Source organism: Podarcis cretensis (assembly GCF_951804945.1).
Source record: "Podarcis cretensis genome assembly, chromosome: 9".
Lineage (NCBI taxonomy): Eukaryota > Metazoa > Chordata > Lepidosauria > Squamata > Lacertidae > Podarcis > Podarcis cretensis.
This window is the reverse complement of record NC_137178.1, coordinates 55,967,102-56,111,280: the sequence shown is the minus strand read 5'-3', so window position 1 is coordinate 56,111,280 and position 144,179 is coordinate 55,967,102. Positions and strand designations below refer to the sequence as shown.

The window sequence follows — 144,179 nt, the reverse complement described above, 5'->3', positions numbered from 1 at the left end:
GGGAAAAGTGTATGGAGCTGAAGTTTCTTTTTTAATTCACAGTGTAAGAATTTTACGCGTGCACATAGAAAAGCAGATATAAATCTCATATAAGTTGCCAACTCATAACTTCCTGAAGAGACTGGTTGCTTAACATTTTCAGTTTAAGCCTTGGGAAAACAACCACTGAGAATTTTTGGAGTGGCCAGTGAACAGCATCGCTTTGCCATTCCTTCTAGTTGGAAGGATTTGCCCCGTCTAAAGTCTTTGTTTTTGAACCTGCTGTTAGTGGCTGCACCCCCTTGTCATCTTCTGAAATAAGAGCATCACAGCCCCCTTTGCAGTTTCTTTGGTTTATTTGTTGGACATTTAGCCTCTGTACTGCACAAGTCTCAAGAGACTTATTCCCACCCCCTTCAGAAGCCCGATTCGTGGCCTCTGGTTGTTTGTTTTGAAAACAAAGCTGTCAGTACAGTCCTCCAATGGCAGAGCAGTGCATTTTAATTGGGTTGTTGCAGTGCTCTTACTCAATATCATGGCCAAAATGAGCGTGCTTGTCGGTGTTAATTGAGGTTGGCTTTAAATGTACTTTAATGGCGTCTAGGAGCTACCATTACAACCATTCGTACTACCAGAGCAGAGCAAAGTTGTTACGTTTGCCACAGTAGCTGTGCCTTTCAGCAGAATTGTAATAAGCAGAATTGTAATAAGCTGGTGTTAGCAAGTGAAAAGTCCGTACAGTGGTACCTCAGGTTACATACGCTTCAGGTTACATACGCTTCAGGTTACAGACTCCGCTAACCCAGAAATAGTACCTCGGGTTAAGAACTTTGCTTCAGGATGAGAACAGAAATCGTGCTCCCGCGGTGCGGCAGCAGCAGGAGGCCCCATTAGCTAAAGTGGTGCTTCAGGTTAAGAACAGTTTCAGGTTAAGAACGGACCTCCGGAACGAATTAAGTGCTTAACCTGAGGTACCACTGTATCTCCTTTAAAGAGCCTCGTAATAGATACAAAATAAGCAAGTGGATTATTTTCACAGCAAGACTGGCAAGGCTCTTTTCTTCTGGACAGCTGTCAACCCTGTTGGTTATCTATTTTGCTGTAGCCAGAAGTGGACAATGTGGTAATGTGTGCTGCACACCGGATCTCTGTCTGGCTGAGCCTGTGCAGCATACCAAGATGGAGAGAAGGTCAACACAGTACAGAGGTGCTGGCAAAAGTGCTGGGCTGGCTCTGCCGCCGTGTTTGCACCATGCTGACCTTACCATCACTGTACTCCTCCTCCTCCCAGTATGCCACAGCCAGACAGAGGCCAGTGAACAGCATCGCTTTGCCATTCCTTCTACTGCTTCCTGGAACCTTCTCAAATTTTGCTCTACTCTGCATTATGACAATGGGCAATCTACCATCTTGTTTTCTCCTATGGCCTTTGTCTTTTTACCCAAACTGCAAATGTGAATTAGCTTACCAGGATGCTTACATTGTCATCAATGCTGCTTCGTGAAGGCTTGCTGTAATGGTTTTATAAACATTTAAGCTTTAAATCACCACAGTTTGTTTGCATTTCCTTTCCTTCTGACCTCATTGGCTTACGTTTTTCCGCTTCTGCACCCGAGTGCCAACTGAGGGCAACACTTCTGGCAAAATGAACTCTAGCGCATGAAAAACTAGGCCATAATAAATGCATTAGTCTCTAGGTGCCGCAAGACCCTTGGTTGCTTATGATACAGAATTCCACACTTTTTCCTAAGGAGATGCACAATATAATTTTGTGCTTGCTGCTGCATAATTCTTATATCTAGCCTTGAATCTGGAAATGGCACTCTCCCATCTCATTCTTCTTTTTTGTCCTGAATCCCCAATGACACAAGCCTAGGATCCTGTTTGCTAGTAATTCACTGGTGAAGATAATACAGACTTGTCCACACTGGAATTGAATGTGGACTTGAAGTTGGTTGTGTCTCTAGATTTATTTTTGTGGCATCCGTACAAGCTCCTCCTCATTCAAGTGGCAGCCCACACTTTCCCCTGGCTAAATTAAGATTTTTCCAATCTGTCAATAATCCAATAAGGGAAGAAGATCCAGTATAAAACTGCTTGTTACCCAACTGCAGATATACACAAAATAGCTGTATTAAAAGTAAAATTGCCCTTGCAGGTACAGGAGGCAGGAAAGAATAAAGAAAGGAACAGAAACAGCAGACTTTCATGTGCCCAGTCTGGAATGATGCAGTTTTGGGTTGTTGTTTTTTTACTGCTCCTTTGTGCAAATCTGGTATTTTGAAAAACCAGACTTTCATTATTTTTTTTAAAAAAGGGAGCACATGAACAGGTAAGCAAATACCTTGTGCATGCCCATAATAGACCTCCAGTATCTGGAGGGGAACCACCCATGCTTTATGGGGCAAAGCACTCAAAATAATCTTGCTAAACCTCCACCTTAGATGAGAGTCATAGAAGGGCCTTTCCTTCTAATCTTAGGGAATAGGTAGGATGGTATCAGAGGCAGTCATCCCTTATGTGTCCCACACCTCTGTATCACAGAATTGTAGAGTTGGAAGGGACCCCAAAGTTCACCTAATTCAACCCTCGGCAATGCAGAAACCACATCTAAAGAATCCCTGGCAGGTGGTCATCCAACCCGTTTCAAAACCTCCAATGAAGGAAAGCCCACCACCTTCTGAGGTAGTCCTTTCCACTGTTGAAGAGCTCTTACTGTAAGAAAGTTCTTCCTACTGCTTAGTTAGAATCTCCTTTCTTGTAATTTGAGTCCGTTGCTTTGGGTCCTACCCTTTGCACTTAGCTTTGTTAAAGAATAATTTCATAAACTGGGTGCAGCCTTTGGGAAGGTCTTCCCTCTCATCCCTCTCAAATGTCCACCTCAGATACGTTACAGATAAAGGCCTGGACCAAAGCTGTTCAGGGCTTCAAAGGTTATCACAAACATTCTGAATTGCGCCTGGAAGCAAATGAATCTTCCTGTTCACATGAATCTCAAGACACTTTAAAAGTAACTTTAGACGCAAACTGCATGCTGAATCGAAGCCCTGGATGTTTTAAACCATTTTTTATTGTGTACATACTTAAGGAAAATAACAGATTGAGCTCTGACATCTGCTCAGTGTGACTGATAATATTTTCTGAGAAAATATTTTGACTCGGGAAAGGTTGCAACTAATGGCAGCAGACCAATGACTCTTTTGCAAAATTAAGCTTCAAACTTTCCAGAGCAATTCCTTTAACCTCTGCTTGTTGAAGGACCTTTGGGGGGGCGGGAGGGGGGAAAGAGCACTATGTGTCTTCAAAGTTGCTTTCCTATGGACTGGAGTTACTTTAAAGATCATCTTTCTGTAGGTAAACAAACTTAGTTTATGAACCACTTTAGCCAGTGTTTATCCAAACTAAAGTGTGAAGACCACAATTTAGGTAAAAGAGCATCAGTCGATTTCATGGGATATTAGCCTGTAGTTCTATAAACCAACAAAGTAGTAAGTCCTGAGTACTTCAAGCTGCCACAGGATAGTAAGAAGAGTTAGAGGGTGCAAGAAGAACAAAATAATATTTGTGAAATATACTCGGAGTCGAGAGTGGATTTCATGCTCTTGTATACATTATGGGCCCCACATGATTGGCTAATTCCGGGATTCTCCTGTAGGCCAATCAGGTTGCGGATTCCCTTCCACCTGGAACTGGATTGGGTGGCTTCTGTGGACCAATCAGACTGCTGCATTCTGAATCCTGTTGTTCTAGGACCAACCAGACTGCTGCCTTTTGGATCCTATTCAACTCAGTACATAACAATTTGCTTTAGTTTTTCTAGACAATTAAAAATCAGTTGAATATTAGAACCCTGATGCAATCTTCGGTAACTATATTTTAGCTTTCTACTTGTCCAGATACTGGATAAACATACTGGATAAGCAGAAATCTCACCATAACATGAAAGACTCGTCAGACTACCTATGTGCTTGCTCAATCTGCGTCTGGGTGTTGGCTGTTGATCGGCAATGTCAAGAAGCAGTCTGTTCTTGTGGTTCTTAATCTTCAAATTGGTCCTGGGCTCTCCAGCTAAGGGGCTGACCTCTGCAAACATGGCCATCTGATCAACAGATGGCATGACAATACATTCTGTGACCTCCTTTACGCATTGGACTGAGCATAGGTATAAGACACCTATGACACATCTACAGGTGTTTGTCTGAAAGTGTATTAACTTGCTGATATACTGACCACTTCCCATGATGCATCCAATACCAATACCCATTGGGATAAATCTCTCCCCCCCCCCTGAAAAGGCTTGTTGCCTTATAGCTCAACTACCATGTAAACAGACTATGCACTTCTTGAGCATGACAGTGTACAGTGTACAGCTCAAGTATTTGTGTACATACCTAAGGCGTGCAGATTGTACACTTGTTGGATGCAACACCTCTCTTGTCTGAGCAGACAACGCTGCAACCAAATCAGATTTCAGATGTAATTCAGTTCAGCTTTTTCTCCAGCAGTTTAGTGACCTGTTACCACCCAGTTACCAGGGTTTCCCCCTCCTTTAATAACCACAGCAGGGCTAAGAGAATGCAGTGTGTGTGTGTGGTGTCAGGTTTACAAACATGTTCCCTTTCCCCGTTGTTTGTCTTTCCCATTTTATCATATACATATTTTCAAATGATGCTTGACGTTTCAATAATTTTGAATGAAACTGGCTTTGCAAGGTATGCCAGGAGAATGTTATATAAATAAATAAACATCTGGACGCACTGCCTCATAGAGGAACATAGCAGTATGAACTCGCTTGCCAGAGCTCCATTTTGCTGTTCTTTTGCCATCCTGTGTTCTTTGTAAATCAGTTCCTTAAGCGCTTCGGTTATTAAAAAAAAACCAAAAAACAAAAAAACCACTCACACAAAACAAACCTTGGCTACTTTCACACCATCAACTACCAACCGTGCCGCCTGCCTTTTGCTTTGTCATAAGCACCTGCTTTTAATTGCGTTCTTCTACCTCATTTCACTCTGATGCACAGCATCAAAGCTATTTTTAATTAAACTTCTCCTACTTACGCCTAAGAGGCAGCTGAACTAAAGCAAAAGGCAACTGTGCCTGGGCACCGTTTTTGACAGTAATTAATTGCATGTATCATAACTGGAATATTTTCCCATTCACCAAGCTCGTGGTCATGGGAAGTGAGCAACCACGGCTGGTGAGAAATAAATGTATAGAGCAGTTACAAACCATTGTTTCAGAGTAAAGCTATCGCTCCTGCAGGAAATATTTGCATTCTCAACTGTGGAATCTGCTTCCTCTAGGGCTGGCGATGGCCACCAAGTTAGGCTATTTTAAAAGGAAATCAGATAAACTCACAGAGGACAAGGCTCCTAGTCGTAATGGCTGGTCAGGACCAGAGGCACCATATGTCTGAATGCCAGTTGCTCATGAACAACAGCAATTGGACAAGCCCTTCCACAATCAGCGTTCATCTGCCCATGGATTAATATCAGGCAAGGCCATAGATAAAGTCAATGTTCCATCAGGTTCCATCAGCTGAGTAAATAGGTCTTTGCCAGGGTTGTCTATTTCTACTTGTTTTGATTTTGTTTTGAACGTATCAGCAGTTCTTTGTATTTTAGTAGGGTTTTGTGTTTTGTGTTGTTTTGTTTTGCTGTTTTGCTTGCACACCACCTTGAGATGATAATGCAGAAGGTGTTCCATACTAATACGGTTAAAAGCAAAATGGAGTAAGACACAAGAGATGATGTAAGGACGCTGGAAGGAGACAAGATAGTGAAGCAATAGGAGAGGGTGCTTTGGGTAGCTGGGTAAGGAGGAAGACAACTTAGGCCATGTTGCAAGTGATGTCAGAACCACAATTTAGGCTAGGGTGACTGATGTTAACGGTTAGTGTGGAAGAGAGTCAATTTTGAATCAGATGTGGAAGTGTTATCCCATTTCAGTTGTTAGAAGAAGAAGAATAAGAAGAAAACCATGGGAGGTTTCTGTTTTTCTGATCCTACATGATTACACAGAGGTAAGACCAATTCAAGGGGAGTTATGAGGAATTAAGTATGTGGAGGTTTGCCACTTGAGGAGACAAAAGCTAACTCTGTGGTTATGGAGACACCTAGTGTTTGAGATGAAAATTTAGTTTGATTCCACAGCATGAAAGATCCATGCCTCCAGTTTTACAAACGTATTCATTGCTAATGAGAGCTATGAACTCTTAACATGTATTTTCTGCTTTGCAACCATGTTTTTAACTGTCCAGGAATCCTTTACATCTTTACTTATCACTTTCTGTACAATAGATGTGGCTGACAGCCTGACCACTGACTATTAAAGAATTTCAAGCACTTATTCAGTCCTCTGAAGCTCTGTTGCTCCCCAGCAAACCAACATGATACTGTGGTCAAAGAAGTTTGTAGTAAGAACACTGAAATCTTTGGCTTTCAATGTCAACAGCTAATGCATATGAATCAAGCCGATAATAATTCCAACCCAAATGGTAAAGGAGGGTTCATTCATTTTACTACACCAGAGTACTCTGATTGTTTAACAATAAGTAGGAGCAATCAAGACCTTGCATCATCCTGAATTAATAGAGGTGATCATCGGCTGAGAGCTTCTCTTCTGAAATAGTGTGGTTTGCTTCTTGTGGAAAACAGGTCAGAATCTGGCTTGTTTTCAAATAGAGTCATCTTGCCTTAACTCGATTCTTCAGGGTCCATGCACAGGCAAATTTACCTGCTGATATCTGCAAATCAAGCTGCCGTTAACAACCGTGTGGATGTGTTTGTGTCTCTCTGTCCAGGTCCCTACCTGGAAACTGTAAAATTTAGAACAGGAATCCTACTCAAGGGGGTAACTACCATTGAAATGTTATTTCTCCCCACCCCATACAATACATAACTACAATATTCATCACTGTGCTTTGCCACCTCCTCCTTGGCTGCTGGGTACCTTTTTCCCCCATGACATCCAAGCACATAATAAAGTGAGTGTTTACTAAAGATTTGATTCAGTTCATATTAACGGGCAAATCTGAATTTCCAGAAATAATACCTGAACTAAAACGGAGCCATCTTTTAGGATTCGCTCACAGATATCTGAATTTTGTGATGCAGTTGTCCAACCAAACAATGTTTACAAAAAATGTATATGTTAGAAGGAATTGGGCATCAAAAAGAACATACAAAAATACATTACATTAGGGGGAAAGTATGGGCTCAGCTACATTCGTAAAGATAAAGCACTTTATATGCATTATAGCACCAGTTAGTGCTGTGGAGTCCCGTCTTTTGCCAACGGGATTTCCCTGTATGAAGTTTAACTGAATCACTTCTTTGATGTGTCTAGATCTAGCCTATATTAGTTTAAACTGCATGTAAAATGTGTTTTACATTTTATATTTTTTTTTTACATTTACAGGGACACGGGTGGCATTAGGGACATGGGTGGCGCTGTGGGTTAAATCACAGAGCCCAAGGCTTGCCAATCAAAAGGTCGGTGGTTCGAATCCCCACGATGGGGTGAGCTCCCTTTGCTCTGTCCCAGCTCCTGCCAACCTAGCAGTTTGAAAGCACGTCAAAGTGCAAGTAGATAAATAGGTACCACTTCGGTGGGAAGGTAAATGGCGTTTCCGTGTGCTGCTCTGGTTCACCAGAAGCGGCTTAGTCATGCTGGCCACATGATCTGGAAGCTGTACGCCGACTCCCTCGGCCAGTAAAGCGAGATAAGCACCGCAACCCCAGAGTCGGTCACAACTGGACCTAATGGTCAGGGGTCCCCTTACCTTTACCTTTAAAATGTGTTTATGAGGATAAATTCATGCTAAAATGCTGATGAATTTTCATGAGAGTCATACACACACACACACACACACACACACACACACACCCCACAAACCAGTACAGAAATGTGGAAAACCAAATTTAAGATTGGAAAAAATGAGAAACAGAGAACTGAAATGCACAGATCCTTCCATCCCTAATGTCCACAAACATAAGCAGAGTACAGTGGACCCTTGGGTTATGTTACCTCTGGGTAATGTAAATTTCGGGTTGTGAATGCGGCAAACCCGGAAGTGTATTCTTCTGGGTTTCACCACACACGCATGCACAGAAGCGTTCTATCACGCCATGCACGTGTGCAGAAGTGGCACCTCTACTCGCAGATTTTTTTGGGGTACAGATGGACCCCTGGAATGAAATACATTTGTATCCAGAGGGTCTACTGTATTCTTCTCACGAGTGAGGAAACCGGAACTTGCTCATACTGATCTGAGATTAGGAAAGAGATCTTCTGGATAATATAAATTCCCAAATGTGTTAGAACCTTTAAAAAAACCCCACAAAACTAATTAAGCACCATGTGAGATGAGACAGAAGGCTTGCTAGTGACTAGATCACCAATTAGCTAATCAAAGCCATTAAGGAGTTCAGTTGTATGTTGTTGTTTACCAAGACTTTGGCTTCAAGTGCACGTGCATATAATTATATCTATTTATATTCTGCTGCTTCCTTTTAGTGCTCTTTGGGGGATATTAATGAGTGGCATAGAGTCTTTGCCACCCCACTCTGCTGCTTGGTTGCCACCTTTTAATGGGCAGTGATTGTGCGCCTTTTAATAGCCAAACAACAAGCTGAACGCAACAGATAAAGGCTTTGTCTTGTAGAGCACTTTCTTAGGCCAGGAAAGCTTCACCTGTTGAATATCTGTTTGCAATATAGTTGTTAAAGACGCAAGAGCCCTGCTGGAACAGAGGCAGCAGTATGATCCTGATTCACAGAACGCACAACATGCATAAAAAAAGTCCTAGTCATCATTTGCTGGGAACATAATTGAGTTTTAAAAGGTCTAGAGAAATTAATTAAGGGCAGGACTATGGTAGATATTATTATCTTCCAGTGAAGGTAGCTGGGAGATGAATACATGCACACATGCAAGAAATTAAAAATATATTATCCCCTAGAGTAGGAATCCATCAGATTCCATCAGCCTCTGAGGGCAGACCAACTCAATGGGTCCTCTACCTTTGCAGAGTAGAGTAATTGCATTCAACCCATATCTTAGCAGGGAATGGCATGTCCATGACAATGGACTCAAAGCAAGCTCCCCAATCAATGGGGCATTTCCCCTCTTTTGTATGTGGCCACCCTAGGACAAATATCTGAATTCTGGATTAAATTTTCTAAATGAGGGGTAGCTCAAATTGAGTCATTATGAGGCTATGCTGAATGTGCCTGAGTATAATATGAATAATGATGCTCGTGTTGGTGAGGCTGTTTCCAAACAAAAAGGAACTTCTGTCAAAAGCTTTGTTTAGCATATGCTTTAGGCTGAAATCCTAAACACATTTAAAGTAGTTCCTCTAAATACAATGGAACTTGACTCTGACTAAGTCTGCATAGGATTGGGCTTAAAGCAGAAAGGTGGGAATATCATATTTTTCGCTCCATAAGATGCACCTGACCATAAGATGCACCTAGTTTTGAGAGGAGGAAAACAAGGAAAAAAAATATTCTGAACGAAACAGTGGATGTATGGTTTTTGTGGTTCATGCTGTAGCCACAAACATGATATATGATTTGACGGTGAGTTTGGGGTAGGCCAATGCAAAAATCCTGAGGATCCATGTTGATCCGTGCTTTGTAACCACGTTTTTGCGCTATTGCGGCCCCACGAAAAAGTGGATGCTTGATTTTTTTGGTGCAGGCTGTAGCATGGACATGCTATATGATCTGATGGTGAATTTGGGGTGACCCAGTGCAAAAATCCTGAGGATCCATGTGCTTTTACCTTCCCGCTCCCAGGCAGCCTCTTTTATCTCTAGAGTCCCTTATGTCTCTTCCGATCCCTTGCCGATCAGCTCAGCGGCTTTGTTTCAACACTCCCTTCCCTCTTGTTTGCCTTAGTGTCTTTTCCTTAGCTGGAGCAGTATTTTGCTTCTCCTTTTCTTCTAATTTCTCTCCTCATTGCTTTACTCTTCCTGTCTCCTCTCCTTGCAAGTTCGCTGTCTTTACCTCCCCTCTCCCAGGCAGCCTCCATTATCGCTAGAGTCCCTTATCTCCCCTCCCAATTGCTTGCTGATCAGCTGCCAAGCAGCTTTGTTTCAAACCCCCTTCCCGCTTTCTTTTAAAAAAAGCACAATCTGCTTTTTGCCCCTGAGCAATATGGCTCCAGGGACCACGCATTCACTCCATAAGATGCACAGACATTTCCCCTTACTTTTTAGGAGGAAAAAAGTGCGTCTTATGGAGCTAAAAATATGGTACTTTGGCGAATATTTAAAGAAATATAACAATCAGATGAACTTCTAAGTAGGGTTAGATATATGAGCAGCGGTTAAAAATAACACTGCAAACCCAGAAGTATGTGTTCTGGTTTGCAAACTTTTTCGGAAGCCGAATGTGCTACGTTTTGAGTGCCACACTTCCGTTTTGAGTGTTACATTGAGGTCTGTCTGTTTTTGTTATTTTGCGTTTTTGTGGCTCTTTTTTGTTTCTTTTTGTGACTGCAGAACCCAGTTCAGCTACTGCTTGTGTGACTGCAAGACATTGTTTATTGCTTTCAGTTTATGGATCAATGGTCTCATTAGATAGTAAAATTCATGTTAAATTGCTGTTTTAGGGGTTGTTTCTAAAAGTTTGGAATGGATTGATACGTTTTGCATTACTTTCTATGGGAAAGCGCACCTTGGTTTTGGAACACTTTGGTTTTGGAACAGACTTCCGGAACGAATTAATTTTGAGAACCAAGGTACCACTAAGATATGTAAAATACATAAATATATACATTTTTTAAAAAAGGATTGGGCTTAAATTATTCTGATCTCACAAGAGAGCATCATGTGGTGCCATCCAACTCTACAATTCTATGAGTCTATGGAGCTTTAAAGGGCATACCTGTGTCTAGAAACACAGTAGAAAAACAAATATGGAAGAGCCCTGGGTCAATGGAGTTTTGTGTTCTTAATTCGGTATTGAATTTTAACTCTCTCTATGTGCTATGTTTTGGAACAGACTCATAACATAGGTGGTAGGTGTTTAAGTGCTTGCGATATATATTGGCGACATCAGTTAAGGGTCACTGTTGAAGTGCTTGCTGTCACATTGATTTCAGCTGTGCCTGTATTTATTTGTTTTTCAAAGAAAGGTACTTACTCGTTCAATAGCACCTAACTCCATATGCATTGATCCTAGAATGAGCAGAAGGATCAAAGGGTCCCTAAGAGCATTTTCTTGACTTTACCGTGTGTCTTAGGTAAGATCCTGCCACAAGGAGGCAGTCTCTACCAGTGTGAAGTGGTAGCAACCGAGAGCCTTGGAAGAAACACATACATGAAAAATTCCACGGCTGGTGAAACGAACTCCATGTGGTTTGTTTAAGCAAATGTTTTGGAAGCATCTGTATTTATTTATTTAGATTTATAAACCTGCCCTTCGTCAAACAGATCATAATACACAATCAAGTTGCCCAGATGTCATAGGGAAATCGGCATTCCCACACCTCGCCCCTGGTTATATTTATTTGGAAATAAATGCCATTTATTGCCATGAAACTTCCATGTATGCTCTTTGAGATTACTTTGGATCCAAAATGGGAGGTGGTCTTTGTGGACATTTTCTCTCTCTCCCCCACCCCTTAGACACCCACATTTGCCAAATTTTCAGGGGCATTAATATGGGCAAACCCCTTCACTTCTTTCTCCCCCAAATTTATATGTAAAAAAATCTGTTTGCAGCCCTAATTAATTGCTGCAGCAAAACCATTAAAAAGGATCTTCTGTGGCAACACGAGAATGGGCCTTCTCTGCAGTGGCTCCCTGCTTGTGGAATTCTCTCCCCAGGGCAGTTTGCCTGGCACCTTCATTATACACCTTTAGGTGCCAGGCAAAAACATTCCTTTTTAACCAGGCCTTTGGTGGATCCAATTTACATCCTATGCCCTTTTAAAATAGTTTTTTTGTGGTGGTGGGGGCTATTGGGTTGTTGTTTTTATTCTTATTTGGTATTTTGTGGTTTTATATCTTGATTTTATTCTGTGAACCATCCTGTGACCCCTGAGTATAGGGTGGTATAAAAAGGTAAAGGTAAAGGGACCCCTGACCATTAGGTCCAGTCGTGGCCGACTCTGGGGTTGCGGCACTCATCTCGCTTTATTGGCCAAGGGAGCCGGCATACAGCTTCTGGGTCATGTGGCCAGCATGACTAAGCCGCTTCTGGCGAACCAGAGCAGCGCACGGAATGACCACTCCCCGCTTAAAACGGGGGGCGCCCTTTGCGTGGACGTGTGCAGCCCCTAGATCTGGAGCGGCCCCAACAGCATAGGCTTGGCTTTGCTTTCCCCCAGGTGGGATACCTGGAGGTCTCCGCCTACCTCAGTCAGTTGTCCAATCCCACCTGGGGGAAGTGTTGCCAAGGAGACCAGGCCAGGTAGGGGAGGGATTACCTGCCCACACAATAGAGAGAGGATCTTACCTGGGAATCCTCACTTGGCTCCAGAAACGCTGTTTACCTTCCCGCCAAAGTGGTACCTATTTATCTACTTGCACTTTGACATGCTTTCGAACTGCTAGGTTGGCAGGAACTGGGACAGAGCAAAGGGAGCTCTCCCTGTCGCAGGGATTCGAACCGCCAACCTTCTGATCGGCAAGTCCTAAGCTCTGTGGTTTAACCCACAGCACCACCCGCGTCCCATAGGGTGGTATATAAATTCAATAAATAATAATAATCTTCCTTCAAATCCTGTAGTGATCATATAGACAATCAGATCCACTAGACTGGACAAGATGCCAGTGTCCCAAAGCATCTTACACATCCAGCCAAATGTGTGACATCTAAACTGCACACAGTTCTTTTTGTAAACTGTTTTCCTTGTTTCTCAGCAGTTCCTGTTTATCCACGATCTTGCCTAAATCTTGCCTGAAGCCGATAAAGCGTGTTCTCCAATAAATGAGAACACGTGTTGCAGTGTGGGCCACCAGGCCAGGCCTCTTGTTGCCAGGCAGGTTAATAATTGTTGCCTGGCATCATGATTGGGTAACCGGGTTGCTGGGGCAAATTGTATGTTGCAAATTGGGTGGGAGGGACCATAGTCTTTAAATATTGGTGCACTCTGGTTTCTCTTTCTCTTTGCAGAGTGCATCAGATCACCCGCCCGCCCGCCCTCTTTCCGGTTGACCTTGCTTTGCCTGTCATGGGGTTGTCTGCCTTGGAGCAGGGGCCTAGTAGGAATTTTGCCATTTGGTGATTGGCTGTGCCATTTGGTTTTTGCCTACTACTCAGCAATTCGTCACAACTTGTAAGGCTGCAGTTAGGCATTGGTTATAATATGCTGGTGGTGGAGGGGTTCAGGCGGTGCCTGCCCCTCCTATTGCGCTGAAGGGAATTCCGTTAAAGGAATCCTGGGGCTTGCCATGATTTCGTCCAATCCCTGTTATGGGACCAGGGCCGCCCAATCCCTCTTATGGGAATCCTTGTTATAGGACCGGGCAGGCAAGCTTTCGGGGAGCTGCTGGGGTGAGCGGCGTGGGTCCGACGCTTAGCTCAAATGACCCCCAGTTTGACTTTCTCTTCTACTGGCTACCGATCGGACCTCGGGATGTCAGTTCTGTCCCAGGCGGGGGGACAGATAGTCATAACCAATGTCTAAACAACCACTCACTGATTTTGTATTTTAATAAAGTTGTGGCCAAAATAGTGCCCAAAAACCAAAACTAAAATCACGTGTTATGTGTGAAGTTATTTGAGGGGTGGCCTGGGGACCTACACACGCAATATTCTTTGTTGGGGGGGTGTGTGTAATAACTTTTGTGTGTCAAGACATGACAACTCTTGCAACCCAGAACAGATTGCCTTCAGACGAAGATTATGCATGGACAAATTTAATGTATTTGTCAAAACCAAAATGACACCTGGATTAGCATATACTTGATAGAAACAATAAGTTTATCCATCTACATATACTTTTGTAGCCCTCATTATTGCTGTTTTCCTCTGCTTCTCAAAATAATAATAATTATCTCTTCTCTTCCCCCCTTTCCTATTCTTTCATTTCTCTTCTTTCTTCTTTACTTTAATTTACTATAATAATCTCAATAGTATAATTTTTAAAAGACTGTTAATGCGTTAAATCGCAATCTTGACTAACAGAAATTGAATAACTGCTGGGTTTCATTTGAGGTACACCGGATGACAGATATCGTAATGTAGTGAAGAATGTTTATCAGGGGCGTTATAAGAATGAATAGCCAATCTCCTTGCAATGGGGGGGGGAATACATTTGTTGCTCATATTAATATAAAAATGCTATTGGGGAATGGAATGGTATTTATTCAATGACCCACCTGAAAAGCTATTCATCTGATGCCACAACAAAACCATATTATCTCTATACAGGCACTTCCGTCATTCAGAATGTCTTCCTTTCCCATCCAGCCAAGGCAGGAAAAGCTATCCTAGTTGTCTGAAGATAAAACCCTTAAACCTAAAGGAATTATTTTGCATGTCAAAGGTGACTCCACAACATGATCAGTCTGACTGCATGTAAACACAGCCAGCCAGAAATGATGTGGGATCAAGACTTCAGCATCCCAAAATTGCACTAAGCACTACAAAAGCCATTGCTGCAGCAAGGAAGGAGAACAGCAGGCAACCAGAGCTCTTAGGACATCAGGTATGATGAAGGGCAACAGAAGCTTCCAGCACTGTCTCTATGGTCCAGAGATCACAAGAAGATGCAGAGTTAGAGATACCCAAATCCACATGTTGCTCCCAGGTTTTAGCTAGCATCAGCCTAGTCTCATTATGTTAGTGCAGTCTTCCTCAACCTCGGCCCTTCAGATGTTTTTGGCCTACAACTCCCATGATCCCTAGCTAGCAGGACCAGTGGTCAGGGATGATGGGAATTGTAGTCTCAAAACATCTGGAGGGCTGAGGTTGAGGAAGCCTGTGTTAGTGCATAAAATTGCTACATCCACAGTTACTGAAACAGCAGGGACGCAGGTGGCCCTATGGTCCAAACCACTGAGCCTCTTGGGCTTGCCAATTGGAAGGTTGGCAGTTCGAATCCGCACGATGGAGTGAGCTCCTATTGCTCTGTCCCAGCTCCTGCCAAGCTAGCAGTTCGAAAGCACGCCAGTGCAAGTAGATAAATAGGTACAGCTGTGGTGGGAAGGTAAACGGCATTTCTGTGCACTCTGGTTTCTGTCACGGTGTCTCGTTGTGCCAGAAGCAGTTTAGTCATGCTGGCCACATGACCCGGAAAGCTGTCTGTGGACAAACGATGGCTCCCTTGGCCTGCAAGTGAGATGAGTGCCACAACCCCATAGTCACCTTTGACTGGACTTAACCGTCCAGGGGTCCTTTACCTTTTTACTGAAGTAGTCTCTTTTCAGAAGCTCATCCTCACCTTTTGAGTAAAATTGTCAAATACAATGCATGAATCAATATATCCTGAGATGGGTTCTAAAATTATCCTGGCCCCATAACTATTGGCTTTCCTGTTGGTAGAAAACCTAAATTGATACTTTTTTTGTAAAATGTTAAAAAGTTGGATTTTAGGGAGGAAAATACATACAGTGGTATCTCGGGTTACATACGCTTCAGGTTACAGACTCCGCTAACCCAGAAATAGTGCTTCAGGTTAAGAACTTTGCTTCAAGATAAGAACAGAAATTGGGTTCTGGCGGTGCGGCGGCAGCAGGAGGCCCCATTAGCTAAAGTGGTCCTTCAGGTTAAGAACAGTTTCAGGTTAAGAATGCACCTCCAGAACGAATTAAGTACTTAACCTGAGGTACCACTGTACTTCCTTGCCAGGGCCTCCTCCAGCACTGGCCTTGATGAGGGATAATATTGATTTGGCCGTGACCTGTAATCTAATTATCCTTTCATTTCTTAAACGAAACCTACAATAGCACCTCTTTTGTCTGCTGGATTTAGATGGAGGCATCATTGTGTAATTTTGTAGCAAGAAAAGCTTTTCCCCACCTGGCCATCTTGTTCTTAAAAGATCTTCCTTGTTGATTGAGGGCTCTCAGAGCTAAGCATTCACGTACGGTAATATTATGATGGGTGCCGGGAGAAAATCATTGAAAGGCTTTCCAGCAGAATCTCGAAAAATTCTCTTAGGCACAACAGGCTAGGAAATTACATGTTTTATTTATTCAAACCTTCACAATAGAACAAAGAAATTTGTAGTATCTCAATATAACAACCCCCATTTCTCTGTTTTTCTGAATATATTTTTTGAATGAAAGTTAAGCTCAGGAAGGTCACCTACTGATGGATAAGGCAAGAAAGGGGAACCTTTGAGCATCAGATGTTCCTGAACTACAACTCCCATCAGCCCCATGTAGCATAGTCAATGACCAGGGATGGTGGGGTTTATAGTTCAGTAACATCTGGAGGGCCAGTGGTTTCCCACGCACCTGTTAAGGGGCATTTGAAAACTTAAGGGAATTGTTCATAATGGACAATATATTTATGCAAACTAGGGATGCTTTTTGCACCGTAATTTCAAATACAATGTCTAGGGGGAATGTTTCCCACTTCTGGTTTATGTCAACTCTAAACAGGGTATGTATAAAAGGCTTGCTAAACTCCACTTCATAATATAGATAGTGATTTTTAGTATATTATGGGTTATACTTTCAGTGAAGTAGATCTGCGCTGAATCTGAAAAGCAAACATACAAGTAAAAAATCAGTGATTATGTTGGAAGCAAGTGCTTAATGTAATCCTCCTGTGTAAATAAAAAACCTTCAAATAAAGCTGTTAACTGTAAATGCTTATTTTGTAAATAAGAACTAAGAAGTCCTTATTAAACCACATATTTGTCAGTTCTTGATGTCTCCTCGATAGGTAATAGAATTCAAAATACTAGCTCACATAGAAGGAATAATTAACCACTCACTCTTCTTTGCCAGCAGTGAATAATTCATATATTTCTTTCTTAAATTTTATCCTGCCCTTCCTCCCATAGATTCAGAAATGACCCTAAAAACATGAACAGACACTTGGAAGTTTGTGTCTCCATTTAAGAACTCTTCAATTCACTCCAGTTCAGTGGGACACCACTGTAAACCCCACTGAACTCAATGAGACTTACTTCTGAGTAGACGTGTCTCAGATTGTGCTGTGTTTCTCCATCCATTAGTTAGGTACTTATGTGACATAGAACTGGAACATATAAAACTGGAGATCGTGCCTGCATGACAGGTGGCCATCCAACCTCTGCTTAAAAACCTCCAAGGAAGGAGAGTCCAGCACCTTCCTAAGGAGTCCACTGTCAAACAGCTCATACTGTCAGAAAGTTCTTCCTGATCTTTCATTGGAATCTCCTTTCTTGTAACTGGAATCCATTGGTTCAGATCCTACCATCCAGAGCAGGAGAAAATAAGCTTGCTCCATCTTCCACATGCAATCCTTGAGATATTTGAAGATGACCATGATATCTTCTATTTCCCAGGATAAACTTACCCAACTCCCTCAACCATTCCTCATAAGGCTTCTAATGTTGCCTCTGTTTTTGAGGGGTCTATGTAATGCCCCAGGGATGCGGGTGGCGCTGTGGGTTAAACCACAGAGCCTAGGACTTGCCGATCAGAAGGTCAGCGGTTCAAATCCCAGCGATGGGGTGAGCTCCCGTCGCTCGGTCCCTGCTCCTGCCAACCTAGCAGTTTGAAAGCATGTCAAAGTGCAAGTAGATAAATAGGTACCACTCCAGCGGGAAGGTAAACGGCATTTCCATGCGCTGCTCTGGTTCCCCAGAAGTGGCTTAGTCATGCTGGCCACATGACCCGGAAGCTGTATGCCAGCTCCCTTGGCCAATAAAGCGAGATGAGCTCTGCAACCCCAGAGTCGGCCACGACTGGACCTAATGGTCAGGGGTCCCTTTACCTTTTATGTAATGCCCCAGCCAATAACTGCCAGAAGACTTTATTAAAGAGCCGGATCACCCAGGACAGGGGGAAGGAAGCTGTTTTATATGGGTTATAACATGGGTCCCAGGGTGCCAACTTGAATAAAATATTGGAGAGGCCCAAATAAGCCCCAGACCGCTAATCAATCACCATTTGAATGCCAATGCTCATCAACTTGGGGGGGGGGCTGGCCCCCTTAAATATTTTATTGGGGGGATGAACACCCCTCGGCCCCTAGGAGTTGGCTCCTATGATTGGACCATCTAGCTCACCACCCCCATCATTCAGCCCAGACACTGGGGTCCAGCTCTGAGGGCCTTCTGGCGGTTCCCTCCCTGTGAGAAGTGAGGCTACAGGGAACCAGGCAGAGGGCCTTCTCAGTGGTGGCACCCGCCTTGTGGAATGCCCTCCCGTCAGATGTCAAGGAAATCAGCAACTATCTGACTTTGAGAAGACACCTGAAGGCAGCCCTGTTGAGGGAAGTTTTTAATATTTGATTTTTGATGGTGTTTTTAAAATTCTGTTGGGAGCCGCCCAGAGTGGCTGGGGAAAACCAGCCAGATGGGTGGGGTATAAATAATAAATTATGATGATGATGATAATGATGATGTCTACACTGACTGGCAGAGGCTCTCTAGGGTTTCTGGCAAAGAATTCTACCTGGGCATGCTGGAGATTAAACCTGAGGACTTCTGCATGTAAACCAGATGCTCTATGACTGAGCTGAAGCTCTTCCCAGGGGTCTTATTAGTGAAAATGCACTTCCAGAGCTTATCCACGTGTGTCCTCTAGGTCAGGGGTTTTGGACTACAACTCCCATCAGCCACAGTCAGTGCCTTAGAATCCAGAAGCTGATCGTCCTTCATGTAGATGTTTCTCATGGTTGGATTAAGTACTAAAAATCAGGGCCTGCGTTTTATTTTTATTTTTAAATCTAAACTCAGGAAGAATAACATAATGCTTTTTGTTCTTACTGATATTGTTTAATGATTAAGCATATAGAGTCATCCTTTTTTTTAAGGGAACTCAGTTTCATTCATAAGGGGGGGTGTAGCCTTAGATTTCCACCTGCAAAGCAAGGATGTCCCCCCCCCCCTCCATGCATATAATGTTACCAATTAGGTTCATTCATTGTTTCAGAATGAACAAGGCACAGTCAAAACGCTGATGTCCACTGATTAAAAAAAAAAAAAAGCTAGGTAAATAAATCCACATACAAATTATCCCTCTCAGCAAACACCAGCTGCACAGGAAAAGGAAAACTGTTAGCCATCTCTCTCGCTGATGTGTTGTGCGGATCCAGTCGATGCCTCTTAAGTAACCAGATCACAGTTGTGAGCTACGCTATCCGACCCTCTACAGGAAAAGACCAGGCAGGAAAACAGAGCCGGCGAAACAATGGTGTGAATTGAACTCCCTCTTCTTCGTTCTGGCAACATCTGGTCTCTCCAAGTTTCATTCATGCTCTTATTTATTTATTTGCCTCAAAAACCTGCCAATAGGTCACCGAGCTGCCAAAATTTTATTAATGGGGGGAGGATGTTGTGGAATTCAACGACTTTGCTGGTTTTTAAATTAAGTTGCTGGGGAGGCAGGCAGGGAGTGAATGTGTTGGTGGGATTGCACACTTTAACAAACCGGGGTCCTTGGCTTGTCCTCTGCCTTTAGGGGCAGTGAAGTCTGCAAAAACCACCAGGTGATGCTTTCACAATATAGAGATAAGCGTTATCAGCTGGTAGCGTTCCCCGCCTCCATCCTCTGTGTACATAGTTATATGAGTTAGACTCAGTTCATTCATTGGGGAGTGGGAAGCAAGGAACAGTTAGCACACTCATAGCTATTTTCTCTCAGAGGGGCAATGAGTAGTCTAAAACAGTGTTTGGAATGAGTGGAATGAGAGAAAGTGGATGTCTGGGACTGGCTGGACGAAGAGGAGTGGTGGGAGGCACCGGCTGGGAGCCAGGGGTTTGGTGGTGGGACACTGAGGGAGAAGATTGGGAGGAGGGGCTGGATGCTGAAGGGGCAACAGGGTTTAGTGAGCAGGAAGAGCCTGTGACAGGGAGCAGTTCAGACTCTGAGGCTGAAGCAGAGGGGGGGGGGGTCTAGAGGCTGCTCAAGAATCCAGGGACTCTCCTCCTGCTGTGACAAGCTACCCTCCACAGCAAGGATAATGAGGAGGGCAGACCAGAGGGGCGCAGGTGAAGTTTGAGAAACTGCTTGAGAAACATCAAGGAGAGGATGAGCCTTAGAAAGCGTGGAAGGCAGGAACCTTCGGTCCTGGCAACTGCTCTATAGGGGGAAGACCTACTGGAAAAGGTTGCTGGGTTGTATGTCATTTCCTTGAATAAGGTGTTAACTTTGCTAACAACTGACTCTGCCACTTGGTGCTGACCTGCTTCTGACTCCAGCCCTGACAGTGGACAAATTGCTGTTAATTCTAAACACTAGAGATGTACAATGGTACCTCGGGTTACAGATGCTTCAGGTTACAGACGCTTCAGGTTACAGACTCTGCTAACCCAGAAATAGTACCTGAGGTTAAGAACTTTGCTTCAGGATGAGAACAGAAATTGTGCGGCAGTGGCCGTGGCAGTAGTGGGAGGCCCCATTAGCTAAAGTGGCACCTCAGGTTAAGAACAGTTTCATGTTAAGAACAGAACACATTAAGTTCTTAACCCGAGGTACCACTATACTATTGGTTGGGGATTCTGATTCATCATATGAATCTCATACCTTTAGTCACATAAATAGAGCACCAATTTCTTTTACAGACCCACCCCATTCCCGTGGCATTTTCAACTTTGGACTTCAACAAAAGTGGGAGAATTTGGGAGGCGGGATCATTCAGAATACTCTGAGCTTATCTGTGCCTCAAATGTTATGCCCATTTCATAGCAGTTGGACTGCCCTGGTTCTCCTCGAACATTCATCTAGGGAATTGTAGTAAAATGGCTGAGAGTTCTCTGGTGAGAGCCTCATGCCCTTTTTACGCAGGGGAGGGAATATGTTCTTGTTCAACTACAGCTCCCATCAGCCCCCACCAGCATGGCCAATGGACAGGGATGATGGGAACTGGAGTCCAACAAAGATCTGGAGCGTTGCAGGTTCCCAAATTCCCAGGGTGTCTGGGGTGTGTGTGTAAAGAAAATAGTGTAAAACCTGTTTTTAAGTCTCTAGTAAAGATACACTGTTCTTATCTCAAGGTTGTGAGGAATGAGAAATACTGAAAATGTCTGCAGAGCTTTGTGAAGCTGGGCATCCTTCCTAGGAATGTGTTCTTGCTGACAGACAGATGCAAAAAGCTTTCTTTGCCAGAGGGTTAATCAGCTGACTTCCCTGAGAAAGACTGGTTCGCTTTGTGTAGATAACATAACAAAGCCTGGAAATGCAACCATATTCGGATAATAATAATAAAAATGACTTTGCCTCAAAACTTTTCTGAAAGCTATTACGTTACTGAGGCTTAAGAAAAGCCTGTGCTGTGTATTATAAAGTGTTTATCGCCACAGATGTCAATGAATAGCCGGCAAGTTTATTTTAAAGATTCCGGACTCTGCATTTTCCCAGTTGCTACTTGTCCTGCTCAGTTGCTTCCTCTTTGCAAAGGAAAGGGATTACAGCGATGCATTTTGGAGCATGCAGCAGGTCAACCCTGGTCAACGGTGGTTGGGAAACCAATACTGGCCTGCAGAAATTAATTTGACAGCCCATAAATATCAAAGCCAATTGGCTGGCATTGTACTCCACTTGATTTGGCTTTAACATGCCGTCTGGGTTTAGTAGGCAAGTGAAACAGTGTTGAATTTCAGAGTGCTTTTTATAAAGATTAGCTGTTTGTTTGCAGAGTCCCTCAAGCTTAATCACATCTTCGATCCAATTGAACTGTAGCTGAAACCATTGTTTTCCCCCTGCAAAATGCTATAACAGAGACATTTGGAAGGGCTGCAAAACATGATTAGGCAATTCTGATTGATAGTCTTGTGTTTTTATGTTGTGAACCACCCAGTGATCTTTTGAATGAAGGGTGGTATGCAAATTCATATAATAATAATAATAATAATAATAATAATAATAATAATAAGTGGTGTGGCTATGGATGTGGCCTTTGAGAAACAGATAACACTAGCACTAGGCCCCAAGACTGCCTGTTGGGGCACAGTAACTGCCCCCACCCACCTTGCTGCCTCCTAGTACAGTGGTACCTCGTGTTACATACGCTTCAGGTTACAGACACTTCAGGTTATAGAGTCCGCTAACCCAGAAATAGTACCTCAGGTTAAGAACTTTGCTTCAGGATGAGAACAGAAATCATGCTCTGGCGGCGTGGCAGCAGCAGGAGGCCTCTTTAGCTAAAGTGGTACTTCAGGTTAAGAACAGTTTCAGGTTAAGACTGGACCTCCGGAATGAATTAAGTTCTTAACCCGAGGTACCACTGTACTAGTCATGTAAAAACCAACACTCTGACAACATCTGTAGTAGCTTTTGATGAACATGTTTCAATAATCAGAAAGGTCCTTTTCTCCCCTGCAAAGTACCGAACAATTTCTGGCAATACAGAGAGCTGACGCAACTCTCACTAAAGCCATTTGGAGCCTTTCCAAGACATTCAGTAGGACTTGGACTGGACCTAAGTGAGCGATTATCGCTGGGCACCAAAGAGGGTGTTGTGTGCCAAGCCTAGACAGGGCTAGGCAACAAATACCTGATGTCAGTCTTGGAGTACAGTTCTGCTGTAATGCATATCCCTCAAGGAATAGCCTCTTTCCATAGTTTGTAAGTGAATGCCGGTGCACTTAAGAGTATGGCATTACATTGATGTTCAGACATGAAAGTGAACTGCAACGGCCTGCCACCGTGAACTGAAGTGGTGCAACAAAAGGGATTAGCTGCCAGATGTTGTTTCATCACAATGGAACACAACTGAATAGTGATAGGGATGGGAGTTCTCAACAGCAGAAACAAGTGACATAAAAGTACACTGTCCTTTGTACCACTGAGTGTGGCAATTGCAGGTATTTCTCAGCGCACTTCCTCAGGAAGCCAATACTGTTTTCGGAATGAAGCCAGTTTCTCAGGAAGAGCTTTTGATGAGGACAAACAATATGTAGGGGGGAAAGTACTCTGTCTTCCTTGATTCTAGCATAAAATGCCTTGTGTACACAGCCGAAGAAATACCCTCCATAGCAATTTATACAAGAAGTCATATTAAGCACATGGCCAGCACAACTCCACAGTACTTACAACTGACATTTTGATTATTTAATTTCTATAGCACTTAATATATTAACAATATATATTTTTGAAAAACAGAAGCAACAACAGACAACTTAAACAAAAGACCACAAAACACACAGTTACATGTAAAAATGTTACCTCCTTACGAAGTTACTAATATTCACAAATCAATATCAATTGGTTTTCCTTCTGAAGCATTTTGTAAGTTAGCTAGCTGCATTTGGACTTGAATAGCGACAAGCCTTCTTTCAAAATATGCAACAGTTTCAAAGAAAGAGACCCAGGGGATTCTTCAAGGCCAGCAAGCAGGAAGCGCCATGCATAATATCCCAGACAAAGAGAATACATGCTTCTCTTTCCATATTGAAAAGTATTACAGGATTTTCCTGCCTGACAGTACAAGGTAGTCTGAAGTTTCCTTATCATCTGAAGCCACAGAAAAGGTTTTTGACAGGGTCATACAAATAGCCTGGAGAGAGGGAGTAGAGAAAGGGAGAAGCACTGATGATGTCTGGAGGAGAATAGCAGGGTCAAAACCAAGAGTGGTTTTCAATGAAGCAGGTATTTTGGGATGCACAATAAAAAAGAGCGAATATGCATTCCATTTTCTGCATCTTTCTGTAGGGACAAACTTGAAAATATAAGCAGCCTGCTTTGTCATAATCCGTGTCACTTGAACAATTAGTGCCTTGCATACACAATACTGAGTATACAACTAGGGTGCTGGTTCGAAGACCAAATTTTAAATCTGTCATTTTAGGAAAAAGTTTTAGGGGGGGGGGGGAATCCCTTGTGGATTTGCCAGCTCGATTTTGCATGATGTGATCATTGCCCAGTTTAAGTAATTAGTTGAAGAATGTCCCATGTTTCTCAAGTTATCATGCCTGAAAACTATTTCTAGACAATGCTTTGTGAGTTCTGCCTGTCAATGCTGCTGCTGCTCTGCTTGTGAGTATTGGGGAGGACTGCTCCCCCTTGAAGCCCATTTTCCACCTTGGGCCTGGGGGCGGGCCCCATACTCACAACCACAGCTTGTAAGGCTCTAATAATAACACCAATGCTATCAAAGGACGCAAGCATGGGGCTTGGAATTACTACCGTGGAAGAGCAAAGGAGGTAGGGCGGTGGGGCAGATCTTATAGGTGAAGGGATATGATATATGGATATGCTCGTATCCCTTCCAATCTGCACCCCATCTCGAGGGACAAAGGTAGGGTGAGCAAGGACTACCCACCTCTGTCACTGGTGTTGTGCAATGCCAGGTCTATAGGCAACAAAACCGCCACCCTGCGGGATTTCTTTACCTTGTAGGGGGTTGACCTGGCTTGCGTGATGGAGAGCTGGGTGCACCAAGGGGAAACAGTTACCTTACAAGAGATGGAGCCCCCGCGTTTCTCCATCCTCCACCAGTCACGGACCAGGGGGAAGGGGTGGCATTGTTAAACTGGGAAGATTGTTCTTTCAGGGCTCTGCCATTGACGTTGATCCCTGGCATTGAATGTGTCGGCCTGGTGTGGGGTTCCAAGGAGAGCTTGGCTGTCTGACTGGTGTACCAGCCACCTAGCGCACCAGCAGCCACCCTGTCAGACCTGCAGGAGGTGGTGACTGGCTGGGCCTTGGAGTTCCCCAATTTATTAGTATGCCTCTCCTTTTAAAAGTCAACCACATCCTGGCCTTATTTAAAGAACAAACCTAGCACACAAACCAGGGACAAGCAAGCTACACAAAATCACAGATGCATTTGTTTCCACACTCATTAGTGATTTGTAAGTTTAGTCAGGCAGGAGTCATGCCACAGTCTGGGCCTCTCAGTCTGAAGCTCATATAATTAGCTTGTGATCGCTCATGACATTCTGACCCTTAAGCATAATAAGACAAAATAATAACCTTTCTTCTCATCTGTGGCGGGCGAATGGATGCATACATGTGACAGGGGCTTCATGCGGCCACTAGAATGTGTTTGATTGGCTCCCCACAAGGGAATGTTCGACACACTTCATGCAGTGAAGCAGCAGGGATGTTCCCACCCCTCACAATGTGGGGTGAGGTGATTCATGCAGTGGTTCAGCATCTGAAGGCCCAGTTTGTGTGTCCTATCCAAAAATACGAGGGTAGGGAAAACCATACAAGAGGGTTTATGAATGTACAAATCTCTCTGTGAAACATTTGTCCCACATGAAGCTTCAGGGGTAGAGTGGTAGAGCATCTATTTTGCATGCAGAAAATCCCTGCATCACTGCCTGGCATCTCTAGGCAGGGCTAGAACGCAACCTCAAACCTGGGAAAACCACTGCTGATCAGGGTAGAAAGTACTGTGATAAGGATTTTTGGAGAGGGTTAGAGTTAATGAAGGTTTGATCAAACTGTGCCAAACATGGATTCAGTTTCTGCTAAGGAGCCAGGCTAGCTTTTCAGAGCCAGCTGGATGGGGGTCGCTAGAAGCACCATTAAGAAGGTCATTGACAAATATTTCCTGAGCTGACAGAAAAAGGGGAAAGCCCTTCCCTGAGGGGAGAGATACATACCCAAAACCTGGACATGAGGCTTCCCAACTGTGCTCCCTTGTGAGTCACGTGACCTGTGTGAAATCACAGAGCCCCCAAAATGTGCTTTTTGGGGGGAGAAGCGTTTTCTTCCAGGGTGACATCATGGCACAAAACCGCACGAGATCACGGCACCCAAAATGGCCACCGTGCTCTCATGTGAGAAATGGGATTCCCATTTTTTCCTGGGACATTTGTGGGGTATGTAGTTAGCAGAGACAAAAAACAATCCCAGTGTTGGGAGGGGGAAGTTTCCAGACTTGCATTGGGCAGTGAGGTAAGCGAACAAAGAAAAAGTGCCCTTTTTGCAAACTGGACAAGTTTAAAGCTGCAGAGAGGGCAGACATGATGTTCGGGGTCTCTTGGAATCCAAGGCTGCAGCGATGGGAGAAACAGGACCCTCTTAGGATGTGACAGACAGCTTGGCTGTACTCAGAGCAGACCTATTGGAATTAGTCACACCTGTTATTTTCAGTGGGTCTTCTCTGAGTAGAACTTAGTTGAATGCAACCCTAGCTCTGTCCCCCTCTAGTTTCTGTCAAAGTCTCCCTCCTCAAACTTCTTTTCTTCCTTCCCCCCATGCATGAAAGAGCAGCTTTCTTTCTCTGTGTGTCTGATTGTCACCTAAAGAATATTTTCTTATTAAGTGACTTGTTAATTTAATGAAAAAGATAAATAAATTGTATTTTAATATTCTGTTGGAAGCTGCCCAGAGTGGCTGGGGAAACCCAGCAATATGGGTGGGGTAATAATAATAATAATAATAATAATAATAATAATAATAATAATATGTAACAGCTGACCAGAGGAGAGAGCCTTAACCCTCTTCATGCTCACAGTCCTTCCTCTGAAACATGCAGCTTGCTGAAGTCATTTTTGGTGAAAAGCAATGTGGAGGAAAGCATCACAGACCATCTCTGTGTAACATCTAGTTTGGTCCTTCGTAATCTCCACAATTCCACCATAAGCTACAAAGCTGCCTTTAGTTATGCTTGAGAAGGCTCAAACTATTTCTTTTGGGCTCACAAAGAGGTTTAGAATGACACAGTTTAAGAATCTCTGGTTTAAAGGAATGATACCAGAAAACTACACCAAAAGTTTTAATGGGGGGTCCTCCATTTGTTTGACATAAGTGCAAACTTTGCTATAAGTTCTCCGGAAGAAAGCAACAACTTTTGATGTTAATAAACCAGCAATTTTAAAACCAGCTTCCCCATTTGCTTGTTCAACCATGCTGTATGAGGACAAAGGGCCCATTTGCTCGTCCATCAGTCTGGAAAGCCTGACATGCCTCACCACATCAAATGAGGCCCCTTACTCCCATTTTGCTCACCGATCAAGGCGCCTCTCATTCCTTCCCAGGCCCCCCTCCTGCCTCATCCCACAGCAGGGGAGTGGAAGCGAGTCACTGAGTGAGAAGATGGAGAGAGCTACACAAGAGCTTACCCTGGAGATTTGCATTGTTTACGCACAATTGAAACTGGTGTACATGAGTGCATACCCTCCAACATTTCTCTGATGAAGAACGTCCCATTCCATAATGATAATCTTATAGCCCACACATCTTACTGGGTTTCCCCAGCTACTCCGGGTGGCTTCCAACATACAGTGGTACCTCTGGTTAAGAACTTAATTTGTTTCAGAGGTACGTTCTTAACCTGAAACTGTTCTTAACCTGAGGTACCACTTTAGCTAATGGGGCCTCCCGCTGCCGCCACACAATTTCTGTTCTCATCCTGAAGCAAAGTTCTTAACCCAAGGTACTATTTATGGGTTAGCGGAGTCTGTAACCTGAAGCGTTTGTAACCCGAGGTACCACTGTATATATAAAAATAAGAAAACATTAAACATTTTTTTAAAAAGGGTTTTTTTTAGGGAAGGTTTTTTTTGTTTTTTTTTAACATTAAAAAAACCCCTTCCCTATACAGGATCGCCTTCAGGAGGCTCGAGGGTCAGATAACTCAGTACCCTCCAACGTTTCTCCAATGAAAATAGGGACGTCCTAAGGAAAAGTGGGATATTCCAGGATCAAATCAGAAACCAGGACAGCTTCTGTAAATCTGGGATGTCCCTGGAAAATGGGGGCACTTGGAGGGTCTGCAAGTGCATTGGTAGTGAAGAGCTGGCCAGGTGAAGAGCAGTGCACGAGAAACTTAGGAGCCTCTTCCCATTTGGCCCCCTCGCCTCCCTCTGCTTTGCCAAGTCAAAAGAATAAACAGGCCTTTTTTGAGCCTGCTCGCTTGGCCGCTGTCTGACTTGACAAGCACTGCAATGGAGGTGAGAGGTCTGACTTGGCAAGGAGTTTGCTTTTCTGGAAGCATCTACACCCATCTCTATAACTGGTGTGTGTCAATCTGTTTTCTCTTAGGCATGCAGATTTACTGAGGCGGGCGTTGATGGAGTTTTTGCATGCCGAAACTGAACATACAAGAAGCTATCCAACATCCTGATGGGGGAAGGCTGGTAGCTCACTTGCTTTGCCTAAAGAAATCCCCATAATGCCTTTCTTCACACTCACATCCCTTTCCACCATCCATCCAGGAAAGCAAGAGGTATCAGAGTTGAAGGACACATTCCAGCCTGGCAAAACCACTCATGGAGGGTGCAAAGCAGGACTGGCGAGAGGCATTGCCTGGGAAGAGAGTGGGTGGCCAGGGAGGTGGTGTGGCCTGGAGGGAGACCTGAGGCCTGGCTGGATGCTGAGGAGTGGTGGGAGGCGCCAGCTATGGAGCCCCCAAGGGAAGAAGCCAAGGGGTTGATTGGTGGTGGGATGACAATGAGTGGTCAGAAGGAGAAGAAGGAGCACTTTTCAGGTGATATATTGCTGGCTGGCTCCTGACAAGGAGGATGGGATTTGGCCCTTGGGTCTTACGTTCCCCATTCCTGCTCTATGTTCAGGTCTCTGAAAGACAACCACATTTGAGGACTTCCACCACTGCTGCAATCCTATGCACACATACCTGGGGCATAGTCCCAGTCAACTCACTAGGATTTGCTTCTGAGTAGACATGCACTGTGAACAACTGGCGGTCTTTTGGATTAGCCAGTGAGATGGATTGAAATTCCCTATTGACATTTGGAGTCCTGCCCCCCCTTTAAGGGCAGGGTACCGATCGAAAGGTCGGCGGTTCGAATCCCTGCGGCGGGGTGCGCTCCCGCTGCTCGGTCCCAGCGCCTGCCAACCTAGCAGTTCGAAAGCACCTCCGGGTGCAAGTAGATAAATAGGGACCGCTTACCAGCGGGAAGGTAAACGGCGTTTCCGTGTGCGGCTCTGGCTCTGGCTCTGGCTCTGGCTCTGGCCAGAGCAGCGATGTCACGCTGGCCACGTGACCCGGAAGTGTCTCCGGTCAGCGCTGGCCCCTGGCCTCTTAAGTGAGATGGGCGCACAACCCCAGAGTCTGTCAAGACTGGCCCGTACGGGCAGGGGTACCTTTACCTTTACCTATAACTGTCTAAAATAAACAAATAAGTTCCCGTGAATTGCAGCTAAAGCAATATTTTAAGGTGAATTTGACTCAGGTGAAGCATCTGAGGGATCTCAAGGGATAGAAGCACAGCTTACACAGGTCTACAGTGGTACCTCGGGTTACATACGCTTCAGGTTACAGACTCCGCTAACCCAGAAATATTACCTCGGGTTAAGAACTTTGCTTCAGGATGAGAACAGAAATCGTGCTTCGGCAGCAGCGGGAGGCCCCATTAGCTTAAGTGGTGCTTCAGGTTAAAAACAGTTTCAGGTTAAGAACAGACCTCCAGAATCAATTAAGTTCATAACCCGAGGTACCACTGTATTGATATTTCTGATTTAGGGCACTCCCTAAATTGTTGCTGAGGTTTGCTGAGTAGGGCAAGGATTTTCCTGCACAGAGGGCTTCTGAGGGAAGCAAAAAGAGCTTTGATTAGCCATGTTAAATTTGTCAGGAGGGAAATTTTCAGAGAGCAGAGCGTCCAGACTAATCTGAATGAAAATACAGAATGATATACAGCTGAGACATGAAAGAGAAATGAATTGACCACAAAAAGGGTGCAGCTAGATATTACAGGGAACATGTGCCTCCCACTAATGCCTACTAAAAGAAGTCTGTGATATGATGCCGTTGAATTTGAGGTTTGCCCGCCCCCTTCGGAGAGCAACCAATCAACTGAACTGGGCTGACTCCAGGTTGGAGGGAACCCTTGGCAAGGTGCCTTCTGATAGGCCTCCTTGGCTGTCGGTGGGCCCCGCTGGGCTTACCTGATCGCAGCAATGCAGCAAGTAGCAAGGGGTTGGCTGAGCTTTGTCATGTTAATTTCCCACAATGCCCCAGGGTGATGCTACATTTAGGGGTATTGTGGGAAAGGAAAATGTCCCCTAGACCCAACTGCTCGGAGCATCAATCTCTAGAGAAAATAATCAGCCCTGGAATCTGCCCAAGAATCCCAGGTGCTGGAACTGGAGCAGGAACAGGGAGATGCTGGATGCAGTGACATCATTCCACCACATGTTTCTTTTCCTAGACACTACCAAGGGAGACAAATAGGTTGAAGGCAGCAGCCACGTGCCCCACACAACGTCTCCTTAGGACACCGTTTCTCCCCATTTGCTTCCTAGCAACACGTAAATGAATGCTGCTTGTCGAAACTGAGAACGTGGCTTAGGACGTGCACTTCCGTTTTGTGAGAGGCAGATCACGTGGGGGCATATTTGGCTGGGGAATGATGCCGAGCGATGTGGCAGAAAACTGACATGTGACACGGCTTTCCACAAAATTGGCAGGCCCGCCATATGCTGTGAAATCTGGGGCTTTCGGCACAAACAGTACCGTTTCAAAAAGACAAGGTTTTGGCAATTAGCAATTTCTCTCACTGACGGTGACGTTTGTCACTCTAGAAATCATTCCTTTCAGATGTGAGCTTGGGCATCGACAGAAAATTGGGGAAAGCTGATCAGAAGAAAGCGGCTTCTGCTAAATGAAAAGAAGGGCACACAAGGCAAACTACAGTTTGGAATGTTGAGCTGGGAAATTAAGCAATTTTGCTTTCCCACTAGTATAAAGCAATTACTATTACTGGAGAAGCATTGGGACTAATATTTGAGCTGTGATTATGATCAATATACCTTGGAAAAAACAGACATCACATCTGATCAATGAACCTTTCCCAAGTAGTTTCTAAAACTCTGTATCAAAAGCTCTCTTGAGCTTTCATATCTGGTGACACCTGACACATATCTCTTAGCTACACATGGCTCTTAAGGCCTTATCATAATTTAAATTATCACTATGGTACTTCTTTTTCTTTCTTGGGAAAAAAAGGTTTCTAGCCCTCATTATTGCAAAGAAAAAATTGTGAAATTGTAGAATTATCAGAAAAAGATGTAGAACACAAAGAGTCCAGATATATTTGTGGGGTTTTTTGCATCTATCTATCTATCTATCTATCTATCTATCTATCTATCTATCATCTATCTATCTATCATCTATCTATCATCTATCTATATCTATCATCTATCTATCTATCTATCATCTATCTATCTATCATCTATCATCTATCATCTATCATCTATCATCTATCATCTATCTATCTAATCATCTATTTATCTATCATCTATCATCTATCTATCTAATCAGGGATGGAGAGACCTGTGGTCCTCCTCATGTTATTGGACTTAATCTTCCATCATCCTTTAGTGTTGTCCATGCTGATTGGGGCAATGAGAGTTGCAGTCCAAAAACATCTGAAGCCACATGTTTCCTACTGCTGCCTTAGACATTCATAGAATTTTTCTTCCGGTACGATAGATATCTGAAGAGCAAAACTTTTCTATGAGGACATGACTTTTATGCACTGTCTCAAAAGAGTTATCTTGTTTTCTATATGGTTTTTTAAAAGGATGATCGTGCCTTCCCTAAGTGGTCAGAAATAATAAGATACAAAACAAAGAAGCAGTCCGCCTCAGTTTGCACCCAGTAGTGTTCATTATACTAGAAAGTAATTAGAATGAGATGTGATTTCAAAACCTCCCCCCCCCCTACAATTTTCTAAGAGCTGGATACTCTAACTAGACCCAAATTTCCTGCGTGTCAGAGAATCAGAATTCCAGACCCTATTAAATTAGTGCTAAAATTAGTGGCGAGAGAGATGGCAGTGAAAGAAGGACACTTTCAATAGAAACAGAAGGAACTGTGTCATCGTCTCCAAAAGGCAATTTGTAAAGTCCAGCACTGTGGCTCTGTGACTTTCTCTCAGGGAATGTACGTGCTGCATCCCATGCTGTGCAACTTCACAGTGCAGCTGTTTAAAATCAAATTAGGATCTTTGCCATCTACCCTAAAGTCTCAGATCAGGGTCAACAGAGGAAGGCTAAAAGCACTATCCTGTGGCATGTTTCTTTCCTGCATCAATGCAATGCCATGGGAATCTGCACCAATCTCCAAGAGAGAACTGCTAAATGTCTGTAGTTTGCATGTATCCATGGATCATGTTGAGAAAGGTAACTGTGAAACAGAAGGTGTTTGTGAAGGTGTTCGTCAACCATTTCCAGGATTGCAGCTGCTGAAAAATTTGCAGCTGTGATCCTGGAAGTAGCAGAGACTATTTCCAGAGGTTAGGAAGATTGTGTATTTCAAAGGGGTCCAAAAGTGGCACCATCACGTTGCAAAAGGCAAAATGGAGGTGTGAGAGAATACTTGGTTTGGTGTGCTCTACGTCTTCTGAGTTAAAACTGCAGCTCGCTAGACTGTCAGCGCTTACCATTCTGCAGAGTTTGCTTAGGCGAAATTCCAAAATACCCTCTCAAATGTTCTAGTGGCTGCCACAGGCCAGTGACAAGTGCCAATAGCTGTGTGCCAGCTCTGCTTTGCCACCTCAAAGGACAAAACACCTGTATCAAAACTCCCGTCTCAGCTGCTCCTCGTAACAGGAATGGGTTTGATTTGTCCCATTGACCAGGTCTATGCCATTTTATGGTGGCCAACCACAGCTTTTGCAACAGCCTCTGCCAAGCCACGTGGTATTGGTTAAGGGAGAGCAAGGTTGACAACCAGAGACCACAATCATAGGTTCTCCAGGCATGGGGGGTGGGGGTGGCGACAGAAATAGTGTGGAGGCTTTTGACAGCATTCATGCTTACTAGCTAGGGTGGCACTGCGGGTTAAACCACAGAGCCTAAGGCTTGCTGATCAGAAGGTCGGCGGTTCGAATCCCCGTGACGGGGTGAGCTCCCATTGCTCGGTCCCAGCTCCTGCCAACCTAGCAGTTCGAAAGCACTTCAAAGTGCAAGTAGATAAATAGGTACCACTCTGGCGGGAAGGTAAATGGAGTTTCCGTGCGCTGCTCTGGTTCGCCAGAAGCGGCTTAGTCATGCTGGCCACATGACCCAGAAGCTGTAAGCCGGCTCCCTCGGCCAATAAAACGAGATGAATGCCGCAACCCCAGAGTTGGCAACGACTGGACATAATGGTCAGGGGTCCCTTTACCTTTACCTTATGCTTACTAGCCAGGCTATCATTGCTGATTGCTGAGCGGAAGAGAAACAGAAGTATGAAGCAAGTCATGTTCTTCCTATTTCTCTCTTTGCAGAGAGACTTTGCAATCTACCATTTATACATGGAGAGAACTAGCCTCCTGAGGTAGCCATATTTGACTGTGTGTGGACTGCCTATAGGGCCGTCACTTGTCTTGCCCATTTCTCATCCTGTTGGTGCCTCCTGCTGCTGTTCTTCTTGTTGGTGATCAGATTTGCTGCAGGGATAATATAGCAGCCTACTTCACCTTTCCAATAAGGCTTTGGATCAGCAATCCCAGACTCTTAGGAGTTCTGTGGTTATTAGACCCCCAGGCTGCTTGCCTTTCTTTGGCTCTCCACCTTGCCTTGATTCCTCATCCGATGTCTGCCTGCCTGCATTTCCTGTCTGGCTGTTTGTCTCAGCTAGTTGACTGCACTAAGTTTTCTTATCTGTTTCCTGGTCTGTTGATCTGAAGGGTAGGAATGTGGTTCAACTGGTTCGTCTGGTCCTGGATTGACAAACTGGGCTTTATCCTGCAAAGGCTGTTGTTCGAGTGGCCATGTGTCCTACTTTGCAAAGGGCAGACCTCTATCTGAGGGAGTTTTCTAGCTGAAGAGCTGTTCCGTCTTAAGCCCAGCTTAAAGAAAAAGAACTCCAAGACAGAAGCCTCTGAATAGCAGACTGAGTAGGCATACAGGTCTGCTGGTTAAAGTTCCCCCCACTATGATGAGACATATTTAAATTATAGAGATAGTTTCTAATTCTGCATCTATACCCATAAATAGCGATACTCACAAATCGACACATGCAATTGCATACTCAGACACAGCAAGCCTTGCTTGGGGGCCAAGCCTTCATGAAAGGAAAAGACATGACAACATATTTCGGATTAAAATGGCCGCAACTTTACTGAATTCAGGTGCAGGTAAACTTTGGCATAGGCATTGGGTGGGTATCCCTCTTAGCCCCCTGCTGGGGGCCTGGGCATGGCAGGGTCAGTTAGGGGAAGATGGCACCAACACAAAACACATGTTTACACAGCTGGTCCCTCCCCGAATCGCTGAGGGGAGCTCTATGGCCCTCCCACCATGCGCTTTGGACAGAGATTCCCCTCATGACCCCTCTAATGGGGTACCCTGTTATCACTGCCACAGGAAGTGGGTGAGTCACCACTTCCCCCCCCAACTTCAGATGTTAGACTAAAGGATTTCGCCCAAGGCCTAAACTGCCAAAGCTGTGACAATTGCTATGGGGAAGGCAAAATCTGCAGAGCAGGGAAAATTCCTTCCCGGCTGTGAAGACAGCAACAATCATAGCAATGCGCGCATTTCTGGAAAGAAGAAGGTTAGCCTGCAAGAGAATGAGATTAGATGGTGGGCTGGGTGGATGATGCTCTGGGTTGACTGCGCTGCCATGAGCAGCCCCAATTTAAGCTTGAGGAGCGGAGCGGAGCCTCCTGCAATGCGGTCGGCTCCTATTGCCCTGCCCCTGGGCAGCCGCGCATTGGCCAGAATTTGAATCTGGGTTAGGCAGGAACTCAGTAGGCTCCACGGCAACCAGGGAGGAAGAACAACGGCTGCACAAAATGATGTGGCTCCAGGAGGAAGGGAAAGCGCCATGCCAGGTCGCAGCCACTGCCCATCCCTCGTACTGGGTAAGTGGTCAATTTCATGCAAACCTGCATCCATTTTTGTCCTCTTATTTTGTGGCGCATTTCCTCATTTTCGGTGATGTGTAAGTAGCCACCCTTGCTGTTGTACTTGCCCGGAGGGGCCAGACATTTATCTAGGGCAGACCTCTCCAAAACTGTGTGTTGTGACACGTTAGTGCGTCAGCTGCAGTATGTAGGTGTGTGTGAGGCTGGAAAGGGGTTAGTTTAACCTCTGGTTTGCTAGTAAAACTGAATTACTGTGTCATGGAATGATGCCTGTCTAAAAAGTGTGTCACCAACATGAAAAGTTTGGAAAGCTCGGATCTAGGGACATGCTTTTGTCTACTGCTCGGGACCTGGGCACTACTGGCGTTATATCTAAGCAATGCATACACATTATTGGACTGACAGCTCATTTCACAGAAGGATTTAGTACTGGATCTTGACCTTTCAACTGATTCCACTAGATGTGGACTTCAGGTGAGCATGACATGTTTGTTTTAAAAAGTGGAGCATCACACTTCCATCGCACATGAAAGCTTATTAGCCACAAATGATACATAATGTCAGAATCAATTACCAAGAGATCAATGATGAAATGGCAGTGAGCATCTGATTTCAGAGGGGTTTAAAAGCTTTCCTAATACGCCTATAATTAAAGCCATCAAGCTTCTCTATGAAGTTGTGTATGACTATCTGCAAAGGTTTGCCAAATATATCTTTTTTTTTTCTTGGCAGCTGCCACAAGCTCCCTCTTGTCATCTAACATTTTCTACTCTTACGGATGCGAAATTCTTGGGTAGTGACTGAACTCATACTTAGCTTTGAGAATGCACACAGGAGTCCTATGAATGGTGCCCAAGTGAAGGCCTGGAGCCTTTAGTGAGTGATGCTTAACACAGTGTTCCCTGAGGAATCATTTTGGCAGCTAACTTAAATGCATATTTGGTACCCATGCCAGGAGTTTTCTAAAAAGGCCCTGTCTTCTAGACTGGAGACAGATGTACTATTATAAGAGTGGTGAAGGTGACTTGATAGCATCATCACTGTCTCCAGATGTCTTCTGACCCCTTACTCCATCTCCCAGAAACTCTGCTGAAACAAGTTCAGCAGGTTTTCACCAAGGTTCACAGGAAAAACATTCCCTACTATCATGGGGAGATAGTTCTCTCAACTATGGTGTATACAGCTGTTTGGGATGCCTTCTTCCTAGTGCTCACAATACCACTAGAGCCATGATACCATCAAGGTATCTCTCTCCTGCTGCAATGGCTAAGAGTACCTACCAGGTGACACACCTTTGTCACATTGCGTTTCCCTGTCCCCATTCCATGTCCTTTGCTGTCAAAAGCATCTGGCCCCAGCCCTACCATTAGACAGTGTGAGACATTCCAGGTTTGTGTATTGTTTCAGCTGGTATAAATTAGGTGAACCTCACTGAGTCCCGCCTGCTAGGTCCGAACCAGCAGTGTTTTGCATCTGGACGCAGACTGTGTGCCAAAATGCACTTTTATTTTTATTCATTTATTTTTGCAAGTAGAACTTCTGGTATTCTTCTGTTCTTTCTGGGTAGTTATTCTGCAAAAGAACTTTAGGATCAAAAGCAGAATGCTTGCAAGTATGAAAGCAAATCTTCTGGAATACGTTGAATACTCTTTTGCATTTTTGGATTGCATAAAAAGTTTGCTTTCAAAGAACAATATCTTATGAATGGGTATGCAATGCAGAACTACCAATTAAGTCAAACAACTGCTAAAAATAGAGGATTGACCAGGACATGACTATTTTTGGTCTCAGATAATTAGAGTTCTGAGTTGTTGTTTTTCTGAGAGGGAGGTGATATCTGTGAATATGTTAAGCAGGATTTTAAAATCAGTCATGGACCATGTAAGGAACAAATCTCTCTCCCCACCCCCACCCCCAGTTCCCCTCATTTAAAAACTGTTTACAATAACCAGACTTCTCTAACTGTGCCTTTCGCATGGAGTGGCAGTTATGCACTGTTAATTATTTTATCCTTTCTTAAGATCCTCTGAGGTAAGTGGTTTGTTATGCAAAAAAGAGTCAAATTGCCACATGTCACATGAGAGGACGAGGAAACCAGGCAAAGCCTTAGATAAACTGGGATTCTGCTGGGTTACAGTTGTTGTTGTTGGGCACAGAAGCAGTGAGTGAAGTCACCCTCCTTTTGGAGAGGACAATATATTAGCTCAGAAGTTCCCTATAAGTAACCCACACAAGTGCCACATTTCCTGAGCATCTGTGCTTCATGACACCTTCAGGCCTCCTAGATTTCCTTGTGGAGGCCTCCAGCTTCCTCTCATGTCAACTCAGAACATAGAAAACTACCTACAATGTTGCTGCAAGATTGCAGAAGCCTGTGTGAAATGGAAGGGTAGCTTCAGTTGGGCCACATTTCACTTTGCAACGTTCAAAATGCCATAGAAGCCTGATGATGCTGAACCACAAGACTGAATAGTCACCAGTCCAGCAGTTTGACCACTCAAGTATGTTGGTTCTCATGCCATGTGATCATACAACCGTGGGATCAGTTCATGTGACTTGGGGAAGATGATATTTTAATTAAGATGTCCTCAACAACATCATGTGGTTCATTCATGAGTTTGGTTGGTGGAATATTAGCTATTATTTGTATAACCAGTGCTTTTTATTCTGCTGGAGTGTGCTGAAGCATAGTTCTGGTCTGGCTCCTCTCAGGTGCGCACCATTGCGGGCCGGCACTCTGCCTTCCCCCTTCTTGCCTATACATACTTCTGAGAAGTGGAAAATGAGCATTTCAAGTCAAAACAGAAGCTGGCCAGCGTGTGTGAGTCTTGCAGGAGGAATGGGACAGAAGCTGGCAACCAATCCATGGGCTGCCACTTCCTACCCCTTATTCAAACATTTGGCGCCAGTTGGTGGATCTCAGGGATCTAATAAAAACAAAAAACAAAAAAACCCAAAACAAAATATATATCATAAGACAAAAGTCTTACCACTCCTAATACAGTGGTACCTCGGGTTAAGAACTTAATTTGTTCTGGAGGTCCATTCTTAACCTGAAACTGTTCTTAACCTGAGATACCACTTTAGCTAATGGGGCCTCCTGCTGCTGCCGTACGATTTCTGTTCTCATCCTGAAGCAAAGTTCTTAACCCAAGGTACTATTTCTGGGTTAACAGAGCCTGTAACCTGAAGCATCTGTAACCTGAAGTGTCTGTAACCCGAGGTACCACTGTATATAATATATATATATATATATATATATATATATATATATATATATATATAGTAAATACAAATTACTTCACCAGCTACTCAGATAATGTGCACAAATTACATTATCTGCTACTCACATGGAACAGATAAGATCTCTTTTTGTTAAGGAAAGCCCATTTAGGATTCGTCGACGAACCAACCAGGCAGGATCTTCAGTTCCCTAAGAGAGAAGGAAAATCAAGGCTCCTAATTTATTACGAAACCACTTGCATCTTGAATGCAGGACTTCAAAGTCAAGCAGCATGGCAAAGTCCATTTGCCTTTGAAGTCTTTGAAGTCTTCAAAGCAGCCGCTTCTCAGAGATCAGAAACCGGTGATTTGCGGCAATATACAGCCTAGCGACAGACAGGCAGAGGGATGCTCTCATGGCTGCTTTTTTGGAGACAAGTCTCATCTTGTCAGGTAGGGGGAAAGCCCCAGCAAGTAGTTGAAATAATGGAGATGGAGGCGGTGCAAGGAGATTGTACAGATAGGCGGAGCATAGGATGAGGGCCAGACCAGGACATTTTGCTGCCTGAGGCAAAGATCAAGATGACATCTCCATCTCCCCATTTGATGTTCAGAAGTCAACCAGACTTGCCGTTGACTTAAATTATTTAATTTAAATGTTTACAATCCACTCTTTAATAAGTGTGGCTTGCAACACGCAAAACAGAATATAAACCAGTCCATTAATATCCTTAAAGCATAAAATTAAAAACATCAGTAGGTAAAGCTAAAGGTAAAGGGACCCCTGTCCAGTCATGGCCAACTCTGGGGTTGCGGCGCTCATCTCGCTTTATTGGCCGAGGGAGTCAGTGTACAGCTTCCGGGTCATGTGGCCAGCATGACTAAGCCGCTTCTGGCGAACCAGAGCAGCGCACAGAAATGCCGTTTACCTTCCCGCCAGAGTGGTATCTATTTATCTACTTGCACTTTGACATGCTTTCGAACTGCTAGGTTGGCAGGAGCAGGGACCGAGCAATGGGAGCTCACCCCGTCACGGGGATTCGAACCGTCAACCTTCTGATCAGCAAGTCCTAAGCTCTGTGGTTTAACCCACAGCGCCACCCATGTCCTGATATCAGTAGGTACAGGTTGGTTAAAAGGAGAAATTCATATTGGTTGTTTGCAGCCATGCAGCATATTGGCTGTTTCGTGAAGCCGCACTGCATTTTGGCTGCATGCGCCTGTTCTCAGCAAGGGAACACACATATGCTTTCAAACAGAGCAGGATTGCAGGGGTCTGGGAAAGCAGAGCCTAGCAGAATGGAATCCTCTGCTCACCAGCTGGTTAGCAGAGGATTCGGTCCTGCTGGCTGCAGGTAACTCTCTGGTAAAGCAGCAGCCAGTAGGGTTGAAGTCTTGTCTTCTCTGCAGTGTGTAGGAGATGGCAGAAGCAGAAACATGCTCTCCTTCCTTTCCTATTCCTGTCCTGACCGTATGTTCAATTAGGCTTAAAAATAGAAAATTTCATCCCATCCTGAATTGATTTGGGGCTGTAACTGGGCTGGCTACTTGGCCTGGCGGGAGGAAACATGTAGAGGGCCTTCTCGGTAGTAGCACCCTCCCTGTGGAACGCCCTCCCTTCAGATGTCAAGGAGATAAAGAATTACACTTGACATTTCAAGTTCAACAAGAAGACTTTGAACACACACACACACACACATATCAAAGGTAGCATTCATGTGCAATTTATCATGGGCCACTGAAAGAAATATGCTTTCCTCCTAGTGAGGGCCTCTTTTAGAGTTTCTTTGGTAACCTACATATATCAGTATATGACTGTCATTCTGTTTGGGGTGACAGTTTGACATTCATATGTGGATATATGTAGGTTACAAAAGAAACTCTTAAAAACCCCCACACTACCTTCTTTATACTGGTGAAGTAACATGACATTTCAAGTTCAACAAGAAGACTTTGAACCTATATATATATATATATATATATAGTCTATCAAAGGTAGCATTCATGTGCAGGATGCTTCAAGATGCTTCAAGCATCATCATCATGGGCCACTGAAAGAAAAATGCTTTCCTCCTAGTGAGGGCCTCTTTTTTCATTAAAATATCAGCAAAGCTCCTGCTATGCTCAGTAGAATAACAGTTATACCATGACTTTGTTTGCTTAACAGTATGTGGTAAAAACACTGTTCTGGCAATACGATTTAATGGACAGGGGGGAACCTTTATTCCTGCTCATTCATAAATACCTCGAGTCATTAGAAAGCCAGGTTACCAGAGAAGGGTGACTCTGTTAGCATCCAAAAGCCCAGGAAGTGCATTGCCACAAAAAAGAGCAGCTTTGCATAAAATCTGCATATGCAAATATGTGGAGGCTCCCTGTGCAGCTTAGAACCCCGAATGAGCATAGCATAGACACCAATGTACTAGCTTGGTCCACAGAGCTGCATTTTCCCAACAATAAAATCCTGTCAAGTTAGGTGTTGGTGTGCTGTATTGTTGGGGAGGCTTGTGTGTGTGTGTGTGTGTGTGTGTGTGTGTGTGTGTGTTATTAAATTTGTATACAGCCCTTCACCTGTAGATCCCAGGACAGTTCACAGCATAAAAATACAAGATAAAAGCACAAAATATCTAATAAAAGCAAGAACAGAACAGAACAATAACACCCTCTCTCACAAACACATTTAAAATGATATGGGATGTTAGTCAAAAGCCTGGTAGAAGAGGAACATTTTTGACTGGCACCTAAAAGTGTATATTGAAGGCGGCAGCAAACACAGTGCTCTGGAAAATACTTGCTTGGATCCTCTGCAGTTATCACGTATCTGTAGCATGATAAAATGGTCGATTGGAAAAGGCCTGTGCATGATCAATCCAGATCTATTGTCCCCTCCCTCCCTTCCCATCAAATCCAATGGAATTTTAAAACTGAATATGGCAACATTTCTTCCTCATGTGCCTTCACCTTTGAGGCTGGGCTATCACACACGCCAGAAAAGATGCTTTTACAGAAACATGCCCCCTCCCCACTGAATACGTATTAATAATGTATAACCATAATTTGAAGATAATGCAATAATTGCTTGCTTGATTATGTAGCCAAAAGAATCATTTCTGAGACGTTTGATTTCTACATGGTGACTGCATTTTGTATAATTTGGTGTGTCTGAAGGGCTGGGAAGTGGGGTGGAGGGGGGTAAAAAAAAAGCAGATGCTCATCTATTTGTAATGGTCCAGAAAGCAGCGCTAAATTGAACTAGAATTACTTTCAACCTTTCCAAGCACCTAATTTGACTTTAAAAATAATCACAGCATAAATGGTCTTATATCACTTGGAGAAAATCTATGTACCATTTATGGATGAAGAGAACAATTTCCTCTACTTAATCATCACTGAGTAATGTGGACCAAAAAATAAAATAAAAATCCCATAAATCATAAAGCACCTCATTTCTTCCCACTCCTGCTTTTTACCCTCTCCTCTGAGGACCATGTTTATGTATGCATTTCAGTGGAAGGAAGTCCAATTAAACTTACTGAAACTTCCTTCTGAGTGCAAATTTAGAAATATAATCGCTAGAAGATCCAGTAAAAGGTATCGGTAAAGTCCTACAGCTATTAGAAGAATTTGGAAAAATATCCGGCTTTAAGTTAAATAAATTTAAAACCAAGATGCTGACAAAGAACCTGGCCGAAGAAGCAAGAAGCCAACTAGAGTTGAAAATGGGAATCAAGGTGGTTAAAAAGGTGAAATATTTGGGTATTTGGATCTCCACGAAAAACATAAACCTAGTAGAAGATAATTATACTAAGGCCTGGAGAGAGATAAAAAAAGATTTAGATACCTGGAGTAGGATAAAACTTTCCTGGTCAGGAAGAATAGCCGCAATTAAGATGAGTATTCTCCCAAGACTGCTGTTTTTATTCCAGAACATCCCTGTGATTAGAGGTATGACAATGTTTAAAGATTGGCAGAAAACCCTTTCCAGATTTATTTGGCAGGGTAAAAGAGCAAGAATTAAATTCAAATTACTTACAGATCGAAGAGATAGAGGAGGGTTCGCTGTCCCAAACTTGAAACTATATTATGAGGCCTAGTGCCTATGTTGGATCAAAGAATGGATCGTCTTGAAAAACACAGATTTGTTAGATTTAGAGGGATTTAACACCAGATTCGGTTGGCACGCATATCTGTGGCACAATAAAGAGAGGGTACACAAAGGCTTCTCTAACCATATCATCAGAGGAGCATTGCTTGAGGTATGGGACAGAAATAAAAGACTTATAGAAAAAGATACTCCCTGGTGGCTATCACCAATTGACATTTTAACAATCAAAAAACTAAACATGGAAAGTGAAAGATGGACTTATGAAGACCTCCTGGTAAGATCAGATAAAGGATGGAAAATCAGAACATATGAAGACTTAAAGGATAAATTGGCAGGATGGCTACAATTTCACCAAATTAATGCCTTATGGAACGAACATAAAAAAACTGGGATGAATGAGAAAAAGTCCAGATACCAGGTGGAAATACTGGAAGGTAACTCCAACTCTTATCCAAAATGTATAACCAATTATTAGATTGGGATACAAAGGACGAAGAGATAAAGGAAGTTATGGTCAAATGGGCTATAGATCTTGGATACAATCTAGAATATGACAGGTGGGTGAAACTTTGGAACAAGGACATGAAATTCACGGCATGTGTTGGACTCCGAGAAAATATGGAAAAAATGATGTACCGATGGTACATCACCCCTGTGAAATTGGAAAAAATGTATAAGACCGGAGACAAGACATGCTGGAAATGCAAAACCAAAGAGGGTAACTTCCACCATATGTGGTGGACTTGTGAAGAAGTTAAAAGGTTTTGGGGAATTATTTATGATGAATTAAAACAAATATTGAAATATACCTTCCCCAAAAAACCCGAAGCCTTCCTCCTGGGAATGGTCGGAGAGGAGATCAAGAAGGAAGACCAAACAATGTTCCAATACGCAACGGTTGCCGCCAGGATATTGTTAGCGCAAAATTGGAAAACACCTAATATCCCAACTGTTAGAGAATGGCAAATTAAAGTATGCGAGTATATCGAATTAGCCCAGTTGACACAAAAAATCAGGCATCAAAAAGTGTAAAATTTATTAACGATTGGAACAAATTCATAACATACATAGAAGCAAATTTAGGAAATATTAAAATCACAGTAGGTCTAACTTAAAGCCTGCGATGTGCTGATGTTGTAAAATTACACTGCAGAAAGATATTGTGGTTATATAGCCCAAAACCGAGATGGAGGGAAGTCAATCATTGTTATGCCATGAATTGATGTTGGTTTGTTTTGCGTTTGTCTTTTCTTGCTGTATGTGCTGTTTTGTATATATTTTTTTCTTTCTCTCTCTCTCTCTTTTTCCTTTTTGACCGTTTGTATGTTTTTGGTTTATTCACTTTTTATGGTTTTGTTTTAAAAAGAACTCAATAAAAAGAAAAAAAAAGTCAGTATGTGAGGATTTTATGATGGCCCCTCCCGTCAACTTTGATGGTTCTTTATCTTTAAACTGGACTCGGGCTAGATTTTCTTCAAATGGGGAGTATCATCTCTGAAGTATGACATGTGGCCATATCGTGCCTCACTTCTTCTGCTTCCCCAGCATTTTGAACACCAAATTGGGTCAAGTCTGCTGGGCACCTAGTTGAGTTGTGGTCACTTCTGATCACTGAGGAAAGGGAATAGGGAAGATGAGGTCATTAATACCAGTTTGTATACACAAAGACTGTTTGGTTGCAGAAACCTCCTGATCCTTCAAGCGCACATTGGAAGAAGCATTTAAAAGGCTGAAGAATTAAGAATACATCAAAGCCCTCTAGTAATTAAAGTCAGAAATGAGCTTTTGTGGTGTAAAGGGAAAATGCTGGGTCCAGGAAGTGGTCAATTTGGTTTCATGAAGGATAGTTCTAAGCCTGTTGCTAAAAAGGAACTTGCTCTGGCCACGTGAAGGTGTGAAGCAGAAAAACAAGCAATGAATTATGGTCAGGCTAAAGATAACGTCAAAAACGAGAATTAATGCATCACAACTGAAGGGAAACAAGTGTTTCTGGAATAGGTGGTTGAGAAAGGACGGCTGTCTGGGACGTTTTTTTGAGGGCTTCTGGTTCTTCTAGGTCCCGCCCCACTCAGATGTATTTAAAGGAAGGTAGCATATAAACTTAACAATTTGGACAAAATCCACACACACATTGCTGTTTTGTCATGGTGGGGTAATGCACTACTACTGCCCTCCACATGCTGGAGGGAAAACCAGAAGTAGCTGCACATATGTGGCCTCATTGCACTATGTAGAACCTTGCAACATTCATTAATTTTCTATCTCACCTTCCTCCTGAAGGAGCCCAGGGCAGAACTTTCCATGTCAGAACATTCCCTGCCAATGGCCACCAAAGCAGTCATGAAGGAGGAATGAGGCCAGGGAGTGTGGTCGCTGTTGTCTCCTTCACGTGACAGCAATCTCACACATGATGACACCTAAATATGGTCAATGCTGTTTTTCTAGAAAAAGAGGTGCCGGAACTCACCATTAATACCCCCCTCATTCTCTTAGAGTGGCAATGATGCCCACCTGAGAGGTGCCAGAACAGAGTTGGCTAAAAAAACACCCAACCTGGTTATGGTTGCTATAATTCATTCCCAGTTTCTCTTGGTGGTGGCTGGTGCCAGTTGGGAAAGGTAGGGCAGAAGGCAAGGAGGCCAACAGTAGGTGGAGCCAGAGGAAATGACAGGCAGGGACAACTAATACTAACTTCATCCCCATCCTCCTCCCTGCTGAGCCCTACAAGGGCAACACTGAGACTAAGATGGAGGAAGCTGACAGGCAGTTGGCAAACCCTGGGCTGGTTATAAGTAAGAAGGCAGACAAGAGGGGGCTGGTTGAAGTTGGTGGGGCAGCGCCCCACTTGCCCTAATAGATCAGCTTTCACTGATTTCTCTCTTCTCTATAGAGCCAAGCCTGAGTCATACAAGACATTTGTTTGATGCAGCCATTATAGATCTGTTGATGGTGGCTTCTTAATTCATACAACCTCCTGAATCGGCTATGCGGGCACATAAGACTTGCACACAGCTGGATTGCACCACAAGTCTATCTCCATCTTGTGTTCAGTTTCCAACAGAGGCCAGCCAAACATAGGTTAATGGCTCCAGTGCAACACCCCAATCTTCCAAGTTGCCACGACACAGCAGTTTTTTGTCTTCCTCCCTAAACAACTATTTGCTGGTCCAGCAGCTCATAGAATTGGAATGCCAGCTAATGGAATTAATTGATTGAGCAAGAATGGTGAGAAGCACATTAGTACAAAAATTACAAAAAAAAAAAGCAATTAGGATGCTGGTTTCAGAAGAGAGAGACAAAAAAAATTATCTTTCAGATAATTATTTTCCACTCACCTGTTAAAGTTGGCTTCACTGCCTAATAAAATGACAGAACAAATATTAAAAGAAAAAAAGAATATCAATAAGCGCACAGAGGGGAACAAAATATTGACTCAGAAGCAAGTGTTGGACAGAAAACGAAAGGCATGTGATGACTCCAATGAATCGTGAACTCCGTGGAGGTTTTATATATCAGGACAACCAGAATTCTTGTTAGTAGGTTCGCTGTGGTGTTAGCTGAAGACAAAGGTCTCATATATACACAGACCAACGTCTGCATTATTACTGCCTGTAGTGTTTGGTCTTGTAAAGTGCAGTCTGGGCTGTTGTTGTTTGGGTAAATAAAAATAAAATACACCCTAGTTAATTATGGAGGGCATACACACCACAGTAATAAATACCGAGAGGCTCCCATTGTTTGCTTTTTCTGTAGAATGTCCAGAGTGGACTTACCACTTGGTAATGTTGTCATGGTGAGAGGGGAGACTCAGAGCATCCCTAAATTGTCACAATTTTGCATGAGGGAGTCAAGTGCACAATGAGAAATTTAAGTTTGCACAGCTCCAAGTAGATTAAAGCACCCTGTCCTCCTTGCAAAACAAATCCCAAAAAAAGAAAACAGACTTTTTTCCGGTTAGGAAAGTGACAACAAAATGCATGGAAAGTGTGGAATGAGCAAGTGATTAACAGGAAACAAAGCAAGCAAATCAAGATGAATGCAGGGTGACTGTTCATTGTCACATAACTTTTCCACAAGCAAATCACAGCAAATACTCAATAAAGAAAAGACCAGGTGTAATCTAACCTTTGCATAAGGTTAGTACAAGCACATCAGAACGTAGCCCTCTGAGTATATAACATACATTGAAAGTAACCACTCCAAAGAATCTGTAGTTTATCCCTCACAGAGCTACAATTCCAAGTTTCTCAGTAAGAAGCTGAAGAAGGGTGGACAGGCTCCCTTGAGAGACAACTCGTTCACTGCCACTCTTTCCCAGCAATCTGAAATACTGTTATGAGATTGTGGGTGCCAGACCCCTCTAAATCCCTGGATTCAGCAAGAGTTAAAATCTAATATGCCAGGTTATCTTCCTGATAAGGTAATTACCTGGGTGCCAAACACGGAAAGGGGCGCTCTGTGCCAGATGGCAAATGGGTGGGATCCCTTCTTCAACTCTTGGATAGTTAACAGGACAAAGCCTGAGTTTTAGAGCAGAGTTTGCTGTTATGTGGAAGAAAAGCTACAGGATAATAATAATAATAATAATAATTATTATTATTATTATTATTTATACCCCGCCCATCTGGCTGAGTTTCCCCAGCCACTCTGGGCAGCTCCCAATCAAGTGTTAAAAACAGTACAGCCATTAAATATTAAAAACTTCCCTGAACAGGGCTGCCTTCAGATGTCTTTTAAAGATAGGATAGCTGCTTATTTCCTTCACATCTGAAGGGAGGGTGTTCCACAGGGTGGGCGCCACTACAAAGAAGGCCCTCTGTCTGGTTCCCTGTAACCTCACTTCTCGCAATGAGGGAACCGCCAGAAGGCCCTCAGCGCTGGATCTCAGTGTCCGGGCTGAATGATGGGGGTGGAGACGCTCCTTCAGGTATACAGGATGGAAAGGCAGAGAGAGAGAGAGAGAGAGAGAGTGCGGAGGCTGATTTCTGCTGGAACCCAAGCCTGCAGCTATGGGAGAAGCAAGACCCTCTTGGGGGTGTTAATGCTATGAACTCCTCCATCATAGGCTCATCATATTTATTTTATGTAAATAAAACCGTATATCATAAAGACACTACGGTCTCCACTGTGCCTCATTTCCAAAAGGAAGCACATGTTTTGAACTCCTGGAATCTTGCACTGATCAGCGATGGGGGTGGTGCACAACAATACATTCTTCCTTGATATGTCATTAGATGGCAGACTGGCAAAAGAGGTGCCCCACATTAGCTGAGTAGTACATACAATTGAACCCCTACCCCCGAGTTCACCTACTGTGTTCAGGGGGAAGTTCATAGAATCATAGAGTTTGAAGGGACCGCAGGGACCATCTAGTCCAGCCCCTTGTAGTGCAAGAATCTTTTGCCCAACATGGGGCTTGAACCCATGACCTGAGATTAAGAGTCTCATTGCTCTACTGTGTGAGCTATCCCAGCTCCAGTGGCAGATATGCAAGTGTTCCTCAGCAGACCAACTGATGTGGGAAAAGTTTTTCGAAGACCTCTGCCAGAGTCAGCTAAAGCAAGGGAAAGGGGATTGCAGAAATATTGGGAGGGTTGGACAGGAAGTCTCAAAAGCATGACTCTTGGTTTAGGAATAGATGGGCAAACAACATAAGCTGTGTGAGAGAGGCCAAATTTTCTGGTAACTATGAAGTGGTGAGCACTGAGAAGTCTTGAAGCATCAACAAGAAGTGACGATCTGAGATGGCCGTGGGTCCAGTTAGGTTTTAGAAAATCCATCTCTGTCAGTAAAAACATCTAATTGTCTAAGCTTGCTAGAAGCTTCTAAATAAAATAAGGATGCTCCAGGGAAAACTTGCCCAGGAACCTGTTTTCATTCACTCCTCGTGACTGTGTTTACTGTTGCCTGCCACTTTGTATTCAAAACTCATATTTAATTGCTCATGCGTCTTTTAAATTCTCAAGGCTTTCTCGCTGAGGGCGATTTGCGGTACAATCGAAGCAAAGCCAATAAAAGGCTGTTTTTGATCATGAGGGAAACAAAGAAGCCCCTTTTTTCTCCTTCTGATTTAAAAGCGCAGCTAACTGCTTCTTTGGAACAAGATGGTGGGAGACAAGCAGATCAAGTTTGACAAGGGAAGAGGCTGACTGGAGGGAAAGCAGCTACAATCATTTTGTAGGATTGGGCTCGTTGTATGGCCTAGTTTAGAGGCAGCCAGTGTGATGATTTCCATGTGAGGTGAGAGACCAACTTCTACCAGGCACAGCCAGCAGGGCCAATTGTGAGGCATGTCCAGCAACATTGGGAGAGCATAAAATCATAAGACCATAGAATTGTAGAGTTGGAAAGCGACCCAAGTGTTATCTAGTCCAACCCCTGCAATGCAGGAATCTCAGCTAAAGCATCCATGACAGATGGCCATCCAACCTCTGCTTAAAGACCTACAAGGGTCCACAACCTCCCAAGGGAGGCTGTCCCACTGTCAAACAACTCTTACTGTCAGAAAATTATTTCTGATGTTTAGTCAGAATCCCCTTTCTTGTAACTTGAAGCCAATGGTTTGTGTCCTACCCTCCTGAGCAGGAGGAAACAAGCTTCTTCCATGTGACAGCCCTTGAGATATTTGCAGATGGCTATCATATCGTCTCAGTCTCCTTTTTTCCAGGCTAAACATATCGTAAGGCTTGTTCCACATGTCAAATGACATTGGGAAGACACCACATTGGCCACTGCTGACCTAGTTAAACCCTTCTGGCTGAATAATGTGTATGTGAAAACCCATAAACTCCAAATGCTATACAGTGGTACCTCAGGTTAAGTATTTAATCCGTTCTGGAGGTCCGTTCTTAACCTGAAACTGTACTTAACCTGAAGCACCACTTTAGCTAATGGGGCCTCCTGCTGCCGCCGCACCACCAGAGCACGATTTCTGTTCTCATCCTGAAGCAAAGTTCTTAACCTGAGGTACTATTTCTGGGTTAGTGGAGTCTGTAACCTGAAGCGTATGTAACCCGAGGTACCACTGTAGTCCTGTACATACATGTTTAAATGCTAACTGGGGTGGGGTGGGGACTGCACATGCCGAACCTACTGCCATTCCCATGTTCCCATTTGGGCTGAATGTCCCTACCACCCTTCCTTCAGTTGGCAATCTGAATTTTCCCACCCTGGGGAGGTTGTAACCATGTTCAGCTGCATGTGCTTACAACTCCCCCTTTGGAAACATCCCATACAAGGTGAGGAGGTCAGATGTGGAAGAGGAGGTGTGTGCAGCACTGTGCCTTCTGCACTGACAGAGTTTAAGAAACCTGAATAGGTTGTGACACGTTAAAAAAGAAATATAGAGAGACTTCTGGTTGGACCTCTGGTCATGTTTACAAGCCTCCACAAATGAAGGCTGGAATTGGACAGCATCCTCTCTTTGTCAAAGCTTTCCACGCAATTTAGAGTCTTGTAGTAGGAGAGCCAGTGTGGTGTAGTGGTTAAGAGAGTTAGTCTCGTAATCTGGGGAACCGGGTTCGCATCCCCGCTCCTCCACATGCAGCTACTGGGTGACCTTGGGCCAGTCACACTTCTCTGAAGTCTCTCAGCCCCACTCACTTCACAGAGTGTTTGTTGTGGGGGAGGAAGGGAAAGGAGAATGTTAGCCGCTTTGAGACTCCTTAAAAGGTAAAGGTAAAGGTACCCCTGCCCGTACGGGCCAGTCTTGACAGACTCTGGGGTTGTGCGCCCATCTCACTTAAGAGGCCAGGGGCCAGCGCTGTCCGGAGACACTTCCGGGTCACGTGGCCAGCGTGACATCGCTGCTCTGGCCAGAGCCAGAGCCAGAGCCAGAGCCAGAGCCAGAGCCGCACACGGAAACGCCGTTTACCTTCCCGCTAGTAAGCGGTCCCTATTTATCTACTTGCACCCGGAGGTGCTTTCGAACTGCTAGGTTGGCAGGCGCTGGGACCGAGCAGCGGGAGCGCACCCCGCCCCAGGGATTCGAACCGCCGACCTTTCGATCGGCAAGCCCTAGGCGCTGAGGCTTTAACCCACAGCGCCACCTGCGTCCCTTGAGACTCCTTAGGGTAGTGATAAAGTGGGATATCAAACCCAAACTACTACTCTTCTTCTTCTTCTTCTTCTTCTTCTTCTTCTTCTTCTTCTTCTTCTTCTTCTTCTTCAGTGTGCACAGTTCTGCATCGAGCAAGGATTTTCCACTAAGTTGAGGAAGCTCCCCACTTCAGATCTTTACCCTCAAACTCATGGAGGGATGTAAATGTTATTCAGGTGATGCATCAGATCAGGTGATGCATCAGAGGAGGGGTCCTTATCTGTGAGACTCTGCTTCCCACTCATGTGTTTATAGAGATGGAGAAGAAATTCAGTTTGGTTTGCATTTTAATGAGAATCTACCTAATTCATGCTTCTCGGAGCAATGCACAAACCAAAACAGAGCTATCCTTCAGAACGTACACTTCCTTGAATTTTGCAGTGCAGTTCTCCAATGAGTACAAAAAATGCATATGCTGAAAGCGTGTGTGCATTACTTAAAACAGCACACAAAAGTGCATTAGAACAGGGAGAATTGATTGCAAAAATCTGCTAGTCAAAACTGCCTGCAAAAGCATGTACTCTGGGAGAAATTTGCACTAAAATGGTGGGCAATTTTCATGAGGGCGAAAGTGCACCGGTTGCTGCAGAAATGTGGAGAACTGAATTTTAGCCTGGAAAAATGAGAAACTGGCAGAAACCAAAATGTGCAGATCTGCCCATTCCTGGGTGTTTGCTTACCCATGAGGAGACTGAATGCCCAACCAGGGCCCCTGTGGATTCTCCTCCTGGTTGGCTTCCCACCCAAACTTGTGCTGGAACCAGAGATTTTCTTATTTCTGCAGCTGGTGGCTTAGAGGCCTAAGAAATGAATGGCATGGCCAAGCCCACAACTGCATTGCAATAATTTATGAGACCACACAGGAAGGAAAAGGAAGAGGTGCTGCCTATGACACCAATGCAACATGCAATACTCAAGGCTCTGCCAGTTCCATTTTGTGAGTTTTTCATTTTTCTTTCTTTTCTGGGGCTGTGTCTTCCTCCTCTCCAGCGCTCAGGTGCCTGTCTCACCAGATACATAAAGCAAACCTGTCTCTTCTCCCATCCCCAGAAAAGGCTATAGCATCACAGCAAGATTATTTCCGGAGGTGGACTTTGGTCTTTCGAATTTCAGCTGCACTCTGTCCGATGCCAAAATCCGGTTCTGATCTCCTCAGTGGGCAAATCGGTTGCATTGCCCTATACAGTGGTACCTTGTGTTACGTACTTAATCTGTTCCGGAAGTCCGTTCGTAACAGGAAAACGCTTGTAACATGAGGCACGCTTTCTCTAATGGCGCCTCCCGCTGCTGCCGCGCTGCTGGAGCGTGACTTCTGCTCGCATCCAGAGGGAAAGTTTGCAACAAGGAGCATCTACAGTGGTACCTCGTGTTACGTATCACCCCCCTTCCGAATGCTGTGGGTTACGCACTCCGCTAACCTGGAAGGTCGCCCCTTGTTGCGACCTTTGCCCTGGGATGCGAGCAGAAGTCGCGCTCCGGCGGTGGAGCAGCAGCTGGAGGCCCCATTAGAGAAAGTGCGCCTCATGTTACGAGTGGTTTCCTGTTATGAATGGACCTCCTAAATGGATTAAGTACATAACATGAGGTACCACTGTACATCCGGGTTAGCGGAGCGCATAACCCGCAGCATTTGTAAGCGGGACAGTACGTAACACGAGGTACCACTGTACCTGCCTGTGATTATCCCCCCCCCTTCCTTAAATGAGCAAAGTTGACACAATACTTGTGGCTGGAGCATTGAAAGATAGGAGTTTCAGGCTGCAATCCAATGGTCCAATGGCAGACCATCTCAAGGATCTCAAGGATCTTAGAATCGGTTGGATTTCCCTCTTGGAGGGTGGAGAGGAGATTGAATATTGGCTATCTCCCCCATGAGACTGCCAAAAGGACTGCAGCCAATTCGTCTCTGATGATGGAGCTGATATTGGAGAAGAGACAGAAGAGAGGTGGGTACAGCTATGCCATAGATTATGTATTTTGTGGTTTTATATCTTGATTTTATTCTGTGAACCACCCTGAGACCCCCGGGTATAGGGCGGTATATAGATAATAATAATAATAATAATAATAATAATAATAATGGATCCACAGCTCTCTCTTTCTCCCAATGTACCATGGGAAGATTAACAGGATTTGCATTCAGGTGAGCTAGAGCTAAAGTGAAGGCATAAAATGGAGAATAACTCATGAGGAAAGGTTCACAAATAGTAGGCAATGACAAAATCATCATCATCATTCAGAAGAGGCAATGGTCTGCTGCAATATTTTCCGGAGAGGAAAATCACAAGGGTTTTTGAATAACGCTAGTACAGTATCAGGAACAGCCCTTAACATTCCTCCAAACTGCAGATGCAACAATTGTTTGTTTTACGTCACTTTCCGAGCCCTTAAAGCAATGATGTGGCCTTGCTATGCATATGATAGTCATGTGCATCGATTAGAACTGTGGCACTTTTATCTCTCAAAACAACCTCGCTCATTTTCTGCCACTCGCTGATGTCAGTTCTTTTTCCTCTAAGCAATGCAGGCAGGGGCCGAGCCATATGACGGTGGTTTGGTATTCTTCTAACAAACCTTTCAAAGCAACCACTGTTCAAATGCTCCACTGTCTTTAGATGTAGTGCATGAAGCAGTAGCAAGAGGGAATGAAGAGTCCGTAAACAGCGTTGCAGCTAAAAACTGCACATCTGCTACTTGCTTGGTTCTCCAATGACTTAATTTTTTTTAAAAAAATGTGTAGGGTTGTATTTTGTGTGCATGTGCACATGTGTACTTGTGTGTGTGGTGTGTACAGCAAGACAGAGAGATCCTTGCTCTGAGGAATTAACAGTCTAAAAAATTAATACAGGAGAGGCAGTAGGCAAGATTACCGCCAGATGACGTGTTTGCCTTATTGTGCGCTTCTACTTACCAGTAGCACAAAACTTGAAAAATCCCGATACTGTTTCTTGGCTCTCCAAGACCATGGCAAATCACATATGTAGAACAGGAAGGGTGGCAGACAGCCATGCGCTTACAGCATTTCTGACTTTCACATGTGTTAAAGCCAAACACAATTTTATACACAGCAAGCCAGAGTCACAAAATTTATAAAATTGTGCAATGATTTCTGAAGAATGTCTGGCATAAAATTGTATCCAGGAGATCCCTGTAGTTCTTGAATAGCTGAAGTTCACAGTAAACAGCATTCTGTCCCAATAATTAGTTTCTGTAAGAGCACAAATCTGCTTCTAGAGTGGAGTATTTATTTATTGTTAAAATGCCCAGTTCTGTTGTTACACCAAACCATTGTTTAGTGTTACAAGAATGTGTCCCACGTCCACTGGGCTTAAGCACTCCCCTTCTTCTCCTTTAGTGCTGCTGCAATGAGGTGATTGGAAGCTTCTACTTACGTTTTAGAATAACAGCAGTTTAGTGTGTCATCCGAATCCTAAACTGTGGTTAACGTTAATCATGGTTAGCGAAAGCAAGATGACTTTATAAATATACCACCAATCAGTTAAGACTAACAGCAATATGTCTGGATTTTGAGGCACAACAAAGTTCATCTCACCACAGATGGAAGAGAAAGATTCTGAATTCCTCCCGTCAGACTGGAGAAAGAGGAGTAGTATATGAGTTTGGCAAGAGGCTAGGTTCATCCTTGGAATGCTAAACATTGATTTAGCCTAGCATCCAAACCAGCCCTGCCTTAACTGTTGTTTTGAAATGAAAGAACAAATAAGTGTTTATAATTTAGCAGCAAGAAACTTGAAAGAAAAGATCATTGTGTTAAGCCCACATAGTGAATCCAATGAATTAGGTCCAGTGTCTTCATGCAATATTGTCAAATGGAAAAATGCATTGGGTCAGAGAGAAAACAAAAATATAATTTGCTATATACACGAAGAGAGTGTTGGAGATAAACTGATGTTAAAGATGACCATATGTTTGTGCTAGAGACCTCCAAATCCTATTATATGCCCAAGTTTGGATTAAGTAAAAAACCCATGTGCAGCAAAAAAGGAAAAAAAAAATCAAACAAATGGTAAGATGTAGGAGTAATCATGTTTATTGTTTGGGTAGATGATTCTCTTCCAAGCCCTGTTGTTTTGCCCGTCTCATAGCTACTAATCTAATTTTCATGCCTTCTGTCTCCTCCATCACTGTGTTTTCAAGCCTGGGTGTCTTAGTGTTTCCCCTTTTCACCCACAAGTAAATATATAGCTGACATATTTTGTAAGTGGCTTGACCTAGTTCTAACAGATTACTATTAAGTACGTGTTAATGATAATAATTGCATATAACAGTCACCAATGATGGGATATTATTGAGTCATCTGATTTAGCACGATTGCAGCTTTTTGACTCTGGATTTTTAATGTCTTCATTTGCAAAACTGCATTTTTAAAACTCAGAATGGAGTCCTAGTTAAGCTGCATCATTACCATAAGATGCTTTCTGAGCCACTGCGTTTTTCAACCTCAAAACAGATATGAAGTTACTCTCCTTTCACAATCTATAAACCATTTTGAGAGCAATTTTCCTTATTTAATAGGGGTTGCCATTATGCTTGATTCTTTAATTTAAAGTTAAACACATTAGGCTCCCAAATATTAAAAATGATGGCAATTGAGAGAAGGGAAATTGGAAGGCTAGTACAGGCATTCCCAGTGTGGAACATCTGTAAGGGATGGAGAAATATGGTACATGACTGTTCACTTCCAGCAAATGCAAGCTGGTATATAGGACTCCTGGCACATCTAAAAGTAGTGCGGAAGAAGGAATTCATGGCAAACTACTCCTGCTGAAATTCCCTCTTCTACCCAGCCAATATTCACCAGTCTGATGCTATCCAGATGTTGGACCACAACTCCCATCTTCCCTGACCATTGGCTACGCATGCTAGAGCTAATGGAAACTGAAGTCCAAAACATTGTTTGTGTGCACGCCAAAATGGGGGAGACTGTACCCAACTATTAAAAGGTGTACGAGCCCTGTCCCCATAGCTTATATTCGTCAGGGAATAAATCTGAAGCCTCCACTCTTAAGACTGACTCTCTTGAATCTGAGGTCCAAGTCAACCTCCAAACAAGATCTGAAACAGAAAAGGATGGAAGTCTGGAAAAGGCACCAATCACATGGATGCAGAATCCCCCAAGAAACTTTGAGTGGAGAGACCACAAGGGTAGAAAAGGTCAAGAGGAGATTGACTGGAACTTCATTACTTATAATTGCCAACTGCCACTGACGCCTAACTCACGTAAGAACTCTGCCATTCCTTTAGACATCTCCTAGTTTTGCATTATGCTGTCTGGCTTACATGGGCCTGCAGTCAACTTTCAGGCTAGCGGATTGGTGATGTGGAAAACCTACATGCCAGTGAATGAGGGGTTTCCTCCCTTGTTCTGGTACCTAAAGTACTTCTTTTTTTTTTCCAAGTAAATTTTTATTGTTTTCCTTACATATTCTTTTCCAACAAACCATATTAATGCCATACATTTCCTTTGACTCTGCCGAGTCGCGACTCCCCTCCCTCCCTGCAATTGGTATATTTAACCCCTTTCTGTCGCGCACATCATTCTCACAAAAGTACTATTATACATTGAAGGTATTATGTCAATCCTGCTAGTGTCTTGACCTCTTTACAATTGTCCTTTAAATATTCAATAAATTACTCCAATTATTTTGGTATCTTTGGTCTTCCTGGTCCCGGATCCTCCCTGACAATTTGGCAAGTTCTGCGTATTCTGTCAGCTTCACCTGCCACTCCTGGATGGTTGGTATGTCTTGTGTTTTCCATCTTTGGGCCAGGAGGGTTCTTGCGGCCGCTGTAGCATACATGAACAAATTTTGGTCTCCCATTTTGATTTCCATTCCTATTAAACCTAATAGACACACTTTCGGTCTTTTGGGGAAAGTATACCTATTTTTTTGAGTTCATTATAAATTGATTCCCAAAATTTTTTAACCTTGTCACAGCTCCACCACATATGAAACCACACTGCTCCCTGTATCAGGAATGCACAGGCCAGTCATAGGGTGCTGGTGAATGAACTTAATTCAAAACCAGATGGTTTTGAGTTGGCTTGCATATAATCCATCTCCATAGCTGGTGCATGTTTGTTGCAGTAGCACATGTGTACAATTAAATATGGCTTTTCAATCCTTCACACATTTTTCAGTTGATCAACCATACTATTGAGCCTTTCCCTACTCTCTTTCACATTGCAGATCTCCAATATAGGTTTTCAGTAAGCTCAAATAGACCATAAAAAAGCAGGTTGATTAAGCACAGGGCAACGATGGAACTAGCAAAGTATATCACAGCACGGCTATGAATGAATGTATATTATTTACACTTTTATTTAAACTCTTTTAACAATACAACTTTTCAAACATCCACATATTTATACATACAGCTGCTTTGCATATATATATATATTTATATAAAAATATTTTTCAAGAACCTAAAGGAGTTGAGGAGACATTATTGCTACAAACCTGAAAATATCAAGCTGCTGCAAAACTAATTTTTCAAAAAAAAATTATAAAAATATAACTTTTCAGAACATTTAAAGGAATAAAGTCTTCCATCTAAGTGCCAATGAAGTACCGCGGTGTGGAAAATTATTATGCCTTCCAACAGCTATGGGAGCCAAAAAGGTGTTGGAAATATCCTTAGAAGTTGGGGTCAGGTGCAGGATAGAAGCCAAGGCTTCCCTATTCTCAGAACAGGAAGATGACCTGCATGTGCAATGGGAACACCTGGTGCATTTCGGGAGAGTTTCCCTTCACAGAAGAGAATGGGAAACCCCTGGATATGTGGATTTTGGACTGAGCCCTTCTTCCCCCAAACTTCGGAAAGGTGCAACAGCGTAAATAACTCCAGTGCAAGTGTCTTCACAGTGGACACTGGCTAGCAAACATCTCTAAATAGAGCCCCAAGTGACATGGAGGAAAATGTAGCTATAGATCAGATCATACAGTAAAAGTGAGTGGTATTCAGTGTAATTTGAGGAATCTTATCTTGCATTTGGGTGAATAGCTACTTCTAACAAAAGAATGTAAACTCAACAAAGGAGTGCTGAAATAACAGGGTGCTGAAATGCTGGTGCACTATAAATAAATAGCTATTTCAAAATTGGTCTATTACCCACATGCCTTCTTCTAGATTTTCACTCCTTTGGGGAAAACTGGATCTTTTAGAAAAAAACAAAGCATGTTTAAGCATCTTTTTATGGTCTAGGACATTAAGGATGTATTCTGGAACAACAGTAGCAATATCGTTATGCCATTCCTAAATTTACCTGCCTGCTATACTTTGCTTGGCTCTAACATGAAAATCCACAAACCTCAAGCAAGTTATTTATCAAGTGTTGCCATCCCTGCAGTACATAATGTCACAGAGGGATAAGCCCTTCTCCAGGACGTGGTTATGTGGGCCTCTACAGAAAGCTTTCACGGTTGTGTAGAAAAATGCAACCAGGAGATACTTGGGGAAGAATAAGAAGGGAAAGAAAAGGACTTTTACAAACAATAATCACGTTAATGGTAATAAAAGCTGTGAAAAATGAGCAGCTTTCTTCAGAAGGTACCTAGTTCATACCATTAACACCTTGCCTAGTCTCTGATCAGCATTACAAGAGCTTTACAGAGAACATAAAACTGTATGTTGTGTAATGCAAATAAGACATATTTCTTCACCAGACTGAGAAGCAGTAGTCAATGGGGACACAATGACACAATTATTTTGATCACTTGGAAATAGCCACCCAGCAGAGAATTTTCCTCTTCCTGGCATATGCCGTGGAAGAAATGGGATGCAGAGACCTTCCAAAGTAGATGAAGCTATGAAAAATAATTAAAACCAACCACAGGACAGCCACTCACAGGTTACAAAATATAGGTACATGTACATGAACGTGAACATATGCATTCAAAAATGAAGCATGAACATAATCTTCTCCTTCAGCCCCACCCACCCATGCCCCAACGTATCTTCTACCTAGAATGCAGAAGCACCAAGAGGGGGACAAACCAGGTGAGAACTGCCACTCAGATGTTGCTAGACTCTTTTCTGCCATTTCTGCTCTTTTCTGCCATTGGCTATGATCATAGGAACTGGAAATCTGGAGGGCCACAGGTTCCCCACCCTTGTCCTAAGAGGTGGCCCAACATCTCAGATGCTCAAGCTGAGGTGCTACAATATTCAGGGTCTTTCCATTTCCTTCTGGTCAAGTGGTCTATTTTGCTCCAGGATTTGAATTGTTATGTTTTGCTTTTTGCTTGCATTTCTAACATTTCTGGGGTTGGGAAAGTAATGGAAATCGATTCAGATATCTGCATTTATTCATTTCCAAACATAAACACCTATTTTCTAGAATCAGAGCTCTTGATGTCTGGCATTATATATAATATATACAGATAGATACATCCAGCGGCGGAGGAAGCAGAACCGGCACCCGGGGCAGGGCAAACCACCTGGCGGTGCATGCGCACGCCATCCGTATGGCATATGCGCGTGCCGTATGTACGGTGGCAGGATCCTCTGCATGTGCCTGCAGCGGCAGCGGTTGGGATCCCGCTGACAGTGCCATATGGTTTGTTTGGAGGAAGGCACTCAAGAGATTAACATATCCGTATCCACCCCCAGCAAGCGCACACATGAAGAAAAATGCCAGGCAAATTCAAGTGCATTGAAATGCAAGCGCGCGTTTGCCTCTCCTCTACGCCCCCCCTCACCCATGAGGAAGAGAAAAGGGCAAGACTTTGTACCTATTTTAAAAAATCTGCAAAAGCAAATGGATCCTTGTTCTCCTATTCCTCCAAGCAATGCCAGTGCAGAAGGAGCTGCTGGCTAAGTGAAGGAGACTCTCTCTCTCCTGTTTCAAGTTTGCAACTCCTCAGGGATGGAGGAGGAGCCTCTTTTTTTGCTGCCATTTTCTCCTGGCCCTGAACTGCCCACACCGCCAGCTGCACATGGGAACAACACAATCCAGCCCAGAGAAAAATAATAATAAAAATTTTGAAATGCAAACAATTCGGGAAGGAGGGAGGAGAGTCAGGCTAAAAGCACGGGTTGTTTTTGGTTTGCTTTGGGGTTTTTTTGGTCAGCTACGTTTGCCCCGCGTATCGTCCACTTTGTCAAAACACCCACCCCCCCCAACCTCAAAATGCAAGCAAAAGGAAGTTAAAACAGCAACAAGGTGCCTCCTCCACCGTGACCATTTCTACATAAAGAGAATGGAATTGGAAATGGAACGGAATCGGGGCATGGAATGGGTATGGAGAAGAAAAGGCAGACCAAACATTTAATTTTCTTCCGTTTGAATTCAAGCGAGACTTGAAATAAGCAGAGACCTCTTCCCCGAAAAAAGAGGGGTCCCCAGCACCCAAGGGCTGAAAGCAATGGGAAGACAAGAAACGCTCTCGCAAAAAGTTTCTCATGTCTCTTTCACTGAGTGACAGATGCCTAGACAGATTTCTCTTTGTTCCTAAAGAAACAGGAACTCACCCTCTCCCCCCAATAGCACGCGTTACCCCGGCTTTCCTCCAAACAAATCCATCCCCTCCCCCCAAAAGCTGTCATTTTACAAGCACTTGAAACCAGGTTTTATTTCTGTGGTGGTTTTTTTAAAGAAACCTAAATTTACAGAGTCCAAAATCGCTAGGGGTTTTTTTGTGGGGGGAAGCAGATGTGGGGAGGAGTTTGCAAAAGAGAAAATTGGGAAAGTTGCCATTTTGGGATCAAGAGGGAACAGAAGCATGTAAAAGTAAAAGAAAGCAGGTTTGAGAGGAGAAACCTTCAAAAACTTAAAAAAAAAAGGTTTGTGTGTGTGTGTCCTTTAAAGAAAGCCAGACCGGGGGGGGGGGGGGCAGCAGAAGCACCTCCATTCAGAGAGAAAAGGCAGGAAAGAAGTTGGATCTCTCTCGCAATTTTGCACTGAACATTACCGGAGAAAAAGATCTTCTTCCCAACTTCCTCGCCTCTTGCTTGCTTTTCCATAGCTGAGTGCCTGGAAAACACTTCTTGTTCTGCCCTCCTCTCGCTTCTTTCCTTGTGGTGCTTTTTTGTCCCTCTTCTCTCCCACCCACTTCCCGCTAGAATTTTTATTTTATTTTGGGGGGGGGGGGCAAAGTTGAAGTGTTTTTGCAAACACTGATCGGATATTCTCCGTGCGCGCACACACACACACACACACACACACACACGCAAAAACCACCCAGTTCTCAACGAGGGCGCTCCATTCTCTGTACAAAAACTCTTTCCTCCTCCACCGCTCCCCCTCCTGCCCCTGGTTTGCCTTTGAGAAAACAGTCACGGTTTTGCAAAAGGAAAAACCAAACCCCCGAACCCTCTTACAAGTGCTTCCAGCCTTCAGATGCCCCACACGCTTTTGAAAAAAAGAAAATGGAAGAAAAGTAAGAACTCCAAAGTTTTGCCGAGCAAAAAGAAAGAGAGGGGTGTGCGTGTGTGGGAGCTGCACATCTTTGCCGGCCAAGCCGAGCAAATCTTGTCCTCTCCCTGCCTCCTGCCTATTCCTCCAGGCTCCAGACAGGACTCAGGAGTGGGGGCAACGGCATGCCGACCCCCCCAACGCAACTCCCAAGTATCCAGAGCCAGGAGGGGGAAGATGGGGAGAGGAGGAGCTGCTCGCCGACAGCGAAGGGTGTAGCCGCAAGGGAGGCAAGGCGCTCTACTCTTCGTTTCTGGCCTGACAGCAAGAATCGGCACTGTGCCTTTAAGAGGGAGCCTGCAATTTCGCCACCCCCACCCTCCTACCCAGCGCAAGAAGTAAAAGCCCGATAGGTGGGAGAGGGAGAGAAATGTGACCTAAGCTTGTAGCGTGCAAGAGAGGCCATGAGACGCTGCCACGCGGAGGATCCTTTGCCCGTGGCTGCAGGCGCGATGGCACCCCCGCAGGGTGCCCTCTTGTCACCCCTTCAGAGATTGCACCCGGGGCACTCTGCGCCCCCCCCGCCCACCTCTTCCTATGCCACTGGATGCATCTCTAATCCATACCAAAGATTTTAAACAGGTTGTTTTCCCACTCCCAAACCTGGTTCTACACTACAAACACATTTAACATAGCAACTATACACAGATTCTAGCAAACAGTGTAACAACATTGTTAACCGTGATGGGTAACCTACTTTTGTTTTTAAACAGCATGTGATTTTCAAAAGGGGGGACAGGGCAAGAATATCACTGCAATGTTCCCACTACCCTCAGCGTAGGAGTGAATACGCTGCGAACAACCAGTAGTCATTTCGAAAACAACAACAGTAGTTTCTTCATCAAGGCTGGACGAGTCTCCTCTCAAGCAACTTCATGCGTGAGCAAGGGCTGAGTCGATGAAGCGCTGCTGCCAACCGAATTTATTCTCACCGAGTGATCTGGAGCATTTCCTTGAGTGCAAACGCCACTTGTAACGTTTGAGTAAATCTGGAGAAAGATTCAAGAACGTGATCAGTACTGAACGACTGCATTGACAACAAACTACCTGCCCCATGGATCGCCATTACAAAAACTTGTGTCACGACCAATTGTCTGTTGTTGGATTTTGCTCCCATTTACAATTGTAGAGATACAGTGTTACCTCGGGTTAAGTACTTAATTTGTTCTGGAGGTCCATACTTAACCTGAAACTGTTCTTAACCTGAAGCACCACTTTAGCTAATGGGGCCTCTTGCTGCGCCGCCAGAGCACGATTTCTGTTCTCATCCTGAAGCAAAGTTCTTAACCTGAAGCACTATTTCTGGGTTAGCAGAGTCTGTAACCTGAAGCGTATGTAACCCGAGGTACCAGTGTATCCCTTAACTTACTTTATTATTTTATTTATTTGCACCTTTGCAGGAACTTCCAAGCATCTTGCCTGGATTTCAATTATCGCTTCACTCCATCTGTGAAAGTGTCAGGGGTTTCTATATGGCACATCTTCCCATCCAGACAAGCATTGCCGGGGGTTGGACTAGATGACCCTTGGGGCCCCTTCCGACTGTACAATCCTATGATTCTAAGCTAGAGGCATTTTTGCAATTAAAGGACACCTTCCAGCCACACACGAAAACTGGATCAGAACCAGGGCTCCATTTTGTCCATAGACCTGAGGTTCCCCACCCCTGATACAAACCAAAAATGGCTTTCAATTTTGTTCCATTTTTTTTTTTTTTAAGTAAGCTTTGGATTTAGTAAAAAAGCACAGTGAACATCATTAGATGGCAACATTCGTAGGCTTCTCTCTTCAGTCTAGATTATTTGATCTCTTTTGATCCGTAAGGATCTCCAGTGTGACTTACATAAAGTTTAAACGTGCCTTGGAAGTGCTTCCATGCCATCTAACTGCTCTGGGGTCACCACTCCACAAACCCCAATTCTCATTAAGAAACTGTGGCTGTTCCCTTCCAATTTTATCCCACTTGCTCTCCCTGATTTTTTGGTCAGTTGTCTGGCTGTGTACTTCCCCTCTACTCTGGAATTTCTGCAAGTAGCCAATATGACAACACAAGGCTTCTATTTTTGAGCCAAAATCTGCCAAGTGCCATTCCTGAATCAAGATATACAAAAACAGGAACGGTATTTGGTGACAACTTTTTTCATTTCTCCTCTTTCAAGCAACTGAGAAAGGCATTTAATGCAGAGGAAACTGGGGGGAGACCCATTTACGGCGTGTAACGACATTAAACAAGGGCACTCAGCACCCATCTCCATCAAGAAGGCAGATTGAAAGGCTCAGTGCTTACATGGTTTGTGGTATCTGAAATCTGCTGCTCAATCAATTGTACAATTTGCTTAAAAGTCGGCCTCTTCACGGGGTCAGCATCCCAGCAGCTCTTCATTATCTCATACCTGCAAATGCGGTCAGAAATTTATCAACTGAGATTTCAGCAGTCGGTGAAATGTTAAGTAACATGTAGAGCAACGATGAGCAATATGGCATCAAAATGCATGCTATTTTACTGCACAGTTTTTAAAGCAAACCACATTTACTGGAATAAGTAGAAAGATTAAAAAATATAGTGATTGTGTGTGGAATCCTAAAAAGACAACAGCAACCTGGTGCTGTATGGTGGCCTATGTCCTCAGTTCCGATCTTGCCTTGCCATATATTTGAGAAGCCCCCAATTATATTCAACCATGCAGGTACTGTGAGTTGATCTGCCTTTGTCATCAAAGGACAGTCTATGGAACATCTCAACTTCTTTCAAAACCTATCTCTCATAGACACCTCACTTTTCTGCTATCAAGTAGCCCTAGCTCTTTTTTCCCATCCCCATTCTTTATTTAGTGCACCTTCTCCATTCATGCCCTCTGCTTCTGAGCAGAGACGCTACCCATCTAGATCTATATCCATGATCTAGCACACTGTCGGTGGGAAATAAAGAGCAGGACTTATAGGAACATCAAATCTTGAAGACCCTGCTGTCAAGGTCATCTGACATGCAAGACGTAACCGGCTGGGGTTAAAGCCTCAGCGCCTAGGGCTTGCCAATCGAAAGGTCGGCGGTTCGAATCCCTGTGGCGGGGTGCGCTCCCGCTGCTCGGTCCCAGCGCCTGCCAACCTAGCAGTTCGAAAGCACCTCCGGATGCAAGTAGATAAATAGGGACCGCTTACCAGCAGGAAGGTAAACGGTGTTTCCGTGTGCGGCTCTGGCTCGCCAGAGCAGCGATGTCACGCTGGCCACGTGACCCGGAAGTGTCTCCGGACAGCGCTGGCCCCTGGCCTCTTAAGTGAGATGGGCGCACAACCCCAGAGTCTGTCAAGACTGGCCCGTACGGGCAGGGGTACCTTTACCTTTACCTTTACTATTCATTGTATCAAATTGTAGATTCCAACGGAAGTCTCATAAAGTTCAATGAAAAAAGCAGAAGACCCAGTGGATCAGTTCATTCTCTAGTCAATTCATGCATAAGGTCCATACATGTATAAGTGCCTATTTCACTTGTCTGTTCATAGAGTGCAATAATCCACATGAAGGGTTGTTACAGTTCCACAGAATCCTTTCACAGAGTCTAATAGGTATAGGCAAATAGAAATTTGATTATGAGCACTCTAGAGAATGTACTGATCTACTTGGGTCTTCTGCTTTTTTCGTTGAACTTTATGAGACTTCCATCCGAATCTACAATTTGATACAATGAATAGTATACCTTATTTATTCAAAAGTACAGCCGGTTACGTCTTGTGTGTTTACTGAGTATGTTTCACGTAACCATAGGTTTGTTGTTATTTTGCTAAGGTCATCTGACAGTCATGGCCTGCTGGCTATCAACAACATCCCATCAGCTATGAGGAGAAAATCAAACTAAAACTAGCTAACTTTGGGACACAAAATTCCACGAGTTTGTTTTCTCTGATCATCATCATCATTTGCTTAATTCATCAGTTGTATAGATCTAATGCTTCTGGGATCATGTTGCACCAGTTGCAAGTTTCAAGACAGGTTTGGAAGTTCATCAGCAATGGCTTCCAAAATTTCAAAAGATCATGTGGGGTGTCATCTGAGCAGGACTTCTAGGGGCTGCAGTGTAGTGAGGAGTCCAGTCTATGTCATTTGACCTCTCCAAAATCTAAGTGCAATTGTTCAAAATACAGTGGTGCCTCGCAAGACGAAAAGAATCCGTTCCACGAGTCTCTTCGTCTAGCGAGTTTTCCGTCTTGCGAGGCATTCGTTTTGCAGGGCACCACTGTAAACAAATTTGGGAAGGGGCCATCACCTTAATGCTAGAACATGTGGCCCTAGAGAGCTGGACCACTGCTTGGGCTACCCAGATCAAAATTCACAGATAATGTGCTTCATTTACTCACACTGCCAAATCCAGATTTTCTGGGTGCATGCTTTGGGTCATACTGTGGCTAGATTTTGTTTTTCTATTTTTAAAGAAATTTGAGTACAGATCATAATGCAAACTAATATCTGAATCTTACATGCATGTATGTGGGACATCAATCGTACTAATTTCACTGGGGCAAACTTCCAAGTAAATGAATCTAGGACCAGCAGTTACAGCAGTGATAGGGGATTTTGTAAATATTCAGTTGCAGTTGTAGTTTATTTCATGACTACAACTTTGAGCAGGAGAACACAAATACATTGCTTAAACCAAGAAGCTTAAATCTAGAAGTTTGACATTTTCCACTTCAACGTTGTTATAAATTTGGCCTCTCACATTTCAGCAGGTGCAAATTCTGGAGTAAACATTCTGTATCCTTCCTTAATCCTTTTATAGAACTTGGAATCCACAGGCATTCCAGGATAGGGACTGCTTCCTGTTAACACAGAGCTGTCTGTTAATATATCATATCAGGTTTGGTTAAATGTGAGAAACAAAAGATCCAAGAAGTAATTGTTGTAGCTCTGTATAAACTACAAGAGTTGATAGTCATATGCGTCTTACCTAGAGAGAACAGTTCCCAAAGCAGGATTCCGTAAGACCAGACATCACTCTCAAACGTGTATACACATTCAAAAATGCTTTCAGGTGCCATCCATTTCACAGGAAGTCGTGCCTTTACAGAGAAAGGAAGGGAAAATGAAAAATGAGTGCATTAAGTGGGCGGGCAGGGGCTGAGCCAACCCCACTGCCACTGTAAGACTACATCAGGCCTGATTTGGGTCCACTCACTGTGCTACCTCCAGACTGGTTCAGGGATCTGATTGCTCCTTCAACTTCTGCCCCAGCTGGCTGGACTGCAGACGTGGCTGCATTGCTCCATTAAGCCCCGCCAGCAGCCAGTGATAGGACTGAACAGCTCATTGAAAAAGTCATTCCTATCAGAAATAGCAGCTATAGAGATGGGCATTCATTGCCATAAGACAATGCCACCAAGGCACTGGAAAGGGTTCATTTCAAAACCCTTTAGGTAGGAGCTTAATCCAGGTAACAAAGATGGAAGTGACATTATCACCAAACTCCGAATATAATTGCACATTGTATTAATTAACATTATTTTTTAATATATTAGTGGCCGCATGATAATTTTAGCTTATAAATTTTATTGTTTAATTTCTTAATTTGTATATTAAGGTACTTTTATAGCTCTGTTTAGAGTAGGTAATGTCTTGATAATATAAATGTTTTAAGTTTTTTTGTATCAATCCAGTATATTTTCTTTTAATTGTTGAATGTTTCTGTGTAGATTGCGGCAGCCTTTGGCTATGCGCAATAAAACTGACTGACTATATTCTGAAATGCATAAAACCCACCTAGAGGAAAATCCCTGGCCTTCTTCTACAAAAATGTAGCCAAACTTCTACATCTTTTGCATTTAAAGGCAGCTAAAGGAAAGACAAATCAGGCAGTCATGGCAACCAAACATACTCAGTATTGCCCATAGCAGTGGTGCCTTAAAGATGTCTAGGACTCCCCGCATCAGCCTCAGTCAGCTTGGCCACTAGTGAGGGATGATGGGAGGTTCTCAACAACATCTAGAGTGCACAACGTATTGATTAAAAAAGAGTCACAGCACACTTAGCCATGATGATGATCCTATTTATCCAAATGCTGTTTTATAGTATCCCACGGCTATGCTACAATGTACTTTGTGTTTTTATTTGTTCAGAGTAGTTGAACCGTTTGAAACTGCTTATAAATACAATGAAAAAATCTTATAAAATAGAAACAACCTAAGGCCAGTATCCTAAGAGCTGTATTACTAGTTTTATGGATTCAAGTGGGTTTTAGATATGTATCTTGAACAGCAGGGCTCCAGGCACCCCATTTTTGAATCTGAAGGGACTTTTCAAAACATTTTGTGATATAGCTGAGATCTTTCTGTTAAAAGAGAGTTAAGTCAGACGTCCCAATGGATTCTCCAATGGGCTTGATTAAAGCAGCACCTTGGAAGTCGGTCTAACTGTAGCCTACATAATTCCTAAATGATTACACGTTTATAGTTTTCTCATCACAAGGCAGTTCGTTTTCTCTAATGAAACCCCTTTTAAGTTGGTTTTGGGCATTAGAGAGCAATCTTAGGTTAAAATCACTGCACTTCAAAGGATCACGTTTCATCAAATGGCTGCCATTGTATGGTACAACCACAAGTCATTGTTTGGGTTCAGGAAACCAATTAGTGTTACTGTTTAGTGTAATTAGATGAAGTGGTAGCCTTGAATTAGAGCAATAATCTAAAAGCCACCATATCTTTGATCACCGGAGGATGATTGAATTGTTTTTTGCTGGAGGCAGAGCTAGGTGCTGGCTGCTGTCACTCTTCGGGGTGATTGGAGTTCCCCTAGCATCAGCTTTGATATTATGCCAGAAACAATTATGGAACATCACTAGCTCCTAACAGCTGCAGCCAATTTGTCTCCTGACTCGTTCACACTATGAAACATCAGGCAACTCAGGACACAGAAACCCCTTAATCTAGGCAAATGAAATTCAATTACTTACTGCCCCCCTTGCAAGCTGTTGCCCTGTATGTTAAAAACCCTAGATGCAGATAATTAGTCTGTGGCTTCAGAATTAAACCTGGTCCTCACTTAAGTTTCTTCGCACATATAGATGCTATTAAGGGGCTTTCATACTCTTGTTTGCTTGCCTGTGCTGCACATATTCTGTCATCACAGCTCGTGCCTGAATATCACATTGAATTTTTCAAGGGAAAAAGGAGTGATGGTAAAACTTGAAGGAATGTAATATTCTTTGCCTGAGCCTCAGATGAGTCAGATTCTCCTTATCTCAGGAGACAGTTTCAACCACACACATGGCACACAGGAAGAGATTACAGGTTTAATGAAGAGATTTAGTTGAGAGGAAGTTTATCTGAGGGGAGGCCGTTTGCAACAAGTGAACCTATGACAGAAGGGACCTCCTCCATACCTTCTGTTCTGAAAATCAGCACAATTGGTTTCCACTGTCCATCTCTCCATTCCTATTCTAAGTTGCCCCCCCCCCCCAGGCAAAGGCTATTTGGCACATAGACGCTGACAGGCATGAACTCCAGCCACTAAGAATCAAATGCAGTTCCACAACACACTTCACAGAGGTGCAGGTTGCATCCAAACATACTTACATTTCCTTTGACCACATAATTTGAGTCGTTCCTGATATCTCTTGCAAGGCCAAAGTCACATATTTTTGTAATCCGCCCATGAGTAAGCAGTATGTTTCTTGCTGCCAGGTCTCTGTGAATGCACTGACGGGATTGAATAAAATATATATATATATATATACACACACATATAAATACACACACACCCACACACCAAATATGATTGTTTTGCATTGCACACCACCAATATACAACTGTGCAGAACTGCACTTCTATTATATTTGGGCACCTTGGTCTTAATTTACTGGTCGGAGTCCTGTGGCTATAGCCAAATGACTTTTTGAGGATAGGAGAACCAGGATCTTATTGGATAAAGACTGGATTGTACCAAGGTAGCTACAGTAAGATCCTACAGTTAGTAAGCTCGCCTTGCTTTACTTTGTGTCCGTTTCTATTTCCATTTGATTCCACAAAGGGGGGGGGGGACAGCTTTCCTTCCCTAGTTCTCTTGATTCTGCCAACTCAGAATGTTGTTCACGGCACAGTGACTTGGAGGAAAGGTCCATGGAAATCAATGGAATATGCTTTCAAGTAATGTCTTCAGAACTGGAATGTTTTCCATTGGGGTTTCCACCCACTGCACCTACTTAATCTTGTACACCATGATACAAGGAAGCCAGAAAGGGATGTTCTATGGTGTTGTTTAGTACAAACATTTAGTATGAAGCAGATAAAGTTAGGTGAAGAGCTTTTTAAAAAGTATATAAAAAGGCCGACTGTACAAAGTAGTATTTACGGCTGCCCATAGTATCACCCCAATTTAAAACACTTCCTCTGACTGATGGTCATAGTACTGAAGGCCAGCTCTGCTAATCTACAGAGAGGATTAATAATAATAATAATAATAATAATAATAATAATAATAATATCTTTATTGTCATTGCCCCCTCTCAGGGACAACGAAATTTACTTGGCTGCTCCATCCACCCAGGTAGGGCACTCCACACAAAATCAGAACAACTATAAAAACACTAATTAAAACAATACAGTATAATACAGCAAGGAAGATTAGATGACTTTCAAAGTCCAGGTTTCCCATTCAGGGCCGAGATCGCTCTGGAGAAGATGATGATATTGTGACCTGGGATTGGTAAGCGTCTGTTTCTCCAGGCTGAAGAACATAGCTGATTCCCTGCCCATATTCCACAACCTCTTATTTCCCCATGGGAGGTGTACCTGCTGGGGGAGAACTGTTATTTTACACTCCCAAGGTGGCATGAGCAGGGGTGTAAAAACATCAAGAGCAGGAGGCAAATACACCCCACCCGACAACAGCTGGTTTCCCATCCTTTCAAAAATTACTCAGCAGTGAAAAAGATGCTCAATTTAGTGCTCCTCTAGGTGAACAAATTATTATTTCCCAACTTCTCCACTCACATTTTTGGAGGAAAGGAAGCTCATCCCTTTTGCCACCTGGTAAGAAAAACTTAGCAAGTCTTCAATATCCAGAGCCAGCTCATCATCTTCTAAGATGGCAATGGTGACATCCTGATTAGCAAACGATCCTACGCAACGCAAGTAGGGACAATACATAAATGGATTAATTATGGACATTTGGGAAGATAGCAGTTTTTCTATTAACAGAGCACAGCACTTAATTAACACAGGAATACCCCTAAGCTGCTATTGAAACATGACGCGATTCTGAATGTGTCCACCCAATGGAAAACTGCAAAATTGTTTTCCGTTTTAGTGTAGATTATTAAAGTTCTAATACACTGAATTAGGGCTGGTGTTGCTGTTTTTTAATGGACATGTTCTGATAGGTATGGGCCATTTCAAAAAGGAACTTCCCTTCTTTCCTTTCCAATCCTGCATGAAAGCTTACCTGGCCTTCCAGGACTCCTTTTAGTGGCTTTGGCGTGGATGACCTGAGAAACTCCTGGTTTCATGTCCATGTATTCATCAGTGGCATCACTATGTGGAAAACAGAAGAACTATGAGGTTGGATAATATATGGGGAATCTGTTGGCTTGGGTCACTGGATCCGTAGCAGTTTGTATGATGAGGAGTGACTAAGGTTTTCAGCTATATAGAGAAGATGACCTGAATGAACATATAATTTTTTTATTTGAGAGAGAATTATTTAATCCGTACAGTGGTACCTCGCGTTAAGTACTTAATTCGTTCCAGAGGTCCATACTAACCTGAAACTGTTCTTAACCTGAAGCACCACTTTAGCTAATGGGGCCTCCTGCTGCCGCCGTGCCGCTGGAGCACGATTTCTGTTCTCATCCTGAAGTAAAGTTCTTAACCTGAAGCACTGTTTCTGGGTTAGCGGAGTCTGTAACCTGAAGCGTATGTAACCTGAAGCGTATGTAACCTGAGGTACCACTGTATTATCAACTGTCTCACAGTCTAGCATTCTAGATTGTTGGCTGACAAATTTGTAGTTGTACAGCACAGAACTTTGCCAGGCTGCAAGACAATAGGAAGGAATGTCCAATGGAAACAAATATTCATTGGCTGTGTGGTTCCTAATCCCATACCATTCCCATCATCCCTGGCCACTGGTCTTGGTTGCTAGCGATGATGGGAGTTGTAGTCCAAAAACAGCTGGAGACCCAAGTTTGGGAAACACTGATCTAATCCACAGGAAACGTGGAGACTCAGTCAAAAGTTTGCGAGGAATAATCTGACTGCTCTCTTAAAGGACAGCCAGAATGGGAGTACTAGACAGAATCACAAAGTCCAGGATTCAAATTCCTTTAAAGCTTGTAAGCTTAACTGAGTAGTCCTGGGCAGGCCCCTTATCTTTCAGCCCAGACTACCTCACAAGGTAGTTGTGATAGTAAAATAGGACAGCCTCTGTGTACACCATCCTGAATTCCTCAGCAGAAGCATGAAGTAGAAGAAATGTGATAAATAAATGCTCCCTCCCCTCACACAAAATGAGTACAAAGCTGTGAAAAGCAACAAAACAACTCCCCTCCCAAATGGACAAGCGCACAAAAGGTACACTGTGATTTCCTGGCAATGACCACAAATATTGGCACCACATCCTTACTACATGTGTTCTTTTTGATAGAGAAGGTTCTTGTAGACAGCTGTTTCTTCATGCTTCGGGCAAATAAAAGAATCACGTTTCCTTCTCAGAAAATTCAAAAGGTCACCATAGCAGCAGTATTCTGTGATGACCAGAGTGGGACCTGCAGATGCAGAGGAAGTCAAAAGCAGTGGGTGAGTTTTCCATTCTAGCTCAGGCATATTTAAAAACAGAAACAAACAAACAAACAAAAAGCCCCTCGATTATTTGGCTACATGTACAAAAAGGGGCCATTTCAAATCACACTATAGAGTAGTGTTTCAGCTTGAAAAGTCAGGGTGAAATTACATCAGCGGATTCTCTATTCAGGCACTGAGCCTTATTTCCAATTAAGACGATGTCATTCCCAATTAATTATTTTCACACATCAATAGGGCGGCAGTGTTAAGAAACACACATACACACAAATTAAGTAAGTTCTGTGATAATGGTGCAAACCAGACACATCTGTTTCATTCCGGAGCTCTTCCTGAAGGAAGTTATCTGTTCCAAATGTAAGCTTCTAACATTAATCCTTTTGATTCACTCGTGTTTACAGTAGACTTCTCGCTCTTATAGTAATGTTTTGGAAATTATATAAAATATTATAGTCTTCAATGTAATGGGGGGGGGGAGGGAGAACCATTCAGACAGAACTCTCTACTGAGACAGAAAGCTAGAAGCTCCAGACTTTTCAAATGATTAAAAGGGAAATTTAAGGGCAGAATCAAATCGTCTACAGTTCTAAAGTTTTTATATCACAGATGTGTTTTTCTGAATGCCTGGCTGCCTCTAAGTCATTTCAAGAACCGGATGCCTGAGATTTCAAATATAGGGTTCTGTATCAGTGCTACTTATTCTGGATAGTTCCCTCTCCACTGACACAGAACTGGAACTATTTTCCATAACAGCAATAACTAGAGTTCTTTATGCTGGGTGAGGTATTATGAAAAGAGCACAAGCCTTCTCTTGGGGCTGTGAGGTCTCCTTTTCAGTATCCCAGTCAAGCTCGCCTTCTTTCAGGACACTCTGTTCCCTTTCCCCCTCACCCCCAATGGACATCCGGCGACCACTAAGTGTGCTCAGTCATCAAACCGCCCATTGCTTCCTGCCCTCCTGTGGGTTTTTCCTTCGGTGGGTTTTGTGTACTTCTACAAACCTTGGGGTCCCCCTGAGCCTGCAGATGCCTCCTCCTCTTGTGTGTAGAATGGAGCGTTTGATCTCCTTCAGAGTAAGCAAACACATGAGGAGTAGCAAGGATGGGCTGCTCCACCGAGCTCCCTCCAATGTCACTTGTACACAGTGTAGAGCAGCGGATCCCAATTAGCTAAGTCCCGTGGACCTCCTGTTTTTCAAGCCATTGACCCCCAACTTTGGAAATTTTTGCTATCTCTATGGTAGTTTTCATTATGTGAATGGTGCCATGGACCCCCTGGGGATCACAATCCACCAGTTGGGAACCACTGGTTTAAAGTTTAAGACTGATGCCCCGAAGCAGGGAGGCTCCCAGTGTAATTTGATTTCATCCTGTGAGGACCATCCATGGGAGGAGGCTCTCTGCTTCACACCTTCTCCCTCAAATTCACGGAGGGCTCTGAACTGCTATATGGGGCAGGGCTTGGGGGCACAGACCGCTCCCCACTTCTCCTCATTTGCTTGTCGACACACAAGATGCCTGAATGCCAGAATAGGACGTCTCTCTGTGTGTGAACATTACTAGCTTTCCCCTCAAGCCTCCCCAAACTGAGCAACATGTTGAAAACTGTACCTCCAACTGTACAGGCTCCGAGTAGATTGACAATGTTAATGTGGTTGCCAAGGTAACTCAGGACTTTCAGCTCGGACATCAGGGCTTCCTTCTCAGTGAAATGGGCGCTGGCTGGAGAGAGAAAGATGAGAAATTCTTTTTTTTTCTTTTTTTTTCTTTTTTCTGAATTTTTTTTATTTTCAATGCAGAATCATAACAAAAATTACAAACATTGAATCTAAAATAATACTATACAAACAAAAAAACCTGGAACATACATGTTTTTCTGTTTCTGTTTTCTGTTCTGTTTTGAAAGATGAGAAATTCAGTGGATTTAAAAAGGGAGAAGGGAGTTGCAAAGGAACATGCCATGAGGTGTTCCAGGTTGCTTCCTGGCCCGATGTGCTTTCAGGTCTTCCAAGAAGGCTCTGCTTAAAACTAGGCTTGCCACACTGGTTTCTGATCTTAGGAACATTTACTTGCAAGGGGTACAATAACTGGAAAAAACCTCTATTTAATTCAATGCGTTACAGTGTTCTAACACATGGGATACATTTCTTATGGTCATACACTGTGCTCCATATTTTGGAGATCCTTGGATGGCAACCCCACCTCAAACTTCCTCCTGAAGTTAGGCAAATGGCTACTGGTGTGTGTGTGGGAAGGAGCGTTCCTGAAGATTCATTATGGAATTTCCTTCCCAAGGAGGCGCTTCCAGTCTCACACTCTACTAGTTAGATTCACAGAACCAGAAGGTATACCAGATCATCTAGACCAACCCAGCATTCAATCAAGTATCTACAACGCAGAACGCAGCTGCAGCATCCCTGACAGATGCCTGCCCAGCCTCTGTTTAACACCTCTGACAAAGGAGAACCCACCACCTCCAAAGGCAGCCTGTGTTCCACTCTCAAACAACTTGTACCATTAGGAGGCGCCTTCTAACGTTTAGCTGAGATCCACTTCCCTGCAATTTCCACCCACCAATTCTAGTTCTGTCCTCTGGAACAACAGAGCACTAATGCCCTAATATTTCCTGCATAGCAGCTCTTCAGATATTTGAAGCTGGCAATTTATGCAGGAATTTGGTGCTGAAGGCAATGTGTTTTAGGTGGTTGTAGCGATGAGGTATGGTTTTCATCTTTTGGTATGTATGTAGCTTTGGGAACCCTTGAGATGACAGGGCAAGAGAGAGATTTTTAAATAAGTAAAACTTGCAATGAAGGTGTTGGGAACTTACGTTTGAGCATCTTTACAGCTACTCTCATTGCTCCATCAGGTTTGAAGAGACCATAGGCAGTGGCTTCAACAACTTTCCCAAAAGCTCCTGCTCCAAGAGTCTTGCCTAAAGGATTTTCAGAGTATTAAAAAAACGACAACCAAACATTAAGCTGCTACCAAACAGATAGCAATGCAATTAAAAAATACCTGATCCAATTCCTATTTTTAAAAGAAATTTAAAGCAGGGATAGGCCATTGTAAGATCCAGAAATAGTGTCCCACCGAGTAGCTGTCAATTCCATTATTTCATGAATCTGGGTAGAGGGTGGGGGGCTGCAAATTTGTTACAAAAAGTCCAACACTATTGTTAATATTTTGGGGCCCAAAGTTACAGTTCCTTATTTTCCCTCAGCTCCCCTTTGTTCCGCACATCTGACTTAACCTTTCCCTCTTTGATTCCATCTCTCCTGTCTCTATGTCTTCGCTATTTGACAACAGTTGCAGGTAAAAAAACAGTAACGAAGTACAGTGGTACCTCGGGTTACAAAACACCTCGGGTTACAAACACTTGGGGTTACAGACTCTGCTAACCCGGAAGTAGTACCTCGGGTTAAGACCTTCACCTGAGGAGAACAGAAATCACAACACTAAGCCAAACTTAGTTAAGCTTTAGGTAGTGCAGGAGCAGGAAGACAAGGGGAGAAGTGAAGTGACTGTGATTTCCCTTCCACACGCTTGTTCGTTCTCGGCAAGCCATGGTTACGTGCAAAGAAGGTAACCTGTCTAACCTTGCTCTGAAGAGGACACAAGCTCCTTAAAGGACTTCTTAAAAAAGAAGTACTAGTCCTACATTCCCCATCCCCTTCCAGGAACAATGCCGTTCTGCTGGCACAGAGTTCTATAGGTCAAATACATGTAAACTAACCAAAACTTAGCCGGTTTCTCGGAAACTCCCATTTGTCATCATAAGGAAGCTGCGTGGGATCTATGTAAACATAGTTGTTTCCATTTATTTCATCAACTACTTTCCACTGAACCTCATATTTTGGTTTCTGGAAGAGAGACACAACCATGTTGAGTGCATAAAACCGTGAACGTAGGTAAAGGAAAAAATAAGATTGTGGGTGGTATAACCACATGCATAATTCTTACCTGCAGATATTTGTACACAAGAATGATGACTGTGATGCACATCAGTCCTGCCGCTACTCCAAAGCCAATTAACAAAGGAGTGAAAAGGGTGTGGGTGCTTATTTGTTCTGGAAAGACACACACAAAAGAAGCCTGGCTTAAATTTTTGCATTAAGAGACTTGGCCCTTGACTCATCAAGGAACACAGTGCTTTATGGTATGAGCCAAAAGGTGTGTTCTCCGTCTCAGGGAGATTACAGCATAAACACAGTATGCCGTTTCAAATATCACTCGGGCTGCCAGTTACCTTTAATGGCAAAGTTGAAAAAAGCAGCACTCCTGGCAATGTCGTTGGAAGCTTCACATGCAACAGTGCCATTCTTGAACATGCTGGCATCCACGGTGCTTTCAACAACTATCTTCCCAAAAGGAGGAAAAGGTGAATCTTTATAATTGGTCTTCACGTCTACTGGTGAAATGTTTGGTGAATCTGAACACCTGGAAGAAACAGTTCACCCGGGTGAGCCAACTTGGTGGACAAGAGAGAAAATATCCAGAATGTTGATGCCAGGAAAATAGCAGCACCCTTTAGGTCAGTGATGGCCAAACTTGGCCCTCCAGCTGTTTTGGGACTACAATTCCCAAACCACTGGTCCTGTTAGCTAGGGATGGTGGGAGTTGTAGTCCCAAAACAGCTGGAGGGCCAAGTTTGGCCATCGCTTCTTTAGGTGAAGAAATGCATCTTGTTTATATCTATATTAGCATTCCCTAATGCTGTACTAGACTGTCTAACATTAACATCTATGTACTATACATTTTGTTTTTTATATATATATATATTTTTTACACTTTAGAATATTCATTTAAACAACCTTAAAATGTCAATGACTTACCTTCTTCTCTTTCCATGATTCATTTCGCATATCATAAATCCCTGCAAATTTTACATAAACTAAACCATTCAGTATTCCATTACTACATCAAACAAAACTTGTTTGCACTGTTGAATTTATCTTAATGCTGCCAACGTTTTCAAGTGTACACAATTTCCCCCCATATATTCAATAAACATTTTTCAATCCTCTTTAAATGTATGTTCTTCTTGTTCTCTTATTCTATATGTTAGGTCTGAAAGCTGCACATATTCCATCAGCTTAAGTTGCCATTCTTCTTTAGTTGGGACCTCACTTGTTTTCCATTTTTGGACTAACAAAACACGGGCCGCAGTAGTGGCATACATAAATATCCATTTTTAACACCCAGGAAATTCCCATGTACTATACATTTTGAGTGAGTAAAACCTCATCTTAAAAAGCTTTGCCCATTCTAAGAGGGAAAATATCTCATATCTCATACTCTCCAGCGTTTCCAAAAAGGTGAAACAAAATCTCTCTTGTAAAAACGTTTTTCCTCTGATTTTTGGTCTGTCTCCCCCACCCACAAGAGGCCTGAAGTGCATGTATAGCGCCTAATGTCAAATATATACATATTTCTCTAACACAACATGCCCCAAATTATGTAAATCTGCTTAAAAGCCTATTTTGCATCTTCCACAAAGTATGACTTTAGATTTCATGGTCTTATCCCATTTCTCTTCTCATTAATTTTCAGAATACATATAACAGGAAAACAAAGTGTGCCAACAAAATGCTCACAGCCTGTTATGACAATTCATTAAAAACGTTACAATAATCCAAAGGGTAATATATTTAATGCCAGATTTCAAAGTAGCATAAATGGTGGTGCATTCCCGGTGGCTATTTTTTCCTTTGTGCTATGTTGCACTTTCAGCCAAGATGGCAGCAGGCACCATTTTCTAGGATATCTCCTCTTTGAGCAAATTAAGACCGTTCACACAAGGCCCTGTTACCTTGAGACCCTGACCTTCCCACAACTACGCAGGGCCTTTGTAGAACTAAGATTCCGACAGATGCCCTCGGCATATTTAGAGAGGAGATATTGGGGAATTCTCCATATGGATCGCAAAAGTATACATGGATGCAGTCCGGTAGAGGACATCAAACACTACCTGCTGATTTGGCCCCTGCATACAACGCCTAGAGGAAAATTTATATCGCCAATTCTTAATTGGCTTCCAGGTTGATCCATACAAAAAGTGACTGTTGAACTCCTAGCAGATGAACACCTATATATTACACACCAGGTAGCCAGATTTGCACCTGCAGCCAAGAAGTTCTGTTCCAGCTATGTGAATGCACTCCAATCTTAAGTCTTAATGTTGTAAAATTCTTTTCATGTTGCAAACTGCTACAGGTTATGTGTATGATTTAAGATAAAAGTTTCCTTTTCTTCTCTGTCGTCCATTGCAAAGGCCTCTGGCTATATACAATAAAAACTGACTGACTGTCCAGTCAGTTTCTTTATATACGGATTGGAATCAGGCAGCTGTTTTGTCTCTTGCTGTAGGCAGCAAAATGTCTTCGGCTGGGCCTGAAGGCTCTCCGCAGAAACCTCTGTTTCTGATACAGAGAAAACTAAGGCCGTCCTAAAAGTGGTTTTTAGCTGGCAGAATGCTCTTTTTTCATTATCTACTACAATGTCGCAATTTAAAATCCTTTTTAGGATGGAGCATATATACAGAGTTGAGAAACGTTGCCCGTTGCTGTGGATGAAAAATGCACACCTCAAAAGTAAACTTAGGAAAGAATAACTTGTGAAAAATGATTCATATAGGAAACACATTATCTGCTAGCAAGAATGTCTTTAGAACACTGTCAAAATAAGCAAGTGCTTTATAATCTTGTTTGCAAATCCTCTACCTGCACTGAAAGTACATACAATCTTCTTAGAAACTTGGTAATTACCTTTGTAGTTAATTCTCTTTCTCCCCACAAGCTTACAAGACACATTTACCCTATAATCTACTGTCTGTAAATGAAAATCTAATTACCCTGTGTCCTGGAAAATTGTGTTATTACATGATAAATCCAAAAGATAATAGCCATACACGGGAGCTATTTTGTAATTGTCATTCTACGGGGTTAAATCATTAGGGCCAAGAACAGCCCGGCTGCAAGTGAGTGTAAGCCCTCAGAAGTCCATGTTTGGCCCTTAATGTTTAGTCATAAATTATAGTGATTCCTTCAAGAAAAGAGCAAGAAGCGAACCATAGAAAAGTCCTGCCATAAGTAAGGCTACTTAGCATAGTGAGTGTGTTAGAATGCGGAGTCGTCCTAGCCTAAGCCAGTTCGCTGAGAGATGCTGACTGGTCCCTCAGTTGCCAGCCGATGGGCAAAGGAAACATGGGACCTATTCCAATGAACCTTCCCACAAATATGCATGGAGGAACCAGACCTGTTAACCCTGCTCCTGACAAATCCACGTGCCATGCTTCTCAAGGGCCATAGGGGCAGTGAAAGGGACCTAAATGTGTACAGCTATGCATGTCTAGGGCTTATCTTTGAGAACTGCTCCCAATTGCAAAGAGTAGTGGTGGATATGTAAAAAAACAAAAAAACAAAAAACACAAAAACTAAAGGCTTCTGGGAAATGATATATAATGAAACGAAGATGATGTTTAAATGGGCTTTATCCCCCAAAGACCTGAAGCTTTTCTCATAGGGATAATAGGGATGGACATGCCAAAGAAAATGACCAAATCACTTAGGTACGTGACGATAGAAGCTAGAGAAGGTTCCAACGATGGGGGAATGGCTTAAAAAAATAATGGACTATACCGAAAAGGCAAAGCTGACAGCAATATCAAGATATCGAAAAGATGGACTTTTTTATAGAAGAATGAGGGTTTTGTGGAGCATTTGAAAAAAAAATACTGAAAAAATACAGTCAAATGAGCAGGATTCGAGATAGGGAGCAGTGGGAGAAAAATGATAAAGTAATTGTATTAGGCAGATTTTTGTAATAGATAAAGAGTTTGAAAGACTGCAGTAGAAAAGGTTTTGAACATAAACACTGTTGAGGCATAGGTGGGAAGTCAATACATGAAATGATGTAACTGTTCCATTTGAAGTTAATTTGTAAAAAAAAAAAAGGAAATTCATTATAAATTATATTATTAAATAAAAACAATTGCAAAGAGTTGTATTTGTGTACAGCTCTATGCACGACTGCTGGGAGGGCATGGCTGGCTTCTGCTAGCAGGGGTGGGTTTTGCTCACTTCTCGTGTTCCCTGAGGCTGTGTGTAGAAAGGTTCATCTGAATAGCTCCTACGTATGTTTCCACCTGAACAGTCCTATGGAGAAAGGGATTTTTTGTCAGTTTGCATTTCTTAGTGCAGAAAGTATTGATCTGATATGTAGAGAACTTTCCCATTTCAAGAGGGTTCTGGAAGTTTCTGTATGTGAAAGAAACAAGTAGCAGGTTCATGATGTTTGGGTTATTCTTTCAGAGAAGCTGAGTAGAGCTGGCCTAAACTGGTTCTCTTACCTCTGTCAAGGTCATGCTGACTATAAAAGGAAGGCCAGAAGGAGCCTGGGTTTCACTTTCTCTTTCTATCTCTTTTCCTTCAGGTGTAGTACATGCCATAGCTGTCAACGTTTCCCTTTTTTAAAGGGAAATTCCCTTATTCTGAATAGGATTCCTTGCAAGAAAAGGGAAAAGTTGACAGCTATAGTACATGGTATGCTTAGTGTTAAGGTTTAGACTTACTATAAGTTATTGTAAGTTTAAGTTAAGTCTGCTGCAACTGGATTTGTTATGGACAGTGCCAATCCTGAATGTATTGGATTTGTGACCATTATGCTCATCTGCCTTCAGTAGCAGTAAAGTTTTGCTGGATAAAATGTAATTGTCTCTGGTCTATTTTTGGGGGATCCTGCAATGTGTTCAAGTTGTTACTCTGCTAACTATACATTGGAATCTACCCTGGATCAATACTGAGTAGAATTTCAATGACACTTTTGTGGCAACACGATTGGCTGACAGCCTCTGTTAGGCACTGGGGGCAGGCAAGGTTGGGAAACCAAGCCATAAAACCCATTCCTCACTTTTCAAGCGACTCTCCAGTGGCTGATTCAGAGCTGTAGAGCACATGACGTACAGGCAGAGTATTTCTTTATTTCATTTTATTAGAAAAATATATCATTTGTATCGCCCTTGCCCTTCTACCCATATGAACACGCCACTCATCCGAACATTTGTTTCTGAGCATATTAATTTATTGCGCTGAAGATCTAACCCAAAGACAAAACGCATGCTGGAAATGATTTGGCTCACTCACCTTTGCTCAGCTGCTGTGCAGAAATACCAGTCTATTTTGGGGGCAGGGTACCCAGCAGCAACACAGTGGAGCATGCCATTGCTGAGCCTGTCTGAAGTAACAATTTCCGGTTTGGCTGAAAATAAAATGGACAGATATATAGTCATTCCTTAGATCTCCTTATGACTGTGCATTCATACTTTGGCCCAAATACTAGAAATATCTTGAAAACGTCTGCCAATAAATTAAGCATCTGCCCCCAAGGCACCGACAAATGCTTTCCCTACAAGTAAGCCCTACTGAACACAGTGTTACTTCTGAGTAAACCTGTGTTGGCTGTGCAAAAAGAAACATAATATTCATCTTAGGAAATGGCCATCATTTTCCCCACGCATCAAAGCATTTTGCAGTGTTTATCCCAGCAAGTCTTGCTAGTCAACAGCACTCGAAGGATAGAACTAGGTGTTCTATGGCCGCTTTGTGTCCTGAGACCATGGGTGCTGCTTCTCTGCAAGGTCCACCCCCCGGCCCCAATATGTTACAAAGAAATCTTGCAAAAAAAGAAGGAGGGGAACAACCAAGTCAATATCAACAGGAATGTAAAGAAGTTAAAACAGGAAGTAGAAAAAAATACCATTGATTTTCATAAACCTATACAGTGGTACCTTGCAAGACAAAATTAATCCGTTCCGCGAGTCTCTTCGTCTAGCGGTTTTTTCGTCTTGCGAAGCAAGCCCATTGACGGCTTAGTGGATTAGCACTATTAGCGGCTTTTAGCGGCTTAGTGAATAAGCAGATAAGTGGCTTAGCGGCTTAGAAAAGGGGAGGGGGAGGAAAAAACCCCCGCAGGAACTCGCAAGACATTTTCGTCTTGCGAAGCAAGTCCATAGGAAATTCGTTTTGCGAAGCACCTCCAAAACGGAAAACCCTTTCGTCTAGCGGGTTTTCCGTCTTGCGAGGCATTCGTCTTGTGGGGCACCACTGTACCCGAACAAATCGGCTCCCGCATGCCGCAAAACCAGAAGTGTTCCAGTTTGCGAAATTTTTTTGGAAGCCGAATGTCCGATGTGGCTTCTGCTTGACTGCAGGAATCTCCTGCAGCCAATTGGAAGCCACGCCTTGGTTTTCAAACCGTTTCGGGAGTTGAATGGACTCCCGGAATGGATTAAGTTTGAGAATCAAGGTACCACTGTATAGTCTTCCCGCAGGTTCATATTGGTCTCAAGTTGACCTCTTGTTTCTACTCGAAACGGAGGTGTTGGAAAAAGGCTGATGCTTGAGACTACTAATTATGTCCAGTATTTAGCATGAGTAGAGCTAAGGTACCTTAAAGAGATTTCAGGGCAACTGCTCAACTGCTTTTTACAAAGAGGCATCCCATGAAGGAAAATGAATATTACGGGCTTGCTATGCTGTTACATACCTAATGTAAGTTTCTCTGTCGATTAAGGTCTGTGGCCTTCTGCTTCCTTTTCCAAGACATGACACTTTCTTTTATTACATTTAAGAAATCGCAGCACTGCTGCATTTAAAAGATTATTATCAGAGCCCATGGGGAAGACAGCAGCAATAAATAGGATTTACAGACATTTGTTCTAGCTGTCTTTGAAAAGGCATCTGAAGAACAGGTACACCAAGGAAAAGACTTTTGACAAAACTTTTCCATAACATCCTGTAAGGATTTAGTTAATGGAGGACCTGGACAGCTCTAGCAGGAACTGAGGCCAATGCAATCTTGACAGTCCCACTCATTCTAAATCCTCAAGCACAAAACAAAGACTTTGACTTTGGGAGCACTCAGAGTAATGCTTGCAAAAGCCCCGGGTTTTTGAGAGCGTTCAATTCAAATACTCGCCAAAAGCCCAGAGGATGCTTGCAAAGTACCCTTTGCTACTGCCTCCCTTTCCCTCTCAAAAGCTGAGAATCTTACTGGCGCCAGAGGGAAGGTTAAGGTAGGCAGTTGAGATTCTTCCTGGTCCGTGTTGGAACATCTTCATTGGGCAAGAGACTGGGACTACCGGCCCCAGAATCTCTGTTTCTGTCAATTCCAAAGGAAGAAGGCCCTTCAACATAGTCCCATCCTCAGTAGGGGAAAACCACTGCCTGCGCCTGATAGAACCCACTGCACTGCTGAAGGAAGGTTAATGGAGTCTTATGGACAGAGAAAGGAGGAGGAGTGCTTGAAGGATTGAGGGGAGCAGAGCAGCCTGCTCAAACGCTGTAGCAGACTAATGGCATCCGCTATGAGCCAGGAGATCTCCAGCACAACTCTCAGCCATGAATTCATCCATAAGCCACTGTCTGAGCCAATGCATGCCAAGCACACACTCAAGGGAAGTGTTCTTGCCTCCATGGAGGTTACAAATTTTTAAAACTATAGTCGAGACGCAACAGGTCAGCTCTTCACCAGGTGTATAACTTCTAAACACTTGGATGATTTATATGTTTTGAGATTATGCATAGAGGGGCCTTAGCTTCTGTGTGTATTCACTTTTCTTTTGCAAACCGCCCCCGCCCAAGGATTATGTTACAGGAACTGAAAATCCGTCTTCCCCTCTGTATTTGCATGCAACACTTCAGTCAAAATAGCAAACCAACCAACCCTTTTGCAAAATCGCCAGGCTGGATTCGCAACATGACTCAACTGAGTGCCGAACTCGCCGGTCATGCACATCCTGGTCAGAGGGAGCGTCAAGGGGAAAAAACAGCTTCAGGCAAGAGAAGAGCTCTCTTATTTATTCAACTCCCAAGCAATCGCATTGATGAATACTGTTCCTCGCAGCCCCCATCATGCCTAAGATACTTGACTGTTCACTGGATTTTGCAGCCTGATCTTATGCTGGGTTGGGAACACAAGTTTACAGAGCAACATCTAAAACTGCCTGCCCTTGACAACGGTTTGGGAACTTCAGCCAGTGCCTTCTAAATGCCAATGAGCTACTGGGCTAAATTCAGGGTGCACTGGTGTACAAAGCCCTAGGCAGCTTGGGTCCAGGTTACCTAAAAGGTTGCCTCTTTGCCTACTCAACCCTGTAACCAAGTGATTCCTGCATTCTGCAGCAGAGGGCATTTTGTAGATACTAACCTTAGTGGGGTAGGAGAGCTGGGGGGGGATTCACATCTGGCAACCAATGCACCCCCCTTTGGTTTCAGATAGGGCATAGACAATAAAATTTGGGACACAAATTTTAACAGCCCTGGCTTATTTACCAGAAGTAATGTATTTAAGTGTTAACTCTGGAAGTGTATACTCGATTCTGACCAAACTAAGCCCCCTAATGTATATTTTGCTCCACACCCCTGAGATTACAACAGATTAAAGCCACCCTCTCCCCCAGGATCCCAATCTGGGTCATGCTGCCCACCCTCCTATTTACCTTTTAAAAAGCCACTGAAATATTGCTAATTGCATGCATAGCATCTCATCCAGTTTCCTCCTTAGTTCCAATGAAAAGCTGGTGCAGATACGCCTTAAGGCTATGACTCCTTGATTCAGTTATGCCAGGGTACTTGGATTGAAACTGATGCGAGACCTGTTTTCATATACAGTGGTACCTCGCAAGACGAATGCCTCGTAAGACGAAAAACTCGCAAGACGAAAGAGTTTTTCGTTTTTTGAGTTGCTTCGCAAGACGGATTTCCCTATGGGCTTGCTTCGCAAGACGGAAACGTCTTGCAAGTTTGTTTCCTTTGTCTTGCAAGTTTGTTTCCTTTTTCTTAAAACCGTGCATTCAGGGGGTGCAGTTGCGACTTGACAACTCATAGCACGCGGTGTGGTAGCCTTTTTTGAGGTTTTTGAAGACTTTGGTGATTTTTGAAGCTTTTCCAAAATCCGTGCTTCGCAAGACGAAAAAAATCGCAAGACGAAAAAACTCGCAGAACAAATTAATTTCGTCTTGCGAGGCACGACTGTACGGGAGTAAACAAACTCAGAACCTAGGTACTCCCTTCATTACTTCTTTTTCATTTGCAACTAGCCTTGGTAAGATAACATGCACACAGACACCTGAGACGCAAGTCAATTAAGACAGAATATATATGGATTGAAGGAGGCTGCCGGAACTGAATGTTTAACTACTATGTTGAGGTCTGCTGTGTTTCACACATGCAGTGTGTGCCTGTTTTAAAATTAGTTTTATGTCCTCCATTCCTACCACCAGGATCCAGGTACAACTGAACAAGTCACTGACTGCAACACAGGCCACTTTCAGATACCATTCTACCCAAAAGCAGCTGCAGCCATTACTTGATACATAATGAATGTACCTATCTGCATAAGGACTGAGGGCCAAGTTCTGTTTGGCTCTCCTGTTTGTGGAACTGTCACCAAAGTTAATGGGAGTTCTGCAAATATATTCCCAGGAAACCGTTTCAACTGTTTATTCATTGGGCTTTTGGCAGCAAATATGGATTTCAAATAATTACAGAACTGGATGTATTTTCAGGATGAAAAGTCTTCCAGAGTTTAGAATACATTTTTAAATGCCTCATTAAAATTACTTATTGAAGAGCCACCCCTTCAGCTTTGTTGGTCCTGGGGTGAAAGAGATGAGCCAAGGGAGTTTTGTTTAAGATTACTCAATTCATTTTCAGTCTCTTGATCCGTTCCTGGGTATGTAAACAAACTGGGGGATGAAATGAGTTCAGGATTTGTTGAAATGAGTTCGGCTGGAATTGTAAAGGTCACCTCTCCTTTGAGGTGGGCTTTTATATGCCCCTGAAATCAGTTTCCAAGCCCAACCAAGATCAAGAGACTTTTGCCAGTATCTCCAGTTGCTTTTGGGTTGACTCTGAGAACGCTGGGGTGAACTCTGTTTCTGCCTCTGCTCATTTCTGAGCTACATAAAAGGCTTGGCCACGGCTTCCATTCGTGATGTGAGCACGAACGACATAAGGGGACCAGACACTCATCAGTGGGTTAAACCAGGTCTACAACTTTATTAAACGAAACCAGCTAATTGTTTTAGTCTTTAATAGTTTTACACCCACTTGCCGAGTCATAAAAGCCATTTTAATCCTTCGTCAACCACTTTGGGTAAATAAATATTTTAAGCATAGGAATTGTGTGGTTCTGTTAATACCCCTAAGCGAGTAAAATAATATCAGCATCTCTTATTTATTTATAAGTAGGATAATGTTGCTGTTAGCAATTGTACCCATTGCAAAAAAATGTCCCCCCTCTGTTCTAATTACAGTGGTACCTCTGGTTACATACTTAATTCGTTCCGGAGGTCTGTTCTTAACCTGAAACTGTTCTTAACCTGAAGACCAATTTAGCTAATGGGGCCTCCTACTGCTGCTGCGCCGTCATGCGATTTCTGTTCTCATCCTGAAGCAAAGTTCTTAACCCGAGGTACTATTTCTGGGTTAGCGGAGTCTGTAACCTGAAGTGTATGTAACCTGAAGCGTATGTAACCCGAGGTACTACTGTAATCAGCTTCCCATATCAATGCTGCCAAAAGTCTAAGCTAGGTTAACAGTGCAGAAGAAGCAAAAAACCGTAATTCCTCCAGTGCCAACATAGCTGGCAGACCAAAAAATATAAAAAATCCTATACTGTCACCCAAGGGTGGGTGGACGGATACTGAGCATGGGCAAAAGAAGGCTAGCTGGAGAGAGACATATATAATGACTCTATCCCAAGATGGCATCTGCTAAACAAGACATGCAACTTCATGTCCAGTGGGTTCGGTGTCAGCTGTAACCCTGCTTGAACATTTCCACATTGGGCAGATAGAGTAGCTATTTGCCAGAGGGGCAGCACCACAAACCTGGTCTCCTAGCAGTGACATCACTGCCATATACTAAGATGGTGTGGGTGCAAGGGGGATGGCAAGGTTTGGGTGCAATGACGGGAGTATTGGATTGGTTCGGCTGCATCGTCCACACCTTACCACCACCCTGAAATGCTCTGCAGTGGTGATGGCCCTGCCAGGAGGCCAGGTCCACTCCACCCACCCTCTCCACTGGTTGCTCCTAGCTGTCACATGAGAGCAGAAGCTTCTGGTGCAACCTTCTGCACCAACTAATGTGCCTCTCTGTGTGCTGCAAACTGGAGTGGCAATGGCACATCCAGTCTTTCTATCCAATGTATGCACTGAAGTGCATAGCTCTGGGCCTGTGGGTGACAAATTCCTCTCCAGAGTGCGATGGTGAGAACGTACATATTGCCACCACGCAATCTTAAATATTTATTTGCCTCTAGTAATTAGGAGGGAGAAGGAAACTGGCAATAAAAGTAACGCAAATTGACTCAATGGTGTTGAAGTGACGACTACGGAGATGCAAAAGTAGGAAAGTAACTTCTTTAAGCTCTCTTCAACCGTGCTTGGAATCTGCCTTGCTGGTAGCTCAATAGCACTTAATAAACTAATGAAATTAGAGATTTAAAGCGCTTTATGGCTGATTATTGACAAGAGGATGGAACTATGCAAAACAGCTTAATGAAATGTTCAATAATTAATTTGTTGCAGCTGAAGCAGTGAGCAATACATAGCCATTAGCCTCATTGTTGTTTTTTTCCTGATATTGGAGATAATTAAAAACAGTGGAGTGAATCAAGCCAGTCCCTGTAAAAAATTTTTTTTTAAAAAATGCTCCCAGAATGAGGCTGTGAGAGTAGGGAGTGTCATTTTAGAGGGTGAAACTTAGTTTTTGAAAATTTCTTCAGTTAGGGGTCTTAAAAATATTGTTTTTGAGTGTGAGGTATTCAAATCTGCTTTTATTTTTGTGACTGGACAACATTTAGCTTGGTAAGTCTATGTTTGATGAAGAAGCACATAAACTGCTTTTGGGAAACCAAATAATTTTACCTTCTGAAAATGTCAGATAATGCTAAATAATAAAAATTACATTGATATTAAAAAATCTGTAAGTACTTGGCAAGCATTTTTAATTATTTCTATGCCAAAATGTATTAATTTAACCAAAATATCTTTTGAATTCCCCAGTCATGTTACAACTTTTTAGCACCCGTCATTTTTGGAAATTGAAAGTTGAAAAATGCAACGGTATGGGAGGGTATCTCTCCCCACACCAGCTAGCACTGGTCCATGTTTGGATCGGTGTTTCATTACATTCCTTTGGCTATACTTGATGATGTCATCAGCAAAGGAAGAAAAGCAAGAAGAGGAGGAGGATATTCTAGGACTTGGGCTAGCAGTAATATTCAAAAATCTGATCACCCATGTAGATTTCTAATAACGGGGTACTCGCTATGTCTTAGACCAGTGGTTCTCAAAGGCTATGGCACACCACCCTGGCGTGGCAGGAAAGGAGGGCAAATGTGGCAAGGAAGATTCAACATGAAAGATTAGAAAACAGAAAGGCTTCTTTGTGCTCATGAGAAGATGAGAGTTTGCATGTCTCAAATTAGACCTAATATAAATGAGATTACCTAGCAAAAGCAAGCTCACGCCTTTCATCGAGCTTACATATATACTTAAGGTACATGTGTAAGAAGCTTGTTTATCATTATATTTTTGGAATGATTCATGTTCTTATTGTTTTATACTTTCTGGATGTCCCATGACCATATCATACAGCAGTTGTGTTCTATGTTATAAATTAAGCACTGCTAGTTGTTTCTCCCCTCTCCCCAAAGTATTTCAATAATTTTTTTTTAAATGGCATGGTGCAAGCAAATTTTTATTCTGAAAGTGTGGCCCAGAGGAAAAAAAGTTTGAGAACCACTAACCTCCCCCACAAGACTGAAGTCAAAATGATATAATCCAGTCCTTGGTTGGAGCCTGGGATACAAAGGTGATAATGAACACTAAATATGTGTATATGGGCTGTGTGCACTCTGAAACTGGCTATGATACAAGTGCACCAAGTAATCCTTCCTTAATTTACACGTTGATTCTAAAACCCTGTCAGTCAGAAGAAGCAAGGCAGCTGCACAGGAGAGAGAGACAGCTGCAACCTACAAAAACCTTTTAGACCATGTAAGTCTTGCCGGCTGAGAACAGACAGTAGGGTGGTATTCAGCTAAGATGTACTCCGAATAGACCCGCTGAAATTAAGGAAACGTGACTAAGTTAGGTCCACTCATTTCAATGGGTCTACTCTTGGTGACTTCTATTTCAGTTTAGCTGAAGAAGTATGCATGCACACGAAAGCTTATACCCAGAACAAACTTAGTCTACTAATGTTGCTTGTGCTACTGGACAGTTTTTAAAATTTATTTTGGCTGCGTCAGACCAACACGGCTACCTACCTGAATTTAGTTGAACACTGCGCACCATACCATTTCTGAGACTTTTAATCTGCCTACACACTATATCTACAGTGCCCAGAATTCTTTGAGAGAGGGGAATGTGATTCAAATGTTTATAGAGTTATATTGTGTATGCAGAGATTGGCATGTCTGCTAGCATTAAGTATTTTATTCTGACAGCAGAACTAGGTTAGCCGGTTGTTTGCTTTAAGTAACCTAGTAGTAGTCCACTACATTTCTGCCAAATATGTAGGAGGGGAGGAATAATGTTTTCTGAATTTTGAAGGCCTTATAGCTTGTAAAGTATTTAGTCTAAGCTCAGGAAAACTTGTCCCTTGGAAATGAATGAGATATACAGTTGATTCAAGGCAGGGATGCCTAACGCGACCCCCTTCCAGAAGCTGTTGGAATACAGCTCCCTTCAGCCCCTGTCAGCATGTCCAATGGCTAGAGATGACTAGAATTGTAGTTTAGCAACACCTAAAAGACACCACATTAGCTACCCAATTTGCAGTAGTATATATTTATGAATGTTGAACCTTTTTTTTTTTTTAAAAAAAAAACATTTATAGGGCTAGTCAAGATTTACTCAGTATTTTGCAAACCAGAAAACAGTCTTAAGAAACAATGCACACTCTTTTCTGTTTCCCCTTCCCTTTCCTATGGTATCCCTAAAACCACAGTTTGAAACCATGGTCTGCAAACCATCACTCTGAGAGAACATGATTAGCCATGTCTAGCTAAACAATGGTTAACGTAAAGAAGTGAAGCTAGAGGAGAATCGAAAACCAGAGTTTGGAGAGAACACTGCCGGCATGGAAAACTAAAAACACGTTTAATGCCAAGAAGGGAAGAGAGGAGGGATTGTTCTTGAGATGGGAGAAAGGAAAGAGCGCTCACACCTGGGGCTAGCTCCCAATTTGCAAAACCATGTTTTACAAGGTGCCCATTAATCACTGTGATGCCTTGCATGTACAATGTGTTTTGTTAAATGCAGTGAACTGTAATAAAGAAATATTGCAGACTGCTCTTTTCTACTTACTGTTCACATAGACATTAAATGCTATAGAGGAGTTGGCATCTGAGTTGGACACAAAAAATGTGTATACGCCTCCTTCTGTTCCCTTCAGTCGAGTAAGGTGAAGCTCACTGGAATACCTAGAGGAGGAGGAAGCAATTTAGTTTTATTACTCATATTACTCACAGCGCAAACAGAAAGGCCAGTCGCCATCCTGAGACATTTTTAAAAACTAAACAGGTTGTGCTTACAAGTGGGATCTTAAAACCACCAAGGACACCAATCCGGTCTGCTTGTTCCTTTTGGACAACCACACTTTGCTATGTTGCCAAAGGCAACAGAAGGCTGCTTGAAGGATCCTGAATCAGAAGACCATCGCTTCTGCACTCTGGTACAGATGCATGTGCAAATCTCAGTGCCAGACAGTTTCATACTGCATGGCTATGTGAATTTTGCATCCTATTCAAGATGGAGCTCACTGGGCGGTCTTCAAATAGTCACTTTATATCAACAGTTGTTGTTTCTCAGACTAACTTTTCCAAGAGATGTTGGGTAGCTAAGATGACACTAAGATTGATATCCAAAGTGCATTTACCTGGTAGCAAGCCTCACTGAACACACTAATACTTACTTCATAAACTTATGTAAAGGTAAAGGACCCCTGGACGGCTAAGTCCAGTCAAAGTTGACTATGGGGTGTGGTGCTCATCCCACTTTTTAGGCTGAGGGAGCCGGTGTTTGTCCACAGACAGCTTTCCGGATCATGTGGCTAGCATGATTAAACAGATTCTGTGGAACAGGACACCATGACGAGTGCGAGTGCACTGAAATGCTGCTTACCTTCCCGCCACAGCAGTACCTATTTACTCGCGCTGGTATGCTTTCGAACTGCTAGCTTGGCAGGAGCTGGGACAGAGCAACGGGAGCTCACCCTGTTGTGTGAGTTCCAACCATTGACCTTTCGATCAGCAAGCCCAAGAGGCTCAGTGGTTTAGACCACAGTGCCACCCGCATCCCTTCAAACATGTAGGATCACACTGTAAGCACTCTCTGGATCCAAGATGGGACAGAAACACATCTAGTAACACCCACCTTGCCCTCTAATTTATTGATTGATTTAATTAAATTTATATCCCATGCTTCCTCCCAAAGGAGGCCAGGGCAGCATTTTCACCATCATTTCAAGCGTTTCCTGAGGTAAATGTAGGCTTGTACCCATCAACCTAGCTATGGCAAATCGCTTTTTCTCTCTCAGCTCTGGTACGTACGCCTTATGGCTGATGGGAGTTGTCAAAAGTGTGTCCTTAAGCAGAAGGCTGTGTCTCCCCAACTCTGGAAGAGAGTTGCTGCTTGGAATCTTCAGGCAATAATGGCAGTATGACAGCTCACTTACTCTGTCCAGCATCAGAGGTTGGCACAGCTGCTAACTGTCCAAGCCCTGAGGGCCTGCCACTAACCCCAAAGGCCATCTGCTGCAATCCAGGCCCTGCAGTTGTCTCAAGGCGAGGCAAGGGAAACTTACCAGCCACTGAGCACCAGAGCCTAAGTGGTTGTGACTGGGAACATTTTAAACCAACTCCACACACACATTGCTTCTGTGGTCCTGATGTGACATTGGTCCAGATAAATGCTCTGTTGGGGCCCCAGAAGCATTGTGGAAGGATAGACGTGGCGGCAGCAACAGCACGATGACTTGACTGGCTTTCCTACTGCTGCAGCAGCTGCCTACCATGGTTAAGACCATGGATCGGCAACCTAAGGCCCGGGGGCCAAATCCGGCCCAATCGCCTTCTAAATCTGGCCCACGGACGGTCTGGGAATCAGTGTGTTTTTACATGAGTAGAATGTGTCCTTTTATTTAAAATGCATCTCTGGATTATTTGTGGGGCCTGCCTGGTGTTTTTACATGAATAGAATGTGTGCTTTTATTAAAATGCATCTCTGGGTTATTAGTGGGGTACAGGAATTCGTTCATATTTTTTTTTCAGAATATAGTCCGGCCCCCCACAAGGTCTAAGGGACAGTGAACCGGCCCCCTGCTGAAAAAGTTTGCTGACCCCTGGTTAAGACCAATGGAGGAAGAGGGTCCAGAAAGCTGAGGAAGCAGTAGAAGTCCAGCAAACAAGCCTAGCCTGGGTTTGATCATTGGGTTTAGTGGTCATCGGTCAGTAAGCTAAGTAGGAAATCCCCGAAACATACCTTTCTGTACATCATATCGAAAGGCGGCTGGGAATTGTCAGAAAGATTTAGGGTGCTCTTCCCTCCCCAGAAAAGGGGTAGATCCCAGCAGCTTTGTCAAAGCATGCTTCTTTGCAATGTATTACATTACCTGTTTTTGTCTATGTTTGTGACCCGCACATAATGATCGGATGAATTTTGCAAGGTTTCATTCATATACATCCATACTTCTTCTTCTGGCTTTGGATATGCCTCATACGACACGATTAAATCCAGATTTTCTCCATCATTTACATTTACTGTTGTGTTTGCTGAAGTTGATAAACTGACATATCCTTTACCTGGTGGTTGTCATACGGAATGATAAAAGTAAAAATAATTATCTGGGTTTCTTTAAAACCGTGTATAATTAAACCAAGGTCAGCAGAGAATAAGCAAACTTTACTGACAAGTATGGCAGAAATTGCAACCTGTGGAAAAGCAGGTCTTATCAGCTAAATGCAAGACTGAGCGTCAATGACATTTTATTGAGTGAGGTGAACAATAACTCTAAGGTTCACAAAGGGATCCTGAACTTCTGTACAGGCATTTTGCATGACAGGCCTAGATGTAGCCACTGAGTGGGACGCGAATGTCCACGGGACATTATTTATTTATTTATTTACTTATGCATTTCTTAGATTTAATTTATAACCTACCCCTTGAAAAATCTACAAGATCTCAAGGTAGCCCACAGCACAAAATGTCATAAGAATGCAACCAACGCAAATATAAAACAGTAAACAATAAATGCATCTACAACACTAACATGAAAGAGTCATCGGTAAAATGGGCTGTGCAATAGTACAAATAAACAGAAAGCTTATTGAAACAGTTATCTTGTTTTGCCATTAATGTTGCTTTATATGTCAAACTTTAATTGTACATTTGTATTTTATTTTTCCATGTATTTTTATGTTTAGGAGAATATTTTATTTTTGTTTATTCCACCGCTTTAAATATGGAACTTAATTGTACTCAGTATCTGAGTTTCATTCGTCATGTTTTATGCTGATATTTTGTAATATTCTATTTGATGTTTTTAATTTGATGTCATGATCTGCTTTGATTCCCCCCCCCCCCAGAAAATGTAAAGCGGGTTATAAATGCTTTAAATAAAATAAGATGCTCTTGGGCCAATAGGACTTTATAAGTGAGAACTTATAAACAACTTGCATTGCATCCAGCAATCAATAAATCTCTTTTTGCCCAAGTGTGCCATGTTCCCATCCTATTTCTGGGACAGTGCACACAAGTGTTTGCAGCTGATAATGAATTCAGTCCAGTGGAATATCCACAGAATCAAGAGATGCTGCAATGTAACAGCTAGGTTTTATTCATTTTGTGTGTGAAATTAAAAGGTCTACGAAGCAGAGTGGTGGTGGTGGTGGTGGAGGAGGGGGGGTACCCACCCTTTTCGCCAATTACGGATAAAGACATGTTCAGAATACTCCTGCTAATTACAGTACATGAATATGCTCCTAATCAGTTTAGCACTTATGGTAATTTTAATATTTAAAAAGTACTACATGTCACTGCAATCCCACACTCTGGGCTGCTTTTCAGGAAAGTATGTTAATAAACAGGGCAATGTAAGCACCTTTGGTGGCTGCTTGGCAGAACTCATCTAGAGTTCATGAGACACAATGGATCAGGCTTTTTAGCGGGCGCTGGAAATCAAACCTTTCATGCTAAAATGTACTTTTTGGGCACACTCCAGCACACTTTGGGGAGCAGCTTCTCTATCATATGGTCCATTACCAGATGGAAACTTGTTTCCTGCGTTTTCCATTTGTAGAGTAGAAAAATCTGCTAATGTATAGAAATTGGATCGTCTCCGCTGCAGTGCCCATTTCACCAGGTTAGCCTTTCAAAAATTGCTACCAAGTCCAGCCACTGCATACTCTTTGTGAAAACCCTTTCAGACAAAAAGTCACACTGAGTTCAATGGGACGTACTCTCAGGTAAGCGTGTACAGAATTTCAGCCTAACTATATAACATGCAAAGGCCGGTACATAACTATTTTATTGTGTGTTGCCTTTGGTGGAGAGGAGATTTATAAATGCAACCAATCAGTCAATCAATCAATCAATCAATCAATCAATCAATCCCCCATTCTGTAATGTTACTCAGTGAACTTTACATAAAGATGCAACATGGTTACAATTCTATACTCTGACATAGTAGCGTAGTTCATGTATAAGGTGAAAAAACCTTGGTTATAGCTCGGATCCTGGAGCAAGACAAACCGTGAACCCAGGTTTAGACATAATGTTAAGCCAAACCATGAGTTTGTCCTGGGTACCGCATCAGCAGCAAGACCATGGGAGAGGTGCTACATCCATGATGTTTGGTTCAGGAACCTCCATGTTCTCTCAATCACACCAAGTCATGTTTTGACTTAAGTGTTATGCATGAATCAGGTCGGTATACTACAGGAGAGCCTACTGCAGTGTGAAATTCAAAAAATGGTTTACACGAAGCTACTTGGTCATCTATGGCAAATGAAGCTTTGTGTGAGTAGGAATGCATTACTGGATCACAGCCATATACCTTTGCAGTGCCAAACCCATTTACAGCACATAGATGGCATAAGGCCATAGATGTTTTTCATGTTGACTGAGGACTGACTGACAAACTGGCTGAGGTTGACTAACTAACAGATAAAGTAAAGGTCAGGGGAAAGATGGATGAAAAGATAATGGATGAAATCCATAATTTCCAGAAACAATCCCTCTGACTTCAAGGAGATGTGGAAAAATTAGAATACCTGGGTTTGTGGATCGCAGGCTGTTGCAGCATGTAATGCCAAAAGTAGCTATGCTAGCTTACTGGGAGGTGGGTCACTGTTGCCTACTGGGAGAGAGAGAAGTGAAGTGGTGGGAAAGCTGGTGTGGTGCACATGCACTGGCAGGAGCACCAAATTGGTTCCACTGGTGCATTTTCACTGCACCAACCTCCTTGTCCAGTCCCGGTGAGCAACAAGGACCCATCTGCTGGCAAGCAACATAGCAGCTCTGCCCCAACTGTTGAGTCACTTCTGTGTAATGCTTCTTCTTAACCTGCATAGGCAGGCATGGGGCCCAAAACTACCGAAGCTAGAATACCTTACTTAAAAATAGCATAGAGGCTATGACTTAGGAGAAATCAGACTGTACAATGACTGAGGGTGCTGCATTCCTACAATACACATGCATAATATGCTTGTGAATGTCCTAGTTCTTAATTAGGGCACCGCTAAGGGTCTCTGTGGCTAGTTTCTCCTTTGAAAGCAGCAGTACTCTTGCTGAAGGACAGAAACACTTCCTACACTCACAAGTTGTGTCTTAGGCCCAGTTCACACTTTGCATCTTGCAGAACAAGTGCACCCCCATAAGACATTCTTATGAGGTCAGGGAGCCAGGTTGCAATGGCAAGATAAACAAGAACAGCTCACACAGGTCCGCAGTTCCACAATGAAGGGGTGTGCATGCATGTATGCATGTGAGTCATCCAGGGTCAACTGAATGGGCCTTTCCTATGGATTAGCATCCTTCTGTCAGGAAGGTACTGATCCTGTGAGAAGGGTCTATACGATCAACCATGCCATCACATTATTTGTATTGTGCCAGCTGAGTGTACACACAAAGGACATCCTAGTGGCTTCTTAAAGGGGTGGTAACCACATAGGGAAACCCAAGGGTGCTCTCTTTTGTTGACCAGGAGCAGGACTTTCTGTATCCACATGCTAGTGCACCTGTTTTCACACTGTAATGTACACACATTGCAAAACTTGCTATTGGGCATAACATAATATAGTATTATATATATCTATATATTTCCAACCATTTCAGTCTGTATGTTATATTCTCCCCATGGCACAGACATCTTATATATCTGCAGTATTACTATTTACCTAGTACTTTCAAGGTTATAGTGGAATTGATTGTTCCAAAAGTGTTCCTTCCTTGGCACACAAATGCTCCAGAATCATTAACTCCCACTGAACTGATGTTCAGCTTTAATTTCTTTTCATATCCATAAGCGCCCGTATTCCTGCTTCTCCCTGTAACAGTCTGTCGGCAAGGGGGAGAGGAAAAAAATTAACATCCAAGATACAGTGTATACAGCATCTTTCCTAGATAAATTAAAAATAGATGTAATTATAACTTTGCCATATTAATATTCATAACTTAAAACCAGAATAATAAGCCATCATGACAAACCTGTCACTGGAACCTCTCCATACAAAACAACTACGTTCTCAGAGCTCTCTTTAAAAAAAGCTGAACTCACTCCCCCCCCCACCCTTTCCCCCCTTTTCTTATTTCCTTTCTTCAGATCCACTCCTACATTCTTGGTAGTCTGCCTTCTAATTAGAGACTCTGTAGACTCTTCCCAGTCTTACCTCAGCAGCATGAAAGGCATTACAAAAGCTTGTCTTTTTGCAATGTTGCTTCAATACACTAGGGGAACATGGGTCATGCGGTAGGGGTGGAGCCTACAACACCGCTCTTTCTCAGCACTGAGATGACATAGCCCCAGTTCCCAGAAACACTGCTTTGGTAAGTTGCCGTATCAATGTCTCCTCCCACGTGGTCCAGAGACATTACAGTGGTTCTTTCATCACCACTGAGGTAGCACTGGAGGGATTTCAGTCTTGGCCTGGCAAAATTCCACATCAGGGAAACGTGGATCTCCAACAATTGAAATTTTTGATCATGTAATTCTGGTCCACCGGCCACTGGTTGGCAGTAACCAGGGTCAGAATTGGGCACCAATGAACTGCTTGATTAACCATCACTGTAGCAGCAGAGAATGCATGTTCTGGCCAAGGGAGGGAGCATCCATTTTTGAGACCAGCTCCTGGTTTCCTAACCACATTTAGCAGGGAATCGGTGTTACCACTCCACAGCTAAATGCCAATACTCTTCCATCTCTCATTCCAAATTTAGCTCAAAACAAAATAAAAAAATTCCTTCCAGTAGCTCCTTAAAGACCAACTAAGTTAGTTCTTGGTATGAGCTTTCGTGTGCATGCACACTTCTTCATGCACTGATCTGAAGAAGTGTGTATCTGAAGAAGTGTGCATGCACACGAAAGCTCATACCAAGAACTAACTTAGTTGGTCTTTAAGGTGCTACTGGAAGGAATTTTTTTATTTTGTTTTGACTATGGCAGACCAACACGGCTACCTATCTGTATCCAAATTTAGCTGACTGACTCCTCTAACACTATTTCTTAAAAATAGGGCTGAAAGAATCAACCCTTCCCCAATATTTCAGTAGCTTTTATTTCATGCAAATGTGGGGAGGGGAAATAGAATGAACAAACAAAACTAAAGAATATGAATCCGAGTACATACGAAAACAAGCTTTTGTATGAAAAATTTATAATGCTCTTGGAACTGTCCCAGATCTCCCATCTGCAGGTCCCATATTTGACCGCATGCTGCTGAGGCTCAATTCACCCTTGGAGTGGGTGAGTTGCGATTTGCCAACAGATAAGCACTTAAGAGTCAGCAGCTCTGCTGAGAATGGGCTCCAGGGACAGATTACCCAGGACGTATTCCCCCCCCCCCGAGGCTGTGCGATTTATCTAGCATTACAGTGCTGCCCTAGTCCTTTTCTGGGTACACATGAATCACTGATTATATATTCTAATCACTGCCATTAACAGTTGACAATTAACCGTGGGATTGTACTCAGCAAGGTTAGACGTAACCTTCTAAGAAGTTTTCCATGCATGCTTAAATTACAAGATATGCCACTACCAGTGATTCAGAGCAGAGTGGGTGTTACCCAAAATAAAATAAAAATCAATTCCACATAGGTAAGGGGCCTAGCAGCACTGGGACCAAATCCCTTGGATGACTCTTCCTGGCCTGCTTGTTTTACTGACTCTGGCCTACTTGTTGCTCATCGACTTCTTACTCATGATGACCAAGCTCAAATTGGAAGTGGGCTCAGTTAACAAAGCAACATCTCCTTAAAAATCAGAAAACAGGTCAGTAATTTTTAAGCCCCAAAGAGCTTTTTTCGACCTTCATTAGACACACTCAACAACTGTTATTAGGAGCATTATGGGGTTCCAATTCCTGCTATGAATCCCCATTAGCCTCAATCCCACCATATATTTTTAGCTGGCCGCTGCTTGAGCTATAGGTAGCTCTATTGTCCCCTGGCATTTGGGTCTTTGTTACACAGGCCAACTCTTCTACTATGAAGGGGGAATTGTTGCTGTTGTTTTTTACAACATTACAATCATACCTCAGGTTGAAGTTGCTTCAGGTTGAGCGCTTTCGGGTTGCCTCCGTGGCGACCCGGAAGTAACAGAACGCATTACTTCCGGGTTTCGCCGCTCGGGCATGCGCAGACGGCCAAAATGACATCATGCGCATGCGTGGAAGCGGCGAAACGCGACCTGCGCAGACGCAGGTTGCGTTTGCTTCAGGATGCGAACGGGGCTCCGGAACGGATCCCATTTGTATCCAGAGGTACCACTGTATGTATTTTCATGTTTTTATATTGTAAACCACCCCTGTGGTCTTTAGGTGAAGGGCAGTTTGGAAATTTTAAAAATAGAATAGAAATAAACACCACCACAGCCAGGTAACAGTAGCAGCAGAACAAAAGGAACAGCCGTAGGCAAGTGGGTCCCAGGGGGAGTGAGTGAATGAATGTGTGTGTGTGTGTGTGTGTGTGTGTGAGAGAGAGAGAGAGAGAGAGAGAGAGAGAGAGAGAGAAGGATTGAGGAAGCTGAGATTCAGATTATGAATCATGGAGATCAGTGATTCCTTGCCAAAGAACTGTGAACTTCAGAAGCATTGTGACTTGACATCCAGGCCTTTCATGCGGTAGTAGTGCTGCTTTAGATATTCAGGCTTCTCTCATGTGTCTGGCTTTCTCAAATTAAAGCCTGACCTACTTTTCTGCGTTGTTGCTCTTTGGTAAAGTCATGACCACATTCAACAGCAGCCTGCAGTCTTTGCTTGACTTCAAAAAGTTCTTGGCTGGGAACCTCTATGCATTTGAACTTTGCTGGGTTCCACTCCTGGGAACTGGTTCTTGCTCATGAATAACAGGGCCCTGATAGGGGATAACTACTGGATCAGCTTCTCACCTATGCCAGCAATTCACAGAAGCACTACCAGCCTCAGGAACCTGCAGCAACCTGTGAATATGAGTTTGGAGCTTTCTCAACCACTGCCTCGATTCCTAAAGCCATTGCGCTTCCTCTCCCTGAACTCTCATTCCTCCTTGCCTTACGGACTGGCTACATGATTCAGACCTGCCCTTGAAACCTGCTTCCTAGGCAGCCGCTGAATAGTTTCCCCTCTATAAACTGGTTCCTGGGATGCTAACTAGCATACAGACACATTTAAGAAGTTCCCAGTGCAATAATTTCAAAAAGCAAAGGAGCTTCAGAGTCTAGCCTGCTTTACCTTAACAAAAGTATGTTTGTGTTAGGTTCCTTTCATGTATTAACATGTAACATGTATTTACCCCTTGAAAATGGAAGTCCCTGTGAGGTCTGGCAGGGTGTGTGGTTTTTTTTAGCAATTCTGCACTTGTGACTTCAAATGCACTCAGAGACATGGGCTTATATCAAAACTGGGTCTTTAGATAATAATAAAACAAAAAGAATGAATGACAGCAGGGTTGAAAATATGGAAACGCAGGGATGACCAGAAGGCACAAAACAAAGCAAGTAGTATTAAAGCAGGGAGGAAGAAGGATAAAGCAATAATGAAATCTGAAGTTGCAAGAGGGCCTATGGTACCTACTGGGAGAGAATGACTTCCTAAGAAGCAGATGAGAATTTTTGTGAGTAGCGCCCAGTAGCTGCTGTCAGTCAGAAGGAAAGAGACAGATCATGCAATTCCAGGTAGGTTGTTGTCATGCCATGTGTGGCAGAAAGGGTAAAAATCCACTGAAAGGCTAGGAATCCACTAAGGTATCTTATTTGAGACTTGTCAAGGCTACTGCTCTGGGTAACGACACTTCTCAGGAATACTGTTTTGTCATAACTAATGAAGAACGCACCCCCAATGCGATCCTGTGGTGTGTTTTTAAGATTGTTCTTTCAAGTACATTAGTTAAGACTGATGGGGTATAATGAACTCACCGCGCTGCCTTGAAAAATCCAATTAGCTTGCAGAGTGCTATCTACATCCTTGATTGTGCATGTAACTTCAAATTCTTCACCTTCTTTGAGAAGTTGGTTGGTTTTGGATAAGGAGATGGCTGGAAGGGATTTGTGAACTGGAAAACAATTTAGATGTGCATTGTTTTTCATTACATGCAGTGCCTCCAAGAGAGAGGAGGAAAAAAAATCAAAAGTTATTAACCTCCTAATAAAATATTAGACCTCCTAGAGGTATTTTAAATTTCTGTAATGTATTTGAATTGTTCTTTCATGCCAAGTACATCTCTTAGTTAAAGTATGAAAACATTTATAGGCACTATATAGCATGCACAGATAAGCACACATAACATTTAATCCTGCAAAGACTGAAGCATAATCAGGAAACTCATTCCATGACCATTTTATAAGGTTACAACCCAAAAGCCTTTCCATCCACTGGTGGAAGCTGAGTGTACCATCTGAAAGAAATAATTATCTAATTATTTTACCCTTGTTAACATGCAATCTTATATAAAGGTATACCAACTATAATGGCTGCCTGAGCTGCAGGAAGAAGTTTGTACACAATAATAGCAGTCATCAATATGGTTTTACTAGATATTCCAGTAAAGAGGAATTACCTGCCCTCACAACTAGTGTGATAAATTCTGACACCTTCTCCTCTCCATTTTGGTACGCCACACACTGGTAACAACCAGAATATGATCTCTGTACATTTTTTATGGTAATTCCTTTCTGAAGATCAGGAACTAACTCCATATTCCCAGGCAGAGGTTTCCCGTGACACCTTTTCAAAGTGAAACTTGAAATGTCTGGATCTGTCACTGGACACTGAATGAGAGCATCACTATCTTCCATCGCATATGTGACAGGCTCATGAAAGAACAGGACCGCTGGATCTGAAATGAAAACAAAAACATTTTTCCTGAAGACTATATATTAAATAATGATGATGATAACAATTACTCCTCCTCCTCCTCCTCCTCTTCTTCTTCTTCTTCTTCTTTTATAATTTATACGCCCCCATCTGACTGGGTTAACCCAGCCACTCTGAGCGGCTCCCAACAAAATATTGAAAACACAGTAAAAACACAAGTATGTCCCACCCTCCAACAATTTATGCTGTTTATGATTTTATTGTTTGGTTTTATTTATTTTTTAATTGTTGTAAACTGCAGTGATATATCTTGATACACTGGCATATATAAATATTTCTGTAAATAAATATACCTCGTAATATCGAGTTTTCCAAGTGGTGTACAATGAGGTAAAAAAATAAACAGAATAGATAAAATTGGTTAAAATTAACCATAACAACAGGAAAGCTTGTTTAAAATACCTGCTGGAACTTTAAAAAGTATTCAGATGGTACCTGAAGTGCAGCAGGGAGGGAGCTTGTCTGATCTCAGCAGAAAGGAAGTGTCTACTGTACTCCGTGACTAATGTTGGATACCACTCTGATCAAATTTGGAGCCAACCTTTTTGAGTAAGGCATCTTTTCTGCTTGTTGTGCACCTTGATTTAGGCTAAGAGGATTCAATTTCAAGCAAACAATAGCATGCCAGGTGCCAATGGGAATTTCACATGCAGTGCATAAAAACAATAGCCACCCAGTGTTGTTTGCTCCCATCATTTGATACATAGGAGGTATATGTATTTCACCCGAAGATTGAGAATTGATGAATATACTGAGTGAATAGTCTTGTGCTGGGTTGGATTCTATTGTCTTGTGGTCCCCTGTAATTCTACTTTTTTGTGAAAATGTGGACTTAGCCCTTTTACAAGCAGAGCTACAGACTCAGGCAGTCACATAGTCTGAATTTTTTGGAACTATTGAAATCTCCTTTTTCTGAAATATAGGCAATTAAAGAATTCTGTACTAAAGAACCCTTATCCATTTTTAATCATCATTATGATGCTTTCTTGCATAATTGAAAAACAAGAAAAAACTCCTCTGGGACTTATTTTTGCTGGGACTGTCCCCAAAACTTTATAAATTCATCTCCAAGTATACTTCAGACATTCATGACTTGAAAACAACAGAATGAAAATTATGAGGATATTAACTAATGGGTTGTCAGCTGAGTGGGTTCAGAGCCTCCATGAACATTTCTCCTGATTAGACTTTCCCAACCTTGGGTCCCCAGATGTTGCTGAACAACAACGCCCATCATCCCTGACCACTGGCCCCAGTAAAAGGTGGGTCTTTTACTACCCACTTCATCCTTTCCTCTTTACTCTTGTAAACATCTCATAGGTCTCTGATCTCTCTGCCTGTCTTAGATCTTGATGTCATTGGCTAATCAGTTCTCTGTTACAGTGGGCCTCTTACTGTCACATGTGGTACCCACACATCAGAAGCTGACTGTAATTGGCTCAATTTGTCCTGATGTCTTCAAAGGGCTACTAACTTTAAGACCAGACAGATTTGGGGGAAATGAGAAAAATCTCCCAAAAGCATCCAGAAAGAACTTCCGCAAAATTAAAGTCTTATAACGCTCTGATTATGACGAGAGATTTTGAATTAAGTCTATAGATAGATTGGGTTTTTAGCCAGAAACAGACTTAGTTGTTGCTCACTATTGGCAAACTGTGAGGCCAAAGGAAATACTAAAATTGTCTCCTTCTGGAAACTGGTGAGGTATTTTTAAGTTTCCAGGAGAACAGAGCAAATTAAATGAATGGAATTACTTTAGCTATGCTTTCCAGCTCATCCTACTGTGTGTTAGCAAGCCCTAATGGGGGAAATAAGATCACAGAATGTCAGAATTCCTTTCATAGTACAATTTCCTTTTGTTTATTTAGATTTCAGTATGAAATGGGAGCCCACACAGTAAAATTCACACTTCAGTACATTACCATGAATAGCTTTTTCCACCTCATTCACAAACAGAAATTCCTATGGAAAGTGTTAGGAAATCCCTCCATAACAGAATAGAACTTTAATAAAAATTATTTTAACTGGTAGCAAAGGCTTATTCCATCTACTGCAATCCTCAAAACACCTTAACAGACATACTCCTCCCTTCCCACCACAATCCACAGGCTTGAGTCCACTCTGATCGGCACACAGCGCTTGCATGAGCAGGATTCATTATTCCCATCAAAGGCTTTACGATGCATCTATATGCATGTGCAGAACTGCCCCCTCCAGAAAACAGGGAAGCCACCTAATGCAGGAAGCGTTCTTTGTTCATTTGGGAGTACTTTTTGAGGTAAAACGCTGAGAAAAGTTTGATTCTATGCTACTAATGTGGGGTGGCTATTGATTTCCTATCTGTGGATGGAACCTGCATCACACTGGTAGCATCTGCATGATGAAAACACATGGGACATATCAGTGAGAGAGAGATGTAGCACCAACAGAAGAATTTCCCATATGATCTGTCCCAGGGATGCAGCAGCCACTCTACACTTACCACCTTGCTGAAGCTAAGCAGGTCTTAGTCTGGTCAGAGCTTGGATGAGAGACTTAATGGGAACCAAAGGCCAATTTGGGTTCCACAATGGAATAAATATGGGATATAAATGTAATAAAATAGGACAGACACTCCATACTCCCTGACTACCACCAAATAACAAACAGAACATTTTGCGAAGAAAATAAACTCTCAGTGACAGATGGACAGCATGGATACATTTTCTTTCTGCGCAACTTCACAGAGCAGAAGAAATCAACAAATTGAAGGCCAAAAGTAATTCAAAGACATCAACCAATAGGTGAAGAGGAATTTCTCTGTTCAACTGAGCACACACAACCAAGCACCACAGAAAGTCTTGCAGACAGTGGTGGGAATGGTACCAGAAATGCACTACTAAAAATGCTTCTTGCTTCACATGTATTTCTGTTCATCACTTCCTGTCTTACATATATGAATGTAGTATCATAGTTCTAATACCACTAATCAGATGTTTCGAACCATCTCACATCACGGAAGCAAAGTTTTCCCATGAAGTTCACACATTCAACTGCCCTTCAGGATTATTGGGAAATCAATTAATGAAGAAGTTAGTGATCTGTACACATGTGTGAACCAGTCCTTAAGTGTTACCAGAAGCAGATTATAAAAATTAGGGAAAACATGCACTTCGCTTTTGGCAGTGCTTCCATAAATTCCTTTAGTAAGATAAAGGACCACAGAAGAGCTGCCCAGAACACATTAGAAACTCATACTCCAGATCCTCAGCTCCCCTTATTTCATGATATTCTAAAGATGTTTGGGGTTTACGTGGGCATCTTTCCAATCAACAACAGGAACAATTTTGTCTCAAAGGGATCTTTCTGGAGCCGTCTGGCCCAGAACAAATCCCCAAACCAATGTTTCAAAATAGTGTTACTGGACCTCAAGTTTTACTGGAAGTTCAGTCCTGCTTCCAGTTTTAGCTCTGTGGCAACAGCCTTGGGCTACTCAGTACTAAGGGGAAAGCATGCTGCTCAGATGTGCCTCTGATGACTATCATATATACTGAGTTTTAGCCTTCAAAACAAGTTTCAGCGTTGATCCTTGGTTTAAACCCTATAAATACCGAGGTTAAAACTATTGGGAAGGGTTCAGCAGTTTCCACCTGGACCTCAGTGTTTGTTCAGATGTACATCTTCAACACTTGATGGCTACAACCTTACTAGATCATACGCATGTGTGAATCAACCACCACAGGTATTTCACTGCCGAGATGAACTCCCGTACCTTTTGGCATTACCTCCATTGCAATGTTTGTCAATGGAGTCAGCTCCTTTTGACATCTAGTCAACAAAGTGTACAGAAATCCCTAAAGTGGCTCACTTAAGGAAATCGGCAGAGCAGATACTTCTTCATAGAAACTATGGGGTTTCTCATCAAATGACAATGAGAAAAAACTGTGCCTGATTATCCTGAAAGAGAGGAGACACAGCAGTAGCCACATGATCAGGAATGAATAATGAAGAGAGATGCAAAGGACTCTGGCCCCCAACTGCAGGATCCAATAATTTACTTGTGGTAGGTGATACTACAAGTAAGTTCTCTGACCCTACAGCTCAGGGATGGCTAAGCTGTGGCCCTCCAGATGCTGCTAGACAATGACACCCACCATCCCTTACTATTAGCCATGCTGACTATGGCTGCTGGAAGTTGCAGTTCAGAAACATCTTGAGGACCACAGCTTGGCCTCTAGGTGGATCTTCACTGTCCAGTCCTGATACAGGTCGCTACATGGTTAGTTGAACTACATCTATTCTTCTTTTCCACAACTATGTACCTATGAAGATACGTACCTACCTAAACCGTACAATCCTCTTTTGAGGCCCAGATCTCAGCATTAGCGCTGAATGAAGAGAGTTGGATAACTACTAGGGAGAAGGCTTTTTTGGTGGTGGCACCCTCGTTGTGGAACAGCCTTCCCAGGGCCAGTCACTATCTTTCAGTCAGCAGGTGAAGACTTTTTGATTCACCTCATGTTGTCTGTTCCTCTCTGTTTTTAAATCTGTGTTTTAACTTAGCAGGTGGGCTGAGTTTTTGCTTTGCTGTGAAACTTTTGATTTTCTTGACTTATTTTGCATTTTCATTGTTTCATTACTTATTTACTCGGTCATCAAGAGAACTTTATGTTATAGGGCAGCATACAAATGTCGTAAGCAAACAAGCATAAACAAAACTGTGGAGAAAGATGGAACTAAAACTGATCCACCTGCTCCCAACCAGTATCTGAGCTCACGTTTTCCCTGCTGGCATAGATCCAGCCACCCATCTGGTTGCCAGGAAGCACAACAATTCAAATTGTCTATCTACTGAGCATGTCTATTTGCAGGCCTCAAGAGCAAAAAGTCTGCATTTTTTAATGTAAAAATGTGGGAGGATTTTGTGTGTGTGTGTGTGGAGGGGAGGAATGCCCATGTTTCATAGGAAGGGGAAGCCTGTGATAGGCAGATGCCCTGAATTAGTATACATGCACCACAATCCCAAGCACATTTGCTCAGAAATCCCGCCATGTTCAATGGGACATGCTCTCTAAAAAGCATGTTTAGGATTGCAGCTTAAAAGGTTCATTTCAATATGCCCTTTGACATGGCCCTAAGTTCCCAGAAAGGCAAACAAAGGTTTTATGCCACATCCATCTCCGGAATGCTTCTTGGGAGCAGTTGTTTGAGGGTAATGTGGTCTTAGATCAAGACTGCCCCATCCTAGAATAATGGATAGCAAGTAGCCTACACCTAAATTTCAGTGATAGTTTAACTGGTACACACCTAAGCATCTGTTCAGACAACCTTGTGGTGCAGCAGTTATCTGAAGGGTTCATCCGATACAGTGGTTTCTTAGGGTGTGAAAACATCCCATCAAAAGCACCAATGTGATCAATATAAATGGAAGCACAAACCAAGTTTTCAGGTAAGGAGGGGAAAAAAACAATAATATTTACCTTTAACAAAAACATAAATTGAGTTGTTCGATCTCTCTGTGTTTGTACATGTATATGTTCCTGTGTGGCTTGCTTCTGCTTTACTTATGTATAACTCCTTCATTTTTGAAATGAGGGGCTTTCCTGATGGGTCCGAACTCCGAAAATCCCAGGTCATAGGTCCACCATCACTACACAACAGCTTTAACTCTTGTCCACTATTCACAGCCAAAGTGGAAACTGCTGGAATAATAGAAGGTCTGGTACCACCTGCCAAAAATAAAATTTAGCGTTTAGTGTTTCGTAGATTTCCTTTCATTGGTTTTTAAAAAAATAATAATCATGTTGCACAAGCCTGCATCAGTTTGCTTTGTAGTTTAACTTCTTTTCAAAACACGATTCAAGTATTCCCTCATGGCTGATGACTGAAATTTCTTGGCTGCTAAACCAGGCTGTTTTTGGTGCTCCCACAGCGGGGGGGGGGGGGGTGTCAATGAAGACAGTCCCTGATATATCAGGTGTGGAAAGGAAGTATCTTATTTTGGGGTGGGATTAAATCTTTTCGGACAAGGCAAAAATTTCAGCATCAGTCTTCACTAGCAAACAGATGCCTGAGGCTACATCACAACATAGTACCATTACTCCGGACATTATGCTGAAAAAGGATAATGGGGGCAGCCATCTTCTTTTCCATTCAGTTCCGTGGTAATGATGTTTTTTCATGATGTAGTTATTCCCACTGTGCATCTGTTTACTAATGAAGATGGATGTTGCTCGGCTGAACAATCTTGCCAGAAGTTAAAGCTGCAGAAAAATCTGCTGTTGGTTTAAAAAACTGAAAAGAAACTTATCGTCTGCTGCTTCATCTGGACAGTATCCCTCTTGCCACAAAATCATGAGAATCTCTCCCTTACACTGAAATGTTTTAGAAAGTGCCTTCCCACCTTCACTGTGAAGGTGAGGGAGGACTTTTAATATAGCTTGATTTTTTTCTCCAGCTCCTCCTTCAAGGCCAGGTTGTTAGAAATCCAGAAACATAAACAATTATGAGCTCTAAGAGATATAGTCACATCAGCACCATATATTTAAAGCACATGGCATTCCATAAATAACCCTGGGAACTGTACTTTACACTTAAGAGTGACAATACTCAGCACCTTTAACAAACTACAATTCCCAGAATTCTTGGGGGGGGGGAAGCAAAGTGTTTTAAATGCATGATGTGAATCTGAAGGAAAACTGACCTTTTATTAAGCCTTGCTAGTCTTATGTACAATTAAGAGGACTTATCTAGAAAGACATCCAAATTATTGTTCTTTCATCCAGTCTTTCTTTGACTGAATATGGAAGAATGGTATGTGTCCCTCAAGGTTTTATCTTCGCATTATGCCTACATGCTAACAAAGGAGGAAGAAATCTAGCTTTCCAGCTTCCTCTTCTGGCATTTGCACAGGAAGAGAACATCTGTAAGATATGCTCTCTGATGCTGTGTGGCTCTTTTTCCTTGCCCTACCCGGCGAGGTCAGCGATTGAACCGGGGACCTTTCGAATTCAAAGCATACGCTCTCCTACTAAGCTACAGCTCTGAATCAAAGGGAGTTAAATTAATTCTGGCCATCTTGGGGAGGTCTAAGTTCAGGTACCTGAGTTCAGCTACGGTGTATGTCTTATCACAGTTAAGCCACACAAACAGTGTATGTTCCCTAGAAGGGGATGCTATGGGAATTCTTTTCTTTTCTTTTCTTTTCTAGAGATAGTTTAAATCTGACAGCTTATGTATTAGTGTTTGCTTATGATTTGTAAATGCCCACAAAGTTTAAAAAACAAACAAAACCAGTGTAGCCCCATTTGGCTTACAGTGTGCTCATTTGATACCCACGGTAAGAACAATTCAATTAATTAATTATTGGAAAAAAGTTGGTTTCTCTCAGCATTAGGGACAATGCCATCGGCTCAGCCTGCAAATGAAGTTTGCATGGATTATAGGGCAGTACCAAATTTATTTAACCGGCAACTTTAGCAGCACTTAGAAGTACAATGGATTAAGAGGGTGTCAGATGAACACTCCAGCTAGCGAGAAATCCAAAGGTAGTTAAATGCAGATGATAAGGCAGAGAGAGAAGGTCAGATTCTCTACAGAATCTTATCAACCCAATCAATAGAGACCCCTCCCAATCAACAAAGATTGGGGGCCAAACTACATGTTACACTTAACGTGTAGCATGATGCTATGTCTCTACTTCTTCCTTAAATCAATTACAGTTGCTTGGGGCGGGAGGGATTGTGACAAAAATAACAGCATGCAGGGATGGTAAGACTTCTTCCCTCTTCTGTCCTCAACCCAACCCCAACCCCCCCAAAAAAAATTCCTACTGGCACCCCAAGGGGGTGACTTTGGAGGATTTTGGTTAGGGAGTAAAGGAAAAAAACCTCCTCTCCCTGTGTGTTTCGAACCCCCTCCCCCCAAAAAAACCCCCCACCTCCATAGCTGTAATTAAGCATGCAACATATTTTGACCTTAAGTGCGGTATATTGAGTAGCATGTTGGATAGGACTAGGTTTTAAATTTCTGCCGAGTCATAAAGGTCATAGAGCCAATTCATACACTCAATAACACATGTGGAATAGCTCCATTACCATAGCTACAATGGGGTGTGTGTGTTACGAACCGATGGCAGATCCTGGGGAGCTCCTGGTATTGCAATATCTCCCTAATATTTAGAGAGGCTGAGAGCTGGACAATAAAGAAGGCTGACCACCGAAGAATTGATGCTTTTGAATTATGGTGTTGGAGGAGACTCTTGAGAGTCCCATGGACTGCAAGAAGATCTAACCTATCCATTCTTAAGGAAATCAGCCCTGAGTGCTCACTGGAAGGACAGATCCTGAAGCTGAGGCTCCAATAACTTTGGCCACCTCATGAGAAGAGAATAATCCCTGGAAAAGACCCTGATGTTGGGAAAGATTGAGGGAACAAGGAGAAGGGGACGACAGAGGATGAGATGGTTGGATGGTGTTCTAGAGGCTACCAGCATGAGTTTGACCAAGCTGCGGGAGGCGGTGGAGGATAGGGGTGCCTGGCATGCTCTGGTCCACGGGGTCACAAAGAGTCGGACACGACTAAATGACTAAACAACAACAACCAGCCTTTTTCCATAGGCAACTTCAACAACAACTACAGTGGAACCTTGGTTCTCGAACACAATCCGTTCTGGAAGCCCGTTCAACTTCCGAAATGTTCAAAAACCAAGGCATGGCTTACGATTGGTGCAGGCGCCCCGGAAACAATAGCCAGCAAACCACATTGGACTGGGCCCATCACTCAACCTAACTCACCTCACAGAGTTGCCAAGAGAATATTTTTAAAGTCAGTTTTTAAGGGGGTGTTATATATATATGTGACACGAAAGATGGGAAAGTATGTATCATTCTTATTATTTCTATATTCATTTTAAACTCTTTTACTCTTTGGAGAAAGTTTAACAGAAGCACATGCACACAGTAAAACATTTTGAATCCTCCCCTCTCCAAAAAATATGCATATTTGCTTTTATTTCCATGCATGCATTCCTTTTATTTGCTTGCTTTGGCATCCATAGGGAACAATAGCTTTCTTTCACTCTGTGCAGCCATGTAATTTCTAAGTCATACATTCAAAGGCTTCTGTTTGGCTTACAATGAATCTTCTCTTCTAAGCCACCATACACCTCTAACAAGGTACTCAGCATACGTCCCCCTGACAAGAATGAATCCAAAGTCACAGGACCGAGAGCAGCATTTGCAGTTCATCATGTGCCCATTTATGATTCCCAAGAAGAGACAGCAACAAAAAACACTTTATGGTATTAAAAGAAAGACACACTGCACATCATGGGAACATAGGAAGCCTCCTTATACTGAGTCAGACCAGTGATCCATCTAGCTCACTAATGTCTACCCTATATGAAAGACAGATGCTCTACCACTGAACTACGGGCCTTCAAAATGGCACAAATCACACATGCATTCATTGGAATACAATGTGTGCCCCGCCAAGCTGAACAAGGACATGCAACTAACCTGACAAGTGTCTGTCAGCTCTCCTGCTTTTGATGTTACAGGCAAACCGCTGTACATTCAATGGGTGGCCATTCAACCTGGGGTTGGAAGCTGAAGTAAAATGCCGCTTCGCTTTAATAAACATGCCCCATATGAATCGCTTTGCTTTCCCCCTTCATCGGCCACCTTGTTTTAGAGGTGGGGTGATTATGCCCAGTTTGGGAGCCAAAGTTCAAAACAGGGTGAAAGCAGTTCAGCCCTAGCTCAAATATAAGCTTGGCCTTGGACATAGAAGGACCAAAACATTTCTAACCCCCAGCCCAGCAGGACCCATAACACACAATGCTCCTGTTCCAACAGCCCCCCAAATGCAAAACCAAGTACTGGCCCAATAGAGAAAGATGGCTGTAGAGGTGAAAAGTCCTCCAGATGACTCAAGAGAAACAAGTACACCCCACAATATGATGGAAGACTAGAAAATGCAGCACAGGACCACCAATAAACATACTGCACATCTGCTATGATATAGACAATATGCAACCTTGGCAGAGGAATGGTATCTTCGAATGAAAATGCAGTGTAATTATTACACCATGGCAATATAGTGCAGCGAAGAGGAGTAATAGAGCCGCAATCCCACATGGGGCTTAAAAACTGTACGGAAACCAGCAGAACTTGAGTGCATATACAGTAAATGCCTGTAGCCATACAGACCACATAGAGGAATCTTCCACTTATGGACCTCCAATGCCAAAAAGGAAGAGAACGCAATGTGATTGAATGAGAAAAGTAATTGTCATCAGGGCACTCACCACACTAGTTTGCTGATGGCCTCATCACATTGTTCCATGATCTCGAGAGCCATTTACTGCCTCAACTGATACTGGTGACATCAGCTTCTTCCCCATGAGAACGTGCATCCTTACACAACAAGGAGTTAACTATCCTGAAGAACCTTTGGTGGTGCCAGCTGTTGCTGTGGGATTGCAGCTTTGGCTGCTGCAATACAGTGGTACCTCAGGTTAAGAACTTAATTCGTTCTGGAGGTCTGTTCTTGACCTGAAACTGTTCTTAACCTGAAGCACCACTTTAGCTAATGGGGCCTCCTGCTGCCACTGCACCACTGCTGCACGATTTCTGTTTTCATCCTGAAGCAAAGTTCTTAACCTGAGGTAATATTTCTGGGTTAGCGGAGTCTGTAACTTGAAGTGTATGTAACCTGAAGCGTATGTAACCCAAGGTACCACTGTACCTCAGAACTGCAATAGGAGCATTTACTATATTAAATAGCGCTTCACTATTGAAAAACAGCACGTTGGATAATAGGAACAAAATTACCTTTTTAATCAACATTGAGATTTCTTGCTGTAGAGCAGGGGTGGGGAGCAGATGTTGACCTCCCCCCACTCCTGTGGGCCACTTTGACAGGTGGTCAGGGCAGGTAAAAAAGAAGAAGTGGAGTTTTCAGTACAACCCTCACTTTCAACAGAGCTTGCGTTGAGTGTCAAATTTAAAAGGCACCTAATGCAATCCCTGGTTTGCACACTCCTGATTGTGCCTTTGCAGCCACAACTTTACCTGCCGCACACCTGGCATCATATATGGCATCAGGTGCAGGGCAGGTGGCCAAAACTTTGGGGCAATGGCCTTGTGGGCCAAATTAGGAGCCCTGCTGGGCCAGACTGGACTTGTGAGTCAGGGCTTCCCCAAAACTGATGTACAGTTTCTAATCCGGTGACACTTTTTGATTTTGCCCAAGTTCTTTTAAGACTAGACAGAACAGGCAAGTAATGCAAAGCCAGTCCTTTTGTTAGGTCTCCTATTAGTCCTCCATCAAACATGAAACCCTAAAGCTGGGTAGCTCAAAATTCAGGGCTGTATCCCACCTTCATGGCAAGCAGCTCTGTCAGGCCCACACAAGCAAAGGGAACACAACAGTTCCTCAAAGGCTGCTGGCCTGCTTCGTGTGGGAAGGCAAATCACCCCTATATCCCTGCCCTACAATGGGGAGACCCAGCAAGACCCAGCCTATTTCTTCCAAACTGGGGAGGGGTAGGATACCACAAAAGTACTTCACTTCACTGCTCACACCAACAATATAAAATAGCACGGAAGCTGCTCGGCTACACAGATGTCTTTCAGCCAAGCTTTTGAGCTCCCCGTGACTTGACGCTGTCATCCTCTGCTCCACAACTGACACCTGTGGTGCATTTTGCACATGGCTGACCAAGAACAATGTTATCAGAGGCGATTATCACCTGCATTTTTCATTCGAGTCCATGAGGGGCTACAGAAAGTTCAGGTCCCTGTTGTTCCTGCTTGGATTCGCAACACCAGGGGGGAAACAACAATGACCACAATACCTACTTGTTGTTTACAGTGGCAGATATGTACCTCCGCAAGGTCTCCCTGCAGAACAAAGCACTTTGTTGCCACAATTAAACACAACTGACACCATAGCCTAGCAAGGCTTAATAAAAACAGGTCAATCATCCTTCAGTTACAGTTCCTGAGCTAAATATCCCAAAGGTTTTCAGATCAATAGTGGTTTCTTTGGAAAGTCTTAAAACTGGGGGAAGATAGAGAGACAGGATTAACAAGGACTCTGTTGTTTACCAAATGGGTTGTTTGCACCATCTGTGGAGATAATGTGATAATGATAATCTCCTCTTCTCTTTTAACATTAATCCTTTTATCTTTAAAAACTCTGAAAAGCAACAAGCCAAAATGCAAAGAGCCGAGGAGGGTAGCTGGGAGAATCGAGGTTTACCTCAGAAAGTACAAGTTTTTTTAAAAAAAAAGTAAAATAAAATAAAGGTGATGGTTCGTGCAGGAGACATCCCTTACGGTGTTTGTTGGAAGAGCTGTAACTCAGTGGAAGAGCATCAAATTTGTACGCAGAACGTCCCACGTTCAATTCACGGCATCACCAAGAAAGTCTGGAAAGGGTTCCCTGCCTGAAGCCATGGAGAGCCGCTTCTGCCAGTCAGTGACAGGCAATATGGAGTTAGATGGACCTATGCCAGTTTCTAGTGTTCCTATGATGAAAAAAACATTCTCCCAGGGCATGGTGGATGAGATGTGGTCCATGAGGGAGTTTTAATGCAGCCACCAAAGCAAGGAGGTCGAAGGGGCAGGCCGAAAGAGGGCAAGTATGGCCACGTTGCTACATAAGGGACACAAAGCACCCAGAATAAAAAGGACAGGAGGTAGGTGAATGGGAGAACCGACTCCACCGAAATGAAGCTGAGGTTGTGTGCCAGTGTCTGTGGTGTGAGAGCTGCCATGGCCAAGCCAGGATCATTTTTCAACTGCACCAGAAAGTCCTCAGCTGTAGACAGAGAAGACTTCCATAGTCCTGTTAGCGATTTTAATTCAGTGCACACATATATATGTTTATATAAATGTGGTCACAAAAGGCACACAAAGCACTCAAATGTCTTTCAATCCTCACATACTGCATATTCGGAGTGGGGAGGGGGGAAACCAACCCTATAGCAAACCTGGAGGAATAGAAAAGGTACAAGAATTGGCAGTTATTTAGCCAAGGGATAGAATAACAAAAATGGATGCCGAATTGGTTCAACAAGCCTTCCCACACCCATGACATAACTTGAACACTGCGGACGCTATATTCGGCTGAGGATTCTTCTATCTGCCCCTACTGAGAGGAGCTTATAGTGAAGTGAGAAAATTTAATGCGCTCAACTTTTTGCTCATTATAGACAACAACTTGTACTGGACACAACTCAATTAAATGTGGCGTGTGGGAGGTTTGCTTGCGCTTATAATAGTATTGGTTTAAAACTGCTTTTAGCTGCTTCGTCCGCTGGTTTTATTTTGCGGTTTTTACTGATGTTTAGTGTTGATACTGAATTTACTATTTCTATTATGATTAGTTTGAAAGTCGCCTTGAGGGTATTCGTGTCAAAAATGGATATACGTAAGCAATAGCAGGTAACAGGATGTGAAAGGAAACACAAAAGTAGATCTATATTTGGCTAGAATTGGAAGTAAAGATGAAGCTTTGCATCAAAATGTGAGTTAGATTGATTTCAGGGCCAGCTCCATCTGGTACGCAGGCTGAGACCCTATCTGCCTCGCCAGACTGGTGCATGCTCTGGTTATCTCCTGCTTGGACTACTGCAATGAGCTCTATGTGGGGCTACCTTTGAAGGTGACCCGGAAACTACAACTAATCCAGAATGCAGCAGCTAGACTGGTGACTGGGAGCGGCTGCAGAGACCACATAGCACCGGTCTTGAAAGACCTACATTGGCTCCCAGTACGTTTCCGAGCACAATTCAAAGTGCTGGTGCTGACCTTTAAAGCCCTAAATGGTCTTGGTCCAGTACATCTGAAGGAGCGTCTCCACCCCCATCGTTCTACTCGAACACTGAGATCCAGCACCGAGGGCCTTCTGGCGGTTCCCTCACCGCGAGAAGCCAAGTTACAGGGAGCCAGGCAGAGGGCCTTCTCGGTAGTGGCGCCTTCCCTGTGGAACGCCCTCCCACCAGATGTCAAAGAGAAAAACAACTACCAGACTTTTAGAAGACATCTGAAGGCAGCCCTGTTTAGGGAAGCTTTTAATGTTGATGTATTATAGTATTTTAATTTTTTTGGGAAGCCGCCCAGAGTGGCTGGGGAAGCCCAGCCAGATGGGCGGGGTATAAATAAATAATAATAATAATAATAATAATAATTATTATTATTATTATTATTATTTGATTAGACAATCCATGCTAGATCTGCAACAAAAGGTTGCAGTGGAGCCTCACCTTCTGGCAGGAATGTTCCTGTTCTGGGTTCGTTCCAGGCACGATACTTTAAAAAGCTCAAGGAGACCAACGTACCCGCATCCACACATATACACCTGTTTTTACCCTCTCCAATTGACCTGAATGAATATATGCTAAACTCTCTTTTGATTTTTTCACTCCGGATAGAGGGGGGAGGGAGGATTTCCCCATTTGTCCCCATCCACCAAAGAAACCTACTTCTGCAAACCTCAGGTTCTCCCAAACTTGCATCTCTCTTGTTTCTCAGAGGCCCCATTTTGGCCTTGCTGACAATCTCTATCTGAGCATTGTGGTGGGTTTTTGCAGCACGACACCCCATGCATTTTGCTCAATCAAAATATCGCCTACTGAGAACACGTGGAAATTTTTGATTTCATATAAACCTACAAAATTGATGCTACTTTCTGGAATATACTCAGTTTTGTTCCAGATTAATAAAACTGCTAATCAACTAATTGTTCCCCCTCTTAATTTCCTTCCCAACCATTGTACATTTACATATGCAAAATATAAAATAATTAAGTTGCAACAATTAAAACAGATCAAAACTTACACTAATGGAAAATTCATCATTCAAATGTGTTGAGTTCTTACTTTTCCATTCACTGCAACCTTTACAGGACAATTTGCTTAATGGTTTTGCTTTCCCACTCCAGCCCTCAACTTATCTTTGGAGGCACTTTCCAAAAGGGCATTATCTCTTTACTTTTTTTATTTGAAAGAAGTGTTTATTGTAATGTGCCACAAGGGTGTGAGATGATGTTTTCTAGATTTCTTTAAGAAAGTAGCATCAATAAAAAGAAAGGAAATCTGGAGAGCCCCAAAGCTTTCCTCTCCCATAACACCATTTGAATCACCAGCCATTTAGAAAACACCAAATTCAACTGAAGTGCAGCTTTCTTGGTAATATGAATGCTAATTATTTCAAGGGCTGGCAGCAATTTAATCAAGATATTGAAGTTTCATTAAAGATATTCCGATAGTCTCCTAGATAAAGCCTTTACAAAAAGGGAAAAAACAGCAATAACTACATAATTATTCTACCCTTGCTATTTTGTTATCTCTGGGTTTTTCCCTCTGCAATATATCTCATTTTGAGAAAAATGCAACAATGAATAAAACATGCAGATTAAAATAATCTACACAACTAAACTGAGGGTGAAAGAAAGTTAATATTATATCTCAACTCTAGTTGACAGTGGCTGGCCCCAAAAGGGCCTCCCACGTCTTTAATGCCTGCATAGATAGACATTTAGGAAGTCCAGAAGTGGGCAGCCATTTTAGAGTCTGTGTGGGCATCAGAGTCCAAGAACCCTTCAATCTGCAGTACAGAATGGCTTGCCAAAATGGGTTTCTAACTACATAATAGTCACAGTAGGAGTAATGTTGGACACAACCTCTAATTACTTTACAATCTTCTTTATTTTTTGCAGAAGTAAGGGATTGCTCAGTTTGCCAACCCCAATTCCAAACCGAAGCAATATTTCACCCATCATCAGTTGCTTTCGGTGGGGAGAATAATCCCTAATGAGGATGCTAAATTAATCGCTGTCTGTCAGACATAGATGGTTTAAGGTTCTAGGGCTGAAGAGATACCAGAAAAGTGGTCCTCAAATGATTCAAGCTTGAGCAAGCCCACTAAATTTTATGAACTGTAATCTCAATTTGAGACACAGCAGTAGCCGTGACTTACTAATAACTTTATGTTCAATTTATAGAGAACTCTTGCTACTTATAGGAAGTCCATACAGCTTGTTACCCAAATCAATCTGGCCCCAATTATGCCATCAGATCACCAGGGACTTGGCAGACCTCCTGTTCTTGCTGCCTATCTGAAACAGCAAAACAACACAGAACGAAAACAGTCATACATGTTTGGTAGGTTGCAACTGGCTTAGCTGGTTAAAGGTAAAGGTAAAGGTACCCCTGCCCGTACGGGCCAGTCTTGACAGACTCTGGGGTTGTGCGCCCATCTCACTTAAGAGGCCAGGGGCCAGCGCTGTCCGGAGACACTTCCGGGTCACATGGCCAGCGTGACATCGCTGCTCTGGCGAGCCAGAGCCGCACACGGAAACGCCGTTTACCTTCCCGCTGGTAAGCGGTCCCTATTTATCTACTTGCACCCGGAGGTGCTTTCGAACTGCTAGGTTGGCAGGCGCTGGGACCGAGCAGCGGGAGCGCACCCCGCCGCAGGGATTCGAACCGCCGACCTTTCGATCGGCAAGCCCTAGGCGCTGAGGCTTTAACCCACAGCGCCACCTGCATCCCTGGCTTAGCTGGTTACAAGTTGTGAAAGTCTGATTGATAAGGTCCTTGAACACACAGTAAAATGTTTGCTTTGGCCCATATGCCTGATTCCCTTCAAATAGGATTTCATATGTGAATAGTTTTCCGTTGTAAATAATTTTAAACTTGTTTCAATATTGTCTTTTAAAATAAAATTCCATACTCAGGATGTTTACATTTCCGGTTATTTGTGGATGCGAAGAATAACCTGTCTGTACACATTTCTCTCTTACATAATCAACGAAGGAGTGGGATGAACACCAATCCACATGCCAGTTGCACAATATGTAAGCGCCATGTTTGTTTCGATTGCTCTAAAATTTCACTGAAATAGCTGAGATCAGAATCCAGCCTATGTCTGCGAAGTGCAACTGAGGAAAACGTAAAGGATTCAAACGCTGTTTGAGCCAACCATTGAGGACATCTTGTGGGTATTTTCTCCTGTCACGTAGTCAAAGGCTACACTCTTTTAGTCTGGGAAACTGACAAGTCATTATTTTGGGAAATGAACAAGGCAGTTCATGGCTCACTCCCAATCTCACCGCAACATCTGCAATCTCACCACACTCAGTAGTTTAAACAATAAATACATTGTGGAACTTGTTTTCTATGCATAAACTAAAGTAAACCTGGAACATGTCTGTCTCTATAGTGATGACGTAGCCAGCTGGAGCACTGATAGCAATTAAACTTCTTGACCAGGCAGTGAATGTAAAAAGCATTTTCTAAGCCCACACTTTTTATGGAAGCCCCCAAATTGCCTTCCTTATGTTCTATTTGAAAACACCCACATTAATGCTGTGATCTCAGCTAGGGCTAAGAGGAACTCCCTGGAGCCTCTCAAGAACTTTGTTGGAAATTTCAGTCAACCTGGAGCCTAAAGTGAACAGTACAACCTGCAGTAGCATTGCTCGATTTATTTTTTCATGCCCCAAAGCTTGCTTGCTTGCTTGCTTTATTTATTTATTTATTTATTTACACACACACACACACACACACACACAGCCCGCCCATCTGGCTGGGTTTTCCCAGCCCCTCTGGGCAGCTTCCAACAGAATATTATAAACACATTAAAAATGCCTTCAGATGTCTTCTAAAAGTCAGATAGTTGTTGATTTCCTTGACATCTGACGAGAGGGGCATTCCACAGGGCGGGTGCCACCACCGAGAAGGCCCTCTGCCTGATTCCCTGCAACCTCACTTCTCACAGTGAGGGAACTGCCAGAAGGCCCTCGGAGCTGGACCTCAGTGTCCAGGCTGAATGATGGGGGTGCAGACGCTCCTTCAGGTATACTGGGCCAAGGCCGTTTAGGGTCTAGACAACAAAGCTGAAGGATAAGGCTAGCCATGATGGTTATGCTCTGCCTCCACAGTCTGCTTCTGAATATCAGTTGCTGGAAACCACAAAGGGGGAGAGTGCTCTTGTGCTCAACTCTTGCCTGATGGCTTCCCACAAACATCTGGGTAGCCACTGTGAGAACAGAATGCTGGACTAATGGCCTGATCCAGCAGGCTCTTATGCCCCACATCAATACCCCACTGCACATACCTGGAGGTGTCTTAATGCAGCAGGTAAGGGTTTGTATGTGCAGTGGATATCTAGCAATACTCTGGAGTGTCCCCAAGCCAGGTAGACCCTCGCCTTGCACACAGTTTATGTTGATGATCTTTCTGAGCTTCCCGGTTCCACTCCAAAAAGTGCTCTGTTCCAACCAGAACCCACAAAGTGGCAATTAAAACCAACCTGAAGGTCAAGCAATACCACGGCTTTCGGCAACGATTATCTGAACCAAAGCAAAACAATAAGTTTTGAATGGGCTCATCCACTGTGAGGACATCATGCTTTAGTGGTTCCCAAATTTCCCACAGAAGTTGCCTCTAAGAAAAGCCACTAATCATTTGATCACAATCCCTCAATGTGGAAGAGGTTTGTTGTTGTTTAGTCATTTAGTCGTGTCCAACTCTTCGTGACCCCATGGACCAGAGCACGCCAGGCACTCCTGTCTTCCACTGCCTCCCGCAATTTGGTCAAACTCATACTGGTAGCTTCGAGAACACTATCCAACCATCTCGTCCTCTATTGTCCCCTTCTCCTTGTGCCCTCCATCTTTCCCAACATCAGGGTCTTCTCTTCTCATGAGGTGGCCAAAGTATTGGAGCCTTCAGGATCTGTCCTTCCAGTGAGCACTCAGGGCTGATTTCCTTAAGAATGGATAGGTTTGATCTTCTTGCAGTCCATGGTACTCTCAAGAGTCTCCTCCAACACCATAATTCAAAAGCATCAATTCTTCGGTGATCAGCCTTCTTTATGGTCCAGCTCTCACTTCCATACATCACTACTGAGAAAGCCATAGCTTTAACTATACGGACCTTTGTCAGCAAGGTGATGTCTCTGCTTTTTAAGATGCTGTCTAGGTTTGTCATTGCTTTTCTCCCAAGAAGCAGGTGTCTTTTAATTTCGTGACTGCTCTCACCATCTGTAGTGATCATGGAGCCCAAGGAAGTAAAATCTTTCACTGCCTCCATTTCTTTCCCTTCTATTTGCCAGGAGGTGATGGGACCAGTGGCCATGATCTTCGTTTTTTTGATGTTGAGCTTCAAACCATATTTTGCGCTCTCCTCTTTCACCCTCATTAAAAGGTTCTTTAACTCCTCCTCACTCTCTGCCATCAAAGTTGTGTCATCTGCATATCTGAGGTTGTTGATATTTCTTCCGGCAATTTTAATTTTGGCTTGGGATTCATCCAGTCCAGCCTTTCGCATGATAAATTCTGCATATAAGTTAAATAAGCAGGGAGACAATATACAGCCTTGTCGTACTCCTTCCCCAATTTTGAACCAATCAGTTGTTCCATATCCAGTTCTAACTGTACTTTTCTTTAAAATCCCTCTGCTTGTTTTGTTAACTACACACCACCTGTGTAGCCTGACAAGCCACCATCTAAACTGCTGTGATTAAATGCATGGATTCTGAATCACCATTTGGAAATGCCTGCCTTCTTTAATTATCCTTTAGTTTTTTTTAAAAAAAATCAAATCCCAGTATCTGGCATCAACTCCATATGAATATCATGGATCTCCTCATTTCTCACGAACACACTTTTTATAATTTCTACTAATTGCGTAACACATTTTAAAATGTTGGCTCATAATGACACTTGACGTAGGTGGCTGGTAGGGAGGTGAGATTTTGAAGATGGGGCGAGAGGCAGAAACGGGCAAAGCAACTATAATACCAATGTTACCTTTGGACCGGAAACTACTTTTGACAAACACTGACATACTGTGGTACCTCGGGTTACATACGCTTCAGGTTACAGACTCTGCTAACCCAGAAATATTACCTCGGGTTAAGAACTTTGCTTCAGGATGAGAACAGAAATCGTGCTTTGGCAGCGCGGTGGCAGCTGGAGGCCCCATTAGCTAAAGTGGTGCTTCAGGTTAAGAAGTGTTTCAGGTTAAGAACGGACCTCTGGAACGAATTAAGTTCTTAACCCAAGGTACCACTGTACCATTCTCTTATCGTTTATGCAGCCAATGAAGAGGCATTATCAAGAGTTCAAGAACACATTCTCCAGGAACAACAATTACCGTATTTTTCGCTCTATAAGACGCACCTGACCACAAGACGCACCTAGTTTTTGGAGGAGGAAAACAAGAAAAAAATATTCTGAATCTCAGAAGCCAGAACAGCAATCCCTCTTGCTGTTCTGGCTTCTGGGATAGCTGCGCAGCCTGCATTCGCTCCATAAGACGCGCACACATTTCCCCTTACTTTTTAGGAGGGGAAAAAGTGAGTCTTATAGAGCAAAAAATACGGTATTAGGGCTTGTGAGTTGGGGTGCAGGAAAAGAGTGGGAGTGGTCTGAGGCCTGTGGGGGCCACATTTGTGCCCCCCTGTGCCTGACTCTCCCCATCCCTGTGGAAGAGGGTCTGTTCAAATTCTACTAGATTTGACTTTTACCCAGAACCATGGAAAAGTGAATTATGTGTGTCAAAAATTCTCTCTGCTAGGATGGGGAGGAAGCAACCAAAAGGTGTGTGTGCTTGCAGGCATTCTTTCAGCATTCCATACCCTAGGAAATTTCCCAATTCCAGCTTCCTTATCCCTCTGAAGTCATCTTTCCACGGTACAGGAAATCAAAGCAACATGATTCAGCTTCTGCTGTCGTTCATCCGAATTTTTTATTTCCTTTTTTTTTAAAAAAAAAAAGAGAGGGGAAAAACACTCTAGCCTTCATTAGATATCGGAACCGATGAGTTTTGGTTCCTCTTTATTCCCAGCCAGTCTTTGTTTGTAATAGCTCACTTGATGCCACAAGGGACATCCGTTCTCGGTAAGTCGAACGCTGCCAAGCGAAGTCTACTACTCACAGGAAAGAAAAGGCACAACACATCCGAATACCTTTGTTATCTCTCCTTTCAAATAGCATTAACTCATTTGTCAGGCTTCCAAAATCAAACATCCCACTGGTGCTGCCAACCACAAAATGAAGCAGATTTGGAGCTGTTAGACTCTAGAAAGCTAAAGTCTTCAGCGACAGTCACAGGGAGCTTGCCATTCTCAAATCAAGTCAGATTTATTTATTTATTTTTTAAAAAGAATATATTATTCACAGTTCCAGTTTCCCAAACTCAGCTGCAGGTGTGACTATGAGATTTGCCTAATGGGATTTTCCCAGTGCTGGGTAGCTCTAAGAATTGTTCAGATAGAGGAAAACAGGAAGAAAATACGTAAACACTTGTCCAACCACCACTCTGCAGGTCCCGGATGCTTAGTAGTAACACTGATTAATTAAGTAAAACGCAGAGCTTGAAATGTGCAACTGATTATGTTACCAACGGAACATAATCAGTACTGTTCATAATCACTTTACGTTATTAAAATCATTTTAGTAAAACTACCATGAATGATAGATTGACGTGTTCTTTGTACCTACATATGAAGAAAAAGGAAGTTTGAATCTTTTTCTTTTCTATTTTTGTATAATTGGTTGGTTTACAAAGATTCACCATAAGCCGGGAGACAGGAGTATTATTTTGGGTCTATTGTACAACCTGCCTTTGTGAAACCCCCCAAATGTAAGTCATTATCTTAAACGCATCTACTCTGAAGTAGTCCCACTGATTGCAATCAGGGTGTTTACATATGTCCTTCTCCTGCATTGTTAACCTGTACAATTCCGTCCTTTGTTGTTGTTGTTTAGTCGTGTCCGACTCTTCGTGACCCCATGGACCAGAGAACGCCAGGCACTCCTGTCCTCCACTGCCCCCCGCAGCTTGGTCAGACTCATGCTGGTAACCTCGAAAACACTATCCAACCATCTCGTCCTCTGTCGCCCCCTTCTCCTTGTGCCCTCCATCTTTCCCAACATCAGGGTCTTCTCCAGGGAGTCTTCTCTTCTCATGAGGTGGCCAAAGTACTGGAGCCTCAGCTTCACAATCTGTCCTTCCAGTGAGCACTCATTATTTCTATACACATAATGTGACTGACTTGCATGAGTATTCTTTGCACACCATGAAAAACTAATGTGTGTGTGGGGGGGGAGTCATTCTCACATACATAGTCAGTTGACTCATGTGTTTTCAGGGTACACTTACACAGACTGGACAGTGTACTTCAAAGTGCCATTGTTAGCCTCCTTCCTATTAGGGAAACATAAGCGTACATATCTTTGCAGAGAGACCACAACAATAGTGCTGTCAGCAAAATGAGCAGAGTTGCCAGAATAATAATGTATTAAAATAAAGTACAGTGGTACCTCTGGTTAAGTACTTAATTCGTTCCGGAGGTCCGTTCTTAACCTGAAACTGTTCTTAACCTGAAGGACCACTTTAGCTAATGGGGCCTCCTGCTGCAGCCGCACTGCCAGAGCCCGATTTCTGTTCTTATCCTGAAGCAAAGTTCTTAACCTGAAGCACTATTTCTGGTTTAGCAGAGTGTGTAACCTGAAGCGTATGTAACCTGAAGCGTATGTAACCCGAGGTACCACCGTAGTCTGTTAAACATTAAAAGCTTCCCTAAAGAGGGCTGCCTTCAGATGTCTTCTAAAAGTCTGGTAGTTGTTCTTCTCTTTGACATCTGATGGGAGGGCGTTCCACAGGGCGGGCGCCACTACCGAGAAGGCCATCTGCCTGGTTCCCTGTAACTTGGCTTCTCGCAGTGAGGGAACCGCCAGAAGGCCCTCGGCACTGGACCTCAGTGTCTGGGCAGAATGATGGGGGTGGAGACGCTCCTTCAGATATACTGGACCGAGGCCGTTTAGGGCTTTAAAGGTCAGCACCAACACTTTGAATTGTGCTTAGTCATTAGTTATACTTTTATACTGCCTATCCATCTGCATTCTCTAGGGGCAGTCCACAGAATGTTAAAACCAATAAAACAATCATAAAACCCCCAACCACAGCTGCCGCCTGAGTGCTGGAAGAGAAACCTGCTCCCTGCTGCAAGGCTCGTTTCCACCTGGCCTAGGGGGCACAGCCCACACTCACCCTGAACAGCTCAAAGGTTCCTGGGAGGCCACTGGGACATTGCTGGAACAACTCTTGGGTGGGGGCAACTGGCTAAAATGTTTTAAACGGTTCTAATTTTGGTTCCCCTCTTTCATTTTTGTTGGGTTGGTGTTGGTTAAATGTTTAGTTGGGGTTGGCGATGACTTTAATTTGGGTCTAACTGTAAACTGTTTGTTATTATTGTTATTGGTTTTTATTGATTTATTGCTTGTGTAGGATATCTTTTTTTAAATGTTTGATATTTTGTTTTGTTTTGTTGTGTTGTGTATGTTGTAAGCCGCCCAAAGTGGCTGGGGAAACCCAGCCAGAGGGGCAGGATATAAATTTAATTTATTATTATTATTATTATTATTATTAACCATACAACACATTTGAAACAGTATAAAACTGCAGCTAACAGTTTTGAACATGCACAAAACAAGAGGCGTAGTTTTAATGTAAGATGCAAAAGGATGGGGGATATAATTAAAAGGCCAATTCTATACATACCTTGTGGGACATCTTTGGGAGATGAAAAGACTAAGGAGTAAGCCCTACACAAATACTGAGTGGAGTCCCTAAGATGGTTGGATGGTGCCTGGTATGCCTTCTTTTGGCAACTCCTGCAGCCCAGCTAGTGCCAAATATATTGCTTTCCTTTCCTTTGGACCACATCAGCAAGCCGAGGCGGGCGGGGTAAGGTCTTGTCATCTAGGCAGGCCAGGCCCTCCATACACAATGGCCAGGCTTGCGCCCTGGTACTAATGCATCAAAAACAACTCTGGAGGCAACAGTTATGAGTTACCGGTCTCTGCAGGTGCTGTCATTCTCCAGCGGTTTGACTTCACCCCTGGAGGTGAAGACAGGATGGGTACCAACAACTATACATGCCTACTCAAAAGCCAGTCCCATTCAGTTCTCATTGATTTCAGCAGATTGAAGTCTGATGTGTGGCATCTTGGATACTGGCAGTCTTGTAACTTGAATGACAAGAAGGGAGTGGTGATGTAATCCTCAAAGTGCCTTTTCTACTACACCCTTCCAGATGTTATAGGACTCCCAACTGCCAACAGCCTCAGCCATCACGGCCAATAGACAGGAATGATGGAATTTGAAGCCCGCCTGCATGTAGAGGTCCACCTTTGCATCCCAACTATCCAGCAGAGCAGCGGGGAAGAGGTGTAGCCCACTGTCAAAGTGCATACTTTGCGTGCCACAGTTCCAAGTTCAATCCCTATCCTGGGTAACTCCAGGTGTGACTTCTGCCAACCGTTAATAGACTAGTCTTCCCAACCTGAACCTGGTGCCCTACTTGATTTACCTCACGTGCAGATATTGTAAATGTCAAAATATTGTACATGCAGGAATTAGCAAGTGGATAGGTGGTGGTTAAGAATAATAAAACAACAAAAAGCTATTATAAGGAACGAAATGTTAATTAGAAATAACTGGGGAAATAATGCAGGAACAAGAACAGACGCATCAAGAACGGAGTGTCGGAAACCAATTTTTGGAAAGTTTGTATTAAATTTGTTTTAATGTGGCCGATTTGGTAAAAATTTGGAAAAATCAATAAAAATGATTTAAAACAACAACAACAACCTGGTGCCCTACAGGTGTTGTCGTTATTAGTTTCATTTGTGGATCTAGTTCCATGTTCTGGACTACAACTTGCACCAGACCCAAGCATCCTAGGACGATGGGAATTATAGTCCAAAACCAGGTTGGGGAAGGGTGGTTTAAACAATATTGAGCTATATGGACCAACGTTTGGACTGTCGAAAGTAGATTCCTATAAAGGTAAACAACCTTAAACAGGTGAAGGATGAAGAAAGGGAGGGTGAGGATCGAAAGGGTTCAACAAATTCACCACAGCCCATGGTGGCAGGCATTGCCAGTTACTTGAAGGAAGTGAGTGGCAAGTAAACAGTTTGATGTGGCTTGACCCCAACACATTTAAAGGGCAATACAAGCCAAAACAATGGGACTTTTGTTTAGATACTTCAAACAGGAGAACTCCAGTTGTTTAGATAGTTCAGTTTTCAGAATAGGAAGGCCAGGATAATAGAGGATGAGAATGAACCTGAAGTTTACACTCTGAATGGGTTTTTGTCCAGTAGGAATAACAGGGAAACAGAATAAATGTAGGATGTCCCTCTCTTGGATGGAAAAAAAAGAAATATAGGTGGAGGGGAAAGTTGGAAACAAACTGAGATTTCACTAAACTGAGTATTACACAGAGTAAAAAAAAAAAATCAATCGCTTTCAGGATATTAGAGCTAATTTCCTCTTGTCCTTTTAGAATAGCTGAGAGAGACTTGAGGAAATGAGTCAAAATCCTGGAAGATGTTTGTACTACACTAAAAAGACAAACAACATCTGTAAAACGGCACTCAAATGTAAAGGGAAACACTGCGTGAGATAGCACTTCTCAAGAGGAGTGAAAATGACAGGAGGACAAGAAAAGAACCTGCCTAAAGAGGTTTCACCTTGACTTATCAATGCCTCTGCTTACAAAATGCATCTCATAAATTAATGACACAATCCTATGTAAGTTTACTGGGAATTAAGTTAATGCTGATTTCAGTGAGACTTAGGTGGGCATGATATTGGAGCCTAACAGCACAATCCTAGACATGTCTACTCAAAAGTAAATCCCATTGGATTTAATGGAGACTCCTCTCCTCTCTACTTGGGAGCCGCCACCGCCACCTCTGGCCTCTGAGCTGCCCCATTCCTTCCCCAAAGAGAGGTGCCTCCTCACACAGGCCCACAAGGGCCTGCGAAGCACCCCCTGGCCTGTCCCAGAGATATCATTCACCTGAGGAGCTTGTAGCCAGGGCTGCTGCAACAAACAGGTGTGCAAGCCTTTGGGAGGCAGAGATGCAAAAGGGCATCAGAGGAGGAAGGGAAGGAAAGAGGGGCAGAGGCCAGTGTTGCCTGTGGCACCCCTGACTATCATTCAAGGCACCCCAGGGTGCCATGGCACACTGGTTGAAAACCACTGGGTAAGGCTATATCATTTACAATGGTCACATCCAAAAGATAGGTCGCTGTCCCCGAAGGGTTTACAAAATCACATCTGGCATATGGAAAGTAATACAGTGGTACCTCGGGTTACATATACTTCAGGTTACATACGCTTCAGGTTACAGACTCCGCTAACCCAGAAATAGTGCTTCAGGTTAAGAACTTTGCTTCAGGATGAGAACAGAAATCGTGCTCCGGTGGCGCGGCGGCAGCAGGAGGCCCCATTAGCTAAAGTGGTGCTTCAGATTAAGAACAGTTTCAGGTTAAGTACGGACCTCTGGAACGAATTAAGTACTTAACCTGAGGTACCACTGTAGAGAAAGGAATCGAGTACAAACAGGGGGAGAGTATATATTTAATTCAGTTATACATACTAAAAACTTGGGGTTTTTTTGCGGGGGGGGGGGGGAATAAGAGGGGATATGCAGATAGCTTCCTTCCCTAGCATGAGGGCTTAAAATGAGGATAACAGTACAATCCTATGCAGATCTACTAAGAAAGGCACACTCAGTTCAGAAGGACTTACTCCCAAGCACCTGTGTTGAGGGTTGCAGCCTAAGACAATTCAATGGAGGTCACTTCAGAACAGTTGAGTATAATACTGGTATATTTTACATATCCATAGTTGATAAAGGTCTCACAATCTAGTAAAACAGTGGTGGCCAACCTTTATAGGGAAGTATGTTAAGCGTTGCATCTTAAGTACGCAATGCAGCCAATCTAGCGTATACAACGATTCATATAGTTCCCACAGCTACATTGCCTCTGACTCCACCTAGTGTTGGCCTCCCTGCCTTCCAGCCTCAATGGCATAGAGGAGACCCACCTGCATGGTTTCTCTCTCGCGCGCAAGTTTCAGATCCTGTGAGAATCCTCCTACTGCACAACAGGACAGGGAGAACCTTCAAAAACCTGCACATGCAGGTTTGACTATATGAAAATCCACTTGGAAGAAACGTAAGACACTCACCCCAGCTGGAACAGGCACACGTGGGTACGTGATTTTATTGTGGACGAAGGCAGGCAGCCACAAACCAAGCCATCAGCTCATCGAATATACTGTAAGAAGGCTGCCCAGCAGCACACCTCCCCATGGCTCTCATTTGCAATGAATTTTGGAGCACTTTCCCACTTTATCTTACCTTCTACAATCTCTGCCTCACACCCAGGCATGCCAGGGCTCTAAGGGCTGGCAGCAGTGAATCCAGCCATAAAAATAGGGGAGAACTAGTAAGCCAAGTCAATATTTGTGGACAAAAACAATGAGTGGAGGAGGAAGTTATCTCCCGCTTGGACTACTGCAATGCGCTCTACATGGGGCTACCTTTGAAGGTGACTCGGAAACTACAACTAATCCAGAATGCGGCAGCTAGACTGGTGACTGGGGGCGGCCGCCGAGACCACATAACACTGGTCTTGAAAGACCTACATTGGCTCCCAGTACGTTTCCGAGCACAATTCAAAGTGCTGGTGTTGACCTTTAAAGCCCTAAACGGCCTCAGCCCAGTATACCTGAAGGAGCATCTCCACCCCCATCGTTCTGCCCAGTTGCTGAGGTCCAGCGCCGAGGGCCTTCTGGCGGTTCCCTCATTGCGAGAAGCAAAGCTACAGGGAACCAGGCAGAGGGCCTTCTCAGTAGTGGCGCCCGCCCTGTGGATGAGATGTCAAAGCGATAAACAACTACCTGACATTCAGAAGACATAAGGGAAGTTTTTAATGTGTGATATTTTAGTGTATTTTTGGTTTCTATGGAAGCCGCCCAGAGTGGCTGGGGAAACCCAGCCAGATGGGCGGGGTACAAATAATAAATTATTATTATTATTATTAGGAAGGCGGTGACAGTACTGGAAAAATCCCAGACAGGTGGCTGTCTGGACGCCAAGAAATATGATGCTGGTACCTACAAACTTGAAATGCTTACTTCGCTTTTTCCTGACATATCAAAACTCTGACATTGGTTTCTAGATATTTTGAAATATTTTTCCACTACTGGATAGGTAAGGGAGGAAGAGCACAATAATGCAAATATCTCCACCCCACCCAAAACACCTGCCATGCTGCCAGTTCCAAATAGTGCAATATTTCTGTTTACGCTATGCTATTCAACAAAGTACTGTAATTCAGAACACCTTCCATGATCATACAGTGAGAAGAGTTGGTAAGGGAGAATAAAGGTGTCTTATGTTGCTCTGTTATTTTGTCATTCTTTGCTCTGTGTGGATTATTTCATCCTCTGAACCAGTGTTTTCTTTTCCCCCATAATGTTTCGTGAACTACCAGAAAACAGACTGCCTCAGGAAGGGGGCAGGCTCTCCTTCCTTGGAAGTAGAAGTTGGACGGTTATCCGTCAGGGATGTTGTAACTGCAAGATTCCTGCCCTGAGCAGGAAGTTGGGCTGGATGACTTCCAAAAACTCTTGCAACTGTAAAATTCTATAATTCTAGGTCATCAAATCTGGGAGATCTTCAAGGCTCAGCATGGCATTGGACAGGGAAAAAATAAATTGCAGTGTAGACACTGGGTGATATATTTTTAAAAAACCAGTTCCACTAGTGCAAGGACTTTTGGCTACACCATGGAACTTCTACTTCTCTTCTCCCTGTGTATCCCCACCTTCCGGCAAATCTGTTTTGGAGATGATCCCACACCCCTGAAAAACCTTCTGGAGCAGATTTAGGGAAGGAAGTTTACAATAAGCGACAACAAAATAGCATACCCAACTTTTTTTTAAAAATAGTAAGAGGTAAAAGTAGTAAGAGGTAAAATACTGTGATGTTAACATATATGAGAGAGTGCTGGAGGGGAAATAGTTAAATAGGTTGCACAGACAGGACCCAGGGGGTGGGGTCAGTGGGTCTATAAAACCATTTCTGGGAGGAGTTCTGAGAGGAGTTTGTTGGGAGTTGTTGGGGGGTAGTTGGTGGGATTTAGTGGGTTGGCTGGTTGGGAAAGACAGTTGGTAATAGAGAGACAGTTAGGGCCGTGGGTTCTTGAGTGTGGTGAGGTAGAATAGAGAGAGGAAAATAAGACTAAGAAAGTAGAGAGCAACAACGTTTGGAATGCTGTAAAAGTTTTGTTTGTGTCTGAAATAAAATACACTCTTCTTTATTAATTGAGAAGCTGACTGAGACTGAAGTAATTGTACCAAGGAGGACCTGGTTGGTGGCAGCGGATTAGTGGTGTACGGGTCAATAGTCCGTGAGACGACTGGGGGCTCCGTACGAACGCCACCAAGACAAACAAAAAAATTAAAAATTTGATTAAAATCTCTCTGAATTCTTTTTCAAAGTGTCACTTGCCATCTAAAAGTCAACAGGGAGGGTTCCAAGCAAACCTCTCTAGGCAGGGACATTCACAGCTGTGGTGGTAAGGCTTGCAATCCTGTACACATAGTTGAGATGATGGAGGTGCTTACAAGAGAAGCTCCTTGTACAATCCTTGTACAGTGCGTGTGGGCAGGGTTCGAAATTAGCAGAGTGCCAGGCGCATTTCGCACCTAAGGATTCTCCATTTGCGAGCACCTCCAAAAGTCTGGGTGCCATTTTTTGTGTGCCTGGCTGACACTCAAGGATTACTGAAATGTATGTGCTTTGAAGCCTTGAAATATATGTTAAGAATAGACAATATATGAAGGAGTTTAACAATAAAGAGTAGTGTGTGTTGGAAACTTAGTATGGTACCATTATTTTTATTGTAAACACCAAATTAAACATTTATTAACAATTTCTGCCAAAAGTGTGGTATTAACAATGTGTCACTTATGTGAATTGTGTATTAATTCATGCTTATCAAGATAATAAATAAAAAGGGTTGCTGACACATACACACACACCCCAGTGATAACTAGCCATTTTGTTTTGGCACCCACAACTCAGGTCCCAGAAGCCATTTGGCTCCTGGCTTTTCTATCCCAGTTTCTAATACTGCATGTGGGCAAATATAGAGGAAAAGGTGATGGGAAGAATTACTGTAGGCTATATAAGGCTTTAAAGTGAAAAACTATCCATTTGAATTGGCTCAGAAACAAGCAGGTGCTGATCTTTTAGGACAGGCATAGGCAAGCTTGGCCCTCCAGATGTTTTGGGACTACAACTCCCATCTTCCCTAGCTAACAGGACCAGTGGTCAGGGATAATGGGAATTGTAGTCTCAAAACAGCTGGAGGGCCGAGTTTGCCTATACCTGTATTAAGACCATGTCGCAGCATTCCACAAAGCTTTTGTACCTGTTATTGTTTCTGAACTGTCTTCAAAGGTAGTCCCATGTTAGGTAGTCCATGAAGTGGTTCCCAAGACATGAGATTATGGAGACAAGAGGATTCTTTATAGCCAAGCTTGAGAAATTCTATATTTCTATAATATAATATATAATATATATTTCTATAATATTTCTATAATATGCTTGTGTATTACTGGACAACTTTCCAAGATGCAGCATGCATCTGATGAAGTGGGTCATAGCCTATGAAAGCTTACGCTGTAATAAAATCAGTCTTTAAGGTGCTACAGAAGTCTCCAGTTGTGAATCCTCATCTGCAATTCTCAACCACGTCTCATGCAGCAGGTCAGATGAAATCAAAACAGTAAGGTGGCAGCTACATTCAAAAGGTTCACGGAGGTGGCATGCATGGGTTTTTCCCAACCTCATCAGCACAGCCACCCTGCCAGGATGTTAAACAGAGAGTCTGTGACTTGATCAAGGTTAGCCCATGAAATTCATGACGAACTGGGAATTCAACGAGTCCAAAATTTCCATGGTTTGAGGGAGAAAGGAAGGCCACAGTACGCAACCTTCCAGTTAAGGTGTAAAATGGAAAGAAAAAAAACTGTACGGAAAGTTTGGAAGCCCACCCAGCCAAGGCCACAAAGATGCAAAATGTGAAAAATTTGAAGAGTTGAAGGTGTTAATAGCTCAGTTTCATAGGAAGGTTAAAGTTAGGTATTGTGCCAGTTCCCCTCTATTGAAAAGCGTGAAGCAGAACAGTAAACAAAGAAACTAAACCTAATGTAAATGTCTGCGCGATGTTTGCCTAGGTAGAGATCCATTAGGGCAGTGTGTCTCCTTCTGTATCTTCATGCTTCTCCTCCATATTAATAAATTAATCCAATGTGTCACTCAGAGCAAAACAAACAAATGTTCTCTTCTGTGAGGCTCCAGAGAACACCCAATGCCCGAATATAGTTAAACAAAGAAACAGGAGGCAGAAATAATCACTCCAGCAACCTCTTGTCCTTTGCACACCAACGCTTAAAGAGGTGTGTTGACCTTCCAAAGAAGCTGTAAGGCCAACCCTGTTTTCCCAGGTTTTTCCTGAAGAAAAAAAGACATCCCAACAGAAATCATGAGGCACCCATCACACGTGTGTGGGGAAAACCAAGAAAAGCTCAGTTGCCTTATCTCTGGCCTAGTATTTAATCTTTGCAACAATTAAACCATTGATGTCAATAATGGAGACCATGTTTTGAAGTAGAATGTTCAGAAATGCATTAAAAATGGATGTGGCTTTCACTATTAATATGGAGGTCAACAGGTGGAAAGAGCAAGCTTACAGCAGGGTTTGTATTTGTTTAGGGGGTGATCTCCCTGGTTTAGCTCCATTTGCCTGCTTCTGCTTTTTATCCTCCTCCTTCTTGTCATCACCACCATGACAGAAAGGCAGCTCTGATTCGCCCCTTAGTGGGCTGGCTGGTAGATCCCAGGGGGGAGAACGTGGAAGGAGAACTCCAGCTCACTGTTCCTCTGTGTTAATAGGACGGCACTGCTGAGATGACGGATTTAAGTAGATCAGCTTCTAGCTCATTTCACCTTAAAAACCTGCTGTCTAGTGACCCTCTTACATACAGAAACACACACAGTACTGCCATAGGCCTGGCTAACATTTTGGGAAGACTGTGCAGCAATCTGCAGATGTGCATGGCCCAGCCACAGATATATACCCTTCCTCTCCACAGCAGTGAATACCCACACACAGTGCGAAGTGGATACTCCAAATTGGAAGGCTATGTGCACTGAAATCCAATTTGTGTGATTTCTCTTTCACACACGAACACACACAACTACATGTGTTGTATATGGAGACTGCGACCCACTCCTCCAACCAAGAAATATATAGAACTGGTCTGTAAACATGTAAACCGGGCCAAGACTTGCACAATATGTTGCTGCACTATGCAGCCTGCCCATGTTGTTGTGGGGACAGAATGTGCTGTAATAGGTGCAGCAGTTTGCCACCTGTATTCCTGTCAAGGGATAGCTGCTACTTGCTCCAGGTAAGCAGAACATAATGATGCAAGGTTACAGCTTCTCAGAGATGTACTGATGCCTTCTTAAGAAGTACCCAGCTGATAACAGTGATTCTAAGCAATGTTTCAGGCAAGGAATCAGGACCAATCGCTCCCTGTTCCTGGGTTAAGAATTTCAGCAATTCTGTCTTTCTTTTTGTGCACGTTAACATAACTCCCTGGATCACTCTATCAGACTGATTCCATCAACTTTGCTCACAACAAACCACACCTTCTTCTGCGACATGTCCTTTGCCAGGGCAGAAGAGTAAAGATGTCACTAACATACCTCACATATTCCACTAGCAGGCATGTACAACCTCGGGTATTAGTGTGCAACCTGATCTAATATTAAGACTTCTCTATGTTCACATGGCACAACTTGAGATCACCCTGAAACAAAGCATCTACCTCAGCATCTTTAAGAGGTTGTTTCCAAGTACCGTAGTTTTGCTCAATCCGACTATTATAAAAGTCTAAAGTTCACCTAAAGTTCAATTCTAAAGTTCATCAGTAGCCAAAGTGGTCCCCATCAGATTTTGTGGACCACAAAAGTCACCATTTCTAAGTCATGCATCAGGAGGGCTACCCTTAATGAATACAGTGATACCTCAGGTTACAGATGCTTCAGGTTACAGACTCCGCTAACCCAGAAATAGTACCTCAGGTTAAGAACTTTGCTTCAGGATGAGAACAGAAATTGTGCTCCGGTGGCGCGGCGGCAGTGGGAGGCCCCATTAGCTAAAGTGGTACCTCGGGTTAAGAACAGTTTCAGGTTAAGAACGGACCTCCGGAACGAATTAAGTTCTTAACTCAAGGTACCACTGTAGTGCTAAGCCCAACAGAAATAAATGACACATAGATGCTAAAGTGTGTGAATTTAAGCCAATGATTTCAACAGGGCTAAAGTATTGTTTCAACTTCCTCCAATTTGTGTCCCTGGCTTTGTCTTGATTCTAATTACGCAGCTGCTGCTGCCGCACCATCCTCTGAAAGATCAGAATCTGTTCTCCCCATACCACCTGCCAATTGCAATTCAATTATAGCATTTTGCAACAATACAGCAGACACTAAGCAGTTTATCAATGGCTATTAGCCACAATAGCTCAACTCCACAGCCCTCTTACTGCAATCACTAACAAACATAGCTGAATGTGCAGTGTCCAAAGACCTTCAGGACACCAGATAGATAAGCCCATTCTCTCTCCTACTTCTAGATTCCACAACCACCAGCCACTAGGTCCAATTCCTGGCCATCTATTTGCTTATTGCCACCGGGCGGTTCACATAATCCGGTACTCACAAGATGTATTGCACAAAAACATGAGCCCTCTTCAGTTGTACTCAGCCCTGTACTCAGGTGTACAGAACACATGGAGGTTCTTCTGAGAAAATGGCAGCTAGCCCTAGATGCTTGATTGGTGCCAGTTTGAATGAGGGGTCCATGCACATGAGGATACAATCTCTGATGGCCTAGAGTTCTCCTCTTTGTGGGGACAGCTCTACAAAGACATCTCCTTACAGGCATGCCTCCTTTCACATTGATGCCAATCAAATGCCAGCTGTGGATATGGCCAATACGTGTACAGATATCTAGGGTGTGGGGCTAACCAGGCAGCCTCTTCACATTGTTAAGCTATCATGGTTAAAAGCCATAGACTGATTCAAGCACAAAGCTCTTGAAAGGCAGTGGCAGCTTTTGCCAGCTTAGCATTGCCAACACTTCTGCAGCAAAAATTGTAGCGTGTGCTCATTTATTTATTACAATACACTGTCTCCCACTGTTTCACCAATGGCGCTCAAGGTGGTAAACAACAATAATGTAAACACAATGCTGGGCTTGTGCAGCAATTTGCGTTACTCCTGCTGTGTGCAGTTGCTCTTGGGATCAAGCTATTAAGATTCTGCTTCATAAACTGCTGTTTGTGCGCACAGTCAATGCTACATCAAATAGCCAAGTGCACATTTATGGGAGTCCACTGGCAAAAGACAGATGAGTGGTAGCTTGGTAAAGACTGGACAGGTGTCTTTTGCTGCCAAAAGCTGCAGCTGGTCACCAGGTACACCTAATAAGAAACAGGTGCAGCTGCAGCTGTTTTCAAATCACGTAAGGATTGAGGTTACCAAAGGTGCCATGCAAGCTGATTCTTATACCTCCAAGTTAATGGTTTTAAAACTGCAATGCAAACCATGTTTTACCTAGATGGCTCCATGCAAACTGACAGAACAGAGCAGAGGGATTTGTGACAAGGTCAACGCAGAACTGCAACTGGGACCAAAGGAACGAAATTACATTGCTGGGCTCCTTAATTAGCCATTGGGGAAACCCTGAATTAGGTGTGCTGGGTTAGGCCACAAAACCATCAACGTCTCTGTTGCACAGGCAAATGTAGACCCAACAAACCCATTTACATTAACCAAGAACAGATATAAACAGCTTTGGTTTCTCCTTCACTAGAAAAATGCTGGACACAGCCCTCAATCTCGTGCATTATTTCACCGCTGTACGCTATGCAACGTTCATTTCAACCGCAAAGGCACGCTGTACTGATTAGGAGATAAGTTAGCCTCAAAAACACTCGCTCCCCCATGACAGACACGATACGGAAAAACCCACCAACTTGCTTACAAAAAATAAAATGCAGAAGTTTCAAAAGTTGTTTGCATAGGCAGTTTTGCAGGCATTCGGGAGTGAGAACAGTATATGGTTGCTGGAGTCTCCTCTCAGTGGCAAATTCTAATATTGCACCTGCGCAGGATGCAGCTCAGACTCCTTGCGAAATGGTATTAAAAGGGGGAGGGGTTAAAAAGATATTTTAAGAGCAACAAAACCATCATGTTGGAAGTCCATAGCTACAGCCAACATAGAGCAAGTTGAGAACATTTAAGCAATTATTCCTGTGCAACCAGCACTGTAAACCACTCTATTATGCCTCTACAATTATATCCAGGGAATGCTGTGACTTCTGCATGGTGTTCCTAACCCAGAGCCTTACTAATCCTAGACAAGCTTTCTATCTGCCACTACTCTATAGAGAAACTCCCCCTTCCCCAAAAAGTATCATCTCAGCACTCCTTTTTGTTGTTGTTGACTTAACGTCCTGCTCCAAAACACATTTCAGTGTTCTGTATTTCCAGTAAATAACATTCCTAAAAGATCACAATAGCAGATCTACAAAGTGAATGAAGGGTTGTTTCTTTATGTGTAAGACAGGCACTTCACACAGTTTGTATAACAGAATAATACACCATGCATGTGGCAATCCATGGACCTTTGCTCTGTGGATGTCCAGAGCCATCCCGCATCTCAGTTGATTTCACTCAGCTGCACTGAGTTTCGGGTAGGAATGAGTGGTTGGCAAGGTTTAACAACACATTTCTGCTTAGGTTTCACTGCTGTACGAATACAATTAAGGCTCTTTGAGTGGCTTCTGACATGCACCTACCAACAACAGGTACGTCCACCGGTAGAAGGCTGAAAAACACATGTTCACTATATAATATGTCCTTTCTATGTACCAAATGGCTCTCACTGACAGGTGCCAGCAGAGGGTGGGAATCACCTGCCAAAATCACCTTATGAGGATGGGGAAAAGGAATGATCCGGCAAACAACATGGCAGCAGTTGCCACTTTAAGACTCAGTATGTTGGCTCCCCAAAGAAACAGGTCGTTTTATATGCCATATGCAGGTTCCGCTCTCAGCACATGTTGTCTGACACTAAAAAAAACAGCAGCAGCAATGGCAAGATAAATCTTGCGTGTGATAGTGGATACATATGACCTGCGGAGACATGGCTTGTGAGTTGGGATGAGCAAGATTCTTCAGCAATGGCTACACAACCAAGTGGTAGGGGGAATCAACACAAACTATTGCAAGTATTGGTGGGTTGGTCTGCTCTACTAACATGACGAAAATTATTTCTCAATATCAAAAGATTTGTAGAAATTACAACTTGCTTTTATGCAATCAAAAAAAACCACCCTGCATTTTCAAAGCAACATTTTTCTATAAAGGGTAGTTATGCTCCGAGTAGACCCACTGAAATCAATGGGACAAAGTGGCATGATTCCAAGTCCTATGGGCTTGCTTCTGCTCTAAGGTGCACAGGATGTGACTGCGTTGTCCCCTTGATTTTGCCACATAACTTGATTTTCCCTCTAGGACGGGAGTGCTCCTTGCAGAATACCCGTTTCTCCAGAGACTTTAGGACAGGATTCACTGATGCGATATACTGGGGCGGTCATTTGAATCTTACTAAAACACGTTATTTGGAAAAGCTCCTTCGCAATCAGTGAAACGTTGTGTTTTGTTTTGTTACCATCCCCACCCCTCAAAATATCATAACTTTAAAGTTGCGCATTTAAGTATCGCGGCTTGCAAAATAAACCTGCAGCGCCTTTCCTGACGCTTAACGCGCCTGCGGATCGGAGCGCTGGAGCCTAAGAGAAGGCGCATCCCGCGATTGGCATGACTGCAAACACTGACCCACTGGCCGCCTACAACTTCAACCGGGCTCGAGATCCCTTCCCAATGGGAAGCGGGTGAAGCTGACCTCGAGCTCCAACTGCCCTTCCTCTGGGAAAAAAGAGGCCGAGCTGTTTCAGCCAAACTCGCAAAGCCACCCAAGCTGGTTGCCAAACAATCCCTTCTGCCCCCCACGCCCCCAATTTCCCCACTCTCCGCCTGACCCTCAGGCGTGTGCATATTCTGTGCTCCTCGATCCCCAGATCCCCGGCACGGATCTCTAGGGAGAGGCGCGAACCTAAGGACGCGCCTCCCACCCGGACACCGTTTGTGCCTCTCCGCGCGCGCCCCTCGTTCGGCTGCCGTGCGCAACCGTCCTCGGCGCGCCAGGTGCCGCCGGTGGTTTCCCGGAATGCCGCCGTTAAGCAGGGATCCGACCCGCTCGCTTCCCACCTGTTGATTCGCCCAGAAGAAGAGCCAGCAAAGCGACCGCCCAGAAAGCTGGGGAGCCTTCCATGGTGCCGCTGCCCGGCGTCCGATCCTCCAAGCGCAGAGGCTTTCCAGGCTGACCTTTCGGAAGAAGGGTCCCCTGCGCGCGTAAAGACACACAGAGAGACGCGAGCAAAGCCACCTCCGCGCAGGGAGCCCGACTCGCACTGCCTCTCGCCTCCTGCGGCCACGCCTCTGTCTCTCTCTCTCCCTCTCTCTCCAGCAGCCCACTGGCTCCGACAGACAATATTCCCGCGACAAACTCCAGGGGCTGGCGCGGGGTAGGGAGGGGGGGACTTGCAATGTTGAGGGCTGAAGGGAGACTATCAGACCTAGCAAATTACCGTATCTCTCCGTTTTTGTTTTTTTTCTGGAAGCGTTCTAACGTACACAGAGGAATCCTTTCCCTTTTCAGTTGGAAAAATAAATAAATAAACCACTCTCTCCCCTCCAAGTCTCCCAGACACTCCAAGGGAGAGGTGTTAATTAAGAAGGTAGCACTGTAGTTGTTTTATGGAAAGGGGAAGAGACAGTGCAGAAGTAGCTCTCCAACAATGAAAGCCACCATGACTTCCCTTCAAAACTACAAAGAAAACATTTATAACAGTTGCTGTTATGGAGTCAGCTGTTCTTTATGAGATATGTTGTGCCAAAACATGAGCCCTCTTCTGTTGTTTAGCACCCAGGTGTGCAGAACACATGAAGTTGTGCAACTCCAGAGGGGAAAAGGTCCATTGCTGTTATAATATTTTTACTGACGAATAGCCAATTCACACATGCACCAAATAGGCATATCAGGGCAAAAGAATGGATGCAGAGTTTGGTATGTGATATGATATGAAGATGTTTGTGTGTATGCATGTGTGACAGCTTTGAAGTGAGGGCTAGATTGTTCCACCTTAGGAAATTAATGTGAGTAACGTTGTGAATCCGGCTCATGGTTAACTATTCTCACACCACTGCACCACATTCCAGTTCTGCTTAGTGCTTGTTCTTACTATTGCTCCAATCACTTTCAAAGAAGCAGCAAACAAGAAAAGCAGGGATGGGAAACGTGTGTCCTTCCAGGTGGAGAAGTGGAGGCCTTCCATAGCTTAAGAAAACAGCTCCTTTCAACAATCCGTAGTTACGATTAACCATAATTTGAAAGTTAGGATGTAACACTAAACTGTGATTAAGCTAAAATGGAAGCAGAAACTTACGGTACGCAGGCTGAGACCCTACCTGCCTGCGGACTGTCTTGCCAGAGTAGTGCATGCTCTAGTTATCTCCCGCTTGAACTACTGCAATGCGCTCTACGTGGGGCTACCTTTGAAGGTGACCCGGAAACTGCAATTAATCCAGAATACGGCAGCTAGACTGGTGACTGGGAGTGGCCGCTGGGACCACATAACACCGGTCCTGAGAGATCTGCATTGGCTCCCAGTACGTTTCCGAGCACAATAAAAAGTGTTGGTGCTGACCTTTAAAGCCCTAAACAGCCTCGGTCCTGTATACCTGAAGGAGCGTCTCCACTCCCATCGTTCAGCCCGGACACTGAGATCCAGCGCCGAGGGCCTTCTGGCTTTATTAGAGCAGGCATTTGTCCAGAGTTATCGGTGGCCCTGATAAATAATTCCATGGGGCCTAAAATATGGGGAGGCAGGAATTAACGTACACACCATGGCTCTCAGTTTTATGAATTGGGAGGAGTAGATGGGTCTCGAAAGGCTGTATCAACAATGAGAGAGCAAAGATGTATACAAAAGTCCTATCTTCATTGATAGTATAATATTCCGAAGGTAGCACATTGCTTACTGATGGAAGAATTCAAAACAACTTGCCAGAAAAAATCCATACAAAGATTGAGAGAAAGACATATTGCTGTTCATAACAATGCAGCCTCTATCAGGATAAAAGAGAATTTCTCTTCCTCCCTCTTCAAGGCATCAGATACTTGAAAGAAATTGCCAGTGGTGAGATGCTAGTTTTGTTGCTGTCCCAAACTGCAAATCTTTTTTCAAAGGTTAACATCCTTATCCCACATAGTCTGGCAGCATCAGATGAAAGATTTGCCTTGTATGTAGAAACTGTCTGTCTCGCCATGTTTTTGCTCGTTTTCATTTTTTGACAGGGACTCTCTTTTGTCTGGTGGATCAATCCTTCTTTGCAAAGTAAAATATTGATATATTTACATCAGATAGAGTACTTCAAAACTCATTTCACATTAGGGTCAATCTCATCATACTTTTTTTTTAAGAGGAGGAGAAGAAGAGGGGGATTAAAAAATTACAAAAAAATAAAATAAATGTCATGACTAGCCTAGCCCACATTTTGTGGTTATTTGTCCTAGATTCTACAGAATGGATATGACTTAATCTGTTCAGAAATAAGGAAATCATTCAAAGTTCCTCCATGAGTCCAGTTGCCTGTGGTACACACATCACGATGACACAAATATCTCCTCACAGATCTATTCATTTGGTAAGATTTTAACAAACACATTTCACTTAATTCTATTTTGCAAATTCAAGTCAGATGCAAAACAAGAAACAACACACACAAATCACCATGCAAAACATGGTGTTTTAGTGATTTTGGTTCTTTAGAGCAGGCCAGCACCACTTATGACCAACCAAGCAAAAAATGTAGAGTGGGGGGGAATCAACAAACCTCCTTTTCTTGCCTGGTTGGGAATGCAAAGGAAAAGGGTGGGGTTGTCCATCCCTTGTAGGTCAATATATGGCTGGTGGCCCACCTGTGAGTTGTAACATGCCTGGTTTAAAGGACTGCAGATTTTTATTTTATTTTATGGAAGGCACGCATGACCAATCAGATTTCCAGGCCTTAAGGAATTCATTGATGCGGAAAGCGCAACTGGAAACAGACACGCTTATATTGCACACCCTCCACGTGCTTCTGTTTTCCAGGAATAGTCCAGGAATTATGGATGCTGTCCTGTCTTCTGATTTGATTCCCGGAATGTCCCTATTTACCCTGCCAGTACCACCACCACCGAGCTTGGGGAAGAGGATGAGTCAGTGCTTGTTCTGAGTGGCGGCAGCGGCAGCAGCAGCAGCAGCAGTGGCAGCTGCACTGAAGCATCCTGTTGCCTCTTGGTTGCCTCTCCTCTGCTGCCAGCCTCCTCCCTTGGGCAGCTTGTGGGTCTGAGGGACAGGCAGAGCACAGGCCTGCCCTGGGCACGAAGAAAGGGGGAGAGGACCAGAGGTGTTGCTGTTTTTAATGCTTTGCGTGCCCACATCTAACCTTGCCCCTTTCCAAAATGTATTTATTGGTGTGTGCTTTTCTTTTTGTAAATCTACCAAATAATAAAATCGAGATTAAGGGGTGTTTTCAGGACAGTGGAGGGTGTGTGTGTGTGTGTGTGTCCCGTTGGTTTGTGGTAGTGGCAATGCTCTGGGCAGGGGGCCAAAAATGGTGTGTGTGTGTGTCAAGGAGGGTCAGTTGTGGGGTATGAGAAATGTCCCTATTTTCACCGGAGGAATGTTGGAGGGTATGATATCGGGTTGTAAGATCTCTTTCCTTAAGTTTTTTTCCATTGTGTACAGGGAAAACATCAAAATAAAGTACTATAACCAGAAAGGTGAGTGGTGGGGAGGGCACCGAAACTTGCTTGGGTGTGCAGCTCAGGCCTGTGAGAGCTGGGTGTGAGACACATTTTTTCTTAGAGTCCCTCCTGAGGGGATTCTTCTGCAGAGGTCTAAAATGAGGTACAACTCACAATATGAGCCTAAAGGTAAAGGGACCCCTGACCGTTAGGTACAGGCGCGGACGACTCTGGAGTTGCGGCGCTCATCTCGCTTTATTGGCTGAGGGAGCCGGCGTACAGCTTCCGGGTCATGTGGCCAGCATGACTAAGCTGCTTCTGACAAACAAGAGCAGCGCACGGAAATGCCGTTTACCTTCCTGCTGGAGCGGTACCTATTTATCTACTTGCACTTTGACGTGCTTTCAAACTGCTAGGTTGGCAGGAGCAGGGACCGAGCAACGGGAGCTCACCCAGTCACGGAGATTCAAACCGCCGACCTTCTGATCGGCAAGCCCTAGGCTCTGTGGTTTATGTAGGATTCTGCTACTCTTACTTATTTAAAATATTTCTACCCCACCTTTTTTGCATCTCTGAGATATCCAAGGCTGCTAACAGTCACTGTTGCTCTTGTCCTTCAAAATACAGTATACCACTAAAAGGTAAAGGGACCCCTGACCATTAGGTCCAGTCGCAGACGACTCTGGAGTTGCGGCGCTCATCTCGCTTTACTGGCCAAGGGAGCTGGCGTACAGCTTCCGGGTCATGTGGCCAGCATGACGAAGCCGCTTCTGGTGAATCAGAGCAAAACACAGTTTCATTGGTCAGATCAGATAAGTAGAATAATGGTTGGTTTACAACCGTAACAAAATTCGTCTGGGATTATGGATGTCTAGTTTTCAAAAGTCACTGACTCTGGGTAAATTTTGCATTCTATAATTTGTATTCTATACAGTAATCTAATGAAAAAGTCTGGGGTAATGATCACATCCATTTTGGATGGAGATGCAACTGTTCCAGAGCAAGACTCTGGTGTGCTGGAAGGAGCCAGAATGTTACAGGATGCCTTCGTAATCAAAGAGTCGCTTATTGCATATATCAAAATGGCTCACTTATTTTAACGTTGTTTGGTTTTGCTAATTAGCTATAATGATTTGCAGTTCAAGCTAATGATTTCAGGGTTCAGAGTAGATAACTATTTTTGCAGCGTGACATCCATGTTGCATGGCATTTTAAACTATCTTGAGCAGCAGCTTAAAAGCACTTCTTTTCAATAAGTGTGTCTCTAATTCCTGTGTCCAATCAAACCGGGCAGCAGTGGATTTATCTCTCCTTTAAAAATAAAACAACATTTTGTGTGATTATGTAACCGAATACATTGCAGAAAGGTAAGACGCCATTCTGAAAAATCAGTTACTGCAAAGTTATGCCTGAGACTAGAAGCGCGCAACTCTCAGGAAATTCAGAAGTATACTTCCTTCAGCAACTGCTAAATCTATTTTCATATTTTATGCGCTTGTAAATATCAGGTGTGCAGCGGCAATGGATCAGCAGTGGGAACCATTACTTTTTTAATTTCCTGACTGTGGAGTTATGAAATGTTCAGCTTGTGTATTTCATATATACTATATTCCCCAATGGAATTTTAAAACAGCATACAAGAAGACATATCAACAATCTTTAGATTTTATGAGGACTCCTTCTACAAGTTTGTTGATGGGCTGAGCTGAGCTGACTAAGTTACCCTGCTCAGAGGTAAGGAGGAAGAAGTGAGACATATTTTTCGAGGCAAGGAGGACAAACATCCCATGATACACTCACCTTTCCTCAAATCCACCTATTCTTTTCCCACTGACAAATATTAGCTTTCAGGCCATTATTATTATTATTATTATTATTATTATTATTACTACTACTACTACTACTACACTTATATCCTGCCCTTCTTCCCAAAGGGGCAGCAAACATATAAATAAAAATATCAGCCAACATATAAATAAAAATATCATTAAACACATTCTAAAACAGTTTAAAACCATCACATTCTCTCTTCCAATGATTTCACAGCCACCAGGAATTGTGGGTGGTATTCTTACTCAAATTTAGACCCATTGAAAGTCATGAACAAGACTAAGTTAGGTTCATTAAATTCAATGGGTCTACTTTGAGCAAAAGTGTGGTTTTTTTTTAAATAGCCAATAAATGCCTGGGTAAAGAATATTATTAAAT

General features: G+C 43.2%; 1 protein-coding gene across 2 annotated transcripts; it reads right to left on the bottom strand.

The window, feature by feature from the left end:
• Window positions 1–60,352: 60,352 nt before the first annotated feature.
• Window positions 60,353–138,678, bottom strand: KIT (KIT proto-oncogene, receptor tyrosine kinase). 2 transcript variants are annotated; one of them, XM_079990001.1, is made up of 21 exons: window positions 138,389–138,678; window positions 106,565–106,813; window positions 100,789–101,067; window positions 100,148–100,284; window positions 95,937–96,096; window positions 92,153–92,342; window positions 89,848–89,963; window positions 80,609–80,723; window positions 75,715–75,905; window positions 75,429–75,535; window positions 75,202–75,328; window positions 74,296–74,400; window positions 73,077–73,187; window positions 71,291–71,432; window positions 70,112–70,200; window positions 69,661–69,788; window positions 68,245–68,367; window positions 65,625–65,736; window positions 65,397–65,496; window positions 62,969–63,074; window positions 60,353–61,670 (listed from the first exon to the last, which is right to left on the bottom strand). In XM_079990001.1, exons 1-21 carry the CDS (start codon window positions 138,450–138,452, stop codon window positions 61,545–61,547), a joined length of 2,877 nt encoding a protein of 958 aa, XP_079846127.1. In that variant the 5' UTR covers window positions 138,453–138,678; the 3' UTR covers window positions 60,353–61,544. The 2 variants fall into 2 exon arrangements, with proteins under 2 accessions (XP_079846127.1, XP_079846128.1); XM_079990002.1 differs by lacking the exon at window positions 106,565–106,813 and having other exon boundaries at window positions 138,389–138,677.
• Between the last annotated feature and the right edge of the window lie 5,501 nt (window positions 138,679–144,179).

What these genes read in the sequence shown, in the direction of transcription:
- KIT (XM_079990001.1), bottom strand. Translation starts at nt 138,452, where the DNA reads ATGGAAGGCTCCCCAGCTTTCTGGGCGGTCGCTTTGCTGGCTCTTCTT. An exon ending in TGCACAGCAGCTGAGCAAAG is followed by an intron (nt 75,906 to 80,608) that starts GTGAGTGAGCCA and finishes TGTTTCTTCCAG; the next exon opens with GTGTTCAGATTCACCAAACA. An exon ending in TATCAAAAAGAACACATGTA is followed by an intron (nt 70,201 to 71,290) that starts GTAAGGATGTGG and finishes TTTTCCACATAG; the next exon opens with TGATGCCACTGATGAATACA.